We start from the raw sequence: 144,179 nt of genomic DNA, 5'->3' as shown, positions 1-144,179 counted from the left end.
TGTAGACTGTTCCTTGCCACCTCCGTACATCAGAAGGGACAGTGGGCTTCTAGCGGCCCCACGAGATACACCCCAAATGAAGACACATTACAATTTCGTCATGGTCATGTTGTTATGTGTTGAATGATTTGCATGGTTGTTTTTTCCATTGTTTAAATTCGGGGATGTCTTTGGCATGGTTGGGATGCTCAAGTGGGTGGAGTGGATTTTTTCAGTTTGTTATATGCAACTACACCAGTGCGTCATGGACCCAGGCTTCAGGGAACACCTGTATGGCACACAGGAAACTCTATGCACTTTGACACTGGATAACACTCGATAGCTATGGCGTTTGGTACAAGCCATACTAGATTCCTTGTGTGGTATGTACATGGGCTAAACAATCTTAAAGAGACCAGGCAGGTGCTGGTCTACCTAGATCACCACCGCATACAGATAGTGCTGATACAAGAAACACACATTACAAGCTCCATGGAGAGGTTGATAGAGCAAAGATAGGCGGGAGTCAAGGTGGCCTCTTCGCATTCCATATACTCATGGGGTGTCTTTTTGCTAGTTAAAAAGGGAGCCCATTTTCACTCACACACTGTGAAACAGATCAAGTGTGCTACATAATAGTGTAGAGAAGTTTATACGGCACTGCAATCACTATTGTTAAAACAGATGGCCCTAATGTATACAACCCGGAGTTCCTCACCAGGGGCCGCCTGCACATCCTGAAATCCACTGGGGTGGGGACCTGAATCTTTGTCTAGACCAAGAAATGGACCGGTCTGCTTTGTCAGATCACCATAGCAAGCAATCGGCCCGGATATTAGGAGAGTATATGACAGAATACGCACTAGTAGATATTTGGAGGTCAAGACACCCGAAAGTCAAGGAGGACACTTTTATCTCTTCAGTTCCTAACACATGGTCCAGATTAGATTACTGGCTGGGAACATGGGAAATATGCACCTGGAGTACACATATCATCCATATACCAAAACACTCTTGTACCATTCACTGGTGCTGTTAGAACTAATAATCCTTTCACATAGGCTCACACAGTTCCAGTGGAGGCTGCAGACTGCATCCTTATAAGACCTGTCTTCCGGGATGGCATACGTACAGCCATTGTACAGTACTATGAGGAAGACAAGGGCACAGTAGAGGGGGCTGACACATTATGAGAAGCTTTTAAAGTAGGGGTGATGAAGAATTCCACTCTGCCAGCAGAGTTTTGCCCACTCTGCGCTCCAGCTGGAGGGCAGAGTTCCAAAAAACTCTTGCGAAATGATGCAGAGCGGAGTTTTTTCTCACATGTGGCTCTCCAATGCTAAGTTGGCGAGCGAGAGCAATTGCTATGTTTCAGTGAGATTTCTGAACACAGGTGTCACTGCAGATCAGGTCCGCCCACATTGAGAAAACCTACTCACGCGGCAGAAAGAAGATAGCAGTCTCTGGGCTCCGTGTGATGCAGTTCATGCTGATTTTCAGTACCAGGAGTTTCTCCCAAACTCCCCCACTCACAGAACTCTGTGTGCCTTGCCAGAGTTTTTGTTGGCACTTCGCAGATTTCTGTGTAGTAGAACTCTGTGAACTCCACCCAGGCCTAGTTTAAAGTATCAATAAGAGGAGCCTGTGTCTGACTGCAAACTAGAGTACAGAAAGCGGTCCCTACTAGATAGCAGGCTATAGAAAACACGTTGCAAAATCTGGAATGACAATATGAGACACACCCTCAGACTAGTGTCCTGGTAGATATTAGGGCACAAATAACTGAACACAGTGACACAGCTGCACGGGAGGTGCAGCTCGTCAAGACGTTGGGTTGCTCACACATATGGGGAGAGTGGGGGACCAACCAGTGCATTAGCCAACAAAATCAAGAAGCCCTGGGCACATACACATGTAGTGGAAATAGAATCCTCAGATGGTTGTAGATGCTAGGACACTCCTTCTTTATTGGCAAGCTTTGCAGCCTTCTATGCTAGTCTACATGAGGCCCATGAAGCTGCAGATGCACAGGAAACAGCAAAATACAGACACACCATGTGCCTGGCATGGCTATCATTGGGTCAAAGGGAATTTCTTGGGCAGCTGATTACATTAAAGGAGCAATCAGGGTTTATCCCCACACGATCCACCTCACACAATTACGCACTCTCTTTGCAGTGCTTTATCAACTAAGCTTATCCATATGAGCTGTGGCAGCATTGGTGGATGTCACAAAAGTGTTCCATTCTATACAATGAGAATATATGTTTACGATACTCCACCGAATGGGTGTGCTGCAGTCGTTTCTGAGATGGATCCCACTTCTATACACAGATCGACTGGCTAGGGTGCGAGTAAATGGTAACACCTCGAGCTTACTAAAGATTAGCAGAGGAACGAGGCAGGAGTGCCCACTGTCACCAATTTTATTTGCAGTTGCATTAGAACCTTTGGCATGCATTATACGGCAACGACATGCAGAGGCAGTGCTGAGATTTCGCCAACAGCCGCCTGCCATATCTCTATATGTGGATGATATGGTCCTTTACGTCCGGGACCCAGATACACATTTAGAACCTCTAATAAGAGAATACATTAGATTGGAGTGGTACTCAGGTCTGAGCATCAATTGGGATAAGTCGACTGTACATCCCATTAAGTTATGCCTCACGCCTTAGACCTCCCATTAGAGTGGAGCTTGGAGTCCATTAAATATCTAGATATATGGATAGATAAGGTCCCAGAAATAGTTGTTAGACAGAATGGTGGCACACTGTATACAATTACCCTTATTGATGGCGGATAGAGTAGTGGTCATGAAAATGGTTGTTTTACCAAGATTTTTAAACATGTTCATTAACATCCCCATAGTTCTGGCAAAGGCCTTCTTTCAAAACCCTCAGGTCCTGCATGGGCCAGTAAACAACCTAGAATAAGCTAGAATACACTCACACACCCTTATTATCAGGGTGGATTTGGTGCCCTGGACATATACTTATATTATTTGTGCGTGCAGGCACACTTTGCCCATTACTGGCACTTTCCTCTCAAATATCTATTCCACTTGGCTGTCACTAGATTAGAAATTAGTACAGTTCATAGAACCACACATGCCTGGCGCCCACTTAGGCTGTGGGTGAATAGATCTCCAATGTATGCACCAGCATTATCATTATTACACCACCCAGCCATATCGCTGTCCAGGGAGCCAATGGCACTGTCTATGCTTGCAGTACAATGGGAGATGTTTACCCAGAAGGAAAGTTTATGACATTAGATACCATGACACAAACACAGCTGAAGACCCCTTTATTGTCTTTCATTTCCATTGACTACATGGGGCTATGAAAGCACTATAACCACAGTTTACGGATAAACCACCATTGTTGAAGGCATTCCACGTGTTGCTCACCTGCGGCTTGCAGAATAAACATATCACTGGATTATATAATGCTGCTGAAAAAGACAGAACATTAGAACTGCTTACCATGCTAGGTAAATGGAGCACTGTGTTAGTTGAACCGCTTACTGTGGAGGAGGGGAACTTCTGCTGTGCATTTACCAGTAGGCTTACTAGCAACTGCAATCTACGAGTTATACACTTTAAATATTTGCAGCAGATGTATTATACCCCTCTTCCATTATATAAGCATGGCCTTCATACTTCAGATGTAGAGCTCCCGAGGCAGACTTCATACACTTGGCTTTGGGGTGTAAACAGATACAGCAATTCTGGATGCAAGTGACCCAGGTTCTGTCAGACATGGAGACGATAAAATGCACCCCAAACATCTGCCTTCTTAACCTAGTCAAGCCCCTACAGCCGCAAAACCGGAAACTGGTGGCCATGTCCTTGCTGTTGGCTAAAAGGAGGGTGTCTAGGCATTGGGGGAGAAGAGTAGCACCTAAGATCCACCAGTGGTAACTGGACCTGACATACTGCAGAGATCAGATAGATCTTTATGCAGAAGAGCTCCTGGAAGCTTCACGACCAAAGGATATATGGGGCCCCTTTACAGCATACCTTTTGAGAATGCCAGATGTAACTTGAAATGTTATAGATACAACACCCCTAAGCAGATAGTCGCAATAGCACAGGGAATGAACATGTTATTTGTATGTGCTTTTATATGTCAAGTAAGCACTGTGGCTGTATGGCAATGTTATGACACTGAGGTTGCACAATTATATATTGCTGTAATGTTCAAAGCCAAAAAAAAACAAATTTAAAAAACAAAAAAAGAAAAACAAGAGTTGCTCCAAAACCCTTGGTAGAAGTTTGATTGTTCCTCTCTTAAAAAGAGGATTTGAGAATTTAGCACAAAATTATAGACTGATGGCACTCTTGGACTCTGTGGGAAAAATGCTTGCTAAGATCATCCTGTACGGTTCTTAAGACTTGGGTCAGGGAGAAAGGCATCACTTCTGTGAACCATCAGGATTTAAGCCCAACTGCTCAGTACTCAATAAGATCTCCACAGTACAAACTACGCTAGAGAGGTGTTTTAGAGCTAAGAGGCAACGAGCCTATGTGGCTTTCATTTATTTTTTTGACAGTGTTCATCCAAATTGGAGAAAGAAAATGTGATGTGGAGATATTGCCATTCAGAACTTAATAACTGCTCTTCATTTCTTTGTGTACAAAGTATTATTGGGAGCAGATATGGGACTCTTCATAAACAGAGCCATGGAACATCCTAAAACAAGGCTATTTGTAGGTTCTCCAGCTCCCCCGCTGTTCTCATTATATCTTTACGATTTGCCAAGAGCTTTTATTCACTTGAACTTTTCTTCCCCCATCTAATTGCATCCACAACATACCAATGTACGCAGATAATCTGATTCTGTTTGATCTTACTGCAGTTGGTCTGCAACGCAAACTGGATAAAATGTATCAGTGCGAAACTAGTCACTTACTTAAAACCATTCTGTTGAAGAGTAAGGTTGAGATTCTCAACAGTATAGTGAAAAACAACCTTATTACTGGATTTTAGGAGTGGAAAAATTAAGGGCGTGAGAACCTTACTTTATGCTGGACGGCTGCCTTCACGTGGTTTTAATGCTAAATAGTGACAAGGTCATGACCCACAGGGAGCGGGGGCGGGAAGTGCATTTAATCGAGCTTTTGAGAAAAGACATTACAGGCATTCACCGAGCATTAGAGGCTTTTGAAATAACCACAAGATTGGTCACTCAGCCAACTAAAGTTGGCCATGAAAAGGGCCATCCCACATGTTAGCTGTTAGTTAAACACTGACCATTGTTAGACAAAAATATTAAAATAAAGCACTACAAGATCACTCCAGAATGAGCGTTGATGATCAGGATTCAACATTATCTTGAATTTATGTAGAATACAAAGCTAGGTTAAAAAAACAAATGTTAGTTGACCACAGTAAGCTTATCAATAAAAGCTGTGATTGTGGCTTGAGAAATGCCATGCTTGTTCTCAGCGTTTATGTCTTGTCTGCGAAGATGGAGTGCATGATCTTACCCTTGTGTTTGAAAGTACTGTGACAGGCTTTGACATCCACAGTTTATGAAGCATGATGCACAATCATCGAGTGACTTTCAAATTTTAATGATGGCTCTTACTAATGGCCGTGTCTGTTTATTAAAATTATATTTATAACATATTATGCTATATGTTTGTTTTGTACATTGTTCACCTCGGCTGTGGTCTTTCCCAATAAATTAACTTCATTTGAAAAAGAAAAAAACACAAAAAAAACTTCAGGTTACAGGCTTCCCAAAGCAATTGCTCAGGGGGTTGAGTTTTTGGTGCAGTGACATGTATGTAACCTACATGTAAATGACTACAAATGCAGTATAATAGCTTTCCTGGATAATGCACATTCCGCAAAAAAAAACTATGGGCCTGATTACAACTTTGGAGGAATAAATGTGACGGATATACCACCAGCCGTATTATGAGTTCCATGGGATATAATGGACTCGTGATACGGCTGGTGGTATATCCGTCACTTTGGGGACGGATTAACACCTTCCTCCAAAGTTGTAATCAGGCCCTATGTGTTTGTATAAGGTCACAAGTATTGTGATTTTATGTTAAATATCTGGGATAATATGAATTTAAAGTCAGCAAACATAGTAAAATTGTATCCTGTGCACCACAGAGTCTTCAAATATCCCTTTAAAGATAAACAAGTGAAATCTTTCTCACTTGTGAATGTATTGCATTAAAAGAACAGTTTTTTTATATGAAAAGCTTTTCTTCAAGAGAGCCATTAGCTCTTCACCAGTCTTAATTAACACCTTTGTATTCCACTTCTCTTCGAAGACTATGGTGAACTCTGGTCTTTTATGGTATTGCATAGGTCCTTGAGACATTGAGTCCTGATGCTTCATATGTGTAGAAGCCTGTTGCATTCACAAATTATGTTTCATATCCTCCCTGCCACAAGTGAAAATGTACACTTGTTTATTTTTGGATGGTTTATTTGAACACTTGAAGGGTCTCCCATATACAATGCCACAGTGTATATGCTGTGATGTGGTGGTAGTCATATATGTTATCTGTAAGGTGAGACGCATATTATTAGAATAGAATGTGGAAAGTTTGTTGGCATTGGAAGTCATCAAACCTCCATGCGTTAATTAAACCGGGTACATGTACATTTTATCTTGAATAAATGTGGAAAAATACCGATTGCAGATTTTTCTTTCCCCAACATGAAAACATAAATGAAGGAAAATAATGATAAAGCAAATAAAAAATAAAAATGGATAAATACAGACGGATATTAAAAAAATAAATACCATAAAACCGGGAGCCCTACTCATATTGTATGGCAGGGGTGCGTTATCCCATATAAGTGACTACTATGTAAAGCACTATTTATATTGTGACATTGCTATTTATGCATATTTCTTTTTTAATTTCTGTATTTTCACATGTGCCGTAATGTAAATGGAGATATAATGTTAATGACTGAATTATTTATGTATGATTGTGACATAAAAGCAAAATCTGTGCACAGATAGATAGTGGTTACTTAGTGATCTGCTTGTTGGTGACGTCATCACTTCCTCTAAGATTAACTTTCTTCTTGAATCGGCCTCCATAGTAGTCCACAACCCAGCCGTGGCCGGCCTACTGCGGCTGAGCGGCCACGCCCCCAACATTTTGTGCCTCAAGAAGAGTGTCTGTCAAACTGAGCAAAACACAGTCTGACAGACACTCCTCACTTTCAATTCAGGCAGCCAGGAGCTAGACATGCGGTAAGTGTGCAGGAGCCTGGCTGCATTAGCTGAACTTTGCTGGGCTGAGGATGTCACAGCTCCTGTGGGCATGACCTCCTCAGCTCAGCAAAGTTCTCGAGGCCCTCCCCCTCATTGAGAAGGAATAGCATCACTCATTACCTCAAACCTGGGTCCTTCAATTTTAATCCCTGAAGAACCCAGGGCTAAGTGTCAATCAGTGACACTTCGTCACACAGTGGGGTGGGGTCAGCAGTCTCACTGACCCCATCCCACTCTGTGACGAAGTTGAGACTGCTGCCTTCCCTCATTGGCTGACCTAAAGTCAACCAATGAGGGAAGGCAGCAGTCCCAATTATACCTCTGACCTCCAAGGCAAAGCCGCAGGTCAGTGTGTATTTTTTTATTAATGTTTGGTTCGTGTGTGTATGCTTGAATATCTGGTAATGATTGTTGTGAATGGATGAATGTGTGTGAATGAATGGGTGTGAGTTGGTGAGTATGTGTGCATATGTCCCGTCTGCCCTCCTCCCTCCTGAAATTACCAGCCACCACGACCTCAAATAGATGTTCTGCCTCATGATCCAACTCTTTTTAGGACTTGTACAGAAGGCCCACCAGATGTTCCCCATTGAACCGCATTATGTTCAGTAGATGGTCTAGTTATCAAAAAAGTAGGTACTACACTAGGGAGCTTAACTAAAGGTACACTGCCAACCCACAGTCAAGGCAGTGGAGCAGCCATTACTCTCTTTTTCTAACTTACCTGTTTTTGTACAAATGTAACACAAGGCCGCAATTGTCCTCACCTTTGCATTTTACACAGTAAATCAGAACCACTCCTACTTTTTACTGCATCTTCAAAGAGGTCTTGACAAAATAAACATTTGTAGATCGTAATTTACATTGAGGGGTTTTACAGGTAGCAGAGACCAGCATCACAATCAGATGTAATGCATGTTAGCTTATTGGATTGGTAAATAAAACAAATGCAGCTCTGTCTTAATTCAAGAAAGGGATTTGCTCCAGCTGTCAAAGTCCATGTCCAAGGTGAAAAAATAGCATTGTTTGCTTTCAAGCTAGAGTTCTGCTCCAGATATTGATGCAAGATTATGATTTCAATGGAACAAGAATCTTAAAGGGCCCATCCAGTGCAGAGAAAAAAATATTCTCTTCTATCAGTCCTACACCTATAACAATCACCAACAATAGGCATTCTAGAATGGTACTTTGTTTAACCACTTGAGTAGGGATTTTGAGATAAATTGTGTCACCAATGTTAGAAACGGGGTCTCTCATTGGCAGTGGTTTGCACCCTGTCCAAGTAGGTACCCTCACTTTAGTCAGGGTAAGGGAGCCACACAGCTAAGATACCTCCTGCTCACCCTCTTAGTAGCTGGGCTCAAGCAGTCAGGCTTATCTCAGATGTAATGTGTAAAATATGTGTACACATACATACAGTGACACAGTGAAACCACCACAAAAGGACTCCACACCAGTTTAGAAAAAGTCTCAATCCATAGGAATCAATGGATGCATCTCTGCAGCACAAAATACCCTGGATGCATCAGAAACAAAGACGATGGGGGCCACGGGGAGGTGAGGCGCCGTAAAAAGAAAGTGATGCTTTGGTTTCTTACTGCGCAGAGGAGGTGATGCGTTGACTCTTCCCTCACAGGTGAGACGATGCGTCGGTTCCTTACTGGCAGGGGAGATGATGCATTGATTCTTTTCTCACAGGAAAGGTGATACGTTGATTTCCGGACATGCAGCCTTGTTTCCTTATTGTGATGCGCTGTTAAGGACAAGTTGGTGCCCAGGGACGATGCGTGGAAAATCCAGACATGCTGTGATGATGGAACCGCAATGAAACAGGCGCTGCTTCAGTTCTGCAGGTTCTTTGTCAATTTGTCAGCTGCGAGACAGGCGCTGTATAGATTCTGAAGGTGCTGTGTTGATTTTCCAGCTGCATGACAGGCGGTGCGTCGATTCTTCTGGCCCAGTGTGTTAATGCATGGATTTTATCCTTCATATCACCAGCTTGCACTTCCAAGGGCGCAGGGACTGGATTTGGCACCACTTGGCAAGACATTTTCTCAGCAGAAGAGCCCAGGACTGGCAGGTGAAGCTTCTGATGTCCCTAAGACTTCTTAACAGGAGATAAGCTCACTCCACGCCCTTGGAGAGCCTTGGGAAGCAGGATGTAGAAAGCCAAGTCCAGACCTTTCACTCCTCGGACAGAAGCAGCAAGCAGCAGGCCAGCACAACAAAGCAACATGCAGAGCAGCAATCCCTCCTACAGCATTCAGCTCTTCTTCCTGTCAGAATTTTCTCAGTCCAGGTTTATTCTAACTATGTGGTGTCAGAGGTCCAGTACTTATACATTTTTCTGTCTTTGAAGTAGGTCTTTGAAGTAGGCAGACTTGGTAGTGCACAAGACCCTGCCTTTCCCTTCCCTGGCCCCAGACATACAGACATACTCCGGGGGTTGGAGACTGCTTTGTGTGAGTACAGACACAGCCCTTTTCAGATATAAGTGTCAGCTTCTCCCACCACTCTATCTCAGGAAGACCCATCAGCCTGGTGATGGGCCATCAGGATATGCAGAGCACACCTTAGCTCCTTTTGTGTGACTGTCTAGAATGAATACACAAACAGCTTAACTGTCATCCTAACCTCGATGTGTATTCAGCAGACAGGCAGAGGCACAGAATGGTTAAGCAAGAAAAGGCCCACTTTCTAAAAGTAGCATTTTCAAACTTACAATTCAAAAACCAACTTCATCAAAACATGTATTTTTAAATTGTGAGTTCAGAGACCCCGAACTCTAGTTCTCTATCTGCTCCCAATGGGATATTACACTTAAAAGATAATTCAAGGCAATTACCATGTTACCCTATGGGAGAGATAGGCCTTGCAATTGTGAAAACTGAAATTGGACGTATTTCACTATCAAGACATGTAAAAAACACTATCACATGTCCTACTCTTTAAATACATTGCACCCTGCCTATGACGTTGTGTTGGACCTACCTTAGGGGTGACGTACAGGTAATAAAAGGGAAGGTTTGGGCCTGGCAAGTGGGTGCACTTGCCAGGTCGACATGGCAGTTTAAAACTGTGCACACAGGCACTGCAATGGCAGGCCTGAGGCATGCATGCAGGACTACTCAGGTGGGTGGCACAATCAGTGCTGCAGGCCGACAAGTAGCATTTGCTTTACAGGCCCTGGGCAGACCTGGTGCACTATACCAGGGACTTACTAGTCAACCTAATATGCCAATCATAGATAAACCAAACACCAGTACAATTTAGACAGAGAGCACTTGCACTTTAGCACTGGTCAGCAGAGGTAAAGTGCCCAGAGTCCTAAAGCCAGCAAAAACAAAATGCAGCACACAGTCAAAAACAGGAGATCAGAGGTAAAAAGCTTGGGGATAACCCTGCAAAAAAGTGTCATGTCCAACAAATTGTGATATCATTCACAGATGGCTTGTTAGTGGTGAAAGTTGCTCAGTGAAGGTGCCAATTGGAGTGGATTGGCTGGATTTCAAGCTAGTATTTGTTGGTCCTTTTTCCATTTTTAGGTTAGCCATTCTTGCTTTCTACCACTACTAAATGATGGAGATCACTTTGGAACCAGGACCTGGCTGCTTCTGAGGTGGTAAATGGGAACATAATTTGAGATTTGCCTCCACTACCAGTTTAACAATATGGGTTCTTAAAGGGAATTATGGTGCTGAGGACTGTGGCCAATAGCAGATATGAGGTGGTGTGCTATTTCCCTACGACATAAATCTGTTGTAGGTTTTCTGAGTAGACCTTAGGACTCGTGAGGTTTCTCCCTTCATATTTTGTTCTTCAGAGGGAATAACTCCTCAGAAGTGGAATAACATTATTTGCTCCAGATGTGATTTTGATGCCCATAGTATGGGATTCAGGAATACAAAAAAGTGATGGGTGGAATGCTTGAACTATTCTCAGTCACTAATAACTACTAGGGTCGCATATCAGTGCATCATAGTTTTGATAACCATCCCTCCTGAAGAAAGGAACCAGCTATACGCAAATCAGTCTTTGTCCTGCTCCAATAGGAATAGTCCAGCCTGAACTGCCAGACGAGGTCCCCAAGTCAAGACTGAGCACACCCATCACACTTAGGCCTGGATTTGTCATAGTATTGCTTTGCCCTTGCGTCAGATTTACAAAGCCACAGAAGGCCACCTTGTGTGGCCCTGCATCACTTGGTAAATCTAGAGTAGCGCAAGGTAACACAAGTCGCTGCCTTACATTACTCTGTGCCAGGAAGGCATTACACGGGTGGAGAGTGGTTGTTCCCACGAATTTCCGAATAGCAGCACAACAAGGAGAGATATCTTTATTTGTCCTCCTTTTTTCCTCTTTCTAAGTGTGTGTAAAGCATTCTGCAGCACACTTCGAAAGAGGAATACGCATCTAAGGATTCTTTTTGTGCAGGAAGGTGTTCCTTCCTGCACAAAAGCAATTGTGCCTGCAACGCAGGCACCCTTGCACCCTGACGCAAAGGGTGCCTGTGCTAGCACTAGGCTGTATTGAGTGCACCATCACAAGGGGAGAGCAGGAATAAACCATATCTTGGTAGATATGGCAAATTCCTGCCACCTAATTTCAAATGTTGATAAATCTGGGCCTTAGGCCATTGCCTTGAGGAATACAAAAAAGTGATGGGTTGATTACGTGAATAAATCTCAGCCATTCAGGCTGCATCCCCGACTGATATTCTAGATGAGGGTCCCATCCTTACTGTGTCAAAATACTGAAGCTGCATCCTATTGTTGAGGCTAAAATAGGCTGCCATCAGCCTAGGGTTGCTTGTGTTCTCTTCTTGAGGGACCCTTGCCTGGCAGTTTGGAGTGGACTGTTCCCATGAGATGTAGTGTCAGTACTGATTTGCATAAGGTGGAACTCTATCAACAGTGGCATGGTGGACTAGAATGAGGCCAGAGCAACTACCAGTGGCTGAGATTAATTCAAGCATTCTTTCCATCACCTTGCATGCTATGGGACTCTGAATAAGGATTCATGGGCTTGGAAATAGGCTATGTTACATTGGAAGCCTGTGGTATGTCAAGAGACACAAGTTCATTGAGCAGCAATTTCAGAAGCCTTATCATGCTTGCTACCAATAAAGAAATGTAGTTGTAGTTTGACAGTTTGGTGCAATCAAATGTTCCTCATAACCATAGTATTAATCATATTAGAAACGGGTAGAGTCACACAATTTCAGGATTTTAGGATCTATTACACTTGGTTAATTATAGGCAACCAATGGCTGCTTCAATATTCCCCACAGGCCTGGCAGGTCTGAGCTCTTAGGGGACTAAAATATGCAGCATAATTGACAAAATATGTGGCAAAAAGGCAAATTAAGCATCATAATGCAGCACATTTTGTGATAAAAATATTTCCATTTTTTCATTTTTACACAGGTTAACACTGTCTGGCCAAAAGTATCATATCTTTAGTACCGGCTTAACTCTCATGTACAGCAATAAGCAACAGAAATGGAAACAGTCATCCTTTGCAAAGGGCCTTCCAATGCGCTGCAAAATGTGTTGCTGCATTTTTAGTAACTTTTGATCTGTTTGAACTAGAAACAAAGTTTTTGTTTGTTAAAATCTTCTGATGATGCAGAGATGATGGATCGTGTGGCAAATGGGGCAAATCCACAATTTTTGTAGAACATTCCATGGCTGCAAAATCACATAGTTCCAGTTGCCCTGGCTTTAGGAGAGCATGGTCATTGAAATGCAGGCAGGTGGTGTACACCGAGTGAATCTTCGCACAACCTAATGAAAGACTTCACACTCATGGAGTCTCCACTGTGCAAAGTCGGGCAATTAGGGACTGCAGTTCTCAAGCGTCAGGGAACTCTCCCGAGGCATGGGGATTGTGACGGCCATCTTGTATTGCCTGCTAAAACTTTCCTCATGTTTAATGGAATCCTGTGCTTGGCAATTGAGTTATTGTGTTACTACTTGTCTCACGTATCATATTGTGTGGTCTGTTGTTGTGGTGAGGGACAGAAGAGTGCATCTCTCCCAGTGGATTCAGAGTACAAGGTTAATGCTTTGTGTTCATTTTACTTAATGAGATTTTTTATGTTTCTCTGGGTTCCACCCTTCTTGATCAGTGTACTCTCTCATCTCCCTCACTTAATCATTTTAGCATATAATCTGCAACCTTTTGATAAGGAGTCGAGATAGGGGTTTGTTTATAGGAGCATTGCCTACTCTTGTTCTGAGCTTTAGGTTTTAGTTATTTTGAGGACATCCACTTATTTATTTGTAGTCAGTATACACGGGTCCTGGAGACCCATGGGTTATTGAATATCTGAGTCTGAAGTTTTTATGGTGAGGCGCATGGCGTGGGTGTCTGATGGCACATTTATAGCCTGATTTACACAATAATCCATTATATTGAATGGTTTGCATCTTACTGATTTATACACTAATATAACAATAGAGTATTGGGTGCACCGCTGAAGACCACAGAGTAACAGGAGCCAACAATGGTTGGGCTGGTATAGACCAACTTCTCCAACTTTACTATGCTTACCTTTCTGTGTCTCCTTGTTAAATATAGAACATTTCGTTTTCAGTTGAGGGAAGGTTCCAACACCATCATAGCCATTCACGGTATTCTGTACATTAGAGGCCTTCTCCATAGACATAGGCCCTCAGTTGGAGCCTAAGCCGTTTGCTGTAACAACCCTTATAGCCCTTGTTAGGAGCCTATAATGTTGTAATGTGAAGTGTTGACTGCTGACCTGGGTTTCTGTCTCTAATAAAGTGTAGAGTTTAGGTTGACCACTAAGGTGCTGTCTTGCGTGGGCCTGGTTGGTTGCCCTCGCCTCTTCTCCTCGCCACCATTTATGGTGCGTCAGTCCACTGGACCTTGATGTTGTCTTTTTTGCCTCTCTGTGGCCCATTTCCTGCCTCTTCAGTACCATAACCACAACACATCACAATAAATATGGTGAGATAACGTGGCTGTAAATTAACATCAAGTGGCTTTACCTTTGGTAATATGACCTAGAAAAGCCTGGTACTTCTTGACCATATAACTGCATTCTTTGTTCATTCCATTGCCTAATAGGCATTATATTCATGTTGATTAGTCCAGGATTTTTTCGGCCGTGATTTAAACATACACATATATTAAGGATGTTGTGGTCCAGTGGCTCATGGTATAGTCAGACATCATTTTAACACCCTAATGCAAATATTTTAATTTTAGAAGGTGTTCCTTCCTGCACAAAAGCAATTGTGCCTGCAATGCAGGCACCCTGGCACCCTGACGCAAAGGGTGTCTGTGCTAGCACTAGGCTGCATTGAGTTCCCCAGCACAAGGAGAGCAGGAATAAACCATCTCATGGTACATATGGCAAATTCCTGCTACCTAATTTCAAATTTTGATAAATCTGGGCCTTAGGGCATTGCATTGAGGAATACAAAAAAGAGATGGGTTGATTATGTGAATAAATCTCAGCCATTCAGGCTGCATCCCCGACTGATATTCTAGATGAGGGTCCCATCCTTACTGTGTCAAAAGACTGGAACTGCATCCTATTGATGACTCTAAAATAGGCTGCCATCAGCCTAGGGTTGCCTGTGTTCTCTTCTTGAGGGACCCTTGCCTGGCAGTTTGGAGTGGACTGTTCCCATGAGATGTAGTGTCAGTACTGATTTGCATAAGGTGGAACTCTATCTACAGTGACATGGCGGACTAAAATGAGGCCCGAGCAACTACCAGTGGCTGAGATTAATTCAAGCATTCTTTCCATCACCTTGTGGTTTGTTGCATGCTCTGAATAAGGATTCATGGGCTTGGAAATAGGCTATGTTACATTGGAAGCTTGTAATATTTCAAGAGACACAAGTTCATTGAGCAGCAATTTCAGAAGCCTTATCATGCTTGCTACCTATAAAGAAATGCAGTTGTAGTTTGATAGTTTGGTGCAATCAAATGTTCCTCATAACCATAGTATTAATCAATATTAGAAACGGGTAGAGTCACACAATTTCAGGATTTTAGCATCAATTAATTATAAGCAACCAATGGCTGCTTCAAAAATGTATTTATGTAGAGTTGTAAGGAGGCAGAGCTTCTGCTTTAGGCAGGGCCACTGGAATTATTTAGCAGGGGACTAAAATATGCAGCATAATTGACAAAATATGTGGCAAATAAGGCAAAAAAAGCATCACAATGCAGCACATTTTGTGATGAAAATATTTCCATTTTGTCATTTTTACACAGGTTAACACTGTCTGGCCAAAAGTATCATATCTTTAGTACCGGCTTAACTCTCATGTACAGCAATAAGCAACAGAAATGGAAACAGTCATCCTTTGCAAAGGGCCTTCCAATGCGCTGCAAAATGTGTTGCTGCGTTTTTAGTAACTTTTGATCTGTTTGAACTAGAAACAAAGTTTTTTTTGTTAAAATATATACCGATGATGCAGCAGATGATGGATCATGTGGCAAATGCGGCAAATCCACAATTTTTGTAGAACATTCCATGGCTGCAAAATCACATAGTTCCAGTTGCCCTGGCTTTAGTAGAGCATGGTCATTGAAATGCAGGCAGGTGGTGAACACTGAGTAAATCTTCGCACAACCTAATGAAAGACTTCACACTCATGGAGTCTCCACTGTGTAAAGTCGGTCAAATAGGGACTGCAGTTCTCAGGCGTCAGGGAACTCTCACGAGGCATGGGAATTGTGACGGCCATCTTGTATTGCCTGCTATAACTTTCCTCATGTTTAATGGAATCCTGTGCTTGGCAATTGAGTTACTATGTTACTACTTGTTTCACGTACCATATTGTGTGGTCTGTTGTCATTTTGGTGAGGGACAGAAGAGTTCATCTCTCCCAGTGGATTCAGAGTACAAGGTTAGTGCTTTGTGACAATAGTCCATTTTACTTAATGAGATTTTTAATGTTTCTCTGGGTTCCACCCTTCTTAATCAGTGTACTATCTCATCTCCCTCACTTGGGTGGTCATTTTGACCTCGGCGGTCTTTTGCGAAGACCGCTGAGGGACCGCCGTGCGGAAGACCGCCAGTGGTGGCGGTTTGCCGCTCGGCCTATTATGACCATTGGCAGCTCTCCGTCCTTTTACGGACGGAGAGCTGCCAACAGTCATACTGGCGGGCGGCGGGGAAGTGGAGGTTGCTCCACCTCCACCGCCACGCCAACAGAACCCCGCCCAGCGAATCACGTCCTGTGATACGGCGTGGCGGTGTTCTGTTGGCGGTGTGGTGTCGGAGGAGCAGCCCCCATGGCTCCCGTCCCCTCCCGGAGGATCGTCGGACCAGGTAAGTCGATCGTCCGTGAGGGGAGGGGGCTGGGGGGATGTTGTGTGCGTGCGTGGGGGTGTGCGTGTGTGTATGTAGAGGGGGTGTGTGAGTGCGTGTATGCTTGAGGGGGTGCTGTGTGTATGGGAATAAGTGCGTGTATGTCTGTAGTTATGTCTGTATGGATGTGTGCGTGTATGTTTGAATGTGGATGTGCGTGTCTGACTGTGTGTGTGGATGTTTGCATGTATGCTGGGGTGTGTGCGTGTATGTGTGTTGGTGGTGCCTGCGTGCGTGTCGTGTGTGTATGAGTGTTGTTATGTCGGGGGTCGGGGTTGGGAGGGGGGTCCTGCCACCTTTGGGGGGTGGCAGGGGTGGTGGGGGGGGGTGGGGGACGGAGTCGAGGTGGGGGAGACCCCTATCAGTGCCAGGGAAGGAATTCCCTGGCACTGATAGTGCTTACCGCCATGGATTTCATGGCGGTTTCAAACCGCATGAAATCCATGGCGGTAAGCCGGGTCAAAATACCAGCGGCGGTATGGTGACGGCCACTGGGCTGGAGACCCTGGTCTCCAGCCCGGCGGTCATATCCGCCCTGGCGGGCGGAACGGAGAACCGGCGGATGACCATGGCGGTGACCGCCATGGTCATAATACAAAAAAAAAGACCGCCAGCCTGTTGGCGGTCTTTACCGCCGCTTCTCCGCCTTCCGCCAGGGTCATAATGACCCCCTTAATCATTTTAGCATATAATCTGCAACCGTTTGATAAGGAGTCGAGATAGAGCGATGTACACACAAGGGGGTTTGTTTATTGGAGCATTGCCTACCCTTGTTCTGAGCTTTAGATTTTGGTTATTTTGTGGACATCCACTTATTTATTTGTAGTCAGTATACACAGGTCCTGGAGACCCATGGGTTATTGACTATCTGAGTCTGACGTTTTCATGGTGAGGCGCATGGCGTGGGTGTCTGATGGCACATTTATAGCCTGATTTACACCAAATCCATTATATCTAATGGTTTGCATCTTACTGATTTATACACTAATATAACAATAGAGTATTGGGTGCACCACTGAAGACCACAGAGTAACAGGAGCCAACAATGGCTGGGCTGGTATAGACCAACTTCTACAACTTTACTATGCTTGCCTTTCTGTGTCTTCTTGTTAAAAATAGAACATTAAATTTTCAGTTGATGGAAAGTTCCAACACCATCATAGCCATTCAAGGTATTCTGTACATTAGAGGCCTTCTCCATAGACATAGGCCCTCAGTTGCAGCCTAGGCCGTTTGCTGTAACAACCCTTCTAGCCCTTGTTAGGAGCCTATAAGGATGTAATGGGAAGTGTTGACTACTGACCTGGGTTTCTGTCTCTGATAAAGTGTAGAGTTTAGATTGACCACTAGGGTTCTGTCTTGCGTGGGCCTGGTTGGTTGCCCTCGCCTCTTCTCCTCGTCACCTTTTATGGTTCGTCGGTCCACTGGACTCGTTTCCTGCCTCTTCAGTACCATACCACAACACATCACAAGAAATATGGTGAGATAACGTGGCTGTAAGTTAACATCAAGTGGCTTTACCTTTGGTAATATGACCTAGAAAAGCCTGGTACTTCCTTGTCCAGATAACTGCATTCTTTGTTCATTCCATTTCCTGATACACATTACATTAAAGTTGATTAGTCCAGGATTTTTTCGGCCGTGATTTAAACATACACAAATATTAAGGATGTTGTGGTCCAGTGGCTCATGGTATATTCAGACATCATTTTAACACCCTAATGCAAATATTTTCTTTCCTAAAAAGAATCCGTAAACAGTGGATTTCGAGACATTTTGGCTAAATTCATTTTCCACATACAGTTAGAGGCTATATTAAAGTGGTCTTTTCGGCCTCATAGATGTGATGAGTGATTGGTCTGGAAGCGTTCGAATAACAAAGGTAAACTTACACTTTTATGTAAATTTACTCTTTTGCGGGATTCACAAACAAGCGATTTAATAGTAATTTTACGATTGCGTAGACTTCGCATTCGGGCCCTCCAGACATAAGATGATAGGTCTCTATTCCTGTTTTATGTGCAGAGTAACCCGTCCTAATTTTAGTATTAAATCGTTTGTTTGTGAATACCTAAAAAGAGGAAACTTACACAAAAGTGTAAATTTACATCTGGGAATCAGGACCAGTCACTCTAACCACTGAGCCATACACCATCTTCCAAAATTACTAATTGTTCTGAGACTTTCATATTGGCTGGGGGTGTCTAGCTCCCTTTCAGCAGCTCTAGGGTGAAAAAGAATTTCACAATTTGAGCACCAAAAAGGGATTTAGTTATATTTGGGAATGGCAAAAGGGAATAAGGTAATCAGTCGGCTTTGTTGACATCTGGGGAGAGAATGTGGCATTATAGACGGGTCTGCATTTTAAAGGGCCTCTGCTTCTCTGCCTGGATGAACCTTTCCTGTAACAGTGAAGTAACTCGTATCCTATCGAATTGATTGGCAATCCTCCGCATGACGGACTTCACAATGTGCAGCAGTCACGAGGGTCGATACATTTCAATATAACTGTCTTGTGAAAGAAACTAAAGCCTTCCCATTGGAGGAAACCCACGTTGCCAAACCTGGAGGAGTGACTGATTGAATTTGGGCAAATTGCAGACCATGAATGACTTAATTTTCAAGGTGAAGGACTAGAGGTCCTTCATCAAGCTCATATGGGAACCAATCCAGAGACCACAAAACGTAATAGGTTCAATCGTCCCTCGCATTATATGAATAGTCTGGTTATCCTGCACTGAGAACCGTAGGACATGTTATCACCCCGGCTGGGACCATTCATGTAGGTGAGTGAAGGGGGAATTGAGGTATCACAAATACACTGCAGGTAATCCCTAATTAGAAACTGGAACCATATAGGAAATCAAATATGTGTGTGTGCTGGAATACAATTGGGACACAGTTTGAAGTCTACAACAGAGAAATAACCAAAGGCAGGGGTGATGAGATGTACGTCAGCTCATGGAACCTTAGACTGTCTTGATTTCTTCAGTACTTACTTCTTTTGGTTTGGATTAATCATACTTGTCTATATTTTCTTTTTTTCTCTTTTTCCTCTTCCCTTTTTCTTGCTTGCTGAGTTAGACCATGTTTTGACCCAGTGCTTAATTTGTAAATACAGATGTGCCGGTGCTCAAAGCCCTCCTCTTAAACACACGTCTGCTGCAATGAAATGTGGGAGCACAGAATACTGAGGCACCGTAATCCTGAAGCCATCTCGGGCCTCTTTAATCCATTTAAAGCCACTTCCTGCCCATTCAACTCACTCTTGCAGTTTTCTGCTTTCTTCCATGGATATGGTTTTTCGTTTTTCTCTTCCTCCGTCTTTCCATATCTGTCTTTTGCTTGCAGAAAATGCTTGCGGCAGAAAAATAAGCGCCGGCCCTCAAAAATAAGTGCCGGACCTCAGCACTGGAAACAACAAGCACAAATTAAGCACTGGTTTGACCCGAGACCCTACAGTTTATCAGGCTGATAGCTAATAAGACATTATATATATGTACGCCCTAAATTAGAAAATAAGTGCAAGATCATTGAAAAAAAAGGATAGCTACTTGAGTTAAAGACCAGAGACATATGTGAGGACTTCTAAAGATGGAGAGGACTTATGACTACCAGTAAAGCACAAATGGAGAAGTGTTCTAATGTTATTAGAACATTCCACTCACAGTAATTGAAGTCAGGTATTGGAAATGTGGATCAAAAGAGCTATACCCGCCCTTACTGGCCCTTTGACACTCTATTGTCTTCAACTAAGCTTCCAAAGTTCAGAAGTTCAAATTTAGCATTAATGCATGTGTGGGCAAAATTAGTTGTTTATTATCCCCTGCACTTATGGGGCGAGGCTGCAGCTAAGAAGAGGGCGACTAACAGCCCTTATTGCCCTGGAATACTGGGGAATTAAGAGTTGTCGCCTACTTCAAAGATAGGAAACAAATGACTCCATTTGATTGTAGTACTCCCCCAGCCTCTTCAGAAGCAGCCACTACTTAACAAATGGCTGTCTGGGCTCTTCTCTTACATTTCGCTGAGAGGGAAGCCCAAAAAACTAGAACAAGCATTTGTAATGCAATGGGTCTCGTGTTTGCTCGAGTTAGAGCTGTTAAGTTTGTAAATTCCTAACTGGACTTTGCTTGCCACTTAAATTGAACATAAAAAGTAAAACAGTTGATATAAGCGAACTGATTCAAAGCACCACGGCTGCAATAGCGTAAAGGAGAGGCACAAAAGGAAAAGAAAAGTTCACTCACAGTCAAACGTATCGGCAAACGTGCAATTATCCATGTAACAGGGTCAGTCTGCAAGGCGGTGGCAAAATTGCCCAAGGAGGGACAAGTAAACTATTTACCAATGATAACAAAGGATTTTTTAAAGACAAGCCCATGAACGAGTGATAGTGATGGGCGTGCGATGGGTGTGGTTAAAAGCCCACAGATAGATTACAACAGGTCAGAGTGCTTGCACTCTCGGCCTAAAATCATGTGTATGTTTCTTTTGTTGGCTAATTAGGCCTCCCTTCACCAAAAGCAGGGGGAAGGGCAGAGGCGGCCGCCGCATATGTCAAGGGGGTGGGAGAACAAGGGAAACAACATAAAAAAAAAAAAGAAAACACTTACCTCACACCGCCTGTCTCCCGCCGCCATCTCCTGCAGCCTTGCTCCTCTTGTGGTGCCCCAGAATTCGCTGTGACACCTGCACAGGCTCCTATCCCAATGCTGCTTACATGCTAAACATAGCATATAATCAGTGTCAGGATTGGTCTGAGCGGCAGTGTCTGCTGCTCAGACACAAGCCTGGGGGCATATTTATACTCCATTTGCACCGAATTAGCATCATTTTTTAAGGCAAATTCAGCGCAAAACTAACTCCATATCTATATTTTGATGTTAGACAGGTCTAACTGCAAAATATTGGAGTTTGCACCATTTTTTAGTTGCATGAGCCTACCTTGTATCAATGATATGCAAGGTACGCATTGCCATCTAAAAAAATGTTGCTAACTCCATAGCCAAATATTTATCTCCTTGTGCCAAATGACGCACGGGTGGGAGGAGGGGCTAAATAATGGTACAAAGCTTCCTTTGCACCATTATTTAACGCCTGAGTCAGACCAGGCGTTAGGGGACCTGTGGATCCATTTCCATGGTTGAACACCATGGAATGGGTCCACAGGTGCCCTCCTCAAGCCCCAGGAACACTCCTACCTATACCAGAGGGACACTGGAGGATGGGGACCCCATCGCGGGTAAGTAGGGTAAGTATAGGTAAGTATTATTTTTAATTAAAGTGCCATCAGGGGCCAAATTTGGGGCCCAGTTCATGGCACAGGGTGCAATGGCCATGCCCAGAGGACAATGGTCCCCCGTGCTGGCCAATAGGGTGGTGGGCATGACGTCTGTCTTTTCTAACACAGGGTCATGTAGTATGGATGGTTTTGCGCCCAAAAATGATGCTAGGCTGGTTAGAGGCATTTTTATTGCCTTTAACCAGCATAACGTAATTTTTTGGTGAAAAACTCCCTTCTCCCTTACCATCACCCCCACCTGGCTAATTTCATTTTTTTTACGCTAGCCCACCCTTTGTGCCGGCTTGCGGCATTCCATAAATTTGGCACCTGGCTGGGGCTCTGGAATGACGCAAGCCGGCGCTATACTTTTTTAAGCAAAACTGCATTTGCGCAATTTTGCTTCAAAAAGTATTAATATGGGCCTGGTGTCTATGCAGTTTCTCAAGGCCGGCTGTGTATACAGCCGGGCTGGAGAAACCTAAGTGCGTATGTGTGTTTGGCCGGCCTCAGGCGGCCGGCCAAACACACATGCGCACTTAGTGCACTCTCTCCTCCTCCCCCCACCCACCTCCTGTGGCCCAGCCCCGCCCTGTAAACTCTGTTGGCTGAGCCAGCAGGTGAAAATGTTGAAAATAAAACGATAGCAAGCTATTGTTTTATTCTTCATCTGCTGGCTCAGCCAGGGGGGCAACGCCCCTAGGGAAGAGCCTGGACAGCCATTTGGTAACTGGGAACTGCTTCTGAAGAGGACAAGGGAGCTCTGCGGGAGAACCCACCTTTCACGCAAGAGACAACTCAATGCTCCCAGGGCTCACAGCCCACTGGAAGGATGATGGAAGTTGGTGGCACAGAATGCTGTCTTTGGAGGCATGTGACAATAGCTGCACCCCACACAGGAGCATTCCGGCCTGCTGGCTAACTCCCAGCGTTCCATCCAGGATGTCAGTGGCTCTTGCAAGATGGTTATCAAGGAATCTGTTCCCAATTGGATAGCTCCCACTGCCCCTCCTCTGTTGTTCCCTCCCTTACGCTGTACATGACCACTCTATCAGACCAGGTTTTATTGAGTTCATTTTCAAAGGCTTGTGTCCAGTCTGGCAATCTGGGTGACAATGGCCTTGGCTCGTCTACATAATCGTTACAAGGGCTGTTATGTAAACACCAGTTCCGGAGCTGACACACAGTTTGAATAGGTGATAATAGAGAACGTTCACGCTTGTTCCAGCTAGACATTGCTTTCTCCATCTTTTGTTTCAGTACCTGTGCTGTAATCCCAGGCTGTCGGGAAATGGTGAGAAACTGAAGAGTGTAACTGTCATTTGTTGGTTGCACCCTCATGCTAAGCATCCCGGATTCACATCAGGGTACCCTTCCATGCCTGCATCTTTGGTCTAGTCGAGATACTGATGTACTGACTGGCGCTTGTTAAAGATGGCCACATTAGTATTTAGCTTGGGCTAGTACCCCACACTGTACACCAGGTGGCGGTGTAGGGACAGAGTGTGAAACAGAGAGCCTTAGCTCAATATAACCATCAAAGATGGTACAAGAAAGGAGAAGAATGCACAAGAACAAAAAAACTTCTTTTATTGTGGCTTGTACTGCTAAATAAATATTTGTGACCTATAGTAGGGAGCAAGGATGCAGGGTTTGTAGCAGCGAGCAGCACACGCCTAGTGACACAGCACAATATGACAGCATTCCACACAGTCCACCTTTGGCATGCATTTGGTAGGGACACCCACATTCCCTGCGGGGAGGCTCTGCAGGATAAGCTCCTGGCACCCGCTTCCCAGACAAGTGTCTTCTGCATGCAACGTGAAGAGGAAGAGGAGGCAACGCGCTCGCATTTGGCTGTAGGGTTACTCTTGGAGTTAGATAATGAACCTGATAGGGCGAGCTCAGTGCCCGCTAGAGGAGGGGTTTGGAGAGCTTGGGACAGAGTGGAAGACAGGTCCTCTGATAAAACAGAGGAAAGAGACAGCAGTGGAGATAAAGAGTTAAGGATGAGGCATATGGGTGAGGAGACTCATAGGAGCTGAGAAGACAACACAGATTGAGATATTAAAAGGAGAGGTTTAGGAGGGAAAAGTGTATTAAATAGTTGAAAGTGTGAATAAAAAGAGGTGAAGGTGGGGCAGGGGAATACAGAAAAAGAACATGTGAGATTAAGAAAGGAAGAATTTAGAATTGGAGTGTGAAGAAGAGAGATAAGAGGAGGTAAACGGTGAAATCAAAAGACTGAGAAAGGGCGAGGACAAGTGAATGAGAGAGGTAGAGCTAATTGTGATGTAAAAAACAAGACAGACTATAAAAAGGGGGAGTGACCAGGAAGAACAAAAGAAAGTAATGGAACTTGACCACCCCCAACATTTTAAGAACAACTGAATCTGACATTGTTTATGTATTTTCTTATCGATCTCTCTGAAGAACGCGCTATGACCAATACATCTCAATGGAGAATTGAAATTGTCCATCTTTCTGACACAAATATCTCTCATTTCATGTGAGGTACTAATGGAAGTCATAATAAGATACGATTATAACATTGAGAAGTGAGATGATTTGGATACAGAGGGAAGGATTAGGGACCTGCTGAACCCCAATGCATTGGGACACTGCAGCTGCAATGTGGCCTTCAAAGTTGGCCAGTGGAAGATCAAGTTTTGGTTTCAAGTTCTTGGTAAGTCCTACACAAGGCATTCTCTGCGCTTCTGTGGTAGCCCCTCCTCGTTGCCATTTTTGGGGGTCAGCAGTCAAGCAATACTACCGGTTGGCAGTCTGGTGTGGGTGAGGGACTGCCAGCATCCACATGCAGGTCAGGCTATTGGAACGTGTTTTGTATATACAGTAACAAAAAGATCGGAGGGAGTAAGGCCAGGAGTAGTTAGAGCACCTTGAACCCCTTCATTTGTCCCCCTATCTCTTCCCTCCTGCCCATTCCTTCCTTGAGGCTCCACTTCCGGGGCTTTTCTACAGAGAGATCTGGTTCAAGAAATCATCCCAAGGTCAGCAGCCGCTGGTCAAAAAATGCTCTTTTAGTCTTGATGCAGCTTGGTAGCAACTATACCCCTCCAGCCGGAGCTGCAGAAAAGAGAGAAAGAGAATATGCATTACAGAACTGTGCGACCCGTAAAGCGTGGTAACATAGTTTTTCAGTGCATTGAGCGGGTCACACAGTCAGTTTGTATTTTACACGGAATGTTTTGATTTCTCTCTAGAACTAATCGATGATAGAGAATTGATTGAAGGAGCACTGATAACGTCTTTCACCGGTTTCCACTATATGGAAGCCTATCATACATCCACAAAGATTTATTTTCTTGTATGTGGCTTTAAAACTTGGTTATTCAATGCTATGACATCACAAAAGTAGCTAAAATACATTTTTCGGTGCTATGACATCACTTGAGAAGCAGTTGCTTCTCCTGTATCTCCCGCTTCGCCAAGCTCTCTAGACACCAGGCAGGGTGGTGACCATGGATGTCAAGTCACCAAAAGGCCAGGGGTAGCGTAAGTGACATCACACGCCACTTGACCTTTACTTTCACTCACGCACAGTTGCTTACACATACACGCGCCCTCTCACATAAACACACTCTCACCTGCAAGCATGCACACATCATACATTTAAAAGCGTTTTATGCTTATCTCAGGTCCCAGGGAGGGCCATATTCCAGCTATTGCACTCCATTTTGTATTATACTAATAATGAATGATATATATTTACTCACTATTAGTGTAATAAAATAATGATAGAAAACAAGGAAAGTGCTTTCCCAATTGACGTCTGTATTGACGAGCTGCCCCCTGTGTCCTGGCACTGAATTTGACACCTCTGAGGACAGAAGTCGCGAAGACAGTGCCAGGGGTCGCAAGGCACAGCTGCGACCTCTAAATGACGTCCATGATGTGACCCACTGCCTCCCAATATCTACAGACCTGAACGGGGCAGAGAGGTTACCGATGACAGCTTGCTCTCGACCTTCACATTTCGCACCTTCCTCAGGACAGTGAAACACTGAGGGGCATATTTATACTCTGTTTGCGCCGGAATTGCGTTGGTTTTTTTTACGCAATTCCGACGCAAAACTAACTCCATATTTATACTTTGGCGTTAGACGCGTCTAGCGCCAAAGTCCATGGAGTTTGCGTCATTTTTTAGCGTGGACACCTACTTTGCGTTAATGATATGCAAGGTAGGCGTTCCCGTCTAAAAAATTGACTCCGAGGCATGTGCGCCGTATTTACACTCCCGGGCAAAATTTGCGCCCGGGAGTGGGCGGGTCAAAAAAAATGACGTACGGCCGCTTTTTAGTGCCTGGTCAGAGCAGGCGTTAAGGGACCTGTGGGCTCGGAAGGAGCCCAGAGGTGCCCTCCCATGCCCCCAGGGACCCCCCTGTCACCCTTGCCCACCCCAGGAGGACGCCTAAGGATGGAGGGACCCATCCCAGGGACATTAAGGTAAGTTCAGGTAAGTGTTTTTTTTTTTTTTTTTGTGGCATAGGGGGGCCTGATTGTGCCCCCCTACATGCCACTATGCCCAATGACCAAGCCCAGGGGACAGAAGTCCCCTGGGCATGGCCATTGGGCAAGGGGGCATGACTCCTGTCTTTGCTAAGACAGGAGTCATTTCTATGGGGGTTGGGAGTCGAAAAAAATGGCGCAAATCGGGTTGAGGCGAAAAATTTGCCTCAGCCTGACTTGCCCCATTTTTTGGCGCCCAAGCTCCATATCCCCCTACGCCGGCGCTGCCTGGTGTACGTCGTTTTTTTTCACGCACACCAGGCAGCGCCGGAGGCTAACGCCGGCTAACGTCATTGAATAAATACGGCGCCCGCATGGCGCTTCAGAATGGCGTTAGCCGGCGCTAATTTTTTTGACGCAAAACTGCGTTAGCGCAGTTTTGCATCAAAAAGTATAAATATAGCCCTGAGAGAGGCGTCTAGGTGCTAAGATTCCAACTGTTGTTGCCGAGCTGGGTTAAACATTTAGCAAGAGGCGCATGTGATGGAATTATATTTAGGTACCAGACATACCTGACTTTTTACCTAGAAGTACCATCCTTCACCCACCTGGGACACTCCATGACCAATGTAACATATAGAAAATATATAATACTTACAGAAATAGATATAATGTGGGTATAAATGTCTTTTGGATTCCATATATTCTTTTGCTAAAGACGTACAGTGCTTGATGAATTTAATCAAAGCCATGTATCAAAGTAAAAAAATCACAGCATGAGAATTACCAAAAAACACACAAATCCTGGCCACAAGAGGCGCAAATGCACTCTTGTGCAAAGGGACCTTATTACTGTTGAACTACACTAACAGTTGATTGGTGTTTTTTTAATACATACAATCTGTTTTCCCACCAGGTGAATATAATCTGATATAATATATGTAGTGATAGAAAGTGCATAAGAATCATGCAGCTCTATAGAGAAGACTTTACCTCCAACACAATCCAAAATTGGGAAAATGGAGAAACATTAGTCTATGAACCTTCTGACATCTACACATTTTCAGGAAAGAAATTGTGGTCAATTTTCTTTCTGTGCAATGTTCTCCCCAACAATGACTGCCCCCAAAAATGCCTATTTTTTAGTTCTAATTAAAATTAATATAACTGATATTACATTAACATATTGTAAACATATTAGGCATAGAATCACATATTATGTTTATAGTATTTATGTTATTAACAGGACAGTGTTACTGAGAAAGCATTTTTTGTTTTCCTTATAACTTTTGGCACATTTGGGGAATCTGAATGAAACGTTCCAAATTAGTTATGTGGTAGAGTTTTGGCATGACAAGTTTCATGCTGATCCGACTGGGGAATGTAAGCTGGGGGTTCTACATGCATCCTTTCTATGCTAACTCTCAGGGGAAACTTTGATGTCTCCTGCAGCAAATGCTGCTGGACGGAAGTACAGCAAACATGGCATGAAACTAGAACTTCACTCAGAAGAGTGGCTTTGCTTGCTGTGTTGTAAATCTATTCAGTGCTTGGCAGGCATTCTTCAAAGGTTTGTAGAGAGAGGATCTCCCATTAGATGCGGGAGCATTTTCCTTCGCCATCCAATTAGGGTTCACAGAACCAAACCCAGGCCCCTGCATTTATTAGCTGCCTGTAGGAATGTTCTATTCATTAGGTAATGTTGTGATGTACTGTGGAATGGAGAGAGTTAAAGGTTCCAGAGGTTGGCAGTTGTTCTGCTGTCAGCTAGCTGGAAATCACTGTTCTTAGACTTAATGGAGAAGAATTAACTCACTTGCCAGTGTGTGTTACTGCATATATTGGCCACAATTGGCTGTGTAGGGGATGGAGATTAGTGACTTCCACCCCTGGAAAGGACTCAATTGGTTAAAACTACAGGCTGACAGTAAATGACTTGAAGGCATATTGGAAGACGGGACATTTAAATATTTCGGAGATGTGTCACAGCTGAATGAAGGATTTGCAATGTGGATATGCGAGTTGGAATGAACCTTTCAAGTATTATTTTTATTGCCTCGTGCCCGCGTTTAACGGTTGAGTGAGCGACGCTCGCTGAGCTGACAGGATTCACCACGTGGCTGGATTATCAGCCGAGTGGCGTGCGCTAAACTGAGAGGATCCATCCAGTTGGGTGAAAATACAAGTTGAAATACGAGCTGGAGTGAAGTATTTCAACTAGTTGGAGAGCGCCTCACTCTGCACACGCGAAGCGAACAAATCTAAGCAGAAGTGTACAACGCGTGCAACGAGCAATATCTGACTTACTGAACGAAGTCCGAGTTGGAGTTGCCTTCATTCGCGCAGTTAGTGATATGTGAGCAGTATTGATTTCGAAGGGGCGATTAAAGGAAGGACTACGGGAGGAAGTTAGAGGAAAGATTGTGAAATGAAAATAGAGGAAAGACTACAAGCTTAAGGATATAGAGGAATTACTGCAGGACTGTAATAATGATAAAATATTACAGGTCTACAGGACTGTAGTAATTATAAAATATTATAAAATAGAGAGGATGTTTATTTTAGTTTATTATTTTAAATTGTTATTTTAATTTATTGTATTGATTAATTGTTTTAGTTAGTTGTTTTAGAATTCTTTTTTGAGGATGGCTGAACAAAGCATTATGGCTCCACCCACTTTCTTACCTACACCTGGAGAACCCACTATTCCTTGGAAAAGAATGAAGAATATGTTTTTTACATATATTTTAGCAATGGGTGGAGACAAATATGGTTGAATACGGAAGCAAGCAATTCTATTACATCATTTAGGACCAGAAGGAAGAAGGATTTATGATGATCTTCCAGAAATATCATTAGGTATTGGAGATGCTCAAGCTGCAAACATGTTTGAAATGTCCCTACTGATGCTGGATAAATGTTTCACTCCTAAAGTGTGTATAGTTTTTGAAAGACATAATTTTTTTTCACATGTTCAGAGAGAGGATGAAGACATTCTGACATACTTACCAGAGCTAAGAGGGTTAGCTGATCTTGTCAGTTCTAGGACTTGACTGACAGTCTGATCAGAGATCAGATCGTACGATGTACAAACAATAAACGGGTGAAAGAAAACTTGTTGGAAAAGGACTTAAACTTGGATGACACAGTCCAAATTGCAAGAAGTATGGAAGATGCTGCAATATGGATTAAAGAAATGGATGATAGCAAAAAAGAAGTTAAAGAAGTGAAAGTGAAAGATAATTCAATAAATGAGCTGAAAGGTGCAGATAGGAAAAAACAAGTCAAAATGGGTGAAATGGATAATGGTACGAAATTGGGCATGGTTAGTACTGATGGGTACATGGCAATTAAAGGGTTAGGGAATGAAAGGAGGAACATAATTTGTTATAGGTGTGAATGCCCTGGGCATATTAGTTCTTGCACTAGGTGCAGAGCTAGGAATGTCATTTGTAGGCGTTGTGGTAAAAGAGGACATTTAGCTGAAGTGTGCAGAACAAAAGGGAGAGTACAAGGAGTCAAGACGATAGATGATGTACGTGAATATATAAGAGATGTAGTATTATCCATAAATCAACTGGAAGAATCCGTGCAAGATGTAGGTGGTAAACAGATTGGACAGCGGGATAGTGTAAAGGTGAAAATGGAAAGCGAATGTGTGTTAGAGAAACATCATGGTGATGTGACTTTTGATTGGAAGAAGGTACGAGTTTTGGTTGACTCGAGTAGTCTGTTCACACTCATTGGTCGGAATACTTATGAGGAGCAATTTAAAGGAAATGTGAGGGATCTCCAGGTATCTGACATGAAAGCGATGGATATAGTGGCAAGAAAATTGAAATTGTGGGAATGAAGTGGATGAATATTGCTTTTGGAAATAGTGTAGTCCGAGGTAGAGTGTACATAATGGAGGAAGAGTCAGATCTTCGTGGTTGGCGTCAACAGAAGGATATGAATATCGCTTTGGATCCTAATGCCAAAGAACCTGTGATGTCAACAGAATTGGTAAATGGACAGGACAAGGAATGTAATGATGGTGAGAAGGTAGTGCTTGTATACCCCCAAGTGCTTTCAGAAAAATTGGGGTTATTGAAGGGTTTTACTCATAGAACCATTTTGAAAGAAAGAGCCATGCCTGTGGTGCATAAAGTAAGGTCCATGCCGCATTTGATGAGGGAACCATTAAAAAAGAATTGGATAGGTTAATGGCAGAGGGGATTATAGAACCCATAGAATCTTCTGAATGGCTATCGGCAGTGGTAGTTGTCCCAAAGGATGGAGGGAAAATTTGTTGATGCACAAATTTACGAGAGCTGAACAAGAGCATTTGGGTGAACAGGCAGCCGTTACCCAATATATCTGAAATGTTGAGTGTGATGGGAGGAGGAAAGTGGTTCAGTGTTCTTGACATGTTGTCTGCATACCATCAAGTAAATCTACATAAAGAATCAAGACCACTGACATCATATGTTACACCTTTAGGTGCATTTAGATATCGTAGGATGCCTTTTGGTCTTGCCTCTGCCTCAGCTGTTTTCCAAAGAATGATGCTAAATATTTTCCAGGGCATGAAAATGGTTCTATGTTTTCAGAATGACATTTTGGTAATAGGTAATTCAGAAAGCGAACATGATGAGGTGTTGACGGAGGCCTTCTCAAGAATTAAGAAACATGGTTTAAGCATAAAGAGGGAAAAATGTCAATTAAAAAAAAAGTGTTGATTATTTAGGCCATGAAATTTCAAAAGAAGGAATCAAACTGAAGAAAAGTATTATCAAAGTCGTAGCCGAAGCTCCCAGACCACAAAGTAAGAAACAGTTAAAATCTTTTTTGTGGCTTGCTGAGTATTGTTCTAAATGTTTATGCAATTTTTCTGACAAAGTGAAACCTATGTGTTTGTTATTGAAGGAATAAAAAAAGCATTCAAATGAGGAGATGAATGTGAGAAGGCATTTGAAGAGATCAAACTATCTATTATTGAGTCACCATCATTGTGTCATTTTAATGGAAACAACAAAACTATAGTCACTACTGATGCTAGTAATGTTGGCTTAGGAGCCGTACTTTCACAGAGAGTAGATGGACAAAAAAAAAAAATGGATTTGCGTCCAGAAGGTTGCAGGGTGTAGAACAATTTTATTCCACCATTGAAAAAGAAGCGTTAGCTTGTTGTTGGGCGGTGAACCATTTCAAATATTAAAGTTAAAACTCATTCCACTCCCTTATGCCTCCACCCCCACATCTGACAGGAATACCCTCCTCAACAACTTTGAGACATTTCTGGAAACCTATCAGCACACAGCCCCTATAATTAAAACACATGAAAGGAAAGAGAGAACCATAAATGACCTTGCATTACTGAAGACCCTCTGAACAACACACATCCGTTACTATACCAAAACCATCAATGAGGGCCCAACAGATGCAGAATACTTTTGAAGGTAAGTAAGAGCTAGACGAATTCCTGCCTACTCTCCAATCCCACACTTTACAGACAAAGGCAATACCATCAACCTCTTACCTAGATATGGAGCATCTCACAGTACACCACCAGCATCAAGCCTGCTTTTACTCTGACACCCACCACTCTATCGTGCACCCTACAATGGTCATGGTTCAAATCCCTGTTTCTATATACCTTTCCAACACCCTTAACTTCCTTAATACCACATCCTGTGAAGATGTCACACCCTCGTCCTTCATCAAAGCCCACTTTGGAGTAGCTATCTTAAACCTACTGACCATTGTCCACTCCTCCCTCACTCAAGGCATCTTATCAGGACCTCTTAAGGCAGGTTACAGAATCCCACCACTGAAATAATCCAAACTAAAACCTGCTGAACTCACTGAGTACTAGTCCATCATTCATCCCTCCTCCACCAGCAAAATCAGTGAAAAAGCAGTCTATCCACAACTCCAAGGTCACATCAGCACTAACCAGCTCCAGCATGACTATCAAATTGGCTTCAGGACACGCTGCAGCATGAAGACAGTGACATTACAAATTAAAGCTTATGTCTGCCTGATCAAAACTAATGGTGAGCCCTGCCTCCTGGTATTGATGGACCTCTAAGTCGCCTTTAGTACCACTGATCATTACAGCCTGAAGTCTTGAATAGGATTTACAGTAACATCCTTCACTGGTTCACTTCTACTGCCTACCCAACCAACACCAATGTATTCACATGGAGACCTTCAAAGCCAAGTAGTACCCTAGCAACTGCAGAGGGGTTTTTCATTTTGGTTCCCACCACCTTCACTCTCCACCTAGTACCCCTTGGGACTCTACTTACTGATAACCAAATCAGAATTCACCAATAATCTGATGGAACACAACTTTAATTGAAAATCGTCTCCACTTAGACCTCTAGTGCACATAACATTGTCTGACTCTTATGCAGACCCACATCTACCTGAAGCTCAAACCCACAACACAAAAGCTATTATTTGCCAAGAACAGCAAGCAACATCTAGTCCAAACCTCACTCAGTTAAATAAAAACTACACAAATAACCAATGTAACTAATGTTTACCCATTGCTACTTCACTAACCTCACGTTTAGGGAACATGTTGCTAAGAAAATTAAGATAAAATTAGGTTAGCTTGGTATCAGCTGTCTCTGTAGTGAATTAAGTGAAACCATTTTTCCCAGAAGACAACTTCAGAACTTCTGTCCACGCCCTTCACTCTTGCATCTGAAATGTGGTAACACAACACCCTACATTGCACTAGACTTCTCTTTGCCACGTGTAAGGGCATCCTTCATGCCATAGCACGCCCCATGCAGGCCTGAAGAAATATGACCACATCCCCCACACCCTGATGGAACTCCACTGATTCCGCTTGCCAACAAGCACCACATTCAAAAGCAACTGCATCATTAACAAAGGTCATCTCAACCGGCTTTCCTACCTCCCTGGCTGACAAATTCACCACCTCTTATGGCTCTCTTCACATCCTCTTCCAGGGCATCTTCAAACTAGAAACAAAGAATTGCAAAAAAAACAGAAACAAACCAGGCAACAAGCCTGTTCCATACATGCAAACTTGACATCCCTGTATCCATTAGGACCATCCCAGCTCCTCAACATCACAACAAAGTAGCATTACTCCTCCACTATTAGAACCCAACTTCTCCTACAATCGCTCAATGACTACACCATTGCTTTTGACCCTGTATAGTACTCTTCTGCCTTTTGGCTAGGTTTGCACTATCCAAATACTACATTCATACATACCTACATAAGACTATAAGCTGAACAGAGATGTGCCTTTTCAAGAAGTTCCGTATGTCTGGGTTTTATGTGTGGAAAATTCTTCAACCAAATCTACTGAACTCATATGGAGCGGCTACCAGTAGATTCAATGAGGATGATCTCAGGCAGCTGGGAGATTTGTAATGAGGATGTTGGAGGTGGCATGTTCTGGTTAGCTGAGGCGAGGCCCTAGCCAGGCAGAACCTACCACTTCCATCTGGGGTGGGTGATTACACTCACTGTGTTACCGGCGCTCACTCTTGGGTAGCTTGGCACTGAGCAGTCAAGCTTATCACAGAGCCAATGTGTAAAGCATTGGCACAGCACTCATCCACAATATTCTGAGCATCACAAAAGAGACTTCACATGTTGTGTATGTAAGGAGGTTTTGTATTCAACACACCCATTAGCTAGCAGAACATGCACACCAAGTACTTCTGGTCATAAATCACACTCAGAAATAACACTAGCAGTACTAGGCACAACAGATCTAAAACGACATTAGGAAAAATACTACTTTTCTTCCCAATACCCTCATGTGGTGCAAAATGTTGTCTGCACGAGACCCTGCCTAGCGATTATTCCCAATTCAATACCACACAGTTATAGGGTGCACCCTGGTTCACAACAATAGCAGCAATGTGTACACACAGATAATTACATCTCTTTCAAATATCCTCGTGGGCTTAGGCAGGACGTGTAAAAACTAATGTCAACCGTGATAAGCTTTTGGCAAGGAAACAATGTGAACTGCCACACCACCATGCAGTGCTATCAGTCACAGCCAGTCTCTCCCACACACTCACTCCAGGCAAGCTCGTATAGCATGCAATCTTACACAGTCACTCCCAACACCATATTGTGGTGCACTGATATCCTGCAGGTCAGTTGTTATTGTACTTGCAGATCCTGTGGGCCCAAACCCTCCTCCACCCTTCAACCAACCCCTTCCACTCTGCTCCCACAGGCTGGAGATGAGAGAAACCTTTTCCTGGGTACGAGGCCAATAGCTGCCGGGGTCACACATATTCAATGCCAGGGGGGTAGGGTATGGTGGGGGGAGTAGACCACAGGCTGAACAGGCAGCATTGCACAAATGGAAGTTAGGCCCCCACTCAGGAAGTTCACTTAAAGGTCTCCGAACTGTACCTTCCAGCACAGGCCCTGTTCTGCAAAGCACAGGGAGAGGGTCACCGTAGGCCATATGCTGTTCACAATAGCACCCAGCCAAGCCAGGCACTCCGGTACAAGAATCCGCTCCTCTGCACACCCTGGAAATGGGCCTCAATGCCTGCCTCACTATACCTTGAATTGCACCAGACAATACCCGGTCACACACAAGAGTTATCAATTCTGTACCTCCCTGGAATGGAGGCACAACGTCTGGTGCGCGATGACTTGAGTCTCACCAGACAATCCCGGTCGTTCACAAAGATGCAAGTAAACTGGTGCCACACGAGGTAGAATGCAGCACTGCTATGGGTATTCCCCCTCCTCCCAGGGTTGCGACCTGTAAATCGGACACCGCATGCAATGAGCATGCAGTCGGTGTGTTGCATGAGAGAAATGTGGCCCAGTCGGGGTCCCGCAACAAGTGAATTCGCTCACTACCAACAATTTGCTTATGTGAGTTGAGTACCCACGATGAAGGGCACACAGCAGCACACAATGTGCCCAGGCCGGCCAAGATTCAGGAAGGGTGCACGGTCCCTCCGAACAGCAGTAATTACTCCTTGTGCACAACAGATTCCTCTGGCAGTGTGCACCATGCAGTCCAGTATCTCTGGTCCTGCGTCCCCACAAGCGTATCTCTAGCTTGCTGCAGTGTGGAACCAGTAGTTATACCGTAGTGTGTCTTTGAAGTTGGGGAGGTTTAGAAAGCTCCCCTTGGAACCACATATGTCTCCCCTAAATTTCAGTCCTGCCTGCTATGTGGCAGTGAAATGCAGATCTTAATCTTCCGTGGGCCATGATCTGGCTTCGAGATGCCAAGTGTCAAAACCTCTCCCTCCAATCTATCCAGCAAGTCCCTCAAACTGCAGAGGTCTGCCAATCCATTTGTTCCCAAGATTTATATCCATTGCTGGGGAATGCACAGATGTGCTCCCACAGCTTCCAGTGTGGTTTACAGTTGAATTTACAAAGACAAGCAAAGGCCCCTGCTCCACCGTAGGGTAATTTTTTATGATGCTCTAGTGGCGCTGTGCAGTGCGCCACATTTACAATGCGGCACTAAGCCCCTTTTTGTGGCTTAACACCACCTTGTAAATATGCGCAGAGGGGCATGCAGTGGGTGTTGCTGTGGACGCTCCACACAACACCCATTGCTTTTGATGCTGCCCCAGATTGACAAGAAGTCACAAATCTGTGCCCCAGCGGTGGCGTTAGCATGGCACAATGAGGAGGAATACTTTTATTAACCCTCGCTTTTTGCTTTTCCCATGTGTGCTGCTTTATGTAGCACACAAGTAAAGAGCAAAAAGCCATGAATGATTGTTTATGTGCAGGAAGGTGTCCCTTCCTCCACATAAACAATTATTCAAAAATGATGATTTGCTATTTATATGTGTGCTGAACTCTGCATTTTGCAGCACACATAAAAGTACCAAATCGCCATTGTAGATTGTTTATGTGCAGGAAGGCACATCTTCCTGAACATACACAATCATTCCCTTCAACACAAACACTCTGGTGCAAGGATGCCTGCATTGGCGCTGGCAGCTATATTTAGTGCCAGCGCAGGGGGAAACACAGGGGTCCGCCGTATTTTAGTAAATACAATGCATCCCTGCATTTCTAAATTGACGCTATGCTGCAGATTTTAGCACAGCACCGTGCTGCACCGCTTTGTAGTAAATCTGGCCCAAAGTATTTTAGAACAGAAAAATGCCCACTTCCTAGAAGTGGCATTTCTTAAGGTATTATTGACACAACCACCCTTACCACAGAACCTGGTTTGTCAGGACGAATTCAATGATAGTAAACCTTATGAGGCTGCTCCACTGCAATCTACTTTTGCAACTAGGTATAACTTGTAAACTACTTCCCCATGTTAACCTATGAGCAGAGCAGCTCTCATGGGGAATGAAAACATTCATGAGTATTCCTCACTCCTTGGGCATGTGTGCCCTTGTGCACACACAGACCTGCAATGGCAGGGTGGACACATGTTTAAGAACACCATAGGTGCAAGTGTGCGCACATAGGCCTGCAATGTCAGGCTGAACACATATTTAAAAGGACCATAGGTGCAAGAGTGCACACACAGGCCTGCTATGCCGGGCTGAATACATGTTTACAAACATCATAGGTGCAAGTGTGCACACACAGGCCTGCTATGACAAGTTGAACTCATGTTTAAGAACACCATATTTGCAAGTGTGCACACACAGGTAAATCGCACTTCCTAACATATAAAAGAAATGTGCGCACACTGTACTTACAGTGTGAAAATGCCCAGAGTCCTAAGGCAACTAAGAGAATCAGGAAAATGCAAAAAAGTTAGGGGAAACACTACCTCAGCGTGTTAGGTCTAACAGAGAAAGATTTTGGTAGGGACGCCTGGGGAAAGACTATGAAGAGGTATGCGTCTCTTAAAGTCAGTAAAGCACCCTGTGGATGGGTGTGATATGGTCCATAGACTTTGTATAATGTTGGAGGTTGAGTAGGGGAAGATAGGCTTTGAGGAATGTTTAAAGTGCTCAGAGTTAGGTGGTTGCCCTTTGGTTGGAAGGTAGAGCTTTCCATTGTGGGGCCTCACGAAGTCCAGGATTGGTATGTAACTCTGAGTAGCTTATGGACAGTTAGTAGGAGGCTGGATGTGAAGTGTAGTGTAGTAGGAAGCTGAATGCAGAGTTGAGTGCCTAGAGGGGGGAGTGTATAAGATGAACATTTGATAGACGTAGGAGGTATTGCCTTGAATACTAGAATGCTGAACTTACTGTAAGTTCAGTATTTAGTGAACACACATCTTAGTGTGTAGTAGGAGTTACTGAGTCTGGGCGATAAGGTTTTTAAATGTGTCCAGAGTGGCAATGGAGCGTTGTGGAAGGCTAGCCAAATGATGGCTGTTATACTCAGGCTTGTTCTGAAAAGGGTTTTAATGTGTTTGGGCAGATGCTGCTAATGTTTAGTAGCTGAAACATGGTTTGAGTGACTGTGGTGCATCTTGTTCTCAAAAATGCATGCCAGGCTTCTGGGGCATGGAGAGTGTTGTAAAGTAATTGCCACAGAAAGATCGTGTGGCTAAATCACAGCAAAAGTGATGTTTCCGGAGCTACATATACACAAGCTGAATGGTAACACAGTGAAGAAGCAAAGGTTTTAGAACTGTTGTGGTAAGGGAGGAGCCATAGTAGAGCTGATTTTGCGATTATTATGTAAGTGTCCATGACTAGCAGATTAAATGATAAATGATTTTAATAGGTACTTTTGTTTATTGGATTAATTAACGATGTGGTGAAGCTTAAGAAATTCCATTGAGGCCTTGAAATTAAGTAATATGTTTTGAAAATCTATAAAATAATCTATATAGAAAGATAATATACGCTGAACTAGTTCTTAGCATTGTGTGTACAAACAGTTCTGATCCAGCACATTCATAAATAGATATCATTTAGGGTAAACATATGCATTGAGTTATGAATGGTAAATGTTTTGTTTCTAAGCAACTAACGTGGAACTGCACACCAGGAGCTGATCCAGAGACATCTTTTGCATAGTCCACTACATTTTTAGGGCCGAGCCTGCGTCGCATGCGCTCGCGCATGCGTATCGCAGCGAGACGCTTTAGGTATTAGAAAAGGGCTCGGAGCCCTGTCTACGTCACGTCAGTGTTTTTCATTGGTTCGTGGGCTTGCCTATTAAAATCTGCTTGCTTTCATTAGTCAAAGGCATGCATAAGTCATGCATTTTCCGTTGGCTAGCCCTCCTCGAGCGCATCGACCAAGTACAGAAAACATGCGAGGCTCGCTGTTTTCTGTCCGGCTCGTGGACTACTTTTTCTCTATTTTCCTAGCGCGAATTCGCTTGGCAGAAGTCGAACGCTTTACACAGTTAATTGTACTTTTTCGGGTTACGTACATAAATGCACATTTGCCGATAGGTGAAAAGTCGGGTTAGGAGTTTACAACGCTATCAGCTTTAACATGAGCAAACGTGAGACCCGTTGCATTGCAAAAGCTTGTTCTAGTAGCCATCCATGGAACTACCGTCCGAATACCAACATGAGAAGCACAAGAAGTTGAAATTACATAGACCCATTGTTGGATTTGCAGGAAATTGTCAAATCAGGCTTTTAGGTGGCATTTTATCTATACGTGGTCCTAGTTAGATGAAAATGTAGAATATTTTAAAGGCAAGAATCGGACAACAGACCTTACTGGTGATATAGCATCGGGAATGGTACGGAGTGGGACGATGTGGATTAAGGATAAAGGATGATTTGTCAAGCAAGGGCATCTCTATGGGACACTGAGACCCACGTTCCAATAAAGGGAAACTGCAGACAACTGGGCAGGGGAGACAAAGGCGGAGGTGAGGATTTTAGCTGCTGATGAGAACCTCATCAGAGGGTGTCAAGTTGTGCTGAAGGTCACTTTCCTCTTTGTGTCCTTATTCAGAGCACACACAAAACTACAAACTAGATTAAGCCGACAGAGAGAGTTAATGAAAGTGCATGCAGACAGAGAATAGTACTACATATTCATGATGTGTGTATAAACAGTTCCAACCCACATCAGTGTGGATTGATGTCATCTGAAGTGAGTGAAGCCACCAACCACCTCTCTGGGATGTGGGCTGGCGCCACATGACGACTGATGACCTACACTGCACCTTACACAGGCCGGGTAAGGAAGCTGTGAGAGTCTGGACTTAATGAGAGGGAGTATTTGGTTTGTGGCACATGTATAAGTCTCATTATGGCCGATGCCTGAGAGAGGGCTGCTTCTTTAACCTATTACCAAACGACGCTGAATTTCAGGTTGGTATGTGCTGAAGGGTCTAGGCTGTCTCGGGTGCACTTATCTGCTTATCTCCAGCAAATATGTTTTTCCTGCCAGACTTTTTGCATTGCCCCAGAAAGAAAAACAGCATTGACCTTGTTGTGGAAGTCTGTAGACATCAATCATTCTTTCCGGTTTGGGTTTTAAGAGTGAAACTGGTACTCACCGGCCCTGTAGTTCATAAATAAAACGCATAAACCCCAGGTGTAGGGGCTGTTGTCACCCCCAGAACTAAAGACCTTGTTTCACAATATAGCGTGAGGCAGATTAATACTGTGTGTCTTCTAAGGTTACAAAACAGAGTTACTGCCCAGAAGCACAGAGATGTCGAGAAAATAATTCATCGCTATGTGGTAAAAACAGGAACAGCAAATGTTAGAGAAGAAATGTTCAGACTTCTGGTGGTTGTGAAGCTGTGGCTTTCTGTGGATTTTCAAAAGCGTTGGCATTGCTCTGTGCACCTAAGACTTTCATGCTGATAATGCTTGTGACATGAATTGTGGGCCTGTTATTTGAAACAGAGTGGACGTGTAGAGTTCCTTCCATTTCTGAACTGATTTTTAAACATGATGCTATGTGACAGATGTAGAAGGGTGCAAATGCTATTACTAATGTTAGCCCAAAGCCATGGCATGACTTACATTAAGATTTCTAGAGCTAGATCACAAAACATGTTTACTCTTTGATGTGCTCGGTGTGAACACCTTTTTCCACAGTATTATAAAAACAGGATTATGGAGGTGGTAATGTGTGACAATAATGTACAGATTTGCGAGTGGCATTTTTGCGGTGGTGATGTGTTTTTTGTTTCTTTGTGCTGCTGTAATTTTGCATTATTGTATTGTACTGTGCTTGTTGTGTTGCATTCTCTTTTCAAAAATGTGTTATGCCTTCTTATTTCTTATTTGTGATGTTATGTTTTGTATGTTATTGTGTTGTGTTGTTTTCATAGATATGTCAACTGCTGCACATTTTGAGTCAAAAACAACACGTCTTTGCACTTTTCATGAAGAACTACCATTTACTACTGCAAAGTTAGTAAAATAGCGCTGTTCGAGCTCTTCAACTTACATTTGTGCTTTGTGTGGTATAGCCCCCTGGTTCACTCTATGTGATACGGCCCGTGGTCTTTAAATAGAATGAACAACCTCATTGGTAAATACCAGGATTTCCAGATCTTGGTTCTATCATTGAAAAATATACCACTTTAGGCAAAGATTAATGTGCGCTCAACCTGGTCTGACCATTGAAAGAGATGGCCATTACACACCTAGGGGGTCTGCGATAGGCAATAACATCACCTTCCCCATTTCTAGTTTGGAAGTCTAAGAAGCATTAGCAAAGCCAGCAGGTCTCGCCTCTGCCAAATCTGTTGGCTTTGCCAATGTTTTTTGCCATGTTGTACAACAGAGCAGTTGTTTATTTTCCCTTCTCTTGCCAAATTTCCACTAAGTCTTACACTGCTCCTTGAATCTGTAGGTCAGACATCTACACTGACATGTATGTTAGATCGGGGCAAGGCATCTCAAAACAGGCCTCCTTCTGTTTCCCTTTTTTCTGATAAAACTATCCGAGTAATACACTGATAAAAAGAGAGGAGCTCTCACTCTCACAGCCCCCGAGGGTAGGTCCGCCTGGGCTCTTTACGTGATATTATAAGGGACTTGTGCAGGGACACATGCTGCATGAACACCAGACTCATTTCAATGAATCAATCAATCAAAAAACATTTATAGAGCGTGCAGCAGCCAAAAGGTGTCCCAGGGCTAGAGCCCAAAACTGGACCCGAGAAAACAGAATATAATTTAATCCCTGTCAAAAAGCCAAGTCTTCAGTTGCGACATAAACAGATTCAAATGTTCAAATATTTAAAATTCAAATATTTTGTATTTATAGATGCTGTATCTAAACACCAAGCGCTTCCTCTCGTCCGTCCTATATGTGGGTGCTATTATAGGCAATAGGCAGGGTAATCATCTGAACTCTGAAAGTGACATTTACTTGGTAACAGCGACACTGTCCACTCCATTCTTTCGGTATTCTATGTTATGGCAACAATGAAGTATGTATGTGTAGCTTTAAGCTTCTCTGTATTAATATTGTGTCAACGAAATTGCTTATAAAGGGTATCTTATTTTGGCCAATAATACTGCCTGTAGATTGTTGAGTATCAGTGTATTTTTATGATGTGTTATAATTATGTCTTTAAACCACCAGCAGTCCACTTTGTACTAATGGAGAGCATCTGGGGTGCACTGAATCCTACAACACTCTATTTACGAAGACTGTTATCATTCCTCATCTGGCTGTTCCACCCCATGCAACTCTTTCAAAGATGCCCTTTCTAGCAATGCTTCCTGGTGATTAAGCTACTTGCATAGTCATTATCTAGTAGGATTAGGGACACTGCAATCCTTGATGGTTTTGAGATTAAAAGATTAACATCACCTGGTCAAAATCCTTAGTAGCTAAGTGAAAAGGGTAATCCCTTGCAATTATCTGATCACACAGCATGGTATTCACTGCTTCTGCCACATCTATTTTGTTCTGAATAGACAATTAGACACAGTCCATTACAGTACGGTTCATTTTTTCCACAAGCCCATTCGCTTGTGGGTGGTATAAAGCATTCCTCCTATGCTTGATAACATTTTCCTCTAACAATTCTTGCATGGATTTAGACACAAACTGGACACCATTGTCTGACACAATTTCTTTAGAGCAACCTTATCTAAGGAATACTTTCTTTAAAAACTTGATCACACCTTCTGTAATAGTCAATAACAACCATGGCAAACCTGGATTTCTGTGGCAGCATATTGAAAGGACCAATAAAATCCATAGATACTTTAGACCAAGGACCTTCAGGTATTTCAGTAGGTTGGAGCGGAATGCTATTATTTTTTAGAATTTTATAGCTGTTAGCACAAATAACACACCGTTCGACCAAATCAATTACTTCTCTATCCATGCTTAGCCACCAATAATTCACTGTAATCTTCCTTTTAGTAATGGTTTGGCCTAAATGCCCTTCATGAGTACTCACACCACAGAGGGGTAGGATTGTTTCTCCTTGCATCAACATGCTTTCATTTTCAATGGATAACTCATCTGCTATTTTGAAGAAAGGTTGAACACTTGGGGATAGTTGTTTTTCTTTTGAACAACCTTCTGCTACATATTTAGACATCTCCTTTAAATAGCATCTTCAAGAAAGGCTGCATTCCAATTTTTTTCTGTGAAGCTGGAAACATTACACACATCTGTGGTGGCTGTTAGGCATTCTTCATCATCTTCATTTTAATTGTAACTCTGTCTTTTCACACACAGGTAAACGTGACAAATAATCTGCCTTTAAATGTTTTCCACCAGAAACATGTTTAGTGTGGAAATTATACTGTAACAATATTGAGCTCAATCTTGCTATTCTAGGAGTGTGTTCTTTTATGACATCTCCATTCAAAATATTGACTAGAGGTTTATGGTCTGTATTGAGCGTGAATTTCCTTCCCCACAAATAGCACTTGAAACTTTCAATTGCCTAACAGCAGGCCATGTCATAGTGTTACATATTAAAACATCAACACAATCTGGTTCCTGCCTGAAGTGGCATGGTGGGCAACATAATAATGGTCTTGCATGTGGACCATGTAATTACAAGTGACTGAGATGAATTCAAGCATTTCACCTATCAGCATCTTGTATTCCTCAGTGCTACATCCTAAGTGTGACGGGTATGCCCAGACGTGGTCCTTGTGCTCATGTGCTGCTGGAACAAAGCTGCACACTATTGACAAAGCCCAAATAGGCCAAAACCAGTTTGGGGTTCCATGTGGTCCCTTTCAGAGGTGACCTGACCTGGCAGTTTGTAATGGACCGCCTACGGAAGCAGAATCAAAGCTAATTTACATATGGCTCATACCAGTGGTGAGATTAAATACAGCATTCCTTCCATCACATTTTGTATTCCTAAATTTGCCACGGAGGCATCTGTGCAGATGGATTCTACTTACTGGCATTCTGCCGACCATCCAGTTCGCTGCGGCTGAAAGGGAAGCAGAGGAGCAGAGCAAAGATTATTAAAATGAAGTACACATTGGTAACAACATGACAGCAGCATTAGTAAGGCAAATGGTACTTACTTTGCACTCGTTTGTTTACACTTGAACTTGTTACCTAAGAAAGGAACAGAGGTATTGTGAAGACATTATTTAATAAGTGTAACAATTCTAAATACACTCTACATCTTTAACTGAGATGAGGTAAACAAGAATGTGCTACCACAGACTCAGAGCCCCATTGGGCACCATGACAAGGCACATGCTGTGAATGTGTGATTGTGTAGACAGTGAAAACCAGTGCCTGCAGGATTAATTCTATCATGTGTCCCTAGTGCCACTGATTGCCCTAGGATTCCACAGTAAGTAAGTTCTTTGGAGTTACCCTGCATTCCTAAGTAATCACATTACAGTGACTGGAAGGTTGATCTGAAGTGCCTAAGTGACATGCAAGGGGTTTCAATACAATTGACATGCATGACTCAGGGAACACAGGCAAAGTTCCACAGTAAATATAGGATTCCAGGATGAACTATACAAAGTGAAAGAGGGCCTCGCTGACACTAGGAGCTCCTGGTGAGGGACAGTCAGAGACACATGGATTCCATCGCCAGGACCAAGAGGTGATTCCGGGATACCAAGATGTATGCTAAGCCACTCCACCACATAGGCACTGCACAAGCGGCAGACAGTGACTGTGGAATTTTACAGTATGCACAATTCAGTGATCCTTCTTTGAGTACCATGAAATAATATATCAGTCATACTGAGATAGTGCAGACTCTGCACTAGAGGTGAGTTGATGACTGTTCCTACTGACAGTAGTGAAACCTCTGGGAGGATGCACTGGGGTAGTTGTAATTCAGGGGGATTGATAGTCACTGACATGTTTTGGATATCATTTGTCATTTTTTAGTTGAGGGAAGTACTTTGACTTTTTGAATGGGTAGATTTGAGTTGGCTGTAAATTATACAATTGTAGATTGGCAATTGTGTGGGGTTGAGGACTGTTTTGGTTTTACTCATGTAGTGACGCAGAGGTAATGTTTTGTGTTATCAGTGTACAAGTGCTAGAGGAGCTTGTGGTCACCAATCATCTTACGGATGGTGCTGAGGTTGAAGAGGGTGGGAGAGAGAGGTAATCCATGGTACATTCTTCGCAACACTTGATGGAATTCAGACAAGGAGGGCCCTTGTAGGAGAAGATAGGATCACAAGAGAGTGAAGTAGGGAGTGAGACAATCAGTGGCTTCTGCTGCTTTAGAACAAATGAGAGCTTATCACATGTTCTACAGTCTTGCTTTTGAGGCCATGAACTAGTAGCACAAGGAGATACGCCATAACCTGATTAACTATTTCAAGTATTGTCTCAGACTTTAGATAACATATTAGGCATGTTTGTTGGGGACAACGTTCTCACCTGCGCATACGTCTTGGCCCTATTGACAGATAAAGGATGTTTACACTCTCCAAGCTAATTAGGACTCATTTTATCAACCCTGGAATGATGAAATGCTCAGTGGAGCTGGTCGGATTGAAAGCCATTGAATCGAGCACAGGTGCCTCCAGTGGATGAATTAGTCCACTGAGCCACCAGATCTGGCAAGTATTAAAGGAATCCTACCATGACCTTGAGGTTGTTGAGATGCCCTTGATGTTGCCATGTAATATTTGTAAGCATTTTGCATATGGTGGATAACTTGCAGATCGAGCTATACTTGGTGGATGAAATGGATTGTTCTGCCTTTAAAAGTCTTAGTTGCAAAGTGGGCAATGAGTGCAGCTAAGATGAACATTTTAGAAGTTTCAGTGGATATGATTACTGCACTCGCATAGGTCTTCTGTGCTTTATCTTCTTGAGTGGTGTTTCAGTTAACTATCTTTGCAAAAATCAACAAACATGGCCAAAGGTAACAGGTCTCACCTTTGTTACTGTACACCGACCTAATGGCTTAGCCAAGGTTCTTTTTTTTTGGCTCCAAGCATTGCTTGTGGTTTTGCAATGCTTGTGATACAATTCAACATGCATTGGCGAAGCCAAGACCACAAATGAAGCCAGTGCGTGTTATTGGGTGGCGGGGACAAAGGTAACAGGAACCACTGGTGAGGAGGGGAACAGAGACATTGTTGGGACATTATGGGGGAAAGGGGCACCACAGTGAAAAGGCTAGACAGAATTATTTAAGCCCAAGTAAACTACCATGAAATGCCATGACTTAAAGACAGTCCATCCAGGCAATGTCGACTCATTCAAAATGCCAACAGCTATTGGCTGAAGGGGGGTGGCTGAATCCCACTCTCATAGCCTATGTTTGTATGTAAGATTCGAGTATAATGGTAACAAGAGATCTCTGACACATACAGCTGTCTGTAGGCAAGACCTAAAAAGCAGTAGCTTTGTGTTGGATTTGTGCCTATAGGGGAATTTTGTGGGGAGGAAAATGTGTGGCTCTGATTAATGTCATCAACAATTTTACTGATCCTATCTAGGTAATAATACCACGGTCTGTTGAAGAATCTTTAGGGTTCATTTACACATGGATCTGGGCAGGTGGGATTTATTTACTAGGATATGATTTTTAGTAGTTTTATGGCATTCTTTTCTTTGGTGAGGTAATATGTTTTTTTATTTTTTGCAAATTTGCCTTTGCAGTATTCAGGTGTGGTGTTTTTGTAGTGTTTTGGGGTTTTATTAGTTTGGTCTTTTTCTTCATATCGAGTTAGTTATTTGGTTCTTTGCTGAAATGATGTAAGAGTCTCCTTTTTTCTATCAATGGTTTTCTCACAACTCAATACTTTACTGAGAGACATGGTGAATATGTTGTACAACAGAGCTTGGAAATGATGGGGAATCCCATAGTAAATCTTGTGCAGTAATAGGAGATTTTGTGGTGCACATTGATGGTAGGTGTTATGAAATGACTGAGGGTGTGTTTTTTTGTAGGTTCCATGCAGTGACTGATGGTGAAGAGAGGATGTTTCTCTGTCCTGCAGTGAGAAGTTCCCCCTATTTATCAATAGTTGTTAGCTTCCATTACATTGATTCCTCTTTGACACTTACTGAGTGCGATAACAATCCCGAGGAGGAACATGACAATAGCGAGGACCAGGCCTGTCGTCCGCAAGGTTTCATAATCTGTAAGAGAAAGAGAGGTTATGAAACTGCATGAGGGAAAATACATGAATCTCCGAACAGTGAGGGGGACAGTGTGAAATTCCACATGTGGGAAGGGACAGCAAGAAACTCCATGTGAGGAGAGGAACTGCATCATATTTCACACAGTGAGGAGGGCAGCATGAATCTCCGGAGAACTGCCTGAATCTCTGGAGGACAGCATGAATCTCCACACAGTGAGGAGGACAGGGTGAATCTCCACACAGTGAGGAGGACAGCATGAAAGTCCATGTGACAGGAGGAACTGCATCAAATTCCACACAGTGAGGAGGACAGCATGAATCTCCACAAAGTGAGGAGGACAGCGTGAATCTCCACACAGTGAGGAGGACAGCGTGAATCTCCTCACAGTGAGGAGGACAGCATGCAAGCCCATGTGAGAGGAGGAACTGCATCAAATTCCACACAGTGAGGAGGACGGCATGAATCTCCACACAGCGAGGAGGACAGCGTGAATCTCCACACAGTGAGGAGGACAGGATTAATCTCCACACAGTGAGGAGGACAGCGTGAATCTCCACACAGTGAGGAGGACAGGATGAATCTCCACACAGTGAGGAGGACAGCATGAAAGTCCATGTGACAGGAGGAACTGCATAAAATTCCACACAGTGAGGAGGACAGCATGAATCTCCACACAGTGAGGAGGACAGCGTGAATCTCCTCACAGTGAGGAGGACAGCATGCAAGCCCATGTGAGGGGAGGAACTGAATCAAATTCCACACAGTGAGGAGGACAGCATGAGTCTCCACACAGTGAGGAGGACAGCGTGAATCTCCACACAGTGAGGAGGACAGGATGAATCTCCACACAGTGAGGAGGACAGCATGAAAGTCCATGTGACAGGAGGAACTGCATCAAATTCCACACAGTGAGGAGGACAGCATGAATCTCCACACAGTGAGGAGGACAGCGTGAATCTCCTCACAGTGAGGAGGACAGCATGCAAGCCCATGTGAGAGGAGGAATTGCATCAAATTCCATACAGTGAGGAGGACGGCATGAATCTCCACACAGCGATGAGGACAGCATGAAAGTCCATGGGAGAGGAGGAACTGCATCAAATTCCACAAAGCGAGGAGGACAGCGTGAATCTCCACACAATGAGGAGAACAGCATGGAATTCCAGACGAGGAAAGCGACATCATGTGAGTTGAGAGACAGCATGAAACTCCACACAGTGAGATGGTCCACAAGCAGAAAGGGAAGGCCAGAAACGCCATTCATAGAGGGCGCTGCGTGAAAATCTAAACAGGCAGAAAACCCCTTCAACCTTCACAGGCGAAGAGGGTAAACGTGAAACTGCAGAATTGTAGAAGGAAGAAATGAAGCGCTAAATGGAGAGACAGACTGGGACTACCTAAGGAGAGGAACACCACAAGACTTCAAGGGACAAGAGTAGCTGTGTGAGCCACCCAAAGGAGAGAGCAACCAGATGGCATTCACAATAGGTGAGAGATGGTATTTGACACCACAGTCGATAAAGGATAGCACAGAATGAGAGAGGGTGAGAGGCACAGCATAATAATTTACAATAGAGGGTTAAAGAATAATGCCTCCAAAGCTGAGGGGGATGGCATGAAACTTTACACGGAGAGAGGTGAAGCCATGAGACAATAATGGGAGATTAGCTCTGTGTGACTCCATGGATGGGGAGGGACAGCAAAAAACTCTTAAGACAACGAGAGAGTGTATAATGTGAGAGACGTAGCATGAGACTGCACCTCAATCTATTGCAGCATGAAGCCCACAACTACAGAGAAAACTGTAAAGGGAGCAATTAGAGGCCTGCTCAAACTAAACGGAAGTACATTCGGCAGAAAAAGAAATATGCTTCCCCTAGAAATGATATTAGTCACAGCTGGAGGCCAGGTAGATCTACCCTTGAATTATTTTAGGCATAGCAAGAGAACAATTCTAAGGAGCAGTGGAAATACTTTTGGCCCAATAGGAGGTCAGCTACAACTAAAATACATAAGTCACAATAAAGGAACCTCCGAATCAAATGTGTTTTCCACAGTTAACAGCCCGCTCCAGCTCTATCTAGATCCCTGGGTGCAATGAGTAGCCTGCTACAAAGTCTGACTGAATTAGGCATAATGATTTCCTAAACTGGAAAATCATTATGCCTACTTCAGTCATCATTATGCCTACTTATGGCTTCAACTTCCATTTGAATTGTGCTGGGCACAGAGAGTAGACACTTCCACGTCCTAACATCGTTTTCCAACCCACCTGTTGCAAAAATCACTTTTCAAGAACTCCTTCGACAATGACATCGTTTTCTATGTAGTCTATTACTTTCACCAAAACATCTTTGTAAATTTTAATTTTCCACTAACACCTTATAGATTATTTTGTGTTTTAAATCAATTTATAGGTATATGTATATAGATATATGTGTGTGTGTGTGTATATAATATATATAAATATATATATTATAGATATATGTGTGTGTGTATATATACACACACACAGATACATCTATCCAACCTTCATCCGGAGTTTGAAAGGCACTTATAACGGCGGACCAAGAGGGTTCTGGTAGCCCTCAATATGTCTCAATTAATTCCTCACCACATGAAAGAATTCTCATACATTCGTGAATGCGTTCGCTCATTTGCAGATCTATGGTTGCAGATGGTTCACACTCAGGGGGTCATTCCGACCCTGGCGGTCATGGACCGCCAGGGCCGGGGACGGAGGAAGCACCGCCAACAGGCTGGCGGTGCTTCAGGGGCAATTCTGACCGCGGCAGTAAAGCCGCGGTCAGAAAAGGGAAACCGCCGGTTTCCCCCTGCCCCAGGGAATCCTCCACGGCGGCGCTGCAAGCAGCGCCGCCATGTGGATTCCGACCCCCTTCCCGCCAGCCTGTTCCTGGCGGTTTACACCACCAGGAAGAGGCTGGCGGGAACGGGTGTCGTGAGGCCCCCTAACAGGGCCCTATTAAGATTTTCAGTGTCTGCCTAGCAGACACTGAAAATCGCGACGGGTGCCACTGCACCCGTCGCACACCAGCAACTCCGCCATTCGGAGCCGGCTTCATCGTTGCTGGGTCTTTCCTGCTGGGCGGGCGGGCGGCCTTTTGGTGGTCACCCGCCCACCCAGCGGGAAAGTCAGAATGACCGCCGCGGTCATTTGACCGCGGTACGGTCTTCTGGCGGGGGAACTTTGGCGGGCGGCCTCCGCCGCCCGCCGAAATTGGAATGACCCCCTCAATGTGTTTCGGCTGTAGCCTTGATCACTGTGATCTACGAGATATGGCACATTCCTGTCCTTTTCCCCTTCGCTGGCGCACAAATTACAGCTCTTCACCAATGCAGGCACCCTTGCACCACGGTGTAAGGATGCCTGCATTGCAGGGATGTTTGTTTTTGTGCAGGAAGAGACACAAAAACAATCCAAAGAGGAGTTTTCCTCTTTCTATGCAGCACACATAGAAAGAGGAAACAAACAGTGAGAAAAAATATTTTTCTCCGTGTTGTGTCACTTCCACACCACCCGTGGGGTGCCGTGAGGTTTTGATGCATTCCCAGGTTTAAAAAAACCTTGTAAATCTATGAATACCTCAAAATCCATGGGTGTTAAGTGGGAACACCCAGGAAACACCTATAGAAATGCCTCCCCAATATAAAGTAAGGCAACCAACGACTTGCACTGCGCTGCCTTATTCCATATCTACAAGCCCATGTAGAACCATGCAAAGTGGCTTTGCGTGGCCTTGTGGATATGGGTCAGCAGCCCGTGCCACCAATGCGCCAAAGAAATGTGACGGCTCGGCGGCTAGGTGGTGGTCTGTAAAGGAGGAGAAAGTTACAGGAGGTAGTTGGTGTAGGGTTGCAGCTGGTGAGGAGGGCCTCACAACCTTGTATAGAGATGTTGTATGTTTTGCTGAGATTTATTGCTTGTTTAAATATACAAAGCTAGTCCACCTCCTTTTTTGCCTATACGGTTTTGTGTGATGGTTTGATAGCTTGAAGCAATAGCATCATGCAACACTGGGGCCATGTGATCTCCCAACCATGATTCAGTTATGAAGAGTAAGTCAGGCTGTGTGTCGGTGAATATGTCGTAGATGTGGTACTTGTTTTTAGAGAGTGACTGGGCATTTATTAATAGGCAGTTTAGAGATTGTGTTTTGGTGGTGGTGTGAATTTATTTTGTAAAGGAGTTATCAGTATATTTTGAACTTGTAACAGGTGTGTCATTAGTATTGATTTTAACTGTATGAGGGTCACAATAGTGTTGTTTTTCTCTTTTGAGTTCCATGTCCAGCAGGCTCAGAAGGCATTTTGTGGGGTCTGCATGTGTTGGTAGTGGAGATGGTGGTTGTGAGTGAGATGGTGTGTTTTTTGGTTTGGTAGAGTAGCCTTGTTGTGTAATAGACATGAGGATTTGAAATTGTGAGGACTGGCATATGTATATTTTGTTTGCATATGTTTAGGGTGGAAGGAGTATAAGTTAGGGGCGGTAATGGAACATGTGGGTCATATTGTAAGGCTCTAAATTGTGCAATGGATGAGAGGCGGGTGAATGAATATTGCTGTGTTGGGGTGTTTGTGGTAGATGTTGGTAATGAATGTGAATGTTAGAGTAAAGTTGGTTCTGGATTTGCATTATTTGTGTAGTCTGGAGGGTGGTAGTGGGTGTGATGGATAGTATTTTGAAAGTGTTTGTGATTTTGATGTGCTGGTGTGTGTGTGTGAGCAGTAAACGAGATATGGAGATAGTGTTATTTGTGACTGATTTGTATGTGAGTTACTGCTGGTGAGTGGTGTTTGAAAAGTATAGGGGTTGGTGAAGTGTTTTGGAGAGGAGCGTTTGGTGTAAGAGGGTATGGACAAGAGCTATAATTGTTTGTGTTAGATTTGATAACCCTTTCTCCGAGAACTGATTTATGGCCCAAGCTGTGGGCTCCTTGTGTTTCCCAAATCAGCAGAGCTTTCTGCAGAGGCCTCTGTGAACAGAAAAACACTTAGTTAAATAAAATGAAATATTGTGCAGCCTTGAATTCACTGGAAACAAACACACAGTTGCATTTCGTCTCCTTCCTCTTCACCCAGGGGTGCAACGAGAAGGCTGTTTTTCAGTGAAATAGAATGCAGCTCTCTCTCATAACTGATTTGATGTTCCCAACCAATCAGTGTGAAGGTGTATTTCACAAAACTGAAAATGTGTTGGTATGACTGAGCGATGAGGAATGAAGAGTAGGGATGATGGATGAGAAGTAGAGATAAGAAGCAGGGATGAGGGATGAGAAGGAGGGATGATGGAAGAGAAGTGGGGATGATGGAAGAGAAGTAGGGATGAGAAGGAGGGATGAGGAGTAGGGTTGATGGAAGAGAAGCAGGGATGATGGATGAGAAGTCGGGAAGATGGATGAGAAGTAGGGATGATGTATGATGGATGAGAAGTGGGGATGATGGAAGAGAAACAGGGATGATGGTTGAGAAGTAGGGATGATGTATGATGGATGAGAAGTAGGGATGATGGATGAGAAGCAGGGATGAGAAGTAGGGATGAGGAGTAAGGAATGAGGATGTCCTATTATGGATGCTGTAGGGGGGAGCCTCAAGGCCCTCGCAGTCCTAGTCGGCTCCCCGTATCCTGATGGAGCCAGCATTGCTCCCACAAGGAGGGAGCTGCTTCAAATACCACCCCCTTTTTGTGGGTGCAATGTTTTCATCTGTTTCACTGCACGAATATTTGTGTGCAGGGAAACAGATGAAAATGTAACTTTCTGCAAGTGAGAGCTATTTAACAGCTCTCAATTTCAGAAAGTGAAGTGTTTGCTCTGACTTGGTGGGAGCTGTCAAAGCTCCTGTCAAGTCAGAGGAAACAGCTATGTCCTGCGTGTGCATCCTGGGACATAGCAGGAGCACCTCCAACGTTAAGTAGCTCTGGGAAGTAGCGGTTGTCCCCAGGGCTGCAGGGCACGCAGCCCCACCACACTGTATTTTATTAGAGCCCTGGGGAGGTGGCAGTCCTCGGGGCTGCGGGGGGCCAGGTGGTCCCCCACACTACATTTAGTTGAAGGCGGTCCCCAGGGCAGCGGGGAGGCTGGTTTTCATAGAGGTATCACTATTTTCTTACTAAGCCAGGTGCACAGATGGCGGTATGGCACATATGCACAGTAACTGCCTGTCAGCCCACTTGGGCATAATTGTAAATTGTATCATTGTTCTACTTATAGTGCGCTGGTGAGAATTTATAATTTTGATGATTGTATGGCATATTACAATACACCCGCTGATCTTTGTTGTATTATCGAGTAATATAAGTTAAGCACTTGGGAACTTTCAAGTTACAATTATGTTGACCATAGGAAATTTGGGATAAGTCCAACAGTTATTACAAAAAACTACTAAGTCGACCCGTGTCAGTAACAACATTTTGTTTTAATATGTATATTCAATATTTTACTAAGTGGGACGCTTTGGTATAATGCGTGGATTTTTTACTGCAGAGCATATTGTCTTGATCAAGTTGGAGTAGTTACCTTTATGGCTGACATGGCTATGGCATACTTTACACATTTTCAGGGTATGAAAAGGATCTGTGTGGTGATGGTCTCAATGGATATAATACCCTTTGTAGCTATACATATTAAGAAACTATGATTCATTTTAGTACAAATGTCGCTAGAAACAAACTAATATATTGACCAGTAGATTTTTAAACATGTTCCAATATGGCAATCCTATTTTCATGCATCTTGCAGGGCTACTGGTATTGTTGTCCTTTTTTGTTGTTTATATCGTAGGTGTTTTGTTGAAATGTACTGAATTTCTTATTCCCCCCATACCATGAACAAGGCTACGGCCGAGGACCAACTGTGTGGATTCAATTGACTTTTTTCAAACTGCACCATGAGTGTCTGAGAAGTTCCTTGAGATGGAAATGGATTGTGTGTTGTATACGTGGGCTGCCGGAGCCCATCTCAGACTGCTGTATTTAAGGTGCCTCCAGAACTCTAGATCTGTGACGAATTGGATAAATATATATATAAATGTAAATATATATATATATATTGCCATATTGCAAGTGGCGATCTTGATATGGGCTGCTTTGACTGCTTCACCCTACGGGGGTGTTGCATGGTCCTGGGCATGGTACCCCACAAATCAAATCTTACACCAGCACAATGTAGGAGCATGCACCAACTCTCATTGGCATTCCTTGTAGAGTGGGTGGTGGCATGCTCAAACTCACATTGACCTAACTTGAGCACAGTGTGGCAGCATGCTCTAAATCAGACTGAAATACATTGGACACAGTGTCATGCCATGACTCAATTCCCATTGAAATACCCTGGGCAGTGGGCACAGAGCTGTATCTTGCTCCATCTTACACTGAAATGCATTGGGCAGGATGCAGCGGCATTCTCCAACTTCTGTTCAGATTTATTGGGCACAGTGTAGCAGCGTGCTACGGGTTACAATTAAATGCATTGGACACAGTGTTGTGGCATGACCCAATTCTCATTGAAATACCCTGGGCAGCGGGCACAGAGTTGTTTCTTGCTCCCTCTTACACTGAAATACATTGGGTAAGATTCATCGGCATTCCCCAACTTCTGTTCAAACTCATCTGCACAGTGCAGTGGGATGCTCCAGCTTATATAGCAACTCATCGGGCACAGTGCAGTGGCATGCTCCCACTTATATAGCAACTCATCGGGCACAGTGCAGTGACATGCTCGCACTTATAGAGAAATTCATCTGGCACAGTGCAGTGGCATTCTCCAAGTTACATTGTAATTCATCTGGCACAGTGCAGTGGCATGCTCCAAGTTACATTGTAATTCATCGGGCACAGTGCAGTGGCATGCTCCAAGTTACATTGTAATTCATCGGGCACAGTGCAGTGGCATGCTCAAAGTTACATTGTAATTCATCGGGCACAGTGCAGTGACATTCTCCAAGTTACATTGAAATTCATCGGGCACAGTGCAGTGGCATTCTCCAGTTTCATCTGAAAAATGTTGTGGTTCATAGAGAAGTGGCATGGTCCAGCTTCCTATAAAATTCCATGAACACATGGTGAGGGCATGCACCAACTTCATATTAATGCCCTCGGTGAATCAGACTTGTGTGTTGCAGCTCCCTATTGTGCTGCATTGAGCATAGTAAAGACAGCCTCGTGCCACCCACATAGTGCTAAAGGGAGAATAGATTATTAAAAAAAACCTGTTTTACAAGTGCAGATAAATGTTACTGCACCAGAGTGAGGGGTTTGGATGCTGTGCACCTACTGAGAGGTGATGCTCTATAGGACTCCTTACCATAAACGAAGGGGTCCCGGTCTCCATAGACGCTGGCTGGAAGAGAGAGAGAGAGAGAAAAAAATGTTACGCATGCCTCGTGCTGTGGAGGCGTTTTATATTATGTGCAGAACCCACGTCCCCCAATGAGTTTATGATCTATACCGATGAATAATGCATCCTTCACTGCAAGTGGGCGAAATGAGCAAGGATATAGGAAGAGATGGAGTTGTCATGGCGACAGTAGACCGGTCACTCCTCGGGACCCATGGTTTGCGGATCCTTAAGCATGGAACAGGCCTGCCCAGGGTTCACGAGAGGTGCAGAATAAGCACGGCTAGGCAGAATAAGGTGTACATATCAAATGGCTGCAGAGGTTGCAGGCAGATGCTAAACCCATTTATAAACGAGCATCTCCAGGTGCACATACGAAGCAAATTCATGAATCCTGCATAAAATAGGGGTTGATTGCGGCAGTGGGCTCGGTCAATGGTTGTGCTTATCTGACTCTTGATGGTGGTGCACAACCTTAGCACAACCTCATAACCACAGTTCACTTGCAGTGGTGCACAGCCTTAGCACACTCTCATAACCACAGTTCATTTGCAATGGTGGTGCACGACCGCAGCACACCCTCATAACTGCAGTTCACTTGTAATAGTGGCACACGGCCTTTGCACAACCATACAGCCAGAGTTCACTTGCAATGGTGGTGCATGGCCTTGGCACACCCCCATACCTACCGTTCAGTTGCAGTGGTGGTGCACAGCCTTAGTAGACCTTTGTACCACTGTTCACTTGCCGTGGTGCGTGGCCTTAGCACACCACCATAACAACAGTTCACTTGAAATGGTGGTGCATGGCCTCAGCACACCCTCATAACCACAGTTCACTTGCAGTCGTGATGCATGGCCCTAGCAGACCTTCATAACCACAGTTCACGTGCAATGGTAGTGCACAGCCTTAGCACACACTTATACAGCCTTAGCACACACTTATACCTTCTGTTCAGTTGCAGTGGTGGTGGACGTCCTTGGCACACCCTCATAACCACAGTTCACTTGCAATGGTGCACAGCCTTAGCACATTCTTATAACTACCGTTCATTTGCAATGATGATGAACAGCCTCAACACACCCTCATAACTGCAGTTCTCTTGTAATAGTGATAAACGGCCTCAGCACACCCTCATAACTGCAGTTCACTTGTAATAGTGGTACACAGCCTTAACACACTCTCATAACTACAGTTCATTTGCAATGGTGATGCACAGCCTCAGTACACTCGCATAACTGCAGTTCACTTGTATTAGTGGTACACGGCCGTTGCATAACCATTTAGCCACAGTTCACTCCCAATGGTGGTGCAAGGCCATGGCACATCCTCATACCTTCCGTTCAGTGGCAGTGGTGGTGCATGGCCTTAGCACACCCTCATAACCACAGTTCACTTCCAGTGGTGCACAGCCTTAACACAGACTCATAACTACAGGTAATTTGCAATGGTGGTTCACGGCCTCAGCACACCCTCATAGCTGCAGTTCACTTGTAATAGTGGTACATGGCCTCAGCACACCCTCATAACCGCAGTTCACTTGTAATAGTGGTAAACGGCCTTAACACACTCTCATAACTACAGTTCATTTGCAGTGGTGGGGCAGGGCCTCAGGACACCCTCATCATGCAGTTCACTTGTATTAGTGGTACACGGCCATTGCATAACCCTAGAGCCACAGTTCACTTGCAATCGTGATGCAGGGCCTTGGCACACTCTCAAAACTTCGTTCAGTTGCAGTGGTGGTGCACGGCCTTAGCAGGCCCTCATAACCACAGTTCACTTGCAGTAGTGGTGCATGGCCTTAGCAGACCCTCATAACCACAGTTCACTTGCAGTGGTGGTGCATGGCCTTAGCCCAGCCTCCTAACCACTGTTCACTTGCCATGGTGTGTGGGCTTAACACACCACCATAAGTACAGTTCACTTGTAATTGCGGTGCATGGCCTCAGCACACCCTCATAACCACAGTTCACTTGCAGTGGTGATGCACGGCCCTAGCACACCCTCATAACCTCAGTTTGCTTGCAATGTGGGTGCACAGCCTTGGTACACAATCATAACCACAGTTCACTTGCAAAGGTGGTGCATGGCCTTATCACAGCCTCATAACCACAGTTCACTTGCAACGGTGGTGCATGGCCTTAGCAGGAACTAACACAGTTCAGTTGCACTACGTGCCAGGTGGCTCTAATAAATTGCAGACCACTAAGGGGCCTCTGCTGACCCCTGAGTGGTCTGTAGCACTATTGTGGTGTTGTTCTTATGGCTAACATGAGCACAGCTCAACCAATTTGTTTTACTGTCTGAGCCTGTACCAAATTGAATATTTGCACATGTGTGTTATGCTATGTTATATTGAGTTCTATAGCGTACTAATCACCCAAGAGGGTATCCAGGAGCTTGGGCAGGTGTGTAGGTGTGAGGTGTGCAAGGTGCTTAGTGAAGGAGCCAGGTCTTCAGCTTCTTATGGAATTCAAGAAGTGAGGAGGAGACTCTGATGTGTTGATGGAGGTTATTCCATGTCTTCGGTGTGATGTAGGAGAAGGAGTGCTCTGTCCCTGGTGTAATCTCTCTGTGGGCTTTTAACCACGCCCATCAGTTTGGTTGGTTCCTGAGCTTGCTTTTTAAAATTCGCTTGATTTAATTAGTGAAAGGTATGCGTACGTCATGCCTTTTCTGGCGTTGGGCCCCCTCGAGCGCACGAGTAAAGTACTGAAAACATACGAGGTTCCATGTTTTTTGTATGGTTTCTGGACTACTTTTTCTCTTCAATTCGTAGCCAACACGATGTCCCTGGGAGTAGTGGAGCACTTTGCATGACATCGACCCTGTTACATGGATATTTACACTTTTGCCAGTTATGTGGATAATTGCTCTTTTGCCGGTTACACGGATAATTGCAATTTTGTCGATACGTTTCACTGCGAGCGAGCTTCTGTTTCCTTTTGTGTGTCTGCTTTGCGCTCATGGCGGGCGTCGGCTCGCTTAGGTGAAACTGTTTTACTTTTCATTTTCAGTTTATGTGGTAAGAAAGGTCTGGATGGTTATGTGAAACTGTTTTACTTTTCATTTTCAGTTTATGTGGCAAGAAAAGTCTGTTTAGGAGCTTACAACGCTAATAGCTTTAACTCGAGCAAACGCGAGACCCATTGCATTGCAAATGCTTGTTGCTTTTGCAGATACGGGGAACATGTGTGATTTGAGAGTGAGGCAGAGCGTAGCTGTCTGGTGGATTGGTGAAAGAATATGCAGCTGTTCAGGTATTCTGGTCCTGTGTTGTGTAGGGCTTTGAATGTGTGTGTGGGAAATTTGAATTGGCTGCGCTTGTGAAGGGGGAGCCAGTGAAGCTTTTTGAGGTGCATTGTGATGTGGGTGTGGCGTGGCGTGGAAGGTCGAGTATGAGTCTTGCAGCGGTGCTCTGGATGGTCTGGAGGCTGTGTAGGAGTTTGGAGATTCCAGTATAGACAGTATTGCTGTAGTCCACTCTGCTGGTGATGAGAACTTGTGTGATGGTACTTCTGGAGTTCTGAGGCAACCATTTGAAAATCTTTTGTAGCATGCATAGGATGTGGGAGCAGGATGTACACAACGCATTGACTTGAGCCATCATGTTGAGCTTGTCATCTAGGATGATCCCTAGATGTCTTGCGTGGTCTTTGGGTGTTGGTCTTAGCTCCGATGGCCACCAGGTGGAGTCGAGTCCCATGGGAGGTCTTGTTGCCAAAAAACAGTACTTCTGTCTTGTCGGAGTTGAGCTGCAGGCAGTTAATTTGCATCCAGTCTGCTGTCATGGTCATGCAGTTGGTGGAGTTGGTCCTGGTGGTGGTTGCCTTGTCTGTCAAAAAGAGGATGAGTTGGGTGTCATTGCCGTAGGAGATTAAGGTGATGTCTTGTGATCGGATACTATTGGTGGGCAGTGTCATAAATATGTTGAAAAGGGTGTGGCTGAGGGATAAACCCCATGGAACTCTGCATTTCACTGTCCTGGTCTCTGATGTGAAGTGTATCAGCCTGACCCTTTGGGCTCTTCCGGTGAGGAAGGAACAGATTCTTTTGAGAGAAAATCTTTGAATGGCAATCTTGTGGAGTCTTCTGATAAGGGTGTTATGGGAGGAATTGTCATCCCTTGAAGACTCCAACCACAGATATATAGTCTTTCACATCTCTAAGCATGGCATTTCAGAATATCAGCTGGCCTTGTACAACCCCTAAACTGTAATCTCAGATTTGTTTACCAAATAGGTATCTTTTGAGTGATATCAGACTAGTTTCGGATGGTGATAAGAATGCGTACACAAGCAATGCAATTATGGGAAAAGGTCCTCTTGTGATCATACGCCACATAAGGCTGTTTAGGCCTGGCAATGTTTCCATGATGCCATTGTAATGTTGCATAATTTTGGCAATTTTGCATTATGCTTGTCACATGAAATTTCTGAAATTCCATTATTACGCCATGTGGTGTAATCACACCATGCCCGTTGCAAAATTTTAGTGTGGAAGCATAGGAACAACACAAGCAACCTTTACGTGATCAGCTATTATTTGCTGCACTTTTTGCATTATTTTTCTTAGCATGAAATGCATCCTCACAACAAAGATGGATGCAAGGATGGATTTCCCACTAAAATATAGCACTAAATGCCAGTTTGTATTTCGCATACATTTGTCCAATTTCATATACTTTTTGCAGACGTTCATGTAATTATGCAAAAGCATATTATGGGAACTTCAGACACTCCTAGCAATTACCTCCTTAAAGGTGTGATTAAGTTTAATCACAAAAGCATTTTGTGAACACAGCAACTATTCTGACTGATATAAGTACACATAAAATCTATCACTGGGGTATTATGTTCCCTAAAGTCCCCAAAAGCAATTGAGTTAATCTCTGTTGTGAGCCAGTACTTTGTTTGAAATCCATGACTGATTGCCTTTGAGGGCACCCATGTATCCTTGATTTCATGGCACTGGACGTGTGCTAATACACTGATGTTAATACCTCTACCTAACCGCAGGCTTGATAAATGTGGCTGTCCTTTTGATTATTAACATGGCATAGAAACATGTACCTATGGCAGCATACTGCTCTAGAGGGTTCAGGGCAAAGACACGGTCAGCGTATGATTGGAGTGGTAGCTGCTATCTAATACTGGACATGGATTGTTACTGCATCAGCAGGTATTGTTCTTCAAAAAGGTGTGTCTTCTGCACTTTCCTAAATACGAGTAAGGATAGGATAGTCCTGATAGGTACGGCGAAGCCTTTCCAGATCCTGGGTCTGTATATAGGGGAGGCCTGCTGCCTTGTTTTATCTTTTTTGCTCTTCTTCACCGTCAGTCTGGCTGTGGGTGTGCTGGGAGCCACCAGAGATATTGAGATTTTCAGCCTGGCAGTCAGGATTGCCAGATATGAGGACTTTGTAGATGATGAAGCTGGTTTTGAAGATGGTGAGGTCAGGCAAGGGCAGACAGTTTGAGTGCCAGCGAGGGGGGGTTGATGTGGTCATATGTCTTCAGGCATTTGATCAGGTGTACTGCAGCACGTAGGATGCCGTTTTAGGGCCCACTGGGGAGTCTGCAAGGCTGTGAGCAAGGTGTGGCCACCAACATTCAGATGAGAATGTATGAGGGCTTGACCAGCAGTTCTGACATCACTTTTTAAGTAGGAATAGTTCACGTTCTTTATCAAAAAAGAACTAGAACTAGACCCTCTTAGTTTTATTTGCAGTGTGTCCCTTAAGAGTGATATCCGTGTCCAAGGTGAATCCATTCGTTCCCTCCATGATGAGCTGGCATACCCCATCGGTGATGGAGAATTATGGAAAACAGGAATGGGCTGAATGATGAAGCGCACACCCTACATTGGTTGAGGGTTTGTTGTCCTTTTCAGTATGAGTAGGGATAGAGGACTTACCTTCAGTACTGACTGAACTCCTTCTGTGTGACAGATGCCTTAGCGGATCACACTATTCTTTTATTTTTTCACCATTTCTCAACAGGCTAGTGTCTTTGAGAAACCTATAACCCTATACAGCGTCCGGATCCCTCATGACTAGGTTTGCTTAATAAAAATGCCACATGTGCAGAAGTTCAAGGCTCTCTGCTTTGTCCTTCCACCTATCAACAATGTCAGGCCCTTCTACCTGTAAACTCTAGCTACCTTCTAAGCCTCTTTGATCAGCCAACCTGTGGCTTGTCACTGTGCCTAAAATCAAGCGAATCAGACGAGGGGGTCACTCATTCACGTTTTTGGCCCTGAAGCTCTGGAACACCCCTTAGTTTCATTTTTGCCATGCTCCATCTGAAGCTGATGTCTGAAAACCTGCCATTTGTAATTCCTTCTTTTGTCTTTCTGCAGTGGTGCAGATTCCTAATACTGGGATACCCCGTTTCAGGGCAGCCAAGCCCTCTACAAATTCCAAACATAATCATAAACATGCATACATATATACATAACCTTGATGGAAATTCCAGTGGACCAATTACAAATGCTTTCTACTGGAGCCAGTTGTTCCTGTGTGTGGTTAGAGAAGGTAATAAACTGAACTACTGAAAATTTAAGTTGGAGCTGCTGTCTGGTGTCAAATTGTTACCAATATATGGCACTTATATGGTGCAAAATAAGCCAACGGTACGACATTGCAGTGCATTAGGTGATCAGCGGTGAACCTTCCATACAGTTCTACGGTTTCCATGGCAAACCTGAGCCAGATTAAAGAGGTGGAGATGTGTTTCATGGAGGTGTTTGTTTTCTCGTGGTCTCTTAGTAGAAATGTCCTTGTTTTCCCCTCCGGGAACAATCAGTCAATGCCTAAAACATGCTGTACCTCGACTGGCACATTATCACTGGAAAGACCATAGGTGTGTCAGTCGCGTGTGCTTCATCCCTGTCAATATCTCCCAATGGACTCCCATTTCCTTCACAATGCTCGCTTGTTAGTGTCTGTCTCCAAGAATCCATTTCCTTCCATTACATTTTTAGGCATCAGATTTATTAAAGTTTGATGCAGTGCAACACATCAATACAATTTGCTGTGCTGTGTCAAATGAAGTGGATAAATATGCACCATATCTATTAAGATGGGGAGCATTCCTGCTCTCTCCTTGCGCTGGCTACCTTAGTGCAGCCTAGTGGACATGCAGGCACCCTTACGTCATGGTGCAATGGTGCCTGCATTGCAGGCAGGATTGATTTTGTGTAGGAGATGTCCCTTCCTGTGTTTTCCTCTTTCTAAGTGTGCTGCAGGATGCACTTAGGAAGAGGAAAAAATTAGGAGAAATAAAGATATTACATTACACCTCCATCAGGAAGGCGTACAATTATGATGCATTCTCATGTTTACCAGTCTTGGTAAATCTGGGAATGCGCCACAATACGTGGGTGGATGGGTGGGAACACTTACCCTCCACCCATGCAACGCCTTCCCAGCACAGCGTAACACAAAGCAGGGAAAGCATTGGATTACTCTCACGTAAGGAGTGTGTTGCCGTTGTGCCACCTTGTGTGACGCAAGGGCGACACAATCCTGTGATTATGCACCGCTATCTCTGTGCGCTCTCAGCTGACAACATAGTGTCATTCCAAAGACCAATGCAAGAGTTCACTGTTCTTAGGACATCCCAATTTAGGGCCTGTCAGAAATGTCTTGATGTGACCAATCCTGGGCTCTCTGCTCCTCCAATTCACCCACAACTGAGATCATCCTCTTTGAGGGCCTGATCCATGCATCTGAGGGACTTGTGTGCACTAATAGCATCATTTACCAATGCAAATTCAAGTAATCAATTTACTCACACGTAGTATGACGCCAGCTGAGTGTAATTGCAAATGTGAGTAAATGTTCACAGAGAGGCCAATTGTGGGCATATAAGGGCAGGAAGGCCTTCAGAAGGAGGTGAACGTCCACACACGTATGTTTGTGGATGATTACAAAGGGTTTGCAGGTAGTTTCTCATATTTATGCATTCAGAAATATGCACTCGCTACGGAATGCAATCTGTAAGTGTGTAATAGTGGAATACTTTAAACAGAATGATATCAGTTATGAAAAAGCATGTCGCCAGTTGTCTAGTTCATAGTTGATGCATTCTGTCCTTCTGCAAAAAAATTCTGAGCTGTGATTGCAATATAACACATTTAATGACAGTTCTTAATGCATAATTACTGCTAATTGCAGCTGTGTTTTTGTTTATTCATGCTGAATCTAGTTTGAGCAGAAAGCCTGCTTCCTTCCCTGGAATAAAATCTCGCCTTTCAGCGATGGATGCTAAAAAGAGAATTGTGTTTATATGTAAACACAATAAGAACTTATTTAACACGTTTCGCAAACACGAAAATATCATTTCAATAAACTGTTTAATACAAAGTAGGCTGTAGGTACAACATTATTTTGTTACTCCCCTGCTTCAATGATTTCTTATCTTTTTTCCCAACGTCTTTGCATTGCTGGGGCTCTGTACATCAATGCTAGTAGCCGTGTATCTGTAAATCATAAGCATTCTTGTGGGTATGTTTCATAGAGTCCGATCACGTGGTAAATGATAGCATTTGTTTTAAAACTGTAGTACGGCTCCACTTATCATCAATCTAAGGGCCAGATTTACAGAAAAGTGGCGCAGCGCAATGCTGTACCACAATTGGCAGCGCCGCACTGCGTCACTGAAAAAATGCAGGGATGCGGTGTATTTAAGGGAATACGGCGCACCCCTGCACTTCCCCCTGCGCTGGGGCTAATTTAGCTGCCAACGCAGGCATCCTTGCACCATCGTGCAAGGATGTCTGTGTTGAGGGGTGTGATTGTTTATGTGCGGGAAGGTGTCCCTTTCTGCACATAAACAATCATTTGAGAATGACGCTTTGGCACTTCTGTGTGTGCTACATTGTGCAGCACACACAGAGGTCCCAAAGCGCCATTAGTGATTCTTTATGTGCAGGAAGTGACACCTTCCCGCACATAAACAATCATTTCTGGCATTTTGCTTTTCAGCAGCACACATAGAAAAAGCAAAAAATGAGGAGGAATAAAAGTATTCCTCCTTGTGGCGCCCTGCTAACGCAGATTTTGGGTCTGCCTCAGGTTTACGAGATTTCATCAATCTGAAGCAGCGTAAAAATGCAAAGGGTGTTGCTGTGGCACGTCCACAGCAACATCCATTGCACGCCCCTTCCACGCACAGTGTTGTGTGGGAAGGGGCCGTATTTGCAAGGTGGCGTTAAGCCACAAAAAGTGGCTTAACGCCACCTTGTAAATACGGCACTGTGCTTAGCGCCACAGGAGCATCACGCTCCTGTGGCACTAGGGATCTATAAATACAGCCCTAAATCTACTGAACTCTTTGATGATAATAACGTCATGGTTAGAGAATCAATGAGCCTCTACTGGATTCGTCTCTCAGCAAAAGGATAGGAGCCTCTTATGAGGCGCCAGATTTCTGGTCACTTCTTTCTAGGGCTAACATTCTGTTCTCTCAAAAACACACAGGCTCCATTTTACAGGACTGGGCATCACTTTAGTGACCCCACAGGCCTACAAAACAGCAAGGAGCTTAGCATTTTTTAAGTCTGGTCTTTGAGATAGGATTAGCTGTCTCACTAGACTATTTTCTTCAAATGTAATCAACTTACATGTAGGGACTTTTGATACATCCATTGATCTATTACAATGTTATTCACCATTTGTGGATAACAGTGTGGTGCGATGGATTAGGCCGCTTAAGCAACTGGCTCCCCTCACTGTTAGTGGCAGCATTTACCTCTGCAAAGCTTTAAAAGAAGGTGCATCCACTTTCTTGGAATGGTTGGCAAATGTGCGATTCTTAAACTTTTGTCATTTACTTTTGGAATTTGTTTTATTTTATGAATGCCCAAATGTCCCCTAGACTCGCTACAAGGCCCTCACTGCTGCTTGCAGTACACCACATCCCACAATGACCTGTAAGCAGTGCTTATCATTAAATGAGCTTTAAAATCATTCAAAGATGGCTGCCCGTGTGCATACGGCCATCTTCTAATGGGTTTTGCTATAATTTCTTAATTGCAGGGCTGCTGAAAGGAGCTGTAGGTTGACCCTTTTCCTGGCTCTATCATTCACCCGGTTTTCTCTCTCGCTAATACCATCACTTATAAAATTATGTTACTGCAAATGCATAAAACCACAATCCACATGTCTCATATTCCAGTCATGCTACCAAAGTGCCTTGTTGGGGCCATTTACCATAATTCTGCTTTCATCACATTCATTTTTTACACCCAAATGTAATTACACTATTCGTGCCACCGAAGGGAATTGGAGTAGAACCCTGGGAGGTTGGCTTTACTTGCATCTAAACAGACTTATTTCTTACTTTTCTTTGTCAGTAATGGATAGGTTGGATTTGCATTGGAAGCCGAGTTGGAAGCCGAGTGGAGTATTCATCTTTTGACAGTGCGTTTTGCTTTTTGGGTGTATCCTTCTGCCTCCCCTCGAATGTTTGCACTGATCTGTATGAGTGACAGTTTTACAACTACTGCCCTCTCTGCTGGCTCCCTCCAGTTTGTCTGGCTCTAATGAACTAACAGTGTGGGCCCGATTTTAGGAAATAGGCGCTGCACCCAGTGCAACGCCACTTTCCTTGCACCCCCCCTAACACCATCATGTGCGTGCCGTATCTAAGATACGGCGCACCATGGCGGTAGTTTGAGAGCAAGCATCAAACTTTTGGATGCTAGTTCAGAGCTTTGCAGGATTAGCTTAAAAAATGTTGACGCTAATATTTTAAAGCACACTGAGGCCCATTGTAAACAATGGCATGCCTCCTTTTAATGCCTGCTGTGAGCAGGCATTAAAAGTTCCGAAAAAAAAGATGCAAAGAAATCTCTTAGATTTGTTTGAGCCATTTTTCCGGTCCCCATAACGGGAGGACGCCCCCTTTGCATACATTATGCCTGGTGCAGGCATAATGTAGCACAAAGGGTTACAAAGTGGTTTGTAAATTTTGTGCAGCGATTTTGGCCTCGATGGAGCACATTAGCGTAAAAAAAATGATGCTAATGGGGCCCAAGGAGGCGCTAGGGGCTCTTAAATGTGCCCTTACATGCATTAGCACATTGAGCCCAGACCTATTGGCCTTGCTAGTGTTAATTTTCGAACTGAGATGCCACTGAAATTTATAGCAAAGCATAGACCTTAGCCAGAAAGAAGGAATGGCTGAAAATCCCACACCCGGCCCTGCGTCCTCAATGCATCCAAAGGCAAATATTTTTTTAAACCAGCAAAAATCAGTGAAAGATTGCAGCTCCTTGTACTGTACATAAGACTTTTTAGGAGGTGAGAAATATTATCAATTCCACACCTTACTTAGAGTGAACAGAAATATGCATGGATAAGGGAATTGAGTATGTAAGAACACCATTCAGATTTTTATTAACAAAGGTTGCAAGTCACCTAAAAATTCTGATTAATTTTCCACACAATGGGTTTTCATACGTAGTAGAGGACAGAAAACTATGAGGCAGATTTATCAACACTTGAAAGTATCCTGTAAAGTAGCACAAACAGCTATTTGTACCACTTCGTGTTGAGAGGGCATCCCATGGCTGGTACATGGATATTCACATGCTATCACCCAGGGTTTTTGAAGCAAGGCCCTAGCAACTAAAAATGGTGGGCTGGGCTTGGTGCCAGAAAAAAATGTCTCCTCGAGGCAAACAATAAATTGGAGAAATGTTTTAATTTCTCCTAACTTTTGAAGCATTACATGTGTGCTGCTTTGTACAGTACACATCCAATGTATGAAATGTTTTAAAGTTTGTGTAAGCCAGAAGCTGTAAAACAGAGGTATCTCACTGAATGACTGACGTCATGCCTAGGTATCCAGGACATTCAATAGGTAGTCCTGTTAATCTCGATGCACTCCTGGTGTTGGCTGCCAGATCTGTGGAGGTCAAATACTGAAAGACCTCCTGGAAGATCCTGGAGCTGGATAGATAAAAACAGCTCCATGAGGGGTGCTGTGCAAAGAGTCATCTTAAAGTAGAGAATCTCTGTGGGATTTCTCATTTAATCTTTACATGACTCGGTTGTTTAGGAAATGTACAAGAAGCTCCATGATTTTGCAAAAGTGTCTATGCAAACAGTATATTTCAGTGCAAACTCCTGCTGCTCTAAACTTGCTCACAGACTATTGAAAGGCATAATTATTGCAGGAATCTGACTGGCACTTACAGTTGGACGCAGATCCAACATTTTTACATTCTATGAAATGCCTTCCAGTAGATCGACAGTAGATACATGGAGACTGGATATTCCTCACACCCAGCTTGCACACTTACCCCAGCTTCATTGGCACAAAGTATATATCCAGATATTCGGTGTAAACCAGTGGCCACTCCTCTGAAATGGCCGATGAGTGTCACCCCGCTGGCTCAGAGCCAGCAGCAGAAAAATAAATTGTATTTCACAATCGTTTTAGTTTTGTGCTCCTTGCTGAGCCAGCCTGTGCAGGGAAGGGCGGGGCTGGGCTATGGCATGGAAGAAGGGGGAGTGAGTGCACTTAATTGCGCATGTCTGTTTGGCCGGCTGTTCTGAAGACTTTTAGCTACATGGAGCAAATGGTTTCAAAGCACTGGCCATGGTGGGAGCTCTGGCTTTCATTTTATCTTCCGCATTAAAACATCACCATCTCCAAACTCTACCACCACCAATCCTTATGAAAGGTGCCCAGACTGGATGTGCTGATGTAGCGCCTAAGCATGCTTTGTTCCAAATCGGGATAGTGGAATAGATAAGATGTTGTGGCTGAATGTTTGCACAATGTGAAACCAGGAAACCATCCACCAGTCCCAGCTTCCATTTGACCACAGTGTGAGATCCTAGGCACTTGTTTTTCTCATAGTGCTGCCTTTTGGTTCATCGTCACCAGTGCACCTCTCAACACATCAATTTAGGGTATGCATTGTACAAGAACAAAAAACGGTAACGTTACTCCATCTATAGTAACACCTTAGACCATATACTGGGGAAAATAATACTGACTTTCCTCTTGGTTCACTAATAGCATCGTCCTCAGGGCAGTGGCAGAGGGGCATGAATGTTTCTAAGTTCATGAATGCAATTACTTCTACCAAATGTCACTCAACACAATTATATAATTTAATATCCTAAACTGAAGCATGTTTGCCATAGCCACGTTATAAAGGACTTCAGTGTTTTGTATTTTGAAGTATCTTAATCATATATGTACTGGACTTTCTAAGCCAAATAGCAGCAGACCCTGCCCCTCCCTTTCCCCTCAGTCCCTGAATGTCAGCGCTGCTCATAGAGACCCTGCAGAAAACAGGCATCAAACACCTGCAAAAACACATAGTTATGAAGTGAGCGTGATCTGACCAGCACGTTTTAAAACCGCTGGTTTTGTATTGTTTGGTAAAGTGCTGAAGGGCTGGTGGCAGGTAAACACGGCCAGCCCACCCCCCAGCAACAAAATCGACCCCTACCAGCAGTAAAAACAGCCCCCACCCTGACAGGCCACTGGGAAAACTGCCGGTGCCCCATGCAGCCGGTCCGCGCCTGCTGATCTCCTGAGTTCCTTCATGTGGAAAGCTTCGAGTCTGACAGGTGCTCATCAGATGTAGCCCTGAGCGGGCAGAGAAGAAGCTTTTACCGTCAGTAAGTGCTCCCAGGAGCTATCAGCAAACTGCAGGCCTTGCACTGCCTGAAGAGCAGAGGCCAGCTGGGCTGTAGGGAAATCTGGAAAAATCCTGAAAGGGTAAAAGCGCAGGAAATTCAATAGAGTCAGTCATCTGTATGGCAAACTTGGCATGTTACTATCTTTAAACTAGTCTGTTTCAGTACAACTCTTTTAAACAGGAGTAGAACGTCGGAAGTATGTACGAACTCACGTGACCACACTCCAATGGGCTGGGTGTAACCTGTATTTCCCTAAAGACTAGCCCGTGCCTAGTGAATAGGCCTATTGAGCCTGTATGTTATCTACAAATACATGCAGTAAGGTATTGTAATAACAAAGACACAGTGCAGACCGAATTTGCTTTTGTTACATGGCAAGGGACAGTGTGACAGCACCAAGTCTCTCAGCAGCATCATCTTGAACGTCCTAACAATGTGCTGTAAGGAATGAAAGAGTGCAACAGATATGCACAGGCTCGAGTCCTGTGCTCACTGGGCCATAATACTCAAGTTACACTCTACTGAACAGGCCCCAGTAGCAGGAACTCAGTCCAGGGTTGTATCTGTTCTCGTTCGGAGGAGACCTGGCCTGGCAGTTCGGACTGGACTATTCACGGTGGAGCAGGACCAAGGTGGATTTGCATACAGGTGATTCCTGTCTGGGATGGCATAATGGGCACAAGATGAAAGTACTGGAATGAGATTAATTCAAGAGTTCCATCCATCACTTTTTTCTTTCTTCAGTGTGAACTCCTAAGTGCAACGGATACGCCCAGATGCTGCACCATAGAACTCAAGCCACACCTTAAAAAATTGGCCGAAAAGGGCTGAAATTTGTCTTAGATGCCTGTGTTGGCATTAAGATATGGCCTGGCCTTGCAGGTCGTTTGGGTATGTTCTCATAAAAGTGGGACCAAGACTGAAATGCATATGAGGTGGCACAGCGGGCAAAAAGAAAAGGCTGGAGCATGACAGAGTAATTTTGCTTTCATACAAACTGAAAGGGGTAAGAAAGGCAGGGAAGGTGTTGAGAGTTGGCTAAGGGTATCAGGTGAGGTATTTTGTTCACATTTGAGTCAGGGAAGAAGAGACCATGTTACGTATAGCTCCTTCATTACTCCTCTCTCCTTCATTACTCCTCTGTCCCTGCGTAGCGGTTGAAAGGAAGGGCAGATGACTTTGGGGGCCATGTAGATCATAAAATTATAGATGGGTAGAAAGGGAATTACAGGAATGTTTTTCACCTCGGAGTTCTAAGTAACATCATAGACAACTCGATCTTCGTTCTTGTTGTCTATCTGATGTCACTCAGAATCCATCGATGAAAAACATCTCCGTAATCCTCTGATAGCCATCTATAGTTCTATATATTGTCTACAGAAAGTTCTACAGCCAGTTTACAATAAGATTGCAATTATTGATTTAAATTATATTCTACAATAGGCATGAGAAGATGGCACTGGGAAACAAAAAACAGCCAGCTCCATTCGGCCACTTCTCCTATACTAAAGTGGTCCTAGAACCTGAGTGTTAGAAACTAGTTCTTGAGCTGGCAGGGGTATGCACCCTGTACAAATAGGGACCACAATTCTAGTCAGGGTAAGTCAAATACACACCCTAAATTAAACTAAAGCTCACCCCCTGGTAGATTACCCCAGGGCAGTCAGGCTTAATTTAAGCGGCAATATCTAAAGTATTTGTGCAACACCTAATTACAGTAACACAATAAAAGACACCACCAAGAGACTCAACAAAAATAAAGTTTGTTTATCAGAGTAAATCCACAACCAAAACAACAAAAATCCAATCAGTCGAAGTCAAGATATACATTTTTAAAGATTAAAAGTGAAAACAGTGCTTAGAAGTCTATAGCGGTAAAAAGGTTACTTGAGGTTGCGAGGAACTGGTATAAATTCCAAATCCAGGGCGACTGCGATGGACGGTAGGCTGGGTACAGATTCCATGCAGGGTCCGTTGAATGCTATCTTTGTTGATGCAATGCATCGACGGCGAAGGCATGATGAGTTGATATTTCTGCCACAGTCGGGGCAATGCGTCATTGCCAGGTGCCACAGGAGTGGATGGGATGCATCGGAGCTGGGCCACGCAGTGTGTCATCATCGTTCTGCGCAGTAAGTGAAGCTGTTGTCATCGGGTAGCTGCTGTGTCACCATCAGAGATTCGATGTGCCGATTTTTCTGCCACACTCAGGCGATGTGCTAGTTTTTGAGGTTTGTAGCTGCAGAACCCCCATCTGAGGCCTAGGACTGGAAGGGAGCCCCTCATGTAATGGTAGGTCTCACAGATGGCAGAGTCCAGCATCACCAAGAGAACTGCAAATGAACAGAGGGCAAGTCAGCAAGCCCCTGGAGACTCTTGGGTGGAAAGATGTAGCGAACAAGTCCAGTCCTTCTCATTGCAGGACAGAAGAGCAGGCAGCAGGCCAACACAGCAAACCAAGTAGCAAAGTGGTATTCCCTCCCACAGCACAGCAAGCCGTAGGCCAACACAGCAATGCAGTTGCAGAGTGGCAGTCCCTCCTGGCAGCACAGTAGTCCTTCTTCCTGGCAGCGTGTCCTTGGTCACAGTAGAGATCTGATTTGGTGGGGTTTGAGGTCTAGTATTTATACTGTGGTGCCCTGGTTCTGAAAGGTGGGAGAAACCTCCCGGCATTCCTTTGAAGTCCACAAGGTCCCTGTCCTGCCCTCCCTGGCTCCAGGCACTCTACAGGGGGTTATGCTGCCCTTTGTGTGGGAAGAGGTACAGCCCTATTCAGGTGTGAGACATCCCCCATCAAGCCAGTTAACAGGCCATTAAGACCCATTAAGCCACACCTTAGCTTCCATTGCCCCCATTGCATGACGACTGTCTAGAGGGAATGCAGAAAGCCCAGCTGTCATCTACCCCAGATGTGTATTCAGAGACATGCAGAGGTACAGAATGATTAAAGCAAGAAAATGCCAACTTTCTAAAAGTGGCATTTTCAGACTTACAACTTATAATCCTATTTCAGCATAAATTGTGATTTTAAATTGTGGGTCCAGGGACACCAAACTCCATACTTCTATTTTGTCTAATTTCGAAATTACACTTAAAGATGTTTTAAGGTAATCCCAATGTTATCCTATGGGAGATATAGGCATTGCAATAGAGAAAAACAAATGTAAGAGTTTTTCACTATCTGGATATTTTAAACCTTTTTAAATACACTACACCCTACCCTTGGAGCTAACTAGGGCATACCTTAGGGGTGACTTACTTGTATTAAAAAGGAAGGTTTGAGCCTGCCAAGTGGGTACACTTGCCAGGTCGAAATGTCAGTTTAAAACTGCACACACAAACACTGTAGTGGCAGGCCGGATACATGTTTGAAGGGCTACTGTAGTGGGTGGCACAATCAGTGCTGCAGGCACACTATAGCATTTCAATTACAGGTCCTGGGCACATATAGTGCACTTTACTAGGGACTTACTTGGAAGTTAAATATGCCAGTTGTGGAGAAGCCAATATTACTATGCTTTGAGTACTAGAACACCTGCTTTTTAGCACTGGTCAGCAGTGGTAAAGTGCCAGAATCCTAAAAGTCAGCAAAAATGAAGTCAGACAACAGGAGGTCAGAGGGTAAAAAGTTAGGGGAACGACACCAATGATGCCAGGTGTAAGAGTGAGACAATTAAAATGACAACTGTGAAGTCACTGAACTCCATACTAGCCTATGTCTCTGTGCACTCAAATCTGTCACACCACTATCTTAGGCCATGAAACCAGCTCACCTACTATGTCTCCAACTCCCTGGAGTCCCTCTCAACCTTCTGAAATGTTTTTCATAAATTTCCCAACTGTAACTCCCTCTCAACCTTCCGTAATGTTTTTCATAAACACCACAACTGCCTGCCTTCCAGTGCTGCTGGCCCAAGCCACATGCACATTCTGGCATACACTGCACCCCAATAACGCATCACAGTGGGCTCTGTGTAGCGCGCATGTCATTTCTTCATCAACCAGATACAGTGGCAGTGGGTTACCTGAGATCCTACCATGCACGGCTTGTATTACAGATGAGCCAGTAAGGCTGGATGCTCATATTGTTTCACATGGCAAACTGGAAGCTCACGGTGTGCACGTATGAGTACGCGTGCAGTCCTCGCTGCCAGCGTAGTGACATAGCTCCTGATTTATTACAGCCTTGTGCAACAAGACCTGCATAGGAGCACTGCCTGCCATTTAACAGCACTGTAGATGGGATGTAGAATTCACTGGATAGGTTGTGGATGAGAAAGGATGCAGGGTTGCCACAAATTTAGTGTGTGAGTTTTGTATCTGTTTGAGTGACTGATGTCTTGTGTTTGTTATTCTGCAGCCAGGACCAGGGACCCAGACCATGTTCTTTTATGAAACATCCATGTTGAGCTAGTAGCTAACAGCCAGCAAGATCACACATTTCTTATATCACAGAGTCTGAGTGTTTGCTTTCTTTAAATTAAATATATAAACCATGCACACGGGACAGTTGTGTTGTTATCCTTTTGGAGGGCCTTCACAGGGCAGTAGCTGTATGACATGTTGCTTTATTCCTTGCGCTTTGTTATATTAAAATTATGTTGGGATTTTTTTTTTACCTCAGCTGTATTTCTTGTTTGCGTTTCTCATTATGAGGACGATGTTAGGCAGGTAAACCTCTTGTTTATCAGAATGTGGACTGTTGTCATTCAGTGCTAGTCCATCACTAGAGTGGACTGACAGACAGTGTATTTGAGTGTTCCCAAACTAGCTGAGTTTGTTAGGTCATTTTCTGAATATGCGCTTTTTTTCAGTTCCACAGAGGCTGGTAAGTGAGGAATTTCCTTTTTTTTCAGTCGGCAATGTAAATCCAGTCTTAAAGAAAGCCAGCAGCAGGATAACCAAAGACGTAAAACGAGCCTGCTTGGCACTAGGGAGCCACGGAAGGCCAAAAAGGACACGAGATGAGGGTTCCTAATACCGCCTCTGGGCAGTGCTCAACAGCGAGGTAGGGGTGAATTATACCAGGGATAAAGATTACCCTTAGTCAGTGCTTAATTTGTGCTTGTTGTTTCCGGTGCCGAGCAACTGCTCTTATTTTGAGTGCCGGCACTTATTTTCTGCTTCAGCATTTACTGCGAGCAAAAGACACATATGGGAAAGACGGAGGAAGAGGAAGAGAAAAACTAAAAAGCGTCACAATGGGAGAAAGCAGAAACCTGCAAGAGTGAGCTGAAGGGGCAGGGAGTGCCTGTAAATGGATTGAAGCCCGAGCTGGATTCAGGATCACGCTGCCTCAGAATTCCGTGTTCGCACATTTAATTGCAGCAGCCGCGGGTTTCAGAGGATGACTATGGGCACCGGCACGTTTTTATTTGCAATTTAAACACTGCCCTTAGTAGATCCAACACTGCACTGATATGCCGTATATCTGCTTGTGACCTCAAAAGCATCAGCCACTTAGAAACAACATGCACAACAGAACAGTCATGCATCCAGCAGAGCTCAGGTAACCCTCATAACTGCGTAGTATCAGGATCCTGGCAATACTTAGCATAATAAAAAAAACTCGTAATCTCTAACAGAACACATTAGTCAGAGCCACACAAATGGACACATCTTCCTGGGTGACTGCCTGGGTGTGGCTGCAGGGTGGTGAATGCTCGCCATAGCTATGATATGGCTTTCTGCTGAGGTGGGCCAATGCTTGTGAATACCTTCAGCATCTATCAATTCATTTGTTTTTTTTTCTCCAGTATGATTAAGAATTCCCCGGCCCACCCGCAGTGTGGGTGGATATATGTTCATGACTGCGTGGGTGAGCGGTAGCAAAGGCCTATCTAGGTGAATGCGCCTGCCTGCGCCGAATGTGTGTGCATGTCATTGTGGTGAGTGCATGTGAATGCCTCTGCAGTTTAATGACTGTGCCTCGCTGTCTGAATGAATGGCTGGATCCCTTTGTTGTTGAACGTCTATTTATGTCTGCAGTTCTAGTTAGATTTATTTATTTAAGTATTTATTGCCTTCAGAGGGTATGCTGTACACATGATACAGTGAAGAGTAAATAGAAATGCAGATATCATGGTAACAGAAAACCAGCATTTGAGAGCGATGATAGCAGCAGTTAAATGAAAAGGTATACATTAGCCTCCTGGGAGCTTTCATGGTGTTGTCCATGTAAGGGATGTTTCTCGTTGGAGGCTGCTGATACAAAATATTGTTCCACTTTGAGCAGTGGGGCTTGAGGGGTATTTATTTTGAAGGCGCTCCGGAAATAGTATGTTTTAGACTGAGAAGGTGCATTTCAGTGAAGGGGTGTCAGGAAGGAATGTTAGCTGAATCCTGAGAGGCTGGAAGGGGAGTATTTGAGTGTATTAATGATGCTGAGTAATTTATTAATTGGGCAGCCACGGGTATAGTGGGATACTCCTCCGTGCAAGGTAAGGTGGCGGCAAGGGGGCGGGGGCTGCAGTGGGTGATTTTGAATTTGTGATGTGGCCAGCGGAGACACACCTTGCCTGAGTCCTTCTGGGGCGATGGTACTGAATCCTGGAAGACTGAAGACGGTGTGACTTCAAAAGCTTAACTTGTTCCCAATTATTCTGAAGTACCAGAGTGAGAGGGTGGGGAGGAGGCTGTTCCAGGAGTCTGGCTAGCTGAAAAAAAGTGTAGATTGTTGTTTTAGCAGAAAGAAAGTGGGTGGAGTAAATTATTCTGATATTCAGCAGGTGGTATTAGACAGAAGTGACAGACTGAGTGGTGAAGTCAAATAGTCCCAACTTGCTGTTAACTTATAGCACAAGATTGCAGCCAGAAAAAGGTTGAAGGAAACCAGTTTGGAAGGAGATGAAGGATGGCATGATTCTGTGATCAATGGACGAGGTGAAGCAGATGACCTGGGCCTCTGCAAAGATGAGCCTGTAGCTCACAAGCATTAAATGCCATCCAGGTGAAAGGCCCCACAGGCTTGGTGTAGGACTGCTATAGAGGAGATGTCAATATGGGCATCATCAGCAGAGATAGAGACACCCAACAGCAGGATAATGCTGCTGTGAGAGACTGCTTAGAAGGAGAAACCCGTGCAGAAAAGAGTCCTGATGGTCAGTACTGATAATAAGGTGACCTTTGGTTCAGAAGATCACAAGAAAATGAGTGGAAATGGGACGCTAAGAAGAAAGTCAGGTGAGCGCATCACAGGTGTTGCCCAAGCTTGCTCTTGATGTCAAGACTAGGCCATGATTGAAAGCATCGAAGGTGATGGAAACTTGGTGGAGGCTCAGGGTGAGTGGAGGTGGTTCTGCTGGGTAGAGTTATGCAGTTTTGGGTAAGTGCTGTCTGCACAGAGCATATGATGGATTTTAATGGATGTGCTGATTGTAATTAGTCTTTTTTTAAAACAGCCTTCCAGAGGAAAGAGCAGACAGCCTTGCTTCCAGGGAAGCAGGACATGTAAGCGGAACTCTTCTCTAACGTTCAATTGACAAATAAATATGCGCACGCGGATCAGGTACAGAAGTGAGATGAATGAGAGAGAGGAAAAACAGCAAAGTTTAATGATTTGGGAATCGAATGGCTGAACTGGAATATGGAAGAAAAGTGACCTATTGAGGGGAACCAAGGTGGGGAGGGAGGCACGGGCTGGGGAGGAGTTGGTAGGGTTATTTGCGATGAGTAAAATTGCAGGGGAGAGAGATGTTGTGCACATTTTGATTTTACAGTGCAGTAGTTGTATGCTATAAGGGAATACTGTGTAATACAAATGTGGGGTAGATGCTGAGGCTGTGTATTAAGAGAAAATGATATCTGAGAAGGTAGGTGGATTTGTTGAGGTCAGGGTGGCAGAACGTAGAATTTGTAGGCAGTGACTACGTCATGGCAGCTGATTGGCTGCTGCTGGGGGTGGGGCCACGTGCAGTTCCTTGTTTTTCACACAAGGGCATTGGCTGCAAACTGTCAGTGCTTCAGACCTGCTGCCACTCCTGGACCGAACCTTTACTGCTTGGGCAGGATAGAGTCGGGAGCCAAAGGGTTTCTTGATACGATTATTTGTCACAGAAAAGAAAATAGGCCCGGGCACCAGAATAAAAGTGCCCCCCATAAGTGAATTTAAAAGCTTAAAAATGGTCCCATATTTGTAAATTGTGGTAGTTTTGAAGTTGTAAAGGCTTGCTGTGTAGAAGAGTTTTGGAAGGTATAGGAGTCTGCATGGATTTAAGTTTGCTTCAGGCGACATAACTCGCCCACAAATACCAAAGAACCGGCCTGCACACTGACCTTTCGACCGGCCAGATGGCCCTACAGGTCACTTCGACCCTTCTACCCAGGACCTTGGGACGACAGTGGTAACCCACAGTAATCTCTGCCTCTGCACCACATTAGGACCTGACCCTAAGGGGCGGGAGACAAAGCCAGACACCGGGGCTCCGCTTGCCTACGTCCTAGAGTGACTCTTTACAGGCCTGCATCACACACAGAGGCTTGGTCACTCCAGGCCTCTGGGTGTGAGTTACTGTGCGCCCTGTGTGGGTGAATCCACGGGTCTGAATTAATGCCTTGGCAGCTTAGTATATGAACGGGGGCTCAGCATCCGTACTCTCCTGTGTACCAGTGTGCACAGTTGCCTCTCCGTCACGCGCAGCCACTCTGCTCGTATTTTTGTGAATCAGAGGAGCGAGTGCCTGCGGGAATGTCTCTGCTGCCGTGCGCCGGAGCAGCCCTATATAGGTACTGAAGCATGAGCTAGAACCTCTGGGCTCCCCGGATTGTCGGGAGGGAACCCGTCTGCTCAGAAATAACCGCGGAGCCCGAGATCTGATTGGCGGGCTCCCGCTGTGACGTGTCTTGTTCAATGGCCGGGAGCATCGCAGCTGCTCTCCATCTCAGCGCTCAGTGAGAGCGCGGGGAGGGGGGCTTGGCATCAATGGGCCTGTGATGAGAAGGAGGGTGAGCGGGGAAGGGAGGAGAGCCGGGTAAGAATGAATGAGAAAGAGGAAATAAGTAAACAGTGCGGCAGGAATGAATGCACGAAAACAAAACTTTTACATTGAAAGCTGCAGGGGTCTGCTGCCACTAGGTTCACAATGGGCGATGGCTACAAAAAAAGGAATGAACTTTAGCAAAGCCAATAGGTCTGGCTTTGCTGTGTTACCACAGACAAAAACTGTGATTTACAAATGAGCAAAGGCTAGTTGTACTGTGTCTCTGTGCAGCCTGCCTTTTTGGTTCACCGTCTCTTTCCCCAATCTCAAACCGTGTTTGCACCACTGTCTAACCCAGTTTTGGAAACGAAGAACATACACAGATGTTGGAAGCGCGAAAAGATAGCTGTTGCAACTTCATTACACGCAACAAGGCCACATCAGCCAGACCGTGCTCTTTCAGACACATATCTGATTTGTGGCCACGGTGAAGAGCAATTCTGTCTACCATAGCTTGCAGAGAGAGTGAAGACACCGCAACAGTCATCAACACATCATGGACTACACCTGAACTCCTAATGTAGTTCAAGAGGCCTTCTACCCTTACATTTGATGCTCCAGAATGGATGAGTATGGGCCTGACCAGCGTCCAGGCCTCCAACGCAGACAACAATGCCTCCTACAAGATGTGCCATAGCTTGCACACCACAACTGTAGGCAAGAGAAGCGTATGGCACCTGGAAGCAACCCTGGCAGAGCAGCTGGGAGTGAGAATGGATAGTAAATTGTGGGGAAGAAAAATAATCTTACAAGTGGGGCAAGCGTATGAGACAGCTTTACTAACAACAAAGTAGACAGAGGACGTAAGACCTACTGGAGAGGCCAGCTGTTGGGTAGAAGTTCCTGAGAAGTGTCTTACAGATACAACACTCCCCATCAACCCTCTCAGAAAAGTTCAGGGGTGCCTGTGCTGCTCGTGGAGGAAAGGGCCAGAAATACATCCAGGAACAGTTCCCGCAAGACCTATATGTGACACACTAAGAAGAGGGGTACAAGTCCATCCTTTGGTGCCGCAAATGAAATTAATTTGGCTATATCATAAAGTTCTAACTGTAAATTGTTCTATCGTGTTGGTGGGATCGTACCATTCAGTATTCTTAAAGTATTATTTGCTTTTGCCAAGGTGTAGAACACTTCTGCTCAACTGGTTGGAGCCCGGTAAATACACAGGGTGGGACGGTTACTCTGGTACGTAAAATCTGGAAAATGAATTAATGGTGAAGCTGGGTCCGTCACTGAACAGGGAATGATTGTGTTCTGAATGAGTCGAGGTTTTGAGGAGAAGAAAGCTATGATTTTATCACAAACCTCTTGTGAGGGGATAGGACCAGCTGCTGAGGTTACTGGGTTTTAAGTCTTGCAAGAGGTGTACCAGACGAGGCTGCAAGACAGTGGAATAAACAACCTCCTTTGCAAACATTGCTTGTAACCTCACTATCTTCTTAAGGTGGTTCTTATGTGATAGGGGTTGAAGTTTGCTTTGGGAATACAAATCTATTTGCTATTTTGTTTCAAGATACATTTAGATTCGGCTACTATGTCACTAAACCAACTAGTCATGTGATTTGGTGTCTGTTTCATTATTTTACTTTTACCAAAATAAGTTATTTTAGGATTTGGGTGATTTTCCAATTGCTCAGGGGCCTTATTTGAGAGAGCAAGTAGACTGGCTTTAAGCCTATGATATATCTGAACTGCAAGTAAACATTTAAGTTTTGCCAAGCAAGGACAGTAAGCATGGGTGTCAATTCACCAAAATGCCAGGGGTAGAGGAAGTGACCTCACATGACACACCATTTGACCTTTACTTTGAGTCAGACACATGCTTACACATACACACATAGTCACACACTCTCTTTCACATAAAAACACTCTTACCCACAAATATGCATACAACATACATTTAAAAACATTTTTACATACCTTAGCTGCCAGAAAGGGTGGTATTGCAGATAGCTGTACTCCATTTCTTTTTACATAAATAGTGAATAATATTGTTCACTATCTGGGTAGTAAAGAAATTGACAGAAAAGCAGAAAAAAGTGGGTCCCCACCCCACTTCCACGAGGACGAGCTGCCTCTGTTTTCAGGCACTCATTTTGCCACCTTTGAAGCCAGGGGTCTCAAAGGCAGTGGCAGGGGTCGCAAGGGGCCTAAATGACATCCATGACAGTAAGTCACGGTCTAGGAGTCGAGTATCATACTGCTGTGAGACTGGACACGAACCTTAAAGACGTTTATCACATGTATTACCACAAGCATTGATGTGATGTAGTTTACTCACTATCGATGAGATATTCTGCCTTTCTAGCGTTGGATATTCTGCTGTGATATTAAAGAAAGGAGTAGTGTCCGTGACCTCACAAGCTCTGATGATGTGAATGTTTGCAAGGATGTGTTAAACCGTTGTCCTCTTGTGTTATGTATATAGAACACATTTGTTATGGCCATCTGTTTCAGTGTCTGGGTGTTTGCATGCATGTTTACGTGGGTGTTCCGGTAAAGCTGAGACTAGTTATCAGCGACAGTTGTATCAAGATATTGAGTTAATTTCATTATACTTCAGTGAAGCTAGATGCTCCCATCTTTCATATGTGTTGACTATGTTCATTGTTTTAATGGTATTGTTTGTGTGTGGTAGGGTTGTGCCACTCTTCATGTGCTAAAATGGAACTGGAGTTTCTGTCTGTTTCCAATAGCTCAATATGCACAGATGTTGCATGAACTTAGCATTCTGCAGATGAGGAGTGGTTTATGGAAAAACAAAAAAGATGACCCTCACATCATGGGAGTTTTCTCCCAGGTGTGGGTGTCAATTAAACGTTTTTTACTGCTCCTTAGCACCGCATTTTTCAAGGAGGTAAGGAATAGTAAAAAACTGGCTGTTTAACTGCCCACTCTAAGTTGGGCAGGCGGTCGAATGGCCAAACCTCCAAAGCGCCTTACTTCATCAGGCTGTCGTCAGAGTATGTCATCGACAGATGCTGAGTTGTCTCTGTAGTACTTAGGACCGGCCCTTCTGTAAATCAGACAGGCGGACCTTTAGTTTGACAGAGAGCATACTCTGTTGCTGTTGCAATGAAGTGCCCTCTCTGCCAGACTGTAAATGTCCGCACAGTTAGATGAACTCTCCTTTCATTTATATTGATGCAATATTTTACATGGAGGCGTGGGGGCACATCCCTGTGCTGTAGGACAGTGGTTCCCAACCTGTGGGCCGGGGACCCCTGGGGGTCCACGAAGCCTCCTCAGGGAGTCCGCGACTGCTTAAAAAATTTAATAATATTATGTCCCAGCTATCAGTAATGACTCACTGGGGGTCCCCAGGTTCCAATAATGATTCAGTGGGGGTCCCCGGGCTCCAGTATTGATAAAATAGGGGTCCACAGAAGTCAAAAGGTTGGGAACCAATGCTGTAGGAGAATACAGGATAATATTAATTATTTGTCAATTGTGCCACAAAACCTTCTCAGGAAGAACTTGTGCTCCACAAAGAGGCCTCTCATGTTTGTAGGCCTTCATCTGTTGTAGAGGGAAAATATCTGTGACTTAATTGCACTGTTCTGTGTGCTCCTGGGGCCCTGGATTGTCAAGATTGCAGAGCAAGCTAGTCCTAGTTTGTTGAGGAGTCAAAAATAGAATGGCTTTGTTAGGTTTACCCTGCACAGCGCTTGCACTGTGCTTGTGAAATCTATTGTTAATATATGTCTTAGAAGGGGCTTACATCCCCCCCTTGCCTTTCCTTGGTTCCTGTGCTTGCCACTTACTTTTCCTCCATTTCTATTGGCTGTACCATGCTATTTCCGGTTCTTCCTCATGTGTTTGCTCTTATCAGTGTCCCAAGGCCCAAGTACTGTTTTTATCTGTTTTTAAAGCAGAACTTTTTTTTGATGTTTTGCCTGCACAGCGCTTACTCCCAGACACCGCAGAAGACAACAAGACACCTCAGATGGCAACTGTTTAAAGCACTGAAGGGGTGTCACTGTGTGTCACTAATTTGAAGAGACAGCTGGGAAACATGAGCGAACACAACCCAACCCCCCATAATTTATTAGAATGTTTCACGTAGCTGGGACAGTCTTTAATTACAAAAAGGAGCTACCAGGGCTGATCTAGGACTTCTGGTTTCTCTACTTCTCATTCCCTCTCTCCTGTTTGGAACGGCAGACAGCCGCACCATGCCTGGCCAGAGCTGCATAGTTTTGCCACAAATTTGGCCAACTCTCCTCTGGAGTCTTCAGTCCCAGCCAAGCACGTCCACATCTTTCCAAAGTGGTAGCCGCTGACTGTCGGTGCGGTTTGGAGCGAGGCAGATGCAGACTTTGTGGCAAATCAGTACCTTAGAACACTATCCAGTGCACTATGATTGGGTCATAGCCTCCTAACACTTTAGCAGGACCTCCCACTCATGGTCTGGGAGCTGTGGGAGTGCACGAGCCAGAAGGTCTAAAATTATGGATGAGTCACATTCATTAAACATAAACAACGAATGATGAATGTTAGGCTGAATTCACGCACGGTCCGTGTAAGTAGTTGACAGGTGGTTCTCTTAAAAAGTAGAAATGAAATGCTACTTAATAGATGGGGTAGAGGTTCTTAATCTATGTTACTGATCTGGTACAAAAATACATCGTTGTTCAGCACTTATTCAGAATACAGGTAACTACTACCATGGGGTATCTGTTTGCTGATGAGAGATTACAGTTCTTTCCGGTCAACAATATTACACAAATGTTGAGTAGTGCTGATGCACGACAATGAAAAGCACTTGTAGTGCTGCATTGTCTTGCCTGTGCTTACCTACCTTCACATGTAGCACTTCATCCCGGAAATGTTTGGCCAGGTTGGTCATCTGTCCCGAGGCAAGCTCACACTCGTGGTACGGTTAAACTCGATTGCCTAAGCAGACTTTTTGTTATTTTCATTTGCTTAGATTTTGTAGTTTTTAGGTTTCACCTAGACAGTGCCTGTGATGTGCTTGTGAAATTGTTTACATCTCACCCCCTTGCTTTTCATGATACTGCTCACCACTCACGCATTGCTGACTCTGCTTTTCATGATACTGCTCACCACTCACACATTGCTGACTCTGCTTTTCATGATACTGCTCACCACTCACACAGTGCTGGCTCTGCTTTTCATGATACTGCTCACCACTCACGCATTGCTGACTCTGCTTTTCATGATACTGCTCACCACTCACACAGTGCTGACTGCTTTTCATGATACTGCTCACCACTCACACATTGCTGACTCTGCTTTTCATGATACTGCTCGCCACTCACACAGTGCTGACTCTGCACTCACACACCATTGACATACCTCTCACCCAGCACTCACATTCCTCTCACCCTCCACCCACATCTCTTACTCTGAACTCAAACTGTTCATCCTGCACTTATACTATTGACCTACCACTCTCCCGATACTCACACATCACTTACCTCGTGCAGAGTCACATCTCTCACCCTGTACACTCACACAATTCTCTTTCTGCATTGAACACACTTCAGTCACCATGCATTGAGGCACTTTCACCCTGCACTCAGACACTTATAACCCTTCATTCATGCACCACTCACCCTGCACAGAGAGCACTGACACCATTCTCCCTGCACTCATACACTGCTCTCACACCGCTTATTATTAATTCCATAGGCAAAACCTAATGCATTTACCAATGCTTGTTCTGTGTTTTTGTCTGTGTTGAATAGTGGTTTGGGCTAGCAATTACAGACAGCTGGTTAGAATGGATTTATGGAGTGCAAAATGAGGTTTTGCTTTCTAAGATGCTATCTTTCGATGTGCTGCTTGCACGTTTTTGAGTGTGTCATGTTCCTCTTGAAAAGGGTATGTGTTATATCTTGGGGTGTGTGTGTATGTGCATATGAGTGTCAGTAACAATTTTGGACAAAAGGGAGATGTATTGTATTTTCGTGTGTGTGTGTGTGTGTAAGTGCATATGACTGTTAGTTGCAATTTTGGACAAAAGAGAGGTGTGTTGCAGAATAGGTTGCAGTGTATTTGTTGTGTGTGTAAACTGTATGAGGCTGCTTCTCCCCTTGCTGTGGAGGGCAAAAATGTATGTGCTGTAAAGTTTCTATGCCAGGGAGTGTCCCAGTGTACAACAAACCATGCCCATATGTTGCAGGCGTGTATTTCCCTCTGCAGCATACTGGTGCTGTGTATGTTGCAGGAAAGCATGCCCCTCTAAAGCAGACTGTTTCTCTTCATGCTGCTGGCAGCCATGCACATGTATTGCAGGCAGGTGTGGCCTTCTACAGCAGACTGCTGCTGTGCATATTGCAGGCAGCCAAACCCATTTGTTGCAGGCACATGTATCCCTCTACAAAGGTATTGCTGTACATGTTGCAGGCAGCCATGTGTCTCTACTGCAAACTATTGCTGTTCATGTTCCAGAAAACCATGCACATTTATTGCAGGCAGGCATATCCCTCTGCAGCAGACTGTTGCTGTTCATGTTGCAGAAAGCCATGTCCTTCTATTACAGGCAGATGTGTCTCCGTACAGCAGACTGCTGATGTGCATATTACGTGCAGCCGTGCTCATGAGCTGTAGTCAGGTTGTGTTCATCTACAGCAGATGGTTTCTGTGTATACTGCAGGCTGCCATCCCCATGTGCTGCAGGCAGGAATGTCTCTTTACAGCAGACTGTTACTGTTTGTTAGATATTGGGTTTCTGGTTGACAGAAGTATGCACCCTGATCAAGCAGAAACCACAATCCTAGACAGGGTAAGTCACAAACACGCCCTAAATTAACCTGTGCTCACCCTGTAGTAGCTTGGCACAGAGCAGTCAGGCTTAACTTACGAAGCAATATGTAAAGTATTTGTGCAATGTTTCAAACAGTAAAACAGTGAAAACACCACACAAAAAGAGTCCGTACCAGGTTAGAAAGATATAGCTTAATTTAATAAATAAAACTAGACCAAAGTAACAAAAATCCAATAAGTAGAACTTGAAATATGAATTTTTAAAGAATAAACTTTCAAAAAGCTTTAGAAATGAGAAGTGCCAACCAGGGATATCTGGCTGCGCAGGACCGGGACAAAGTAAAAAATTCAGGCCAACTGCGATAGAGCATGGGCTGGCTACACAAACTCCATTGGGCCCACTGAACAAAAGTACCTTAATCCTGGTTACGTTGATGTCGAAGATGTGGGGAGTAGGCAGAAGCGATGTGTTGGTGTCGAACCCCGCAGTGGCCGAAATGCTTTGATTCTTCCCTTATAGTCATGAAGATACACCAGTTTTCTCCATGCTACAGCGATGATGCATCGGGTCCGAGATGCGGTGGTTCTGAAAATGATGCGCCAATGTCGGTCCGTGCTGGATAGCCGATGCGTTGACTCCGATCCATGCACAGGGCCAATGCACCGATTTGCACTACAGGGGTAATACGCTGGTTTCAATCCACGCAGCCACGGGGATGTGTTGTTTCAGCTGCAGAAAAACAACTTTAAGTCCATTTCCAAGGTGCAGGACTTTGGTGCACCACTTGGCAGGGCAGGCTCTCAGATGGCAGAATCCAGGTGTAGATGTAGGTGGGTTGGAAGTCTTTTATGTCATTCAGGAAACCCGTCAGCTGGCCTTTGGAGTCACGCTGGGTTCAAGTGATGCAGGTCCAGCTCTCCTCACCCAGGCAGGGAAACAGCAGGCAGCAGGGCCGCACAGCAAGGCAAAGCAGCAGTTCAGCAGACTGACAGTCCTTCAGCTCAGTAGTCCTTCTTCCTGGTAGAGAAGTCACAGGTCCAGAAGTCTACTGTTGTGGTGGTGTCAGAGGTCCAGTACTTATACCCAGTTTGGCTTTTGCAGTGAGGGAGACTTTAAAGAGAAGCTTTTGAAGTGCACACAATCCCTGCTTATCCCACCCTAGCTCCAGACTCACTACAAGGGATTATGTAGCCCTTTGTGTGGGGACAGGGCACATCCTACTCAGGTTTAAGTGTGAGGCTGTGCCCAGCTCCTCCCTCCCATCCTGTCTGGATGGCCCATCAGGATGTGGATGGTCCATCAAGTCACACCTAAGCTCCCATTGTGTGTGGCTGTCTAGGGGGAATACACAAAGACCAGCTGTCATGCCACCTCAAACATGAGATCAGAGACAGGCAGCAGACACCAAGGCCCATATTTATACTTTTTTAGCGCCACATTTGTGCCGCTTTTTGACGCAAAAGCGGCACAAACTTACAAAATATAGCATTTTGTAAGTTTATGCCGCTTTTGCGTCAAAAAGCGGCGCAAATGCAGCACTAAAAAAGTATAAATATGGGCCCAAATGGCTAAAGTAAGAAATTGCCAACTTTCTAAAAGTGGAATTTTTTGAATTTCAGTTTAAAATCTGACTTCACCATAAATTGTGATTTTAAATTGTGATTCCAGAGAAACCCAACTCAACCAACATATCTCTTCCACATTGTGAATTATGCTTATAAAATGTAATACGGTAATCCTAATGTTATCCCATGGGAGAGATAGGCCTTGATGTAGTGAAAAATGTCTTTGGGAGTTTTTCAATATATGGACATGTGAAACTCAGAAGTTCATGTCCTGCCTTTTAAATACCCTGCACGCTGCCCTCTGGGTTGTCCAGGGCCTACCTTACGGGTGATATATGTATAACAAGCATTGGCAAAGCCAAATGGTTGCACCTATACAAGAGCTACTGGCTTTGGCAATGTGTTTTGTCATGTTGTACATCAGTGTGGCTTCTGTTCAGCATGGCTAGAAGTTAGTGGCCTGGAGTGTCAGTGTGGAGTGTCATAGAGTGGATTTGTTTGAATGTGTAGAATGGAGTAGTAGTGGGGTGGAATAGGGTGGAGTAGGTTGGGGTGGATTGAGGTAGTGGGGTGGATTGGATTGGAGTAGAAGGGGGTGGACTGGATTGGGGTAGAGTGGGGTGGACTGAGTGGGGTGGATTGTTGTGGGATGGACTGAAATGGGGTGAGGTGGATGGTAATGGGGAGGATTAGATTGGATTGGGGTGATTTGGATTTGAGTGATAGGGGTGGGGTGAGATGGACTGGATTGGGGTGGGTGGATTGGACTGGACTGGACTGGGGTGAACTAGATTGGATTGAAGTGAGGTGGATTAGATTGGACTGGAGTGGGATGGATTGGATTGGACTGAGGTGGATTGGATTGGAACGGGGTGGGATTTATTGGATTAGGGTAGGCCGGATGGGCTGGAGTGGGGCGGGCTGGATGGATTTGAGTGAAGTTGACAGAAATGTAATGGGGTGGGGTGGATTGGATTGGGATAGAGTGGGTGGATTGGAGTAGAGTGTGGTGGATTGGAGTGAGTGGATTTGAGTGAGTGGGTGCAGTGGAGTGGAGTGGGGTGGGGTGGATTGAAATGTGCTGCCGTGGATTGGACTGGGGTGTGGTGGGCTGCAGTGGGAATAATTGGATTGGAGCGGGGCGGTGTATTGGGGTGGGATGGATTGGATTGGGGTGGGGTGTGTTGGATTGGGGTATATTGGATTGGAGTGGATGGAGCGTTGTGGATTGCATGGAGGAGGGTGGATTGGAGTATGGTGGGGTGGATGGACTGGATTGGAGTCATTGACTGAACTACGATGGGGTGGGGTGGGGTGGGGTGGGGTGGACTGGATTGGGCTGGGGTAAATTGTAGTGGGGTGGATTGGAGTGGAGTGGATTGAGTGGCCTGGATTGGTTTGGAGTGGGGTTGATGGATTTAATTGGAGTGTGGTGGACTGAACTGAGATGGGGTGGGGTGGATTGGAGTAGAGTGGGGTGGGAATGGAGTGGGGCTGATTGGAGTGGAGTGCAGTGGATTCAAATGGGGTGGATTGGGGTGGGGTCGAGTGGAGTGGTAGATTGGAGTGGGGCAGATTGGATTGAGGGGGCAGGATTGGATTGAGTGGGCTGGATTAGGGTGTGCTGCTGTGGATTGGATTGGATATGGTGGATTGGATTGGGATGGGTGGGGTGGATTGGGGTGGGTGGATTTGATTGGGGTAAGGTGGATAGGACTAGCGTGAGGTAGATTGGACTGGGCTGTATTGGAGTGGGTTGGATTGGTGTGGGGTGGACTGGTTTGTAGTGGGGTGGATTGTGGTGGATTAGAGCAGGATGAATTGGGATCGAGTAGGGTGGATTGGATTGGGGTGAGGTGGATTGGATTGGAGTGCGGCAGATTGTTTTGGATTGGAGTTGGTTGTTTGGGATTGTAGTGGGGTAGGTTGAAGCGGGGCAGGAGGAGTGGGCCAGGTTGTTTTGAATTGAAATGGGCAGAATGAAGTGGGGCAGACTGTTTTGGATTAGAGTGAGGCAGTTTGGAGTGGGGCAGATTATTTTGGATTGGAGTGGGGCATATTGTTTTGGGTTGAAATGAAGCAGATTTGAGTAGGGTGGATTGGAGTGGGTCAAATTGTATTAGGGTGGATTGCAGTGGGTGGATTGGGTAGGAGTGGGATGGTTTGGATTGGGGTGAGGTGAATTGGATTGGAGTAGGAATATTGTTTTGGATTGGAGTGGGGCAGATTGGAGTGACGTAGATTGGAGTGGGACAGACTGCTTTGAACTGGAGCGTGGCGGATTGGATTGAGGTCGATTGTTTTAGATTGGAGTGGGCGGATTTGAATGGGACAGATTGTTTTAGATTGAAGTGGGACAGATGTGAGTAAGGTGGACTGAAGTGCGGTAGGTTGTTTTGGATTGGAGTATACAGATTGTTTTGGATTGCAGATTGGAGTGGGGCAGATTGTTTTGGATTGGAGTGCCGCAGATTGCAGTGGGGCAGATTGTTTTGGATTGGGGCAGATTGGAGTGTGACATATTGTTTTACATTGGAGTGGAGCAGATCGTTATGGACTGTAGTGGGGCAGACTGTTTTGGAGTCATGCATGAGTGGAGGGGTGGATTGGAGTGGGGTGGATTGGATTGAGTGGACTGGATTAGGGTGTGGTGGAGTGGATTGGATTGAGTATAGTGGATTGGGGTGGGGTGGATTGGAGTGGAGTGGATTGGGTTGGAGTGGGGTGGACTGGATAAGGGGTTTGGATTGGAGTAGAGTGGATTGTTTGGTGTGGGGTGGATTGATTGTAATGTACTGGATTGAACTGGAGTAGATTAAGGTGGTTTGGAGTGAGGTGGATTGGACTGGAGTAGGATGGATTAATGTGGAATGGACTGGAGTTGTGTGGAGTGGTGTGGATTAAAGTGGATTGTGTTGGAGTGTGGTGGGATGGATTGGAGCAGGGTGGGTTGGATTGGAGTAGGGTGGATTGGACTGGAGTGGGGTGGGGTGGATCAGACTGGAGTGGGGTGGGGTGGATTGGACTGGAGTAGATTGGGGTGGGGTGGATTTGATTGTCGTGGATTGGACTAGAGTGGGGTAGATTGAACTGGGCTGTATTGGGGTGGATTGGATTGGTGTGGGGTGGACTGGATTGTAGCGAGGTGGATTGGAGTAGGGTGAAGTGGGATGGAGTAGGATGGATTGGATTGGGTTGAGGTGGATTGTATTGGAGTGGGGCAGATTGTTTTGGATTTGAGTGGATTGTTTGGAATTGTAGTGGGGTAAATTGAAGTGGGGCAGGATGGAGTGGGCCAGGTTGTTTTGGATTTAAGTGGGGCAGGTTGTTATGTATTGAAGTGGGAAAACTGAAGTGGGCAGATTGTTTTGGATTAGAGTGGGGAAGTTTGGAGTGGGGCAGATTGTTTTGGATTGGGGTGGGGCAGATTGTTTTGGACTAGAATGAAGCAGATTTGAGTGGGATGGATTGGAGTGGTTCAGATTGTATTAGGGTGGATTGCAGTGGGATGGACTGGATTGCAGTGAGGTGGATTGGATTGGAGGGGGAGTATTGTTTTGGATTGGAGTGGGGCAGATTGGAGTGAAGTGGATTGGAGTGGGACAGACTGCTTTGAACTGGAGCATGGTGGACTGGATTGAGGTAGATTGTTTTGGATTTGAGTGGGGCGGATTTGAGTGGGACAGATTGTTTTAGATTGACGTGGGGCAGATGGGAGTAAGGTAGACTGGAGTGGGGCAGGTTGTTTTGGATTTGAGTATGCAGATTGTTTTGGATTACACCACGGCAGATTGGAGTGGGGCAGATTGTTTTGGACTGGGGCAGATTGGAGTGGGGCATATTGTTTTGCATTGGAGTGGAGCAGATTGTTATGGATTGTTGTGGGACAGGTTTGAGTGGGGCAGACTGTTTTGGTGTCATGCAGATTGGTTTTGATTAGAGTGTGGCAAATTGGAGTGGGGCCGATTAGATTGGGGTGGGAGGATTGAAGTTGGGTGGGTTGGATTGGACTGGATTGGGGTGAGTGGTTTGGACTGGAGTCAGGTGGTTTGGTGTGAGGTAAAGTGGGGTGGATTGGGGTGGATTGTAATCAGGCGGATTGGAGTGGGGTGCATTGGGGTGTACTGCACAATTATGTCTTAAAGCATCATTTCAGAAATTACCCATAATAAAGAAACAATGTCCCTTTGCAATGTTTCGAACAAGTTTATTGTCATCTTTTGAGAAGAGCGCCACGAGGAAACGCAAAAGAAAACATGAGTGGACAGTGAGAAACGACGACTTGACAAAATAAAAGAAAGTTAGCTTTAAAAAATAACACTTGCCAATTTTGTTTGTTCTGCTGGACACGTTTTTGCTAGTCACAAGCCTTCTGTTTGCAGGGCAGTAGAAGTTAGAAAGAACACAATAGTACCACGATCATGTCAAGAGCAGCAGAAGGGGACTAATTAAGTTGAGTCAATCAGCGCTTGGTCCCTGCTCCACACAGAGGAACCGAAATGATGCCAGGCCTGCCTTGACAAATTACGAGGCTGTAAAGCTGCGCTTTACTAGTACTGATAAAGAAGAGTGCGAGGCAAACCAACAAATGGTAAGCGACAGGTGGGCTGTGCATGTTGCAGGCAGCCATGCCCATGTGTGCAGACAGAAATGGCCCTGTAAAGTAGATTGATGCTGTGCATGTTGCAGTCATGTGGCTTCTGCTAAAAAAGAATAGTTGTGCATGCTGCAAGCAGCCATGTTCAGGCTTTGCAGGTAAGCGTGTGCCTCTACAGCAGAGTGTTGTTGTGCATGTTGCAGGCAGTCATGTCCCTGTGTTGTAGCCTTGTCTCTCTTCAGTAGACTGTTCATGGGGATGTTGCAGGCTGCCATGTCTATATATTGCAGGCAGATGTGTCTCTCTACAGCAGACTGTGTTGCTCTGCATGCTACAGGCAGCCATGCCTTGGCGTATCCCACTAATCTACAGCAGACTGTTTTGCTGTGCATGTTGCAGGCAGATGTGTTCCCCTACATCAGACTGTTGCTATGCTTGATGCAAAAAGCCAATGCCCAGGAGACTGTTGATGTACGTTTTGCAGGCAGGCTTGTCCTTTGACCACAAACTGTTACTGTCCATGTTACAGAAAGCCATGTCCACCCGTCTTCCCTTGTAGTAGACTGAGTTGCTGTGCATGGTGCAGGCAGGCATGTCCCTCTACAGCAGACTGTTGCTGTACATGTTACAGAAAGCCATGCCCACGCATCTTTTCTTGTAGTAGACTGAGTTGCTGTGCATGGTGCAGGCAGGCATGTCCATCTACAGCAGACTGGTGCTATGCATATTACAGAAAGCTATGGCCATGCGTGTCTCCCTTCAGCAGTGTTGTGCATGTTGCAGAAAGCTTTGGCCATGCGTGCGGCCCTTCAGCAGAGTGTGTTGTGCATGTTGCAGGCAGTCATGCCCATGTGCTGTAGGCTTGTCTGTCTCCAGTAGGCTGTTGCTGTGCATGTTGCAAACAGCCATGCCAATGTGTTACAGGCAGGCGTGTCCCCCCTACAGCAGATTGTTGCTGTACATGTGGCAGGCAGGCGTGTCCTTACAGAAGACTGTTACTGTTCATGTTACAGAAAGCCATGCCCACACGTCTTCCTTTGTAGTAGAATGAGTTGCTGTGCATACTGCAGGCAGGCATGTCCCTTTACAGCGGACTGTTGCTGTGCATGTTGCAGAAAGCCATGGCTATGCGTGCCTCCCTACAGCAGACTGTGTTGCTGTGCATACTGCAGGCAGGTATGTCCCCCTACAGCAGACTGGCTGTGCTGCTGTGCATTCTGCAAGCGTGTCCCTCTAGAACAGCCTGTTTTGCTGTGCATGTTGCAGACAGACGTGCTCCACATAAGCTTGTCTTGCTGTGTACGATACAGGCAGGTCTGTCCCCCTCCAGTAGACTGTTGCTGTGAATGCTGCAGAAAACCAAGCCCAGGCGTGTTGCCCTACAGAAGACTGTGACACTGTGTTGATTTGCATGGTGTAGGCAGGTGTACCCCTCTACTGGGGGAAGGCATGACCCCCTAGAGGAGACAGCTCCCATGCATGTTTCAGAAAGCTACGCCAAGGTGTGTTGCCCTACAGCAGACTGCGTTGCTTTGCCTGGTGTAGATAGGCGTACCCCTCTACTGGAGGAAGGCCTGTCCCCCTACAGGAGACAGCTCCTATGAATTCTGCAGAAAACCAAGCCCAGGCGTGTTGCCCTACAGCGGACTGTGTTGCTTTGCATAGTGTAGGCAGGCATGCCCCTCTATTGAAGGAAGGCATGACCCCCTAGAGGAGACAGCTCCCATGCATGCTGCAGAAAGTTACACCCAGGCGGGCTGCCCTACAGCAGACTGCGTTGCTTTGCGTAGTGTAGGCATGCATGCCCTTCTATTGGAGGAAGGCATGACCCCCTACAGGAGACAGCTCTCATGCACGCTGCAGAAAACCATGACCAGGCGTGTTGCCCTTCAGCAGACTGTGACACTGTTGCTTTGCATGGTGTAGGCAGGCGTACCTCTCTATTGGAGGAAGGCCTGTCCCCCTACAGGAGACAGCTCCCATGCATGCTGAAAGAAAGCCACGCCCGGGCGTGTTGTTCTACAGCAGACTGCATTGCTTTGCCTGGTGTAGGCAGGCGTACCCCTCTACTGGAGAAAGGCCTGTCCCCCTACAGGAGACAGCTCCCATGCATGCTGCAGAAAACCATGCCCAGGCATGTTGCCCTTCAGCAGACTATGACACCGGGTTGCTTTGCCTGGTGTAGGCAGGCGTACCCCTAATATTGAAGGAAGGTCTGTCCCTCTACATGAGACAGCTCCCATGCATGCTGCAGAAAGCCACGCCCAGGCGTGTTGCCCTACAGCAGACTGTCACACTGTGTTGCTTTGCCTGGTGTAGGCAGGCGTACCTCTATATTGGAGGAAGGCCTGTCCCCCTACAGGAGACAGCTCCCATGCATGCTGCAGAAAGCCACGCCCGGGTGTGTTGCCCTACAGCAGACTGTGACACTGTTGCTTTGCCTGGTGTAGGCAGGTGTACCCCTCTATTGGAGGAAGGCCTGTCCCCCTACAGGAGACAGCTCCCATGCATGCTGCAGAAAACCAAGCCCAGGCATGTTGCCCTACAGCAGACTGCGTTGCTTTGCATAGTGTAGGCAGGTGTACCCCTCTATTAGAGGAAGGCTTGTCCCCCTACAGGAGTCAGTTCCCATGCATGCTGCAGAAAGCTACGCCCAGGCATGTTGCCCTTCAGCAGACTATGACACCGGGTTGCTTTGCATGGTGTAGGCAGGCGTACCTCTCTATTGGAGGAAGGCCTGTCCCCCTACAGGAGACAGCTCCCATGCATGCTGCAGAAAGCCACGCCCAGGCATGTTGCCCTACAGCAGACTGTGACCCTGTGTTGATTTGCATGGTGTAGGCAGGTGTACCCCTCTATTGGAGGAAGTCCCGTCCCCCTACCCGAGACAGCTCCCATGCATGCTGCAGAAAGCCACGCTCGGGTGTGTTGTCCTACAGCAGACTGCGTTGCTTTGCCTGGTGTAGGCAGGCGTACCCCTCTACTGGAGGAAGGCCTGTCCCCCTACAGGAGACAGCTCCCATGCATGCTGCAGAAAGCCACGCCCGGGTGTGTTGCCCTACAGCAGACTGTGACACTGTTGCTTTGCCTGGTGTAGGCAGGTGTACCCCTCTATTGGAGGAAGGCCTGTCCCCCTACAGGAGACAGCTCCCATGCATGCTGCAGAAAACCAAGCCCAGGCATGTTGCCCTACAGCAGACTGCGTTGCTTTGCATAGTGTAGGCAGGTGTACCCCTCTATTAGAGGAAGGCTTGTCCCCCTACAGGAGTCAGTTCCCATGCATGCTGCAGAAAGCTACGCCCAGGCATGTTGCCCTTCAGCAGACTATGACACCGGGTTGCTTTGCATGGTGTAGGCAGGCGTACCTCTCTATTGGAGGAAGGCCTGTCCCCCTACAGGAGACAGCTCCCATGCATGCTGCAGAAAGCCACGCCCAGGCATGTTGCCCTACAGCAGACTGTGACCCTGTGTTGATTTGCATGGTGTAGGCAGGTGTACCCCTCTATTGGAGGAAGTCCCGTCCCCCTACCCGAGACAGCTCCCATGCATGCTGCAGAAAGCCACGCTCGGTGTGTTGTCCTACAGCAGACTGCGTTGCTTTGCCTGGTGTAGGCAGGCGTACCCCTCTACTGGAGGAAGGCCTGTCCCCCTACAGGAGACAGCTCCCATGCATGCAGCAGAAAGCCACGCCCAGGCATGTTGCCCTACAGCAGACTGTGACTCTGTGTTGATTTTCAGGGTGTAGGCAGGTGTACCCCTCTAATGGAGGAAGGCCCGTCCCCCTACCCGAGACAGCTCCCATGCATGCTGCAGAAAACCACGCTCGGGTGTGTTGTCCTACAGCAGACTGCGTTGCTTTGCATAGTGTAGGCAGGTGTACCCCTCTATTAGAGGAAGGCTTGTCCCCCTACAGGAGTCAGCTCCCATGCATGCTGCAGAAAGCCGCGCCCGGGCCTGTTGCCCTTCAGCAGACTATGACACCGGGTTGCTTTGCCTGCTGTAGGCAGGCGTACCTCTCTACTGGTGGAAGGCCTGTCTCCCTACAGGAGACAGCTCCCATGCATGCTGCAGAAAGCCACGCCCAGGCATGCTGCCCTACAGCAGACTGTGACTCTGTGTTGATTTGCATGGTGTAGGCAGGTGTACCCCTCTATTGGAGGAAGGCCCGTCCCCCTACCCGAGACAGCTCCCATGCATGCAGCAGAAAGCCACGCCCAGGCTGCCCCACGGGGCGCGTGTGCAGCGCGCCGAGCCCGCGCCTCTCCTGCTGCATTGCGCTGCAGTCCTTCCCGGCCCCGCATCACTTATTCAACAGGAAGGGGGGTCGGAACCTGCAGCTGAATCAGCAGCGCCGCCTGGCAGGACCTCTGGCTGCGCGCCCGGGAAACCCCGCCAGGGGACGGTCGGAGCGCAGAGTGAGAGGGCAGGAAGCCGGCTCCCGGGGGGCAGGAGGAGTGTCCGAGGCAAGAAGAGCGGGGAGGGTCTGAGGCGAACAAACCGGCAGCGCAGGAGGGCAGGGAGAGTCCGGGGCTAAGAGAGCAGGGAGCGGCAGAAATACGGCCGCGAGGGAAGAGGGTCGGGGTCTGCGCAATAGAAATCACATAAAGAGATAACCAAGGGGTGGGGCCAATCCGGCGACATAATGGACAGAAGTTGGCCCTCTAGGGAGACTGGAGGGCAGAGGGCAGAAAACCAGCTAAATGGAGCGAGTTCAGTAATACCGGGCAGAATAACTCTTCCTGGAAGCAGAGAATGGCTTAGAGGGCAGACTACGGACTCAAGCCTTAACAGAAATGTCTGCAAGCCGTCAGTATTCTGACCATGTTCTTTCGGACAGAGCAATATCCTGCCCCGAACGGGCGACATGAGGAGCGCAGCCCGCACAGCGGAGTGCAAGACAATCTAAGCGCTGGATGAAGGGGTGACGCGCCGCCTGTCCAGTCGTCATAGTTACCCGCATCTTGTCTTAATCACCTGGATGCGGGGCCTGGGCAGTGGGGTCATAGCAGGACGTAGCTTCCGGGGTGGGGTTGTGGGTGTTTGAGGTGCTACACCCTAATAAATGGACTCTCTAGCAAATAGGTGGGTACAGGTGCTTTCAGTTGGGTATGGTGAGAAGGTTGTTGGATTTCATTTAGGATTTTTACATGCAGTCTCTCTCTCTCTCCTCTGTTTTGACGTTCATAAACTGTTAATTATTTTGCAACATATTGTCTTTTAAGTAACCCTAACCCACCCCGCTCCATTCCATTGCTCCAAACCCCTCATGCCCTGCTTCTTACATAATTTATTTTACCATGATGTGCCAGCGTAATTTTTTGGAAATTTGAAGCCCCCCCCAATCTTACTGACCAAGCTACACTCTGATTGATGGTTCCAAAGAATGCACACCCATCTGCTGGAGGCACTCGTTGGGACAAGTAACATTTCAGCAACTTCTTTGCATACTATGGTGACAACACGTACAAGTGTGTGCGTGCATGTGTGTATGGGTGTTTGTGTTTTAGTGATTTAAAATGTTTCCTCAGTCTACAGATCGCCCTCCTGTCTTTGCATCTTGGTATGAGGCACTTCCTATATTAAGATTGCCCGCTCCATTCTGGATGAAGTAGCAAGTCGCTAGAAATGCAAAAGTAGACGAACGTCAGTAAACCATTGAGCGACAACACCTAGTTAAAGGGACAGCACTAACCTGTACTAAAGAGGTCAGTTTAAAAGGGAGCACTTAGCCAAACGTTTGTTGACACTTGTCCATAGACTAGGATTGTCTTTAATCAAAACAACCTTAACATTTTCTCTGTTTCTACTTCAAAAAAATTGAGCCCTACTCGGCCTGTAGAGCAGCAGATATGCTCACACCCTCATAAATATGCCCCTTGCAATAATATCTAGAGCAGTGGCAATAGCTGGCTATTTGTTTTTTAGACGAAGATAGCCACACTACTGACCAATGTAGTTATCCTGATCTGTGAAAATTGCCGCCAGAGAAAGACAGTTAATGCTACAAGAAATTGCAACAGTAGAATATTATAGCCCATGTTTATGAAAAAGTGGCACATCGGAGCTGATGCGCCATTTTTTCTTCGCCCTCCTACGGCACCATGGTTGCGCCGTATTTACACCATGGCGGTCATTAGCACAATAGCATCAACATTTTTGACGCTATTGTGGCACTTTGCTACACTATTGTCAAAAATTTGACACTAGTGTAGCAATGTCCAAGGAGGCCCATAGGTTTCTATGTGTGCGTCATTTTAACACCTGCTTTGAGCAGGTGTTAAAAATGGTGACACAAATGGTGCAGTGAAATCTGTTTATATTCACTGCGCCATTTATGCGGGCCTCCTAGTGCAGAAACGGCTCCCTTGCATACATTATGCCTGGCGCAGTCATAATGTGGCGCAAGGGGTTACAAAGTGGCACAATGCATGCATTGCGCCACTTTGTAAATATGGCGCGGGAAAAAGCCACTTTAGCGCCACCTTAGTGTCAAACAAATGATGTAAGGCAGCAGAAGGGGCTTTTAAATATGCCCTATGTTTGGGAACATCAACTTGTTGGCTATCAGCCGAATAGTCATATTTTGATGGCAGACAGTCTGTGTTCTCTTTGGGTGAGATCCATTCAGGCTATTTATTGTACAAGATACTTTTTTATTTTTACACGTCCTTTGGGTCTCCTTGGTAGACTTTCATACTTATTCTGGTGATACCCAATTCTGTGGTTTTTTTTGTTTGCAGGGGCTTCTGGTACTACAGTCATGGGTGTTTAAAAGTGGATGAACGTCATCAGATTCGGCCACAGTCTGTCGAAGGCACGATTCTTGACAATGGGATTATCAATCTGTTTAAAGACATGCCTCTCATGAACAAAGCTATGTTTTTCATTGTGCAATAAAGTCATTCCCCACAGTAACCACAGCTCCACTAGTGGTCTCCTTAGGTTCCCATGTTTTAAGATGCAAAGGGATGACAAAGGTTCATCTTCCAAGATCACCAGTAATCTAAGATTTGATATCACCTAATCTTGACTAATGTACTTTTTCAAGTGTGGACTTTCCAAGAAAACTACAGGTTTTGCAAAAACTTTGTACTACGGAGTGAACCAGGTTTTGCACAACACTTTGTACTGTGGAGTGAACCAGAGATTCCCTGCTGCTCCTATGCTCAAAGGCATTGATTGGCTGCCAGGTGCAGGCCCTGTATGTTTACGGACATCTCATTCAGTCTTTATGGATACAAAACAATCATATTTAAAGACCTTACTGCACTGGCACTTTCGTGCAGTGTCCTTAATGTATTTGGTATCCTCTCATATAGGTTTATATGTCTTTCTGATTCAAGCTCATTTGAAGAGAGATCTTTGTCCATCGCATACCCAGTCTGACTAGCTCATGTTCACAGATCAGATCGTTTAACAACTGTGCTTTATCAGATACCCTGATGAACCTGAATGTTGTGGAATGAGTTCACAACAAGCCTGCCAGTTTCAGAACTAGTATACATTGAGAGGAATCCTTTCATATTTGTAATCTGTATGGTATTTTGAAACAATAGGCCTGATTTTAAGTTTGGCGGACACTTCACTATCCGCGGTGGAGGACATTCCATCCATTTCCTTGGCTGGATTGTTGGAACCCACCAGTCATATTCAGAGCTCACTGCCATCATTTCAGAGGAACTGCTGAGGACACTGCAAGTTTGGTGCATAGTGACTGCCTTTCTAGCAACTTGTATCAAACGTTTTTGTTTTTTAAAAACAAACTCCCAAATAGGGAGTTATTGAAAGAAAAACATGATGGCCCATCACACTCTTGGAGTTCTCTTCCATGATGTGGTGTCATTTTTCTTTTTTTCTGTCCGTAACTGCCAGGTTTATCTTGATGATGACATACAGAAAAAATACATCTGACTGCCACTGTAAATAGGATGGGTGGTCTGATGTCTTTACTCCAAAAGTCCCTAGTCAATTGGGCCATCAGAGTAAACTTTCAAACAGTGGAGCCAATCGGGGCACCACCACCAGGAAGCTGATGGTCCACCTGACTCTAAAAAGAAAAGGGTAGACAAAGGGTTTGGTTGGCGGGGTACTACGCCACGTTTGTGATGGAGTACACTGTCTGACAAACTCTAAATCAGTCCCAAGTCATTTGTGACTTTTTAAGAAGAGAAGTAGCAATGGTCCATCAATGAAATATATCGACAAAAATGAGCAATCAAAAGAGCTGCGGACTGAGTTTTGAGCCGTTATTTTGGTGGGTTGTGAAAGTCCAAGCATTAAATTACAATGCCTTTAAATTCTGTATGTATCTTGTCACATGTGCTGCTCTTCAAAGAAAGAGGCCAAATGTTACTCTGTGTCTTCCTATGTACTCTGCAGGAGTAGCTCCCAAATTTTGCCACTACTGCAGAGAACATCAATAGCGTAAAATAAATTACGCTCTTGCCCCCTACCCTGCGCCATGGTGTGCCGTATTTTGAATACAGCGCACACATGGTGGCAGTAGGGGGGCACCAAGGGGCACAAGAGAAGTGGCTCGGCACTATGTGCTGTACCACTTTTCTTAAATCAGCCCCATAGTTACCATTTCAATGGAAAATGTGTTGTATGTAAATGACAATGTCCTACCACACTATGGCCCAGATTTATGAGGGCCTAGCGGCATTCCAATGCCATATTAGCGTCATTTTTTTTACGCTAATGTGGCACTGGAAGGCCAAAAACGCTGCGCCAAATTTGCAAAGTGGCGCAGTGCTTGCATTGCACTTGTTTGTAACACCTTGCGCCACATTATACTTGTGCCAGGCATAATGTATGCAAGGGGGAGGGGGGCATTTCAGCACGGGGGGGGGTGAAAAAATAGCACAAAGAAATCTAAGAGTTTTCTTTGCGTCATTTTTATCAGCATTTTTAACGCCTGCTAAGAGCAGGCATGAAAGGGAGGCTCCCAGTGTTTTCAATGGGCCTCTGGGTGCTTTGCAGGATTAGCATCAACATTTTTGACGCTATTCGTGCAAAGCGCCAGACTAGCACCATAAATTATGATGCTAGTCCTCCTGACTATCGCCATGGTGCGCCGTATTTAAAATATGGTGCACACATGTGGCATTAGTGGGGCACTAAGGGGCGTAAGAAAAGTGGCGCTGCACTAGGTGCAGTGCCACGTTTCATAAATCTGCCCCTATGTTTTATTTATGTTAAAAAAACGCCTCCCTCATGTCAATTAAAACTAAGTGGGTTGTGAAAGTTTCCCAAGCGAAAAAGTGGGTTGTGGTTCTAAAACTTTATGGGATGCACTGCATTAGGGTGCTGTTTGCTAGGAATGGAGGTTATAACGACATGGGCTACTCTGAGCTGTGATTAATAGTTGGCATATTCGAAGCCCTAGGATATGAAGCAGCCCAGGCCAAATAATATTTTGTGACATTTCATATCAAGAGAGCAACCTTTATTAATATTGAATTTAACACCCTTGCGGGTGGTGCTCTACAAGCCATACAGGCTTTTAAGACACCACCAATACCTACCTCACCCCACCCACAATTGTGATACAAGAGGACATTTTAGTAGTAGACTGTCAATGACAACAAGTGCGGAGAAGAATATCAACTCTGTCAAAACAGATAAAGAACTTAAAACATAGACATGGTACATTTCCTAATGTCATTCTTAAAGTAGGCTATCATGAACCACTCTAACCATGCAATGCTGAACATCAACACTCCCATCCCTTTCTCCAAAGGCTCACAGGTTGAAGGCGGACGATGGGTATTCCAGCATCAACCTTGACAGGCTGCTGTCATTCGCATAGATCAGTGTATCACCTCTCCATCCACAAAGCTGACTCAGCTCAGGGATACAGGCGCAAACAAAACTGAAGCAGATTGCTGCATTTGCACACATTTGTGTAATCTGACACTACCGCCTTCTCCGAAGTGGCATTTACCCTTGACAGCCTTTCAAAAGATCGAAAATTGACCATCACTTAAGACCCTGACTCTGTATTTTTTGAAGTAATGGCATAGTTATTGAGTTCTTAAGGGTGACATGAACGAGTCAAGTTGATAATACTCTGTATGTGTGCATGTATTTAATATATATATTATCCAAACATTAATCTTACTTCTACCACTACCAATATTACTAAAGGGCCAACATCAGAGCAGAAAGCTGAAATTGCTCAAGGTGAGTTGTAGCAGTGTTGATGGGACCAGAATCACCATCATTTATTGTAGGGGAAATATTTACCCTGATTGGGGGTGGTCTATCCTCATCCACTATATGAGGGATCGTTCGTCAGTGACTGAGCGGATTATTATTGACTGGGGAGGGTTTCTACAGTTGATTTTGAGTTGCATGATCACCAACTGTGTGGGTGGGGGTATCCACCAATTTCAACTGACTGGTGGGTGCTCTGTCCGTGAATGTTGGGACCCATTTTACTGATTTTAGGCGTTCCTTTGCCACAAACTATGGCTCATTTATATAGAACAAGCAGAAATGTGTTTTGAGAATCACAGCTGATGCCTTACACCGTTGGAAGAAAAAAAGGATCTTTTACTGCAGTGTATTCTGGGATTTCCTAAACCACGAAGGAATCCACCCAGCTCTCCTAGCTGGTTCAAAGCGTAAACACTTAAAGGATCAGAATGACCTGATGACTATGAAAATAGATTTGTGGTGTAGGCCAAAAGCCTTTTTGGAGAAGAGGCCCATCAACTGTATTTTTTATATCGCAGCCATGATTATATGCGTTGGCAATGAGTGCTTGATAATGGGTTACATTATTAATGAATGAGATAAGGATGCCAGGCTTCTCTGGCATGCAGTATAGCACGTGGTTGTGGGTATTAGGAATGAGGGTGCTGCAGTGCCCATGTCAGAACACGAGGAGCATCACAGTCACTCTGTATGAACGTTAGAAGAGCCCCCGGCACTAGTTTGTATCTAGGAGAACATAGGGCACTGTAACGCAACACTAAGGGGCAAATTTACAATCTTTGGACGCAAGGCAGCGCCACAAGCCTTCTTGCTCTGCTTCCTTCATCAAAAGAAAAGGGCAGGAATGAGCTGTATCTACAAGATACGGCGCATTCACACCCTTTTCCCCTGCGCTGGGGCACAGTGGTCTGCCGTGCACCAACGCAGGCACCCTTACACCATGGTGCAAGGGTGTCTGCATTGCAGGGATGATTGTTTTTGTGCAGGAAGGGACACCTCCCCTCATAAAAACAATCACGACAGGCCTTTTCCTCTTTCTATGAGTGCCGCAGTATGGAAAGTCGTGGTCAAGGGATGTGACCCTCTTCTGACACATCTGCTGACAAGTCTGTTCTTAGCAATTACATCTATTTTTCTCCTTTCTTTCTCTGCCAACATTTTGGGAAAAGCCATCAATGCAGAACTATGAGCTTTTATTGAAGTTGACAAACCTTCTTAAAGGGTGTTGGTTGTTTTTTCGCACAAGTCATGGGACAGAAACTGCTCATCTTACAGTCAAAAGAAGCCTTTGCTGGATGTAAACATTAGAAGAGTTGTGCTCACTGTATGTGAACATTAGAAAAGTCACACTCACTGGATGTAAACTCCAGGAGATTGACGGTCATGAGACGTTTAGGAGAGTGACAGTCACTGTATGTGAACATTGAGACAGCCAAGGCCACTGAATGTAGACATTTTGGGATTTGTGGTCACTGGATGTAAATATTAGAAAAGCTGTTACTAGTTATATACTTTAGTAGATTCACAGTCCCTGGCTGTCGACTTCAGGAGCCTGACAGTCACTGAAGTCTTGTATCAGAAGTTCCACGGCCGCTAGCTCCTATGATCTGCAGTTGAGGACACTGGAAAATCATTTATTTGCAGATTAGAACATTAAGGTAGACTTGGTGACAAGAATAAAAGTTTGGATGGGGGCCCGTGGATAGGACCATTCCTAGTGCCGCTTCCACTGGATGAAATAATTTGCAGAGCCTTGGTCTCCAAATGACAACATCAGAAGGGCTGTGGACCCCCAGATAGTGACCCTGGCAGTCCTTAGTCCACAGGTAACTACATCAGAAGAGCTGCCCCCCTACAGGTAGGGACTACCGCAGAAACTTGGTCTCCAGGTGACAACATCAGAAGTGTTGCGACCACCCCCCCTCCCACCGATAGTAACTTTGACAGAGCTGCAGCCTCCAGAAGGAAAGTTCGCCTGCAGCCCCAAATGACAATGCTGGGACCCTCTGACGGTAACTTTGGCAGACTGCTGGCTCCAGAACAGCATTTTGGCAGAAACTGGGCTCCATGATGTGAATGCAATCGACAGATATGGAGGTTTGAATAGCCACGGTCTGGGGTGAGGTATAAGTGGATCATACCACTTGTAGAACCATTATAGTGTCTGTGACACAGGTACCTCTATAAGCAGGGTAGGCTATATTATTAAATCTAACAGCTGTTTGCAATTTTATTTATTTATTTATTTAATGTATGCATTTTCTTACTTTTCTGTAGTGCAAACATAGCCAATTACATAGACACCAGTCTAGGAGGTAACAGATAATTTACCTGATCAAATTTGTTCAGCAGACACTGAGTAAAACTGAACAAGCTAGGCACAATAGGTCACCAATGAAACAGCAGTAAAGAGTAGGACATACAGACATGTACAAGAAAGGATCAGTGAGGCACATATAGTGTGAACAAGGACATAAGGACAAGAAAATCAAGTAACTTAGCAACAAAGATAACTCATGCATCATTCAGTTACATCCTTGAAGGGCAATTATCTCGTGAACAGCAAGTGAGGGAACTACTGATCAGTACCACTGGTGAGGTGCAGAGGGTCAGTGAAAGGCCAGTAGCGTTGGAAGGGACAAGGAAATAGCAGAGAATGGAGCTACAGAAAGGCACTATATAAAGTATATCGAAAAGACTGGATCATAGGGAGAGCAGATTGAAGGGTAGGACTGCAAGGGGGGAGTGTTGACGGGGCCCAAACGTGAGTAAGCACCTGTCGGAGGATGGATATCAGCAGCCCCCTTGCAATCAACATGTGATTGGAACAGGATGATACTACACTGTGTTGTAAATGTTGCCAGACAGGGAGTGCTATGTAGCGGCAAGGGGAAGTCAGTCCCAAGATCTCGTAGTGCTGCCAGAGATGGATTCCTTCATAGACCACTCTTTGTTCAATGTTGGGGGCTCGAGGAGCAGGGATTCTGTGCTATGCAAGTCTTGTTGAAAACCAGACATTTCCAATTTCTACACCAAATAGAAGAGTGTTGGAGTATAAGGATGTGTGTGTGATGTGTGTCTTCTTAAATTATAATCTTGTTTCAAAGGGAAGACACTGTAATTGTGTGATGTGGTCACAGATCTTCCATCCAATATAAAAAGAAAGCAGCCCCTTGTATCATAGATCGAAGAGGGGCTAAATGAATTTTGGACGGACAGTGAGAAGGAAAAGTACCATAATCCGGTTCAGGTAGAACAAGAGCCTGAACAAAGGTCTTACAGCCTTCTTCGGGAATAAACTGCCTAATTCCCCAAAGTTACCTAAGGTGGTAAAGTGAGCTCCTGGCCTTAAGAACAATTTGTGCGTGTATTTTGTTACATTGTTCTGTGTTTTATTGTAATGTGTTGTATTCTGATTGAATTGTAGCATTTGTATAACACTTACTACCCCTATGTCGGAAGCGGTAATGCTTAACACATGGATAGCACACTGCACTGTGAGGGTTGTGGAGTTAGAAGGGTATTGTCTTTGATTTGAGCCTAAGTAGGAAATGTTTTCATGTCACACATGATGAGCACTGAGTTGCAGTTATCATGTTTTGGGACGTAGCACTTGGCGGTGTGACAAAGAAGGATGTTTAAGAGACAGAAGTGCATTTTTATATTTTGTAGTATGCTGGTATTTTGATTACCCATGCAGGTCTCTTTATTGTGTCTGCAATTTTTATTTTATATTCTCAATTCAATCTCCTATGTTGGCTATAGTTAGAAGACATGCACTCTGAGATGTTATGGATCTGTGGGGGGAGGGAGAGGGTAAAAGCTATAGAGAAGAATTGAAGGGAGTCAGATACCTGCTTGGATTGTCAATGTTACTGTTCTCCTATATTTTATTGCAATTATGAAACATATAGTATGAGATTTGCTAAGATGCTTGCATTTGATTCACGCTTTTTATTATTGACGCTACACTATGGTGCACAGAGCAAGCAACTATTCTGGACCTGTAGTGTGAAGTATGTTACAATCCTCTGGTGACAAGCAATGTGTAGCAGATGGTCTTAACAAACTTTCCCAAATAGTATTGCTTGGTTGAATAAGCGGTGTGGTATAGCAGTATTTGTGTCCCCAAGTTGTCAGCAAGATTCAATAGGTCCTTTTATATATTATATTGCGGTCTCATTAATGTCCTTATAATGAAAAGGGCTCAAGTAGTGAATTTTTATATGATATCATATGGTGTCACAGCTGATATCAAAATTAGAGATGAGGGGCCTTCAAAATTGAGAATGGCCAGACATATGGGGCCAGATGTATCAAAAATCCTATTTGCATTTCTTAAATAGCAAATTTTAATAAATCGCTATTTAAGAAATGCAAAATGGTATGTATGAATTTTGCGATTCGGTAATAGCGATTTTTTAAAATTCGCAAAAACTATTACCGAATTGCAAATAGAGAATGAGACTTCATTCAACCCTATTGGCCTATAGGCCCATAGGTGCGAATGGTTTTGCATTTCCCAATTTGAGAATTCCAGTTAGGAATTCGCAAATTAGGAAATGCAAACCCCAGGGTGCTGGGGGCCTAATGCCCCATCAGATGCACCCCAAAAAAATATTTGCAGACATGTGAAGCACACACATACCTTAGGGGCATGTGTGCGCTACATGTCAATTTTAAAAATGCATTTATAATGCATTTTTTTAATTTGCACATGCTTACCACCAAATTGGATCTGGTGGTAATTGCATTTCCTAAATGCACAATTCACATTTAGGAAATGCTTGATACATGATCTTTGGAAATCGCAAATATGAATTCTCTATTTGCGATTTCCTATTTCGAGAAACACAATTTGTGATTCTCTAAATGGGGTCACAATTTTAAGGAATCTCTATTTTTGCGATTCCTTAAAATTGCACTGCGAATGCCTTTCATACATTGTGAAAGGCATTTTTGCATTCACAAACGGCTGAATGTTGTGATTTGCACTGTTTGCGAATGCAAAAACGTTTCATACATGTGGCCCATGGTCCTCCATCTTGTAGTTAGAGGTAAGATGTGGAGCAGACATTATTTATGATGATGGTGACCTGTGGAGTGGAACTAATAGATAAAGGGGCATATTTACAAAAAAATTGGGACACCAGACCCAATGCGCCACTTTTCTTGTGCCCCCTGCACCCTCATATCAACACCATGGTTGCACCATATTTACACTATGGTGCACCATGGCGGTTGTTACCACAACAGCGGATACATTTTTGATGCTATTGTGGTGCCTTGCTGCACTCGCGCCAAAAATGTTGACGCTAGTGCAGCAAAGCACAGGAGGGCCCATTGCCCAATATAGAAGCGTCACCTTAACGCCTGCAATGCGTTAAAAATTATGGAAAAAATTAGGCAGTGAAATCTTGTAAATTTCGCAGGCATAATGTGTTGCAAGGGGTTCCAAAGAGACGCAATGCATGCATTGCTCCACTTTGTAAATATGGCTCGGGGGAATGGCATACTCAGCGTAAAAAAAAATGACGCTAACAGGTGCTAGGGGCTTGTAAATCTGCCCCAAAGCCTGCTGTAGAGAATCAAACCTAGACACAGTTGTCTCCAATAGGTGGTTTACAGTAATCAAACTACGATTGTACAGAAAGATTTATGTTTTTTTCCACAGGGATTAACATAAGCTTTTTCTGAGGCGCTGAGTTGTAAATGATGGTTAGACATCCATTTTTAGACGTTCTCCAAGCTGTTGGCTGGCTGAAGATATTTTACATGTGCCCAAGGCTGTGTCCATAAAAGACAGATGCCCCAATGAAAGTTGCTCTAGACTTCTGCCATGCGTGGCCCTATTCCATCTTGTGCCTCATGTTTAGTTTCTGCTCCTCCCTCGCATCTCATTCTGACTTAAACGTCCCCATCCTCTACACTTCCCACCTAACTCCCATGCACAGTGATTACATTTCTTAAAAGTTTGTGAGATTTTGTTTGCGGTTAAGGTTTTCCTAACCTTTTGACCATGTATTAAAAAACGAATTCAGAATAATTTATTATATTTGACAAATAAACCCTTTTAGGGCGTTGGATTTAAATAATCAGTAGATTAACCTGTTAAATTTGCCCAATTTAATGTTACTTCTTTTACTGTCTTCATAGGAACGTAAGGGTTCCGGGACTCAGATTTGTGATTTGCAGATCACTGCTGATGTCAGTAGCGAGTCTGAACACCAGGTGCGTTTAACGGTTTCTTCTGCTCTGCTTTGCCCTTGGCCTGCTACAAAATGGCGCTGGCCAGTTTCTTTTGGAGAAAGCTTTTTGCTTCCTTGGGCAGGCTCTTCAGTTGCTTTTAGTGTGAGGCATAAAGCAGTGCTTGCAATGCCTAGATCAGTGTCCGCTTGCAGCAGCTTGTCCGAAACGCACACCCCGAACGGGAGAGCACACGTGCTTTTAGTGCACGCTGGGTGCATTTATTTTTATGAAGTCACTGAAAGACGAAGAGGACGAGAGAGAAAGTCATGGAGCGATAAAGTGTCCATGTTAATTACAGTAGGTTATCGAATGCCTAAGTGTGTGACGTCTTCAGATACATATAGAAGTTTACTTACATCAGTGTTTGTGTGTGCTTGCGTGAACATGCAAATCATTGTATGAGGTGTGTGCGCATCACTGAATTTCCGTGCACACATACATCTTGTGTCTGCATCCATACCTGTCAAACTCTCTCCTCAAAAATGTGGATTAAGTCAGGCGTTTAAGAAGGTGATCAATTTAGGGTTGATATTATCTCTGACCTAACAGTACTGTGGGAGACAGCTTCAACTTACTGTACAATGTTTGTGTGCATGCCACTGTTGCAGCTGTAACCTTCGAAATGAACAGCACAGGGTAAGTCAAAAGGTCATTGACTGATCAATTTTCAATTAGAAGAAAGGAGGGTCAGTTCATCTCTTTAAACCCATGGGCTACTGATACTAAGTCAATAGTGACCTTTGCCTGACTCTAAGATGGTTGGCAATCAGGACAAGGTCGCATTTAAGGGCAAACATGGCGTGCGATGGCTGGTAAGGACAACCAGGTCAATGAAAGCAGACACATCCTGCCTTGCTTTTATGTTCCAGAGCCATCGGTTGTTCACCCTATACTTGCATATTCTGCATTATTGGTGCATACCTCGTACAAAGCGGATGGGATTGTACAGCAGGAAAGTGGGTTGTATCATGGTTTACTTAACTTTGGCAGCACACCTTATCATAATTCACAAAAGGTTTATTGACCCCACAAGGGAAGGTTCCATTGGGGCCCAGTGCAGTAGAGGAAAATACCCCCTCACCACTTGTTCGGTAGTCAAGTACCATAGAAGTTTAGATTAAGTTGGCCCACTCAGGCCTCCGGGCACCGGTGTCACTGCGCCAACCGAACCAATGATAACTACGCCGCCCCTGTGCACATGAGTTTTAAAGTCGAGTAAAACCTATGATCCCGTTGCAGAGCGTCAAGAGTCTGGCTGTGTGGGAGCAGACGCTCGGAAAAGATGTTTCGAAAATGGAAGTTAATGAGAAGTGGTGACAAAGGAAGCCAGCGGGGACAGCCGGGGTAGCCATGCAGGGAAACTCGGGATTTAGTGAGAGAACTGGAGCGCGAGAGGCTGGCACTCGACTGAGCTGAATTAACTTGTCAGGCACCGGGGAGCGCAGTGGTGAACGTGGACATTTTCAACATGCCGCTGTGACGTCATCATGCAGCACCAGTGTCACTGCTGGGTGACGTCATCGTGACAGTGAGGACCGATTGAGATGAGGTAAGCAGGAAGAAGGCCTGTCGCTCTACTGAAGTTCGCCTGTCCTTATAGGTTGGCTTCGTCTAGAATGTTCTGTGCTTACAAAAGTGCATGTGTTATGTACAAACACCATCACAAAACCTTACTTATCGATCAATTCTGTTTATTATTTAAAGCAATGGCAAGCCAGTTGAAATAGAGAGCTGTCTGCCTGCAACACTGGGGCCGGCAGTGTCATATATGCAACATATGAAATTATAACTCCTAAAACTCTTATAAAAACTGCCCCCCACCCACAGTCCGGAAAATCTAGCCTACGACCCACGTCTTCGGTTTAGTGGTTCGGGTTGGAGACCTGTGCGAGCATGGGTAGGTATTCTGCCCTCAAGTTGAGACTGTGTGATAAGTTGTCTGCACCGAGGGGAGCAGGCGTAATAATCATAGATAGTTTGGGCAAGTCAGCTCATTCAATTCATTGGACAAGGTATTGATGAATAGAGCCCATAGTGCAGGGTAAGAGTCTTGCTTCGATTCCACAGCTAAAGCTAACTTTTCCATCCCAAAGTTGTTCCATAGTGATTCTGTAGGTACCCCGGGAGGATAGCATGACCTGATGGCCTCCCGAATCCAGGGCCATTTGCCTCACCTTCAATGAGCACAAAGGGTATGTCATCGGGTTAGGGAGCCCCAGGATAGTGTAGGCTGGGAACCTCGGTATAGTCGTAATAAAGGCCCTATTTATGTCTAGGATTTGTTCCCAGTAATGAACCAGCTTTAGGAAGTGCCAGAGTAGGTGCGCTAAGGTGCCTGTCTCGCCGTAACCCCTCCGGCATTTCTTTGTGCGGTCTGAGCACAACACTTAAAGACATGCAGGGGTATAATGCCAATAGAAACTATTTTGTATGCCATCTCTGTACTCTGCATGTTGTGTGCATTGTGGCAAGCCCAGTAGGAACTGTCCACCCAGTCTTTGGGGATAAGTGCCTGTAGAAAGCTGGCCTGGTGTGTGGTTTTCACCTGAACTACTTACACCTTATACCAGATCCAGGTATCCTCTATTAGTGAAGTGTAGGCATTGTCTAGAAGCCAGGCTCTCTAGAGGTAGCTGTGGATGAGCAGGCAAGGCTTAGCTAGGATACATGCAACGCTCATGCATTACCACTGTAGTCACAGAGCACTTACACACAATAAAGGTACTTTATTTTAGTGACACAATACCAAAAAGTACTAGAGAGGCAACCCTCCAATAGGAGGTAAGTAACACACTAGATATGTACACTAGTTATCAGCAATAGACATAGAAAGTGATAGAAAACAGTGCAAATGCAAATAAACAATAGTGACCCTAGGGGGAGCCCAAACCATATACTAAAAAAATGGAATGCTAACACAGGACCCCCACCTAGGTAAGTGAAATTTGTAGAGGGGAGCTGAGGGTACTAGGAAACCCCAAAGGTAAGTATCACAGTGCCCCAATGTGACCAGGAAGAAAGGAGTAGGTTACTGGATTTTCCCCAAACCACCCAAAAGGAAGGAAAAGAAGAAAATGCAACAACCAAACCAGACTGCAAGAAACCAGTGGTGGATTCCTGAAGAGGAAGACCTGTGAAAGAAGGGGACCAAGTCCAGAAGTCACAGAAGAGTCCAGGAGAAGTAGGAGCTTCTACCCACCCAGCTGTGGATGCAGGTGTTGGTCAACGGTAGGACGAAGATGGTCAGGAATGCAGCCCTTGAGCAGGTGAAGAGCTCCTGGAGGATGCAGTCGACATCCCATGCCAGATGGATGATTGCAGTTGGTCAGTGGCGTGGAAAAGCCACAAACAAGCCTTGGAAAAGGCAGAAGTTGCGGTGGAGCAAAAGTGGAGCTGCCGGGTACCAGCAAGGTCCAGGAGGACTCAACCCATGGGGGAGTCCCAGCGGGCCTCTCAGCTAGGCAGAGAGTCCCAAGAAGAAGAGGCAGCCCCCACAGGAGACCCACTGGACGAGGAACCAGGAGCCCATGCAGAACAACTGGAGAAGGGTCCCACCCTGCAGGAGAAGCACACAGAGGGCTGTGCGTTGCAGGAAGGAGTGCTGGGGGCTACACGGAGCCTGAAGATCCATTGGAGGAGATGCAAACAAGCCTTGGTAGTGGCAAGAGATGCAGTGCATGGTGTTACTGCCCTGTGTGGGAAGGCAAGAGCTTACCTCCACCAAAGTTGGGCAGCTGGCAGAGAGGACCAAGAGGACTACTCCGGACCACCACCTGTGATGCAGGATCCATGCAGCTCAGGATGAGAGGAGATCCACGCAGCCGATCATCATTGCAGTTGGTGGCTGCGGATGCAGGGGATTGACTCCTTAACTCCAAGGGAGATTCCTTCTTCATTCTTGTGCAGACTGAAGACTTGCCACCCACAGAGGATGCACAACTGGGGAAATGTTGCAGAAGCTGGAAGGAGCCGTGGAAACAACATTGAAAGCAGAGCGTTCTCATGGATGCAGATTGTCAATTCCTGGAGGGTCCAGTCGCGGTTCCAGTGACTAGAAGTCGAAGTAGAGGTTGCAGGGGAGTCCTGCTGGAATCTTGCTGCCGAATCTGAGGACCCACCCAAGAGAGAGACCCTAAATAGCCCTGAAAGGTATCAGGAGGGGGCCCCGACGTCACTTGCCTGACCTGGCCACTCAAGTTCTGCCAGAGGCCCCTGCCAACCTTGGATTCAAGATGGCAGAACCCAGGGACCCTCTGGAGGAGCTCTGGGCACCACCCCTGGGGTGGTAATGGGCAGGGGAGTGGTCACTCCCCTTTCCATTGTCCGGTTTCGCATCAGATCAGGGACTGGAGGTCCCTGAACTGGTGTAGACTGGTTTATGCACAGAGGGCACCAAACGTGCCCTTCAAAGCAAGCATACCAGTGGCTTGGGGAGGCTACCCCTCCCAAGCCATGTAACACCTATTTCCAAAAGAAGAGGGTGTTACCCCCCTCTCCCAAAGGAAATCCTTTGTTCTGCCTTCCTAGGCTTGAACTGTTCAAGCAGCAGGACGGCAGAAACCTGTCTGAGGGGTGGCAGCTTGGGCTGCCCGGAAAACCCCAGAAGGCTGGTAGGAGCAATGCCTGGGGTCCACTAAGGAGCCCCCAGAGTGCATGGAATCATACTTCTTATACTGGCAATAGTATTGGGGTATGATTCGGACATGTTTGATACCAAACATGCCTAAGTTTAGAGTTACCATTATGTAGCTGCACATAGGTACTGACCTATGTCCAGTACACACATTAAAATGGCGTCCCTGCACACATGAAGTCCAGGAAAATGGAACTGGGGTTTGTGGAGACACCTCTGCTAGTGCAGGATGGCCTCACACACAGGTACTTGCACCCTGCCCTCTGGGCTAGGAGTGCCTGCCTTAGGCGTGACTTACAGTGACCTGGTGCAGTGACCTATAGTGAAAAGGGTGCATGCACCCTTTCACGCAGGCTACAATGGCAGGCCTGCAGATACACTTTGCATGGGCTCCCCATGGGTGGCATAATATATGATGCAGCCCACGGGGATCCCCTGGTGCCCCAATGCCCTGAGTACCTGGGTACCATATACTAGGGACTTACATGGGGCACCAGTGTGCCCAATGTGGGGTGTAAGTAATAAAGTTACCAAGTTAGAAGGGAGTGAGCATAATCACTGGAGTCCTGGTTAGCAGAATCCCAGTGAAGACAGTCAAACACTGACACAGGCAGGAAATGGGGGTAACAATGCCAAGAAAGAAGGTACTTTCCTACAGTGCCCTGCCCAGCTCAGCCTCCCACTGTCTCTGACTCACCATCTTGTATGGTGATGCTGCGCCGCCCCAAGGAGTTCATAGAACTCTGTGATAAGCCGTCTGTTATCCCTCTTAAGGAAAACCCATCTCTCGAAGAGTGTCAAGTTTCTCTCTGCATATGGCTTGACGGATGGCTATAGCACCTAAGTAGTGGATGTGGTCGGCCTCCTCCAAGCCATAGTCCGACTTCAGGTTGTCAAAGAGGATTATTCCTTGGGTGTCAAACATGCAACCTATGCGCCTGCAGTCACTCCCTCCAGCGCTGGAGCCCCTCCTGCTACATACCCAGTGGGAAGTTGGGATTATCTGCTAGGAGAATCATGGGGGCATGCTACAGCATCCAAAACACTGAAGGTGGAACCAATCACCGTGGAAGAGTAAAGGCTACACACTCTATGTCTACGGGGTAGCCATGGTTCTTTCCAGATGTGGGATCCTGTCAGAGCCTGGTCCATATAGTGCTTCTCGGATGCAGGGCAGCTCCACTCCACCAGGAAGCAGTTGTGTTGCTTGGAAGTATCTGGCTACCATGGGGACAGCTACCCTCCCACCCCCACCCCCAAGGTTGGGCAATACAGTAACTGCATGTGAAGCCGAGGTTTCCTCCCACCCCAAATGAATTTATTGATCCCTAGCTGTAGGATCTGTAAGGCGTGTTTCAGTGGCGTGAGTGATAGGGCTTGAAAGACATAAAGAATCCGCAATAGGATTCTCATTTTGACAGCTGCTATCCATCCTAGCCTGGTCAGGTGCAACAAGCGCCAGTTCGCCTAGTTGGATAGGACCTGGGAGGTGAGGTCAGTATAGTTAAATGTCACTGTTTTGCGACATATCAGGCCAGCTTTATAGAAAGTGGAGTGGAGAAAGAGGCAGATTTAGTATTTGGGACTATATATGTTAACCCTAAACCTGGAGACCTCAGTGAAGGAGGAAAGCTCTGTCACCAGGGAAGGGAGGGACGTTGTCAGGTCCGAAACGGTGATAATGACATCATCAGCATAAAGACTAATGAGGTGACAGTCGCCTCCAAACAGGACTCCCGAAATGGCTGGATCGCCTCTCACCCACTGAGCTAGAGGCTCCATGTATAAAGCAAAAAGCAGAGGGGAGGGCAAGCACCCCTGTTGTGTGCCCTTTGGATGGAAAAGGATTAGGATCACACATCGCTGACTCTCACTAAAGCCTGTGGCGAGCTATAGACACTCTGAACCCAGTGTTGGAATCTCTCTCCAAAGCCAAAGTGTTTCATGGTCTCAAAGAGATACAGCCAATGGACCCTATCAAAACGCCTTTTCAGCATCGATTGAAAGGAGGAGTGCCTCTTTCTGAGAGCAATGGATCTTGTTTGTAAGATGTAGGATAGGCTTGGTGTTCTTCCTGCATTAGCGGTAGGGGATAAAAACAGCCTGGTTGGGATCGATCAGGCCCAGCATAGGAGGGTTGAGGCGGTGGGCGAGGATGCTGGTGAACAGCTTAGCATCGCAGTTGGAAAGAGAGGTAGGTCTATAAGATCCACATGCCATGCATTCTTTCCCATGTCTAGGGATGACATGCATGGTGTCAGAGATGGTCCCTGTGTCAACTAAAAAGTTGAAAGGCCAGGTAAGAAAGGGTGCTACAACATGAAAAAATGTTTTATAAAACTGAGGTGAGTATCCGTCAAGTTCCAGGGCTTTCAGCGTTTTCAAGTGAGCAAGGGCTGAAATCACTTCTTCAATGCAGATGGGCTTCTCCAAGTTCTCAGAGTCAGGTGTCATGAAGGGGGTAACAGTTGTCGCCACTAGGTATAATGAGATACTATCTATAGGACAGTCATTGGCTGTGTATAGTGTTCTATAGAAGTCACAGAAGATGTCTGAGATTTCCATATCGCCTGAACCATGGATCCCTGACTATTATGTATCATTTTGACAGTATCCCCGTTCTTCTTAGCTTGAAGACGGTGGGTCAGCAACCGGCCACAGAGATTACCATCACAGTAAAATGTATGCTTTAGATGGGACAATGTGTTATCCGCCCTGTCAAGGTCCAAGTGCTTAAGTTGAAGACATGCCTTTTCCAACTCCGTTCATGCTCTTGGAATCCCTGTGTGCTGGTGGATAGTTTCGAGTTCAAGGTCCTTGTGATCTAGACCCTTACATTTCTCTTTCCTTTCGTGGTTGTCAGTCGTTGATATAGCTATCAGTTCCCCGCTAACTACCAGCTTCAGAGCCTCCCAGAGAGAAGCCACCGACACCTCTCCAGTGTCATTGGTCTGAAGATAATCAGCGATCACCCCTTGTATCCCGGCTACTGTGGTCTCAGACCGGAGGAGGCCATACTGAAGCCACCAGCGAGAAGGCCTGGCATCGCTCTAGTCCACACGGATAATCATCGAGAGGGGGGCATGATCAGAGAGAGACATGGGGGCGATGTGCACATCCTGGACCATAGTATGAAGCACAGGGGAGGCTAGGAAGTAATCAGTGCAAGCATATGTGTTATGTGCGGCAGAGTAAAAGGTGTAATTCCGAGTTTGGGGACGAGAGAGTCGCCACATGTCCCTCAGGCGAAAGTCACCTAACCATTACACTTCCTGAGTTGAGAATGCGCCAAACTGACCGAAATACTGACTAGATCGGTCCAGGTCTGTGTCCATGACAAGGTTCAGGTCACCCCCCACCAAGATGGCTACGTCAGGAAACTTTAAGACTGAAGTGAGGGCACCTATAATGCAGTTTTCCTGCTGCTCCTTTGGTGCGTACAGGGACGCGATTGTGATGCGCAGGTGGCCCACTTGTATTCAAGGCGTCAAATAGGCAGGTGTGCCCCGGGGCAAGTCCCAGATGTAATGAACTTCTTAAAGGGTCTGAGGTAGCTTGACGTTCCTGTACACGCTTCTTTGAGCCAGGGTTTGGGAATTTCTTATGTTTGACAGGTTTCTGCCATAGCAAAATATGCGGGGGGAAGCTCCGAGGGGACCCAGGCATCAAATAGGCAGGCGTGTCCTGGGGCAATTCCAAGATGCAGTGAGCTTTTTAAAGGGTCTGGGGTTGGCACAACTGGCCCTCCCAGTGAAAGACAAGTCTGAAGGGGTGTCCCCACTTGCAGGAGAACTCCTTGGAGTGCAAAAACTCAGTGATTGGTTTAAAGTCTCTGTGGCGCTGAAGCATGTGCACAGAAAATCCTTGGTGAAAATTATTGCGGTGAGATCTATTCTCTAGGTCCCCCGCATGAGCCTGAAGGTCAACTTGTTGTTTGTGTAGGCGGATAACCTCTTGTTGCAGCATCTCAACGTCTTCACTCTTGGCTGATTTGTTATCCTCAAGGGAGGATACTTGCTGTCCAATGGAGCTCAGATCCTGTGTCACATCCTTTAATTCTTGAGGTCCTGCTGGAGGTACTGAATTTCTGCCTTGAGGGAATCAAACTGGGAGGCCATGAAGGGCAGGGTCACTGGTGCTTGGTCCCGGTTGGTGTCACCCTCCATTTCGGTCTGAAGGGGCCACAGCAAATCCAGTATGAGGTCCTTAGAGGCAGCTGGGGTGGAGCTGGTGAGCTTGTCCCGCACAGAATGTTCATGTTTGCCTTTTCATGCCGCCATGATGCTGTTGGGGAGGGGAGTATTGCGGGACTGCTGCTGCTCTCCAGTTATTCCTGGGGTGGGTAAACCCCGAACAGTTTCCGCCAGGTTTTGGCCGCACTTAAAAGCGTCTTTAGGAGGCACTCCGATGTTGCTGATGGAATTAGAGGATGTGCATAGCACAAGCATGGAGTCCCTAGGGCCAGGGCGGATGGACGTACTACGCAGTGTGCCGTGAAGCACAAGCAAGGCAGGGGATGGCATCCACTGGAGCACAAGAGTCCAGCACCGTTCGCCCCAGTATGGTTCCTCCAGTATGGGGGTACCCCGGGCTGATCACCAATCAAGCCCTTCCATAAGGGGTGGGGAGCAAGTGGCTGAGCAGGCCCCAGGATGTGCCCCTCTAAGGGCCACCATCTCCACCCTCAGGCCATATATGGGAACCTAGCGCCCAGGGTGACTCCGACACCACAGGACCTCTCGTTCCACCGCCCCCAGGGATCGGTTCACCACGGGCGGGGCCACCTGCTGGCTCCAACTGTGTGGGGGTGTTGTGGTGTTTAGGTGGTTCAGGACTGTGCCATAGGCAAACGTCCATCCAGGTCTCAGGTCCGGCCTAAGAATTACTCCTCGGGCTCCAGTGCAAGCCCAATGTCCCAGGCCCCCCAGGGGCCAAGGTCTTGTCACTGGCCCATTTCGAGCAGATGAATTGATTGCTGGCACATGTCTGGGGCCCGCTGCAGCCGCATCTTCCCGGGGCCGCCGCGGTCGCTGCAGAATTGTGACCGACCCCCAGTGACCATCCTTTGTCTCTCCAATCTCCCCTGCTCCACCAAGGGGTCAGCTGCTGCCATAGGGGGGCCATGGAGCCAGCGCCAGAGTTCAGGCGCAGATGGTTGCTCCCTGATTGTCACTGGGGCAAGCACCAAACTCTCACGGCTGCGGGTGAACCCCGGTGACGTCGCCAGTCCGCCTCAATGGATCCGGGAAGGCCGGCTCTGTCGCGAACTAGTGAGCAGCAAGGGCCAGATGTACCAAAGGGTTTTTCCCATTCTGTGTCAATGGGAAAATGTGTTCGTACATATGGCCCCAAGCTCGGCCGCGTGGCTCGCTGCGCTGCGGCTGCAAGGTGCCTGAGGTCAGGCAGAGCCACAGGTGGTGTTGCTCGACAGCAGCCTCTGGGGTGTTTGGGTCACTTGCAGTGCGTTTCATGGTCTCCAATGGGTGCAGCATGCAGCCGTTTGGGCAGCGGAGGAGTAAACACGGCGTCCTAGCTCACCACCATCTTGACCACGCCCCCTCCTAAAAACCTCTTTCTGGTAATGCGGGTACAGATACTGAGTGCTGTCCCGCTATATATCAACCCCTTTCCAAGAGTGACTTCGAGCAGCACTTCAGCACTTTTTTAGAGATACCCTATAAAATGCTCCCAATTCCTATATTAGGACAATGCTGAATGTTTCTCCCAATGTTGAATGTTTTTCTCTAATACTAGTTATGCTGTTAACTCATCTAATACACTATTCCTTCTTCTTCTCTTAATATGTGTTAGATAAAGTGCCCTGTCTCCCTGTGCTCAGAAGCTTGAACGCGCTATATCAAAAACTAAAATAAATACATAAAATAAGAATAAATTGGCAGACATAAATCGTAATCCCCTTTAAGTCGCAGGGAGATACTGGCCAGAATCATTCATTTTGGTCCCAGCTTTTTCAACGCAGTTACCGGAGAACTTGTAATGAGGCCCTTAAAGCATCTCCATCACTGCTGCCACTGAAGTCTCATTTCTAAAGGACATTCTGTTCTGCATCTCATTGATCTCAACAGGGTTGGTTAAATCGCTGTATGGATTAAAACACTATTCTTTAAAACCCTGATGAGTCTTTGGACACCTACTAATATCTCTATAGTGCTCTCCACACCGTTTCCCAAAAGTGTGGGCTCTGCAACTGAGTTGTTACTGCTCTACAGAGATGACTATTTTTCTCAGGTCTCTGGATTCCCATTTAGTAGCTGCAAGGACAAAACCCCAAAAGCCTCCAGTCGCAGATGCATCATCCTCTCACGTTCTGCTTTTCCTCACTAAAAGTTTCCCTTTTTCACAATATTTTGTCTTGGTCTCTGAATCACACTGATCCATGTGCTAGTTCTGGTGTGCTACAAGAAAGGCTCCCGGGGATCCGCTATTTAGAGTCAGTGTGCTTAGAGAAGGTGTGCAGCCTTTTTCTCCTAACTGTGATAGCAACCATCCCATTTTGCAGTGACTAAACTCAGTGCTTAATTTATAACAGGAAGAGTGACAGTAGCTGTTAGCGGGACAAGCTGCCCATCCTCCACTATCTGGACACAACTGGGATGTCTGCCTACCCGCCTGCTGAAGATCCCGCTGAAAAATCAAAGGCACTCCAAGAATTAGGATTCTGTCCAGGACCATTACACAGTCTCCTTGGAGAGTCTAGGTCTAGAGGTCAGCTATTTTAGCACTATATGGAGAAGATAATCCTAAATCACATACATTACATTATATCATAATACTGTAGCAATACAATAACCAGCTTGTTGACTGTATGCTTGCCTTTTTTTGGATAGGTTTGCACTCTAAAAATCCCACATACATACAGTCATTTAGAAAAAATGACAACAATGTACACCATGTAGGTGAGCAGTGCTGCCCTAATGACTATGACTGGCGACAATATTTTCCTGTACCAGTTAAAAAATAACTTTGCTAATCTCCTGCACTGATTCCACCTCCTTGCTGGATGGTGATTTTGAGACCGAGTTCCTCTCTGAAGGTCTGTGAGGGTGTCTTGGGACATCTGGGATGCTAAAACATTGTAAAAGCCCTGGAAGATTAAATCTCAGGGCCCACACTGGAACACGATCTAGTAACTTGATTGATGACATCTAGAAGACCTTTCACCCTGGGATCCTCTGAAACTATCTAATTGGGTGCACAAGGCATGGAGTGACCCAGCAGCAAAATAATTTTCTGATCACAGCTGACGGCTCCTGATGGATCACCTCATGAAGTTTAACCAGATATCCTTAAAAAACAAACTCCCTAGATCCCTTCATGCCAGATCACTGAAATATTCCACTGACTGGTAGCTCTTTTTAAAATACAGGCCCATGGAGGCTCCTTTGCCCTAGAACCATCAGAAAAAGGTAACCACAAATGCCATGTTCTGAGTTACTGGTCTCTTTTCTCTTCCCAGTACTCCCAAATGACAGCCAAGGCAGGCTTTGGCACACCAGGAGGCCTACAATGAGTTAATTGTACCACCCTTCCCAAAAATCCCAGCACATTTGTCTAATGGACTTTACTGAAACTTTGGCTCACATTTAGCATCAGGAACTTGCCTGGCATCCAGACAAAGCTGTGGCTTGATTTATAGTTAGGTGGCAATATACAAACTCATGCTTTCAACTATTGTACCATTATGTTGGTGTAATAAAAGATATTCCTCTTCCAAATAGTACCTTTGGCGTGGCAATGAACGTTAGCAAGTCTGACCGAATCAGTATTCCATTGTATTAGAGATATTCACTCCAGCCACCTTCTATGAGTAAACCTTGACTGTTCAACAACAGGTACCACTGAAGAGTTAAGGAAAGAGGAAGCTGGATAAACTTTACAAAGGACAGAAAGCAGGACACAGGGGCCATGAGGAGAAGCAACATCAAACATATATACTGATTAGTGTTCTCCAGTCTGCCCCTGGATCCAAGGAAAATGCAAGGCAGTGGTGACAACGCTTCATCAGAATTATCATTAAAATATTACACAATAATACCAGTAATACTCACCATTAGTCAGCACAAAATCCAATCAGTAGTCCCATAGAATTTAGCAGTAGGTAACAATAATTAAAGCAAACGAGCTTTGTGTGAATGCAGTAGTAATATACAAAGTCACTGTCTAATTGGTATGGACATATTTTGACAGCAGTAAATAGTCCACATGCTTTCATTAGCCTGAAAACTTTGAAAATTGAATTAAAATGAAAATAGTCAGGGAATATCCCCATATAATTTGTACAAATAGAAAGGACTGCATACTTTTGGACGTTCTGAGGCCGATTCATAAAGTCATCTAAGAGTATGATTTAGAGTATTCATATAGCAATACTTTCCGTACTCATTAAATCTTTTGTGAATCGGCCCAGAGTCTTCAGTGCTGAGGGACCACATACATTTTCACTACAGGTGGTGGAAATTTATAGGAGGCTTCCTACCAATGTTTGTGTGGGCCCCCAGTCACTTTGCCTATGTCGCTGTGCATAGTATAGCAATATAAATTATCGGAGACCTTGACTACCACCAACCCAGGACGAGCTTTGAAGTTTACTGTATGATATTCATCCATGTCAAGGTTTTATCACCAGGTAGGAACATAAAGACGTATAGTTTATTTCTTGCTGCTACTCTATGTGCATTTCCAATAATTCTACTTTTTTCCAAAAGAATTTGGGTGGAAATAGACAATTTTAATGGGGGCATTTTTCATAGTCTCATCGTATCGTGATCCTAATACAATTTTTTTCTGTTCAACATTGCGATTTGACTTAACTAAGTATCTATATATCCTGATCATCATTAAACCTGATTTCTTGCAGTATGTTCATTTCATTATCAGAATAATATATTCAGTAAAACATACAAATTTTAGTTTTCCAAGTGAGAAATTGATTTCTCTAATTATATTGCTCGTATTGGAATGCGGAAAGCTATGATACCGAACTAACTGTGAGTACAACCTATTTGCTACATATGCTTCTTCTCAAATTGCCTTTCTCTAATAAAGCAGAAAATCATGTTTGCGAGTTGCATCATATACTACTATAGACGGTCGAAATTCAGCTGCCATTCATGTGGAAGAGTCAACCCAAGCCACCATTATCTATTTGAATCAGTTTCCTTATCCGTAGCACACAGACATTTGCCATGTCATTAAAATGTGATGCCTCAGTAGTTCCAATGCTTTAATGATTGTGGTTACAGGGAGCTCCTGATCCAATTATCCAATGCTTTATGCCAAATCCGTGAAGAACCTTGTACTGATCTGATCCAGTGAGAGATGGACCCAATCAAGTCTCTGTCAGGAAAGTCAGAACCATGGACCACGTCCAAGCATGCTACCTACCTGCAGGCACCTGCTTAATGTGACTTGCTCTCCACCTATGCCCTCGTGACCCAAATAGGATCCAAATATGTGTCTGCAAGATAAATCTCTGATTGTTGTAATTAAGACAGCTATAAATCTACCTTAGTTAGAAGTAGCAAACCAACCCTCAACCCCTGAAGTAGAATCCACTATTGTGTAAAACGCTGTGAAAGTTCACCTCACATGTAGACACACTCTGAGGCTGATCTCAAACGCTCAAGTTAGGATTTATTTCCAGAAAAAAGGCTCCAGCCAGCAGCCAAGAGCCAACTCCAAAATGAAGTGCCACGAAAAGAAGAATAACACTCACACCATTATACGGCAGTATTCCAGATGTGGCAGAAGATAGATCTCTTACCCAGATACCTCAACATTAATTGGTGGCCATTATCAGCAATGCTAGATTCAAGCCTGATCGTTCACTGCTCCTATGGCAGAGCAATAAGGAACTGGGTTCTGACCCGACACTTGGGTGAGGAATGGAGGACAGAAGGGAGGTTGTCAGTGATACCATTGCATCTCTACCCAGTGCTCGCCATTACCTTCTTCAACTCGGTGTAGACTCCACATTGGATCCACAATGGATACCCCTGTCCTGCCATTTGATAAAGTTTTGTTTTGACCAATGACTTTGTGTTTCACCACTGCGCATATTAGTTGCTCAATGTTCACCAGTAGCACATGGTATGTTTTGTTCAGTTTAGCCGCCTATGGGCTTTGACATTGCATTAGTCATTACATTCTGTATTCTGCCTATTGGCTTTGACATGCTGTATCCAGTCTAGCCGCCTATTGGCTTTGACATTGCATGCCTATTGACTTTGACATGATGTATTCAATTTAGCTGCCTATTGACTTTGACATGCTATTAGATATTCTGCCTATGGGCTTTGACATGATATTATATATTGCATTTTGTATTCAGCTTAACTGCCTATTGGCTTTGACATGATATTCAGCTCCGCTGCCTATTGGCTTTGACATGATATTATACATTGCATTTTATATTCAGCTCAGCTGCCTATGGGCTTTGACATGATATAAGACATTGCATTTTGTATTCAGCTTAGATGCCTATTGGCTTTGACATGACACTAGACATTGCATTTGATATTTAGGTTAGCTGCCTATTGCCTTTAACATGACATTGCATTTGATATTTAGGTTAGCTGCCCATTGCCTTTAACGTGGAGTTCTGTATTTTTCCAAGCTGTGTTTTTGCACCAGAGAACCAAGATGTTTTGCTCTCACAGTAGACTAGACCTGATAAGAGAGAGTACATGGGCGTCGTTTCTCTTCCCTTGAGCTTGGGAACAGGAGTAGTCTTGGAGACCTGGCCAGTCTCCAAAAGGCTTGCTCAGTTTCCCAGGTCTGAGAGGAGGGGGCACACCTTTGTAACGAATGTAACAGGCTGCAGAGAGTCAGATTCGAATCTGCCGGACCTCGTGCTGGAGCTTGGCGCCAGTTGCCAGCATCCCGTGTGGGTAGATGACACTCTTTCTCGCGGCTGACAGGGGTCCCCAGCTTGCAGACCTTAGAAAGATGTAGCTGTAAATAGTTCCTACACGGTGAAGTATTTGTTTTGCTTTGCATTCAATATCTTATAAATATAACCTGCTGTGTATATTGCAAACTGATATATTTTGTTTGATTAACGCGGACTTGAAAGCTACTAATTCGTCATTCATTCATAAACATTGTGGTTGGGGAAGAATAAAATAACAATAAAAGTCTTCTTTGACCTCAGAAGTGCATTTCTGTTGTGTTATGTTAGTGCTTAGAAACTAAAATAAGAGGAAAGCACTACAATTGGTACCTGGAGTCGTGGGGTCGGTCATTAAGAGGTGATTAAAGGGGTTTGACGAGTTAGTAGATTTCTAAGTGCACACTTTAAAAGTGTAATTGTTTTTTGTTGTTTGGAGAATTACAGAAATTGTTTTCTGTTTGGAGAATCACAGTAGCACGGCAGACCATGTCTGAGAATACATGTGTTGATGAACTGCCTGATGGTGCTAAGAAAAACTGTGAATTGTTTTCTGTTTGGGGAATTACAGAAGAAAATGCATGTGTAGCTAAAAGGCCTGATAATGTTTTGAGAAATAATTCCCGTTGTATATATGTAGAAAACGTGTCTTTTGGAAGTAATGATGACAGAAAGGTCTGGATACCTTTATCTGCTTACAGAGAAATGCAGGAGAAATGTAGGAAGTTGGAACATGAAAATAGGAATTTACGTGAGCAAATTAGCCAGGATACAATAATTCAAAATAATGCTGAAAGTTATAAAAATGAAGAATCTTTCTTGTCCCATTCCAATAATGAGGGGGTTAAGACAGCTCCGAGCTGCACTGAGTTTCCGTGTGAGCCAGGGTTTTTGGCAGCCAAAGTGCATTCCTTAACTGATAACACGGACGACGAGTTACCGTTGCAAAATGCACAAGTAAAACGAAGGATTTTAGAGCAAGACACCCCGAGTTTCATTAGCTTGTTTGATTTTTGGAAAAAGAATAGCCCTCATTTGAGAGAAATCCTAACACTTTTGTACATGGTCACTGTGAAAAATAATATGCAGCTGCGCGCGTGTGATTTGGCAAATGAAATAATGCAGACTTTAGGTTTCTGCGCAGTGCAAGAAGGAAATACTTATGTACATTTAAATCATGAACAAGGGAAGAAAATAGTGCCCCTAGCTAGAATCATACAATGGATCTGGTACTTGCAAGACAGGGCTAGAGTACCACAGATAAAAGAATTATCAATGAAATTGTGTGCACCATTTGAATTCGTGTCTACTGAAGATAAAAAGCATGTTTGTTTTACTAATGATTCATTGACTGAAATGTTGCTTTCTGGCACAGTAGAAGGAACAGCGTTATATAATGTGTGTCAGATTTTAAAGCAAGAGCTACGTGAGATGTGTCATTTTTATGCTGATTTTTGGTTCTTTGATAATGTTTTAGCCACATGGCTTGTACCTAACTGGTTCAATTACCTTGCAGATGTTAATGAGAAAAATGCAGAGAGAGAAGTGTTCACCCAGAATTCTGCCTTAGTGGGGATGGCTATGTGGGTGCCCCAGAAATGTGAAAAGGCCACTTACAGGTGGGCAGAGATGAGAGAGATGCCCATTCCCTTAGATTTGATAAAAACTGTGCAGCATGCACAAAAGCAATCTGTCATGCAAGCAGTCACAGAGCAGTTGGGGAGAGGAAAGTTACCAGAACAGAAATGGCAAATTGATCATGTTTTAGGGAGAGTGATTGCTGCAAATTACCAAGGAAAAATCGAAATTATGCTGATACCTAGAAAAGAATCTGATTCATTCATACAAATTGGAGACAGAATGGCCCAACTGGGCAAAAATGCAGTGAATGGAGGTTTGGTAAAGAAGGAGTCTGCCCCAGCCCTTCTGACAGTGCAAGAAAAGGGAAGCTGTGGTGCAGCAGATAAAAACCTCAGTGCTGATGTGTTGGCTGACGCCCCAAGTGACCCTCCAGAACCTGCAGAGAATATAACAAAGGGCCCCAAAAACGTCCTGCTGATTATAAAACAGGGAAAGAAAGAGGAAGGGTGCAGTTTAAATGAAAAATGTTATTTGCAAGAAAAGTCATACTTGTTTCTTTTGCAGATCCGACCACGTTTCGCCACTGTCCCTGAGTGCGCTGTGTGGTCCCCCTTCCGGTGTGTGCGTGTGGGGTCGGGGAAGGGACCGAATCCCCAACCTGAACCTGGCTGAGTAAAGTGCCAGCACCATGGATCCATTTTGCGCAAACTGCGCCTTCAGTTCAAGTTCAACTTGTTTGCTGTGTTTTTTTTTTTTTCCCCTCTCGTATGGAACTCTGACTTTTGCTTACCTTCCAGAAAACCTTTCAGGTGGACCGTGCACCTTTACATGAGCAGAACTCATGCCACATCAAATTGCTAACACTGTTGAATTAGAGACTCATTCAGAAAAAAAATTGCCCAGTCTTTTTTTATGTAGATGTATCTGATGTGAAAGGTCATGAGATCAATGTGTTAATTCACTTCTATTGCTTTACAGGGATTGCTTTGATCATTGAAATTTGATTTGCTGATAATGTATTTATTTATTTATTTTTTTTTTTTTTTAAATATGAGATATGTGAAACAAAAATTCATTGGTCAAAGGGCGGAATGTCCTGCCATTTGATAAAGTTTTGTTTTGACCAATGACTTTGTGTTTCACCACTGCGCATATTAGTTGCTCAATGTTCACCAGTAGCACATGGTATGTTTTGTTCAGTTTAGCCGCCTATGGGCTTTGACATTGCATTAGTCATTACATTCTGTATTCTGCCTATTGGCTTTGACATGCTGTATCCAGTCTAGCCGCCTATTGGCTTTGACATTGCATGCCTATTGACTTTGACATGATGTATTCAATTTAGCTGCCTATTGACTTTGACATGCTATTAGATATTCTGCCTATGGGCTTTGACATGATATTATATATTGCATTTTGTATTCAGCTTAACTGCCTATTGGCTTTGACATGATATTCAGCTCCGCTGCCTATTGGCTTTGACATGATATTATACATTGCATTTTATATTCAGCTCAGCTGCCTATGGGCTTTGACATGATATAAGACATTGCATTTTGTATTCAGCTTAGATGCCTATTGGCTTTGACATGACACTAGACATTGCATTTGATATTTAGGTTAGCTGCCTATTGCCTTTAACATGACATTGCATTTGATATTTAGGTTAGCTGCCCATTGCCTTTAACGTGGAGTTCTGTATTTTTCCAAGCTGTGTTTTTGCACCAGAGAACCAAGATGTTTTGCTCTCACAGTAGACTAGACCTGATAAGAGAGAGTACATGGGCGTCGTTTCTCTTCCCTTGAGCTTGGGAACAGGAGTAGTCTTGGAGACCTGGCCAGTCTCCAAAAGGCTTGCTCAGTTTCCCAGGTCTGAGAGGAGGGGGCACACCTTTGTAACGAATGTAACAGGCTGCAGAGAGTCAGATTCGAATCTGCCGGACCTCGTGCTGGAGCTTGGCGCCAGTTGCCAGCATCCCGTGTGGGTAGATGACACTCTTTCTCGCGGCTGACAGGGGTCCCCAGCTTGCAGACCTTAGAAAGATGTAGCTGTAAATAGTTCCTACACGGTGAAGTATTTGTTTTGCTTTGCATTCAATATCTTATAAATATAACCTGCTGTGTATATTGCAAACTGATATATTTTGTTTGATTAACGCGGACTTGAAAGCTACTAATTCGTCATTCATTCATAAACATTGTGGTTGGGGAAGAATAAAATAACAATAAAAGTCTTCTTTGACCTCAGAAGTGCATTTCTGTTGTGTTATGTTAGTGCTTAGAAACTAAAATAAGAGGAAAGCACTACAACCCCTCTGACAGAACCACTGCCAAAATGACACCTGTTCTCTAGGTTCTTTTTGACAGAAATGCAATAGTGTAACATGTTGGAAGGGATAGTGGGGCCCAGAGGGACTTAGGAGTGAGTGGAAGGGCTCCAGGTACTGATTTTTAATATGTGGGCAGTGGCATGGTTTTTTCAAACTAAGGGACTTATTTACAAAGAAATGTTGCCGTGTGGTGCTGCAAGCGTCATTTTGAATGTCCAGGGATGGGTCATACTTACAGAAATATAACGCATCTCTATACTTTCCGCTGCACTGATGCACGAACTGCTGTCTAGCACCAACGCAGGCACCCATGCACAGTCGTGCAAGGGGGTCTGCGTTGCAGGGATGATTGTTTATGTGCAAGAAGGGACAACTTCCTGTACATAAACAATAATTAATGGTGTTTCCTCTGGTGGCGCAGTGTGCCGCTAGGGGATTGTAAATGAGGCCCAAAGTGAGTAGACTGGCATGATGCCAGAGCGAGGTGAAGAATGTTATTAGGGCACCGGTATATATTTAACATGTGTCAGGAGCGAGGAGGTAGGGGAGGGGGACATTTAACTGCTCCATTTTTCTTGGCCTCCTAACGGGGGAATGCCGCCACTTGCATTCATTATGCCTGGTGCAGGCATAATGTGGGGGAAGAGGCCACAAAGTGGCGATATGCAAGCATTGCATCACTTTGTAAATATGGTGCTGGGGAATGGCCTCCTTTACGCCACATTAGCATTAAAAAATGACACTAGTGTGGTGCAAGAAGGCACAAGGGCCTTGTAAATCTGGCCCAAAGTTTCTTTCATCACCTTTCATTTTTAGGCACATATCTTGCATCCAAGAGGCAACTCAGGACAGGCATTCCACTAAATCACATCTTGTGGCGTCGATATTTTCTGCAATTGATAGTCCTTAAATAAAAGATCTATGTGCTCCTCGCTGCAGCTCCTTTGTGCCTCTTACAGTTAGAGGCAGGGGCTGCTCCTCTGCAATGGCGAGGTACGTTGCCTACTTGGCTAAGAGCCAGCACGTGAAAAATAGAACGATAGTTTACTATTGTTTTATTTGTCATCTGCTGGCTCAGCCAGCAGTGGAGGGAGGGGTGGGGTTGGGCCACGGGAGATTTGCACTTAGGTTTCTCCAACAAGCCGGGCTGGAGAAACTGCACAGACCGCCCAGTGCACTGTCTGAACGGCAGTCCAAGCCTCTCAGACGAGTCCTGAAGCTGCTTTCATGCTAGATTTAGCCTGAGAGCAGCACCAAGATTGCTGGGGAACTTGTGCTGGTGTCCCAGTGAATGCTGGGACACCATCAGGAGCAGAGGAGCGAGGCGCCGGGAACGGCAAAACGGTAAGTGCTTTTTTATTATGTTTCCCCCATCCCCCACACACCCACCCTTTGACATTTGCGGCTGCCTTTGCTGCTTAGAGGTGGGCGAGCAAACCTATTTACAGGGTTAGCCGAGCTAGAGCCGTGTCATAGGTTTTGGTCGGATATTCGAACCCACGCAGAAGCTGAGCCATGAAAATATTTGCTATGTAAATCATAAACCAGATAAAACATGGAAAGTCTCATCAAAATTTAACATGTGGAAACTTTAACATTAGTTTGGTACCTTATAGCAGTGCACTGAGAAGTACTTATTAAAAGTAATAGTTTTGTATAACTGTTAGTATCAACTCACATATTTCCTACCGAGTATGAAGAGAGAAATGTTTTTTGTGAAATAAAGTATTTGCTGAAGATCACACAGTTTAAGCGGGGAAGCCGAGATTCATCCAGGCTTTCTGGTTTTACTTTGTACACATCAGCCAGGAAATGGGCCTCTATTTGTCTTTCCTTCTATTAAGGCTTTGTTGTTACCTCTTAGTTCATTTTGTGCAGTTTTAATTATTGTGCAAACTCACCCCAAAGGCTGAACACCAGTTAACCTACACAAACTTACATGCATTGTTTTTAGACCTGGGGAAACAAAGTGATGAGCCGAGATTTACAGTACGTTGAGCCAAAGCTGGAACCTGAATCCCCAGTTCCACTGTCCACAGCTCTGACAGCAATGCCACAGCCTGGGTAGATGGAGGGAGGGAGGGAGGCAGAAGCCACATGAAAGCTCTCTCTGCTCGTTAGTGGTTCGAGGATCCAACAGGACCGCGATCTGAGCCAGGCTTGAGGCCCGAGCCTGGCTCGAGCTTTCAGTGGCTCGAGCTTTCAGTGGCTCAAGCTTTCAGTGGCTCGCCCACCTCTACTCCCAGTACACTCTGTTCTACAAACTGCATCCCCGTGCCCTAGATTATACTCCCCCTGTGCCACTCTCTGCATCTGCCCTGTGCCCATGACGTACTCTCGGTGCCTCTAACTGCAGTTCCCTTGTGCCGCTGACTGTATCTAAATGCTCCCTTGTGTCCTAGACTCTCACTCTCCTGTGCCTCTAACTTCAGCTCCCCTGTACCCCTGGCTATAAGTCCCTTCCCACAGCTCCTCTCTGCCCCCGCCTATAGCTCTCCTGTTTCTTGACTACAGCTCGCCTGTGCCCTGTTTACAACTCCCCGTTTCCCTGTTCATAGCTCCCTGTGCCCCTGATTATATCTCATTTGTACCCCTTTTTATAGTTCCCTTGTGCCCCTAACTATAGCTCCCCTGTACCCCCTGTTTAGCTCCCCTGAGCGCCTGACTATAGCTCCTCTGCGCTCCTGTTTGCAGTTGACGTTTGCCCCTGACTGCAGCTCCTCTGTGCCCCTGTTTATAGCTCCTCTGAGCTACTGACTGTAGCTCCTCTGTGTTCCTGTTTGCAGGTGGCCTTTGCCCCTGACGTCAGCTCCTCTGTGCCCCTGTTTATAGCTCCCTTGTTCCAAAGCCTATAGCTCCTCTGCGCTCCTGTTTGCAGTTGACGTTTGCCCCTGACTGCAGCTCCTCTGTGCCCCTGTTTATAGCTCCTCTGAGCTACTGACTGTAGCTCCTCTGTGTTCCTGTTTGCAGGTGGCCTTTGCCCCTGACGTCAGCTCCTCTGTGCCCCTGTTTATAGCTCCCTTGTACCAAAGCCTATAGCTCCTCTGCGCTCCTGTTTGCAGTTGACGTTTGCCCCTGACTGCAGCTCCTCTGTGCCCCTGTTTATAGCTCCTCTGAGCTACTGACTGTAGCTCCTCTGTGTTCCTGTTTGCAGGTGGCCTTTGCCCCTGACGTCAGCTCCTCTGTGCCCCTGTTTATAGCTCCCTTGTACCAAAGCCTATAGCTCCTCTGTGCTCCTGTTTGCAGTTGACGTTTGCCCCTGACTGCAGCTCCTCTGTGCCCCTGTTTATAGCTCCTCTGAGCTACTGACTGTAGCTCCTCTGTGTTCCTGTTTGCAGGTGGCCTTTGCCCCTGACGTCAGCTCCTCTGTGCCCCTGTTTATAGCTCCTCTGAGCTCAAGACTGTAGCTCCTCTGTGCAGGTGGCCTTTGCCCCTGACTACAGCTTCCCTGTGCCCTTGTTTATAGCTCCCCTGAGCTCATGACTATAGCTCCCCGCGCCTTGGTTACAACCCCCCTCTGCCCGCAGCTCTTGCCTCACTTGCCTCTGCGGCCCTGGCATTAACCCCTATGTTTCCGCTTGGGTCCCTCTTGCCATTGCCTGCAGCGCACGTGTGTCCCTGACAGCAGGTCCCATGTGCCCTGTATCTCTCCTGTGTCCCTGACTACAGATCCCATGCACCCGCTGAGTGTAGCTCCCCCGTGGTCGTGTTACTCTCCTCTGCCTCAGCTCCCCTAAGCCCTTTACTATATCTCCCACTGCTCACTGATGCAGCTCCCCTCTGCCCCTGGCTGTTACTCTCCTGTGCCACTAATGCAGCTCCCCTGTACCCCTGGCTGTACCTCCCTGACCACTGATCCTCTTTGCCCCGCCTATAGCGCTCCTGTTTCTTGACTACAGCTCCCCTGTGCCCCGTTTACAACTCCCCGTTTCCCTGTTCCTAGCTCCCTGTGCCCCTGTGGATAGACCTCCTGTGCGGCCATTTGTCCTCTGTGCCCCTGATTATAGCTCCTCTGGAGTACTGACTATAGCCTTGTGCCCTGTTTCTACCTCGCCTGTGCCTCTATAGCGCCCTTGTGCCCCAGATTATATCTCCTCAATACCCCTGTTTATAGCTCCCTTGTGCCCCCAAGTACAGCTCCTCTGTGCCCGTTTATAGCTGCTCTTTGCCTTGACTACAGATCCTGTGCATAGGCTAGCTCCCGTGCCATGACTACAGATCCCATGCACAGAATAGCTCCTGTGTCCCTGATCACAGATTGCACGCACAGGCTAGCTCCTGTGTCCCGGACTACAGATCCCATCCACAAGCTAGCTCCTGTGTCCCTGACTACAGACCCCATGCACAGGCTAGCTCCCTAGCTCCTGTGTCCCTGGCTACAGATGTCGTGTACAGGCTAGCTCCCTTTTTCTGACTACAGAACCGTTGCACAAGCTAGCTCCCATGTCCCTGATCACAGATTCCATGCACAGGCTAGCTCCTGTGTCCCTGATCACGGATCCCATGCACAGGCTAGTTCCTGTGTCCCTGACTACAGATCCCATGCACAGGCTAGCTCCTGTGTTCCTGATCACAGATCCCATGCACAGCTACCTCCCATCTCCCTGCTTAGGCTAGCTCCTGTGTCCCTGATCACAGATCCCATGCACAGGCTAGTTCCTGTGCCCCTGACTACAGATCCCATGCACAGGTTACCTCCTGTGTCTCTGACCAGATTCCATGCACAGGCTAGCTCCCATTTCCCTGACTACAGATCCCATGCACAGGCTAGCTCCATAGCTCCTGTGTCCCTGGCTACAGATCCTGTGCACAGGTTAGCTCCCATTTTCTGACTACTGAACCCGTGCACAAGCTAGCTCCCATATCCCTGATCACAGATCCCATGCACAGGCTAGCTCCAGTGTCCCTGACTACAGATCCCATGCACAGGCTAGCTCCCATGTCCCTGATCACAGATCCCATGCACAGGCTAGCTCCTGTGCCCCAAACAACAGATCCCATGCACAGGATAACTCTTGTGTCCCTGACTACAGATCCCATGCACAGGCTAGCCTCTGTGTTCCTGATCACAGATCCCATGCACAGGCTAGCTCCCTTCTCCTTGCTTAGGTTAGCTCCTGTGTCCCTGACCACAGATCCCATGCACAGGCTAGCACCCTAGCTCTTGTGTCCTGACTATAGATCCCATGCACAGGCTAGCTCCTGTGTCCCTGATCACAGATCCCATGGACAGGCTAGCTCCTGTGTCCTGACTACAGATCCCATGCACAGGCTAGCTTCTGTGTTCCTGATCACAGATCCCATGCACAGGCTAGCTCCCGTCTCCTTGCTTAGGTTAGCTCCTGTGTCCCTGACCACAGATCCCATGCACAGGCTAGCACCCTAGCTCTTGTGTCCTGACTATAGATCCCATGCACAGGCTAGCTCCTGTGTCCCGGACTACAGATCCCATCCACAAGCTAGCTCCTGTGTCCCTGACTACAGACCCAATGCACAGGCTAGCTCCCTAGCTCCTGTGTCCCTGGCTACAGATCTCATGTACAGGCTAGCTCCCTTTTTCTGACTACAGAACCGTTGCACAAGCTAGCTCCCATGTCCCTGATCGCAGATTCCATGCACAGGCTAGCTCCCGTGTCCCTGATCACAGATCCCATGCACAGGCTAGTTCCTGAGTCCCTGACTACAGATCCCATGCACAGGCTAGCTCCTGTGTTCCTGATCACAGATCCCATGCACAGCTACCTCCGTCTCCCTGCTTAGGCTAGCTCCTGTGTCCCTGATCACAGATCCCATGCACAGGCTAGTTCCTGTGCCCCTGACTACAGATCCCATGCACAGGTTAGCTCCTGTGTCTCTGACCAGATTCCATGCACAGGCTAGCTCCCATGTCCCTGACTACAGATCTCATCTACAAGCTAGCTCCCATTTCCCTGACTACAGATCCCATGCACAGGCTAGCTCCATAGCTCCTGTGTCCCTGGCTACATATCCTGTGCACAGGTTAGCTCCCATTTTCTGACTACTGAACCCGTGCACAAGCTAGCTCCCATGTCCCTGATCACAGATCCCATGCACAGGCTAGCTCCAGTGTCCCTGACTACAGATCCCATGCACAGGCTAGCTCCCATGTCCCTGATCACAGATCCCATGCACAGGCTAGCTCCTGTGCCCCGGACAACAGATCCCATGCACAGGATAACTCTTGTGCCCCTGACTACAGATCCCATGCACAGGCTAGCTTCTGTGTTCCTGATCACAGATCCCATGCACAGGCTAGCTCCTGTCTCCTTGCTTAGGTTAGCTCCTGTGTCCCTGACCACAGATCCCATGCACAGGCTAGCACCCTAGCTCCTGTGTCCTGACTATAGATCCCATGCACAGGCTAGCTCCTGTGTCCCTGATCACAGATCCCATGCACAGTCTAGCTCCTGTGTCCTGACTACAGATCTCATGCACAGGCTAGCTGTGTCCCTGATCACAGATCCCATGCACAGGCTAGCTCCCTAGCTCCTGTGTCCTGACTACAGATCCCATGCACAGGCTAGCTCCCATGTCCCTGATCACAGATCCCATGCACAGGCTAGCTCGTGTCCCTGGCTACAGATGCCATGCACAGGCTAGCTCCCATGTCTGTGACTACAGATCCCATGCACAGACTAGCTCCCTAGCTCCCGTATCCTGACTACAGATACCCTGAACAGGATAGATCCTATGTCCTGACTACAGATCCCATGCACAAGCTAGCTCCCATGTCCCTGACTACAGATCCTGTGCACAGGCTAGATCCTATGTCCTGACTACAGATCCTGTGCACAAGCTAGCTCATGTGTCCCTGATCACCGATCCCAAGCATAGGCTAGCTCCCATGTCCCTGACTACAGATCCCATGCACAGGCTAGCTCCTGTATCCCTGATCACAGATCCCATGCACAGGCTGGCTCCTGTGTCCCTAATTACAGATCCCATGCACAGGCTAGCTCCCTAGCTCCTGTGTCCTGACTACAGATCCCATGCACAGGTTAGCTACTGTGTCCCTGATCCCATGCACAAGCTAGCTCCTGTACCCCTGACTACAGATCATATGCACAGGCTACCTCCCATGTCCCTGACTACAGATCCTGTGCACAGGCTAGATCCTATGTCCTGACTACAGATCCTGTGCACAAGCTAGCTCCTGTGTCCCTGATCACCGATCCCAAGCATAGGCTAGCTCCCATGTCCCTGACTACAGATCCCATGCACAGGCTAGCTCCTGTATCCCTGATCACAGATCCCATGCACAAGCTAGCTCCCTAGCTCGCGTGTCCTGACTACAGCCCCCCTGTTCCCTGTTTACAACACCCCGTTTCCCAGTTCATAGCTCCCTGTGCCCCTGTTGATAGACCTCCTGTGCGGCTATTTGTCCTCTGTGCCCCTGATTAGAACTCCTCTGGAGTACTGACTATAGCCTTGTGCCCTGTTTATACCTCACCTGTGCCTCTATAGCGCCCCTCTGCTCCAGATTATATCTCCTCGATACCCCTGTTTATAGCTCCCTTGTGCCCCTAAGTACAGCTCCTCTGTGCCCGTTTATAGCTGCTCTTTGCCCTGACTACAGATCCCATGCACAGGCTAGCTCCTGTGTCCCTGACTAAAGATCCCATCCACAAGCTAGCTCCCATGTCCCTGACTACAGATCCCATGCACAGGCCAGCTTCCTAGCTCCAGTGTCCCTGGCTTCAGATCCCATGCACAGGCTAGCTCACAGTTTCTGACTACAGAACTCATGCACAAGCTAGCTCCCATGTCCCTGATCACAGATCCCATGCACAGGCTAGCTCCTGTGTCCCAGACTACAGATCCCATGCACAGACTAGCTCCTGTGTCCCTGACTACAGATCCCATGCACAGGCTATTCCTGTGTTCCTGATCACAGATCCCATGCACAGGCTAGCTCCTGTCTCCCTGCTTAGGCTAGCTCCTGTGTCCCTGATAACAGATCCCATGCACCGGCTAGTTCCTGTGCCCCTGACTATAGATCCCATGCACAGGTTAGCTTCTGTGTCCCTGACCACAGATTCCATGCACAGGCTAGTTCCCGTTTCCCTGACTACAGATCCCATGCAAAGGCTAGCTCCCTAGCTCCTGTGTCCCTGGCTACAGATCCCGTGCACAGGCTAGTTCCCATTTTCTGACTACTGAACCTGTGCACAAGCTAGCTCCCATGTCTCTGACTACATATCCCATGCACAGGCTAGCTCCTGTATCCCTGATCACAGATTCCATGCACAAGTAAGCGCCCTAGCTCGCGTGTCCTGACTACAGATCCCATGCACAGGCTAGCTCCCGTGTCTCTGACTACAGATCCCATGCCCATAATGAGTGTATCTTCCCTGCACATCTGACTACAGATCCCATGCTCCCCGTGTGTATTGGCCCCTATGCCCGCCCACTGGAAATCCCATTTTCCTCGTATCTGTCCCCTATGCCCTCTGACTACAGATCCCATGCGCCCACTGAGTGTAGATCCTCTTTGCCCTTGCGCCCAGATCCCATGTACGCACTGAGTGTAGCTCCCCTGTGTCCATAACCACAGAACCCGTGTCCACTGAGTGTAGCTCCCCTGTGCCTCTCACTACAGATCCAGCACACTGAGGGTACGTCCCCTGGGTCTCGGACTACAGATCCCGTGTGTCCCATTAGTGTAGTTACCTGTGTCCCTAACCACAGATCCCGTGTGCCCACTGAGTGCAGGTCCCTTGTTTCCCGATTACAGATCCCATGCGCCCATCAGTGTAGCTGATCCCCAGTGAGAGATCATATTTCCCCCCGACTCCTTATCGCAGCGGCTCTGCCCGGCTGTGGTTTCTGTATGCTTGAACCCCACTATTTGAAATCGTGTTTCAAGCACAGACCCATAGCCTTTCCACTATTCCGGGTTGAGGGGCCCTCTGCAGTCCCCATTATCGTGTTCTCGAATCCCCTCCCCCTCGGCCCCCCTCACCCCCCTAACAGTCCTACCTCACCCCGGCCCCTTCCAACTATTAAGGACCTCTCATTGGTCGGGAGCGGATGAGTACCCGCCCTATTACCGGGCTCTGTCACCCATTAACTGCGACATACGGAGCGGAGCCCCCACAGAAATTAATTTATGTTTGTGTTAAAAATACCATATGCGTGCCTGTGAATTAGGAGCCCCGGTACCCCTCGATGGAAGCGCGAACGGTACCTGCGGGGGAGGCAGCAGGGCGTGCCACCGGGAGCCCCTCCCAGGACACCTGCTGTCACAGTAATGTGGGGATAGATTGCGCGGGTTTCCAGGCTCAGAGCGCCTCGTTTATTACTTTGTAGCGCTGCCTGCGTGAAACAGCTGGACGGATTAAACGAGGATTGGCTGCCGCACCTGGGGAGGGGAAGTCACACCTGGCGCTCAGGAAACAGCAGGGCAACAGGCCAATGGATTACACAACACATGGGAATGACGGTGCGCATTGTTGTGCCAAATTTGGCAGAGTCGCGCACCCTCATTTTCAAAACGCAGGGATGCGCTGTGCTTACTAAAATACGGCGCACCCCTGTGTTTCCACCTGCGCTAACGCCAACGCAGCAACCCTTGCACCTTAGAGCAAGGATGGCTGCGTTGAGGGGGAGATTGTTTTTGTGCAGATGTTATGGCGATTTGCTCTTTCTATGTCTGCTGCAGCACACATAGAAACAGCAAAAAACGAGGAGAAATGAAAGTATTTCTCCTTGTTGCGCCACTCTAATGCCACCCATGGGGTGGCATTAGGTTTTGGCACTCCCTTAGGTTTACAAAAACTCGTAAATGAGAGGCAGCGTCAAAATGCAATGGGTGTTGCTGTGGCACGCTCACAGCAACACTCATTGCACGCCCCTTCAACGCAAAGTGCTGCGTGTGAAGGGGCCGTATTTACAAGTTGGTGTTAAGCCACAAAAAGTGGTGCAACATCACCTTGTAAATATGGTGCAGTCCATAGCACCACCTGAGCACCACTAAGGGGCAGATTTATGAAAAGTGGCGCTGCACCTAGTGCAGCAGCACCACATTTTTTCGTGTCCCTTAGCACCCCCCCCCCCCAAAAGCCACAATGGTAGCTCCGTATTTGAAATACGGCGCACCATGGCTGGTAGTTAGGGTGACTAGCATCATCTGTTTTTACGCTAGTCCAGCCCAGCGCTTTGCAAGATTAGCATAAAAAATTAACATGCTAATCCTGCAAAGCGCCCAGAGGCCCATTGTAATTAATGGGAGCCTCTTTGTAAAACCTGCACTTAGCATGCATTAAAAAATGACAATAGCAATGGCGCAAAGAAATCTATGAGATTCCTTTGCACCATTTTTACGGCCCCCTGGTGCCGGAATGCCCCCATTGCATACATTATGCCTGGCGCAGGCATAATGTGGCGCAAGGGGTTACAAAGTGGGGCAATGCAAGCATCGCTCCACTTTGTAACTATGGCGCGGCATTTTAACCCTTCCAACGCCACATTAGCGTCAAGAAAATTACGCTAATGTGGCGTTGGAACGGCACGAGGCCAGCATAAGTCTGGCCCTAAAAGTGATGCTCCGGTGGCGCTAGGGGCTCTTAACTATGCCCAAAGAGTGGTGGGACCCCCGTTGAGTGCTGATGTCAGCGACGTGACCTCGAAACACCGCACACAGAGGGTAGCCATGAACCAGTGCCAATACCCGGACCCTGGAGTAGTACCTCAAACCAATATTGGTATCAGTAAACCTCAACCCACAAATGGTACCTAGACCCAATAAAGGTGCCAAGGCCCATAAATGGCACACGGACCAAGAAATGATACCTGGACCCAACGATAGTATCCACTTCCAATAATGATACACAGACCCAGAACTGGCATCCGGGCCCCGGAATGATACCTGGACCCAACGATGGTATCCAATAATGATACACAGACCCAGAACTGGTACCCGGGCCCCGGAATGATACCTGGACCCAGTAATAATAGTGCAGAGGTTTATTAATAGGACACAGACCAAAAAATGGTATTGAGACCAAGGAATAGTACCTTGACCCAGTAATGCTATCCACTCCCGTTAACGGTACACGGACCCAGAAATGGTACCACGACATTATAATGGTAATCTGTCCTGAAGCCCAAGTAATGGTACATTGACCCCGAAACGAACCTGGCCCCATTCATAAAATACAGTTCCAGTGGACGAGAAATGTCATCTGGACCCAATTTTGACGGCTGGTCCCGATGATGATGAAAGAACCACATGACCCAATCATGCCACCCGGGTAATTGTACAAGGGCCCAGACATGGTACTACATGTAACATAATAATGGTACTGTACCAGTCACGATACCAAGGCGGAACAATAGTACATGGACCCAGAAGTGGTACCAGGACCCAATCGTGATACCTGGGTAATGGTACACAGACCAAGGAATGTTACTTGGACCAACAAGAGTACTCAGCATTCACACTCGGACACACACCTGGTACCAACACCAAATACCAGTACCTGGGTCCAGAAATACACACAATAATGGTAACTGGACCCAAAATCATCGCATACGCCCAGAAATGTTAAAAAGCAGCAATCGTGGTATATGAGTCTTATAATGACACCAGAATGGCACGAGGACTTAATTAAGGTACCCACATCCGATGGTATTAGATGAAGGAACACTAGTACCGAGAAGTGGTACCCTCGAGCCAACATTTGTAGCGGGTCACAGAATTGGCATGGAGACCTAGTGATATTACTTGAATCTGATAATGGTACCACATCCCACTCTGGTGCACGCACCCAGTACCGGTACCCAGACTCAGTAAAGGTGCTTGAAACTGAACCCCAATGACTTCATCAACTACCGACGCTGGAACAAAATGTCAGTGTCTGACCCAGTCCAGGGACCTGCATTCAACAGTGATGCATGGGGTCGACAGTGGCACTATGACTAGAACTGGTCCTTAGCCCAAATAATGGTACTAGGGTTTATTAGTTACTCGCCTCGTACCCAGACCCAACAGTCAAAGGGTACCCGACTAAATAACAGTGGTAGGGCTCGATATTGATACCTGGACCCAATACTGATCGTAGGAATCAGTGATGGCACCTGACCTCAATATTATACTAGAATATACTACTGGTAATCCGATACAATAGTGTCCTAGGCCTCGGTACTGGTACCTAGAACCAGTAATAGTACCAGTATTCGGACTAGGACTCGGCACTGGTATCCAGATGTAGTAATAGTTGTAGTACTGAGATCTGGTAGCCAGTCCCAGTAGTAGTCCAAACCTCAGTACTGATGCCCAGATCCAATAGTAACGCTAAAATCGAGTACTGGTACCCAGGCCCAGTAGTGACACTAGCACTCAGTACTGGTTCTCGGATCAAACAGAAACACTAAATCTGAGTAGTGGTGTCCAGACCAGTAGTGACACTGGGACTCAGTACTGGTACCCAGATCGAATAGTGACACTGGGACTCAGTACTGGTACCCAGACCCAATAGTGACACTAAATCTGAGTACCGGTGCCCAGACCCAGTATCAACACTGAGACTAAGCACTGGTACCCAGGTCCAATAGTGACAGTAAATCTAAGTGCTGGTGCCCAGATCCAGTAGTGATACCAGGACTCAGTACTGGTACCCAGATCTAATAACAATACTAGTAGTCAACCCTGATACTAGGCACTAGGACTCAGTACTGATAACCAGAGCTAGCAGTGGTACCCAGGATGCTGGACCCTCCCTGTTGAGCCCTAATGATGACAACGAAGGGTTGGGGGCATAAAAAGTGTATATGGGGGGCTCTGACCTTTCTCCGTCCGCTCGGTCGGGGTGGTCATGGTGTCGTCTGTGGGTGCTCCCGGTCCTTCCCTCCTCTCTGCTGCAGGTTCCCTCTTCCCGGCTCTAGGTGTATTGCAGAAGAAAATACCGCAGCAGAGAGGGCTCGGGGGGGAGGGAAGCGGAGCCCACCATCACAAATTAGCATTTCTTTATAAGGAGCACCATGTGGTCGTCGGCGCAGCCAATCAGCGCCCCCCGCGGGTCTTGCAGCACTGGGGGGCTGATGGAGCCGGGGGCTGTGGGGGCTGGACGTGTCTGCTGCAGGAGGAGGGGCAAAGACCCCATCAATCTCGTAGGCTCTCTCCTGCGCTTAACCTGCCTCCCTGACACCTCGCGCCTCCACCGTCCCCCCCACCCCCCGCTTCCTTCTGGTCTCCTCGGTGACTCCCTCCCTCCCACTCCTCTCGCTTGCCTAGGCGCTCACTCTCTTCTATTAATTCACTCCTCTGACCTGCCTCACCTTTTCTACCCTCACTTTCACATCACTCCTGGCCCCAGCCTCCTCCCCCGCTCTCGTCCACCCCGTACCTTTCCTCGTCCTGTCTGTCCCACCACCCAATGTCCGTTTCTTTACTCTTCCAGTTCATGTTTGCATGTTTTTCTCTCTTCCGTGCCCACAATCTCCCTCATCGTTTCTTCTCTTTTTCAGTACCTCCCTCTCATTCCACCTTTCTTCCATGTACTTTTTTTCAGATGTTTTCAATTCCTTTCATCTTTTCTTTTTCTCCCCCATCCCGCCGCACTGACATTCTTTCCTTCCTTTTCCACACAGTCTCCCCTTCTTTCATTCACTCGCCTTTTTCCAGCCCCCCCTTTCATTCCCTCTTCAGCCTTCCTAACCCTTTCCTTCTCCCCCTTCCCTTCCTTTCGTCCCTTCGCTCTTTCCTTCCCTCCCTGCTTCCCTCCTTTCTCTTCCTTCAGGTATCCCCTCCTTTCCCTCCATTTCAACTCTCCCTTCCCTTCTTTTCTTCCTCCACTCTTTTCCACTTGTTTTTAGTGCATCCTTTCCACCCCCCCATTCACTGCTTTCATTTTCTCTTTTTCACTCACCACACCATTTCTTTTATTTCCCCTTCCCCCATTCTTCTGCCTTTCTTTCCCTGACTTTTATTTCCCCTTTCCCACTCTATCCCTTCCCTTCTTCATTTCACGCCTTCCTTCTGCCACAGCCCTTTCCTCTGTCTTTCCTTTCTGTACCCACCTCTCCACCCATTGTCTCCCACATCCCTTTCCTCTCCCTTTTCTCACCCTCCCGTCTCCTTCGTTTATCCCTTGCTCGCCTCTCTGCTCCTCCTTTCATCCTCTCTCCCAGTGTTGACTCTCCTTTCCTTCCGTCTCCATTCCATTGCTCTCTCCTTACATTTTCAGTCTCTTTCTTTTCCTCAAGTCAGCCTCTCGTTCTTTACTTTCTTTTCTCCCCTCTCCTTCAGTTCACTTCCCACCTCCTTTCATCACCAACATCCCACTCCCCACTCTCAAACCCTTGTTTAATTCCATCTCCATTCCATGCTCACATTTCGGTCCAGATTTACAAGGCCCTTGCACCTCCTTGTATCACATCAGCGTCATTTTATTTAACGCTAATGTGGCGTTAGGTAGTCATTTCTGATACGCCATATTTACAAAGCGGTGTAATGCATGCATTGGGCCACTTTGTAACCCCTTGCGCAACATTATGCCTGCGACAGGCATAATGTATGCAAGGGGGGCGGTTCCCCGCAGGAAGGCCACAAAAAATGGTACTGTGAAATTCCAAAGATTTCACTGCATCATTTTTTCTGTCATTTTTAATGCCTGCTCATTGCAGGCCCATAATAACCCATGGGCCTTCCTGGTGCTTTGCTGGACTAGTGCCAAAATTAATGGCGCTAATCCACCGAAGGCGGAGCAAGGTAACTACTAGTGCTTTTCCTCTTCCATGACTTTCCATCTCTTATGGCCCTTCTCTTGCTTCCGCCTGCAGCCTCTCTCTGCAGCCGGCAGATTTCTTTTTTCTTTTCTTTTTTATTTTGAGCCCTCTCTGGTTCATCCCTTATTGCCAGTCACCAGTCTTCTGTATTTCTGAAATTATTGTTTTATCCCCAAAGAGCCTGTCTCTCTGCTCGCAGTTTGTATCTATGTTTCCTCTGGCTATGTCTCGCTGCCTTCTTCCTTCTCACTTTCTTCCTTAGTCCACCTTCATAGGTCCCCTGACTCAATCACTCTCTTACTACCCACCTCCCTTGTATCTCTCCTTCCTCCTTTCTACTCCATTTCAACAGCCTCCTTTGCTCCTTATCTAATCCCTTTCTATGTCTCGCCCTCCACATCTATCCTACTTACTTACATTTGCCCCTTCAATTCTGACTCCTTTACTCCTGCCTTTATTTACATACTTTCTCTCACAATCTTTCCTGCCTTTCTCTCCCTCCTGGATTCCTTCGTTTGTCTCTTACCTTTCTTTTTCACCCCTTCCTCCTCTTTCAACCTGTACCTCTCTTTTGTTCCTCTTGCCTGATTCCCTTATTTACACAGTTTTCCTTTCTTTCCAACCCCCTCGGCCTTTATCCCTTTCGCAACCCTTCCACCTTTTTCCTCTTTCTCTTCTATTTCCCAGTCTCACTCTTGCTTCCCACTAAGGCCCCAGATACGACATTGGCAGATCGAGGACCACCAGTGCCGGGTGGTGGTCGGACTGCCGTGTTTTCGGCTGTCTGACCGCCAAATGACAAGGTTGGTGGTAAGACCCGCCAACCTACCACCGTCCCTGCTAGGATCTTTGATCCCGGCAGGTGCATGCTGCAATCAGTCAGACCGGCGCTGAATGCAGCATCGCCCTCCTAATTACAACCTTGTTCTTCACCAGCCTTTTCATGGCTGTACAACCGCCAAGAAAAGGTTGGCGGAGAACAGGTGCAGGGGACCACAGGCATTGGCAGTGCAGGGGTCCCCCTGCCCAGCACCCTCAAAATGTGCACTGTCTGTTTTGTAGACCGTGCGCATTTCAGGGTTCTGGTGCCCCCTGTGTGTGGCAGCATTGCTGCCGGCTCAATTATGAGCCGTCGACAATGCTGCTACCACTTTCCTGCTGGACTGACCAAGGTTTCTGTCGGTCAGCCCAGGGGGCCGGTGGGGAGGTCACCAGCTTTGAGGCGACCACCCGGTCGGGAGTTTGGCGGACTATTTCCAAGGATAAATTTGAGGACCTCAAGTGTTTGCTGATTTTGATGATACACAGAAAGACGCCGTCCCCTCGTTATGTTGCTCCTCATCTTTCCATTCAAAAGTGCAAAAATTAGAGATGATCTCACTAAAAACATTGCCACCTAAATTAAACAGAGAGCCAGGCACTCTGAAACCTTTTAGGAGACCCCGAACCTTTCAAATTTCAGAATAAAAAAAAACCCTATATACTGAGCCAGAAACCAGCCAATACCTCTCCCGCTTGCACCTCACACACCATGATGTTTATTTCTTACCATGACTCTCCAATATTGACATTTTATTTTTGCACTCCACAGGCCATCTCTTCTGTAAGAAGAATGCTCCAGAGCGCTCCCACTTTGAGATTTAGCCCTGCGCCCAAGACGATCAATGGCAGAAGAATGCAAATGCACCGTCTACTTCTATACAGTATCATTTTTCTTTTCTTGACAATACCTATTTTTTTACCTGTGTGGATCCACCGTATTTTTCATTTTTTATGCCCAGTTAACAAATTGATTAAGTAACATGGGAGTCTGGGGGGGCTGAATGATTGCTTGAATTTTGTAACTGTATTGCCATCTTCCTATCACAACAGGTGTTACGTTCTCATCAACTTGATGAATGTTGTGTTTGTCTACCTCTCGCCTTGCCCCAATGCCCCCTACCCATCAATGAATAAAACCCCTATTCTACTTCCCGTAGGTTGTGAGTGTTCGGTTGAGGTGTATGTTAATTACCACCATCAACGTATATCACACTTGGCAGGAAGAATGTGATGAAAGCGCCACCAACTGTTACAGGAGGGGATTTGCAAAATTTACACAATTGCCCAAAGCTACCCCTCCTACCCAGGCATGGATTGGAAATCATAGTACACAGACTAAGGGGCATATTTATACTTTGTGATGCAAAACTGCACTAACGCAGTTTTACACCAAAAAGTTTAGCACCGGCTTGCGCCATTCCTGAGTGCCAGCTGGGAGCCATATTTATGGAATGGCGCAAGCAGGTGCAAGGGGTGGGCTTGCGTAAAAAAAATGATGTTCGCTTGGTGGGGGTGGTGGTATGGGAGAAGGGGGTTTTGCACCTGAAAATGGCATTAGGCTGGTTAGAGGTAAAAAAATGCCTCTAACCAGCCTAGCGTCATTCTGCAAAACCATCCATACCACATGACTCCTATCTTAGAAAAGACAGTAGTCATGCCCACCACCCCAATGGCCAGCACAGGGGACCAGTGTCCCCTGGGCATGGCCACTGCACCCTGTGCCATGCAGGAGGCCCCAAGCTGGGCCCCGATGGCACTTTAATTAAAAAAAATAAAAATACTTACCTATACTTACCCTACTTACCTGGGATGGGGTCCCCCATCCTCCGGTGTCCTTTTGGTGTGGGTGGGGGTGTTCCTGAGGCTTGAGGTGGGCACCTGTGGACCCATTCCAGGGTGTTTAACCATGGAAATGGATCCACAGGTCCCCTAACGCCTGGTCTGACCCAGGTGATAAATAATGGTGCAAAG

The 144,179-nt window shown here is 45.7% G+C and overlaps 2 protein-coding genes across 2 annotated transcripts; one reads left to right on the top strand and one right to left on the bottom strand.

Moving 5' to 3' along the window:
• Positions 1-23,451: 23,451 nt before the first annotated feature.
• Positions 23,452-139,559, bottom strand: LOC138246470 (sodium/potassium-transporting ATPase subunit gamma-like). The gene is made up of 6 exons (XM_069201108.1): positions 139,446-139,559; positions 55,135-55,170; positions 46,736-46,810; positions 43,759-43,792; positions 43,630-43,661; positions 23,452-24,971 (listed from the first exon to the last, which is right to left on the bottom strand). The coding sequence occupies exons 1-6, from the start codon at positions 139,474-139,476 to the stop codon at positions 24,952-24,954; spliced, it is 228 nt and encodes a 75-aa protein (XP_069057209.1). The 5' UTR covers positions 139,477-139,559; the 3' UTR covers positions 23,452-24,951.
• LOC138246469 (uncharacterized) lies at positions 121,863-126,558 on the top strand. The gene is made up of 2 exons (XM_069201105.1): positions 121,863-124,346; positions 124,873-126,558. Exons 1-2 carry the CDS (start codon positions 123,217-123,219, stop codon positions 124,982-124,984), a joined length of 1,242 nt encoding a protein of 413 aa, XP_069057206.1. The 5' UTR covers positions 121,863-123,216; the 3' UTR covers positions 124,985-126,558.
• Positions 139,560-144,179: the final 4,620 nt, after the last annotated feature.

This window comes from Pleurodeles waltl, chromosome 7 (assembly GCF_031143425.1).
Source record: "Pleurodeles waltl isolate 20211129_DDA chromosome 7, aPleWal1.hap1.20221129, whole genome shotgun sequence".
NCBI classification, from domain to species: Eukaryota; Metazoa; Chordata; class Amphibia; order Caudata; family Salamandridae; genus Pleurodeles; species Pleurodeles waltl.
The sequence above is the reverse complement of the archived record's forward strand: the minus strand, read 5'-3'. Positions and strand labels throughout refer to the sequence as shown.

Coding starts and splice junctions, on each gene's coding strand:
- LOC138246469 (XM_069201105.1), top strand. CDS start 123,217: ATGTCTGAGAATACATGTGTTGATGAACTGCCTGATGGTGCTAAGAAA. Junction 124,347..124,872: donor TGTGAAAAGGCCACTTACAG/GTGGGCAGAGAT, acceptor TTTCTTTTGCAG/ATCCGACCACGTTTCGCCAC.
- LOC138246470 (XM_069201108.1), bottom strand. CDS start 139,476: ATGACCACCCCGACCGAGCGGACGGAGAAAG. Junction 43,793..46,735: donor CGGGATTGTTATCGCACTCA/GTAAGTGTCAAA, acceptor TTCCTTTCTTAG/GTAACAAGTTCAAGTGTAAA. Junction 24,972..43,629: donor GGATGGTCGGCAGAATGCCA/GTAAGTAGAATC, acceptor TCTTTTCTGCAG/CTCCGGCTGGAGGGGTATAG.